Below are 144,179 nucleotides of genomic sequence, written 5' to 3'. Positions count from 1 at the left end.
GTCACGGGCAACGCTGTCACGGATTCCAAAACACAGACAGACCACAAAGAGAGAGAACACAGAGAGAGAAACTTGTAATACCGGTCCTTAGAATGGCCGGGCTATACAAGCAGAGAATAGTCAAGGTACAAGCCGAAGTCAAAGGGGTAAAGAGAAACGGAACAACGATAGGACAAGCCGAGGTCAAGGATCAGAGAAGACAGGATAAACGGGAGACAAAGCCAAGATTTGGTAACCAGACAGTTGACTATTCGGCCTGGGTGTGCTTATTCGGCCTGGGTGTGGAAAACTTTAAAACAATGGCCAATACATAGGCCGGGCTGAGAGGGGCAATCAGGGCAGTAATAGCTTGTCTCAACTCTTACGCCCCTCTTGTAACACACCCTGCACCTTTTCTGGGGGTTTTGTTTTTTAGGGGTTGGTGGAATCTTAAAGCAGAAGTGACCTGCCTCCATTCTTCTGCTAGGCTCCACTGATGGTCCCCCTCTGTGGCACTCAAGTAACCCAGAAATGAGCTGAAATTGAAATGAAAGGAATGTGCATTTCAGCTCAGCATTTGCCTTTTTAAAAATAATAAAGGCATTGTGGACTGCCGTCTGCATTATATATATGCCCACTTTTTTGTACCATGCCCTGGTTTTGCGCATGATTAGATACGGCTGCATTAGTTGATCGGATAGATCAACTCCCCCCATGTGCCGATTATATTGCTGAATGCAGACTGGCACCCGTTTATATTCCTCTCTGCCACGAACTGCGACCCTGCGAGTGTTTTCCCCATGGATGGTAGTTAGGATGAAAACCTCCTTTTTATCGCGGTACTTGAGTGCCAGCAGTTCATTCTGGCAGAGAGCTGCTGTTTCCCCCTTTTTTCATTTATTTTCTGCTAGAGCCTTTGGGAAACCTGTGCGACTCTTCCTGATAGTGCCACAGGCCACGGTCTCAAAACAGTACAGCATTTGTAAGAGTGGGATGCTGTTATAAAATTTATCGATGTATAAGTGATAACCTTTGTTGAGTAATGGCATTATTAAGTCCCAGACAATTTTCCCACTTGTCCCTACTGTATCTGGGCAACCTGGGGGATCAAGGTGGCTATCCCTTCCTTCGTATACACGGAAGGTGTATACATAGCCACTGCCACTTTCACATAATTTATAGAATTTTATCCCATACCGGGATCTTTTGGATGGGATATATTGTCTAAATCCCAGTCTTCCCTTATATTTCATGAGGGACTCATTAATTGAAATTTGTTTTTTGGGGGTGTAAATAGTGGCAAATTTTTCATTTAAGTGGGTAATTAGAGGGCGTATTTTATAAAGAATGTCATACTGCGGATGACCTTTTGGGGGGCACTTCATATTGTCATTAAAATGCATAAAACGCAGTATGTCCTCATATCTCTCCCTATGCATAGTCTGGGAAAAATGGGGGTATTAAAAATAGGATTTTTAGTCCAGTACATTCTAATTGTGGGCTTTTTAACTACCCCCATTAACATGGTCAGTGCCCAGAATTGTTTAATTTCTGGCACACTGGTTGGGTACCATCTCTCTGTCCTGGCGATTCGGGAGTCTTGGTTGCGTGCAAGATATTGCTCCGCATACAGATTCGTCTGGGTAACTACCTCCCCAAAAAAATCATCCCCCAAAAACAGCTCCATACAATCCAGCGCATTATAGCCAGACAGGTCAGCCTGTATGCCAGGATTGGCAGTGAACACTGGGATGTCTGGCGAAAAATGATTAGGGGGTACCCAGTCATCTGCGCCATATTGAACATTAGGGGAATCAGCGATTTCCTCTGATGTTACTGCACTATCTGGCACATAGTCCCTGTCCCCTGCGTCACTCCCTGCGTCACTCTCTGAGGCAGTGTCGGTCGCCTCTGAGTCGGCGGCTAACAGGGCATAAGCCTCCTCTGCGCTATACTTTCGCAACATTTTTAATACAGTTAACACAGCTAAGAAAACTTTAACTAAATAACTAAACTTTTTTTTTTTTTTTTTTAACCCCTAACTAAATTCCCCAAATTACCACTAAATTCCACCCACCAACTAACTAAATCACAAATTAATAAAATAAAAGAATAAAATTTAACCCCTTAGGGTTACAAAAAAAATAAAATTTAACCCTTAAGTGTAAAAAAAAAAATAGATCACAGTAAAGTACTGTGACCTGTATATTGATCACTGCTAGCAGTTAATTTTACCGCGTGACGGACGAGGTCCGTCACCCGTCGTTAAGGCCATCCCCAGGATGACGGACCTCGTCCGTCACCCGTCGTGAAGGGGTTAAAGGGACATAATGGGACATTTTCGTGAAACGGTCAACTACCACCAAAATGGTGGTATGATGTTGAGAAGGGGGAAGTTCCACCACGAAATCCATAGAAATGGATTGCCAAGGCCTTTCAGGAATCGGCAGGTTCAATAACTGACCAAATGGTTGATGATGTTCATATTTGGATCTTTGGCAAGTTGAACAAGTTTTAACATATGATTCTATGGTTTTGTCTTGGCGAGGCCACCAATAATACCTTTTGGACAATTCAAGGGTCTTTTTTATACCTGGATGACCTGCCAGAGGGGAATCATGAATAAATTTGAGTATTTTATTTCTGAAAGCGGGAGGTACGTAAATTCGGTCCTTGAAATAGTAAAGACCGTCTTTCTTTAATAGTGTAACTGATGAAGGAAGTTCAAGGGCATCTTCACTGAGGTCTTTTATGTCGTCTAGAAGGGAAGATAGGATTCCAACGACTGTAAGAGGAGAGAGTTCAGTGTCTGAATGGATTCTGGAAAGGGCATCTGCCTTTTTATTCCTAGACCCAGGTCTGAAAACAATTTGATAATTAAAACGGGAAAAAAAAAGATTCCATCGTACTTGTCGGGAAGAGAGAGTCTTGTTAGAGTGAAGATATTCAAGATTTTTATGGTCAGTGTAAACAATTAGAGGGTTTTGTGCACCCTCAAGAAGGTGTCTCCAAGTTTCTAAGGCTGCTTTGATACTTAATAATTCTTTTTCTCCTATAGGATAATTTTTTTCGGCAGGAGACAATGAACGTGAGAAGAAAGCGACTGGATGAAGGGGTTCTTGAGGAGTTTTATGTTGAGAGAGGACAGCTCCAATTGCAGTTTCCGAAGCATCCGTTTCAAGGACATACAGATATGTGGAGTTTGGAAGTTGAAGAACAGGAGCTGTTGTAAACCTTCTTTTTAATTCTTCGAAGGCATCTTGAGCTTCCTTGTTCCAATTAAAAGGATGTTTTTTTCTGTTAAGTTGATTGAGTGGATGAGCTACCTCTGAGTAGTTTTTAATAAATTTTCTGTAGAAGTTGGCGAATCCCAGAAACCGTTGTAGTTCTTTTACTGTAGAGGGAATGGGCCAATTGAGGATACAATCAATTTTTGAATTATCCATGCTTATTGAATGAGGGGAAATAACATAACCTAGAAAGGTTATTTCAGTGACGTTAAAGAGGCATTTTTCGGGTTTAGCGAATAATTTGTGAGTTCTGAGTCTGGATAATACCCATCTTACATGTTTTCTGTGTTCCTCGTGAGTGTTGGAGTATATGAGAATGTCATCTAAATAAATGATAACACAAATGTCCAAAAGATCTCTAAAGATGTCATTTATAAAATGTTGAAAGGTTGCAGGGGCGTTGCAGTGGCCAAAAGGCATCAACAGATACTCGTAGAGGCCGTATCTTGTTTGAAAAGCAGTTTTCCATTCATCGTTAGCTTTTATTCTGATGAGGTTATATGCCCCGCGAAGGTCAAGCTTAGTGTAGATGGTAGCAGTTTTTAATTGTTCAATCAGTTCATTGATCAGGGGAAGAGGATAACGATTTTTAACTGTAATTTTGTTTAAAGCTCTGTAATCTATGATGGGACGTATAGTCCGGTCCTTATTTCTCACAAAAAATATACTTGAGGCAGCAGGTGAGCTGGAGGGTCTAATGAATCCCTTCCGGAGGTTTTCATTCAGGTATTCTTTGAGAATTTGTAATTCAGAATCAGAGAGAGGGTAGATGTGTCCAAACGGTAAGGGCGCACCAGGTATGAGGTCTATAGGACAGTCATAGGAACGATGAGGGGGGAGCGTTTCAGCTTCCTTTTTACTGAAAACATCCGAGAAGTCCGAATAACAAGAGGGTATAGCTGGTTCTTTAGTGGTCTGAAGGATTGGAATATGTTGCAAGCATGTTTCATTGCAATAATCGGAGTTAAAAGTAAGAGAAAAGGGGGACCAAGAGATTTGAGGGTTGTGGTTCCTTAACCAGTTGATCCCTAATATAATAGGAAAAAACGGTGATGGGATAACATCAAATATAAGATTTTCAGTATGAGTATGATTGGTGGTTACTTTTAGAGGGATGGTTTCATGAAGTATCGGCCCCGCGGAGATGAGGGAGCCGTCAATCACTCTAACAGGAACAGAAGTGCTTTTACGAACACATGGAATTGTATTCTTTTTTTACAAAGGTTGAATCGATGAACACCCCATTAGCTCCAGAATCAATGATGGCCTCGGTCACAATTCTTTCTTTGTCCCACTGTAGTATGAGTGTTATAGGGGAGAACTGAGTAGTTGTTTTAGAGGAGAGTGCATTTAGGATGGAAGAGGCATGAGTATGTCTATTGCCCTTTATCTGTTTCAACAAGGGGCAATCAGAGACAAAATGAATTCGAGAGGCACAATAAATACAAAGGTTTAATATACGTCGTCGATTTTTCTCTTCAGGAGTGAGGGGACTTCTTATTACCCCTATTCTCATAGGTTCGGTTGGTAAGGATGAGTTGTCAGAAGGCTTTGGAGGATTAAATGATTTTTTCCCAATTGAAGTTGAGAGAGCCTTTTCGGCCTTTCTTTCTCTAAGCCTTCTGTCAATGCTGATCGATAGATGAATCAGAGCATTCAAAGTAGTAGGGAGTTCTATTCTAGATAGTTCATCCTTTACAGCTTCAGATAAACCGATTCGAAATTGGTTGGCAATGCGCTGTCATTTCATTGCGTTTCTACTTAAATTCAGCGATATAATCTTCAACGGGTCTATGTTTTTGCAGCAAGGTTCTGATTGTTAAATCAGCAGTATTTTGTTTGTATGGATCTTCATAGAGAAGAGACATGGCCTTAAAGAATTCCTCCAGTGAATCTAAGATGGGGTCATCATTGTCCAAAAAGGAATGGGCCCAGGACATAGGTTCACCTCTCAGAAATGAGATAACTGAAAAAACCTTAGATCTTTCTGTGGGATAAGATCTAGGTTTTAATGCAATCAATAATTTGCAGGAATTAAAAAACTCCCTATATTTGGAACGATCACCAAAGAATTTTTCAGGGTTACATACAGCAGGATCGCTAGTTGAGTGCAGAACAGTATGAGGAGAAAGCGTTTGTAAGTCTCTGACATAAGTGAGAATTCTTTCATTTCTAACCTGCAGGTCTTGCACACCTTGGTTAAGTGTATCGACTCGTTGATTCAGCAAAAATACTTTAGAATCAAAATCTGCTGGTTCCATTACAATGGCTGGATTATTCTGTCACGTTCACAGTAAATTATGTGGAACACAACTGCAGATTTCTTAGTACTTTGATCTTTTATTAAGACACTTAGATGGAACTGAGACTTCAGTTCCAGAATTACAGTTACTGTTTCTTTAAATAATAAACGGTTTGTTTCATTTAGCATTGACAAGGTTCAGAATTCTTTAGAGTCCGTTATTCTTGTTAACAGTGCAAATTATAAGAGATTATAAACATTGGAATTATCGGTAGCAAGAATGGTGCAGCAAAACTTAAATAGTACTTGTTTTGAGGGATGCTGTAGCAGGCTTGCTGAACAACTTGACAGCAGACTTTAGTATGAAGAAATAAGATTATCTGGAGCAAGACAGGTACAGCTGAACTTGAATAATACTTGATTTGAGGAAAGCTGTAGCAGGATTGCTGGAGAACTTGATAGCAGACTTTAGTATGAAGAAACAAGATTATCTGTAGCAAGACAGGTACAGCTGAACTTGAATAATACTTGATTTGAGGAAAGCTGTAGCAGGCTTGCTGGAGAACTTGATAGCAGACTTTAGTAAGTTAAAATAAAGCTTTAGCATTGTTAGCTCTTAACTCAGAGACTGTAAGTTACTTAACTTCTAGAAGTAGAGGGATTGTGTCCCCAGCTCTCCTCAGAGGCGGTTGCTTCAGTGAATGGTTGCCGAGGGTGCTGGTAGTTGTCTGTGATGAGGAGAGATGATGGGGACTTGAATATTCCTCCAGTCCGGTCTAGTAGCGAGTGGTCGTCTCAGCGAGGTATTTGAGCCGGTGAGTTTGGCGCGGTTCGCGTTTCAATAATTCAGGGTCTATCAGCTTGTGCGGTCGCATTAAATAGCAGACCGCGGCAATGGGGGTGTGGCTAAGCTCCGTCAAACCCGGAAGTATGAGGAGACATCGGGAGGCTTAAGGTCTGACAGAAAGTTCTTTGAAATTTTCCCATGCTGTGCAATTTGACTCATAACACTCTGATTGGTGGATTAAGTAACCAATCAGAGTGTTATGAGTCAAATTACACTGCGTGGGAAAATTCAAAAGAACTTTCCCACGCTGTGTAAAATGACTCCCCCGCTTGCGCGGGTGGGGGCTCGGGAGGGCCGCTCACTGTTTCATAGACATGCCCCTACTCGCAGTATAGCGAGTAGGGGCATAATTTACTAATACTAAGTAATCTTTACTTAGTATTAGTAAATTTGTCTGAAAGACCAATTTAGGTCTTTCAGCCTTTTAGTAGATAGCTCCCTAATACCGTGGGAATTAGGGAGTTATCTACTTATTCATTCCTGTCATTACATTGACTGGCCAAGTAACTTACATTTTATATGAATGTATGTTACTTGATTGTTGTAAGTGTTGCAAATGCTTACAGCTAAATCCTGGCTATGTTTGTATACTTTTTATTTAAAATTGTATACAATGTAACATTCTTCTTCTTTCACTGGGTAAGTATATTAGTACTTAGGCAATACTGTGCTTCGGAACTTCGGCAACTTCGGAACTTCAGCACTTCTGAACTTCCGAACTTCGGCAATTCTGCACTTCGGCATTTCGGACATTCAGAAGTACCCGAATGTCCGAATTGCCCAAAATTTGTCCGAATTCATATTCGGACCGAAACGAATTGCATATGTCTAGTTGCAAGTGCACTGCACTCTCTGTGGCACTGGGCTCAGGGTAGGGTACAAAAATGTAGTATAGCACCCACAAAAATTATCGCTGTAGTTTACAGATAAAACACCAGAATTCTTTCCTAATCTGTCCCTCACAGCTGCAGCATCCTCTCCCTACTCTAATAACAGCTCATATGACGTGCGGCGCTACGTGACTCCAGCTTATATATTGCACCATTAGTAGGCATGGCTGTGATGGCTTCTAAGGGCACACGAGTCAAATGCTTGTTGATTGGCTGCCCTGCAGCCTTTCAAAATGCGCCATTAAATCGCTGATCACCGAACTCCAATCCGAACGTAAATTGAAATGTTTGTGTTCGGGTCCGGGGTTCAAAAACCGTAATGTTCGGTACGAACCCGATCTGCTCAACTCTACTTGTAAGGACTAGAGCTCCCAGGAGTGTCGTCCAGTTCCTGGGGGTGTCTGGAGCTAATTCCCCATTCGGCTCCAGGAAGGAGTGATTCCAGGACCCCAGCCAAGCCACGACGAATGTGGGCAGAAGTGCTGCGGGTTGTCCCTTGTTTCACCTTGGAAGCGGTCTTTCGGCGGAGGTACCAAGCCGGGGTACAGGGAGCTCCATTACACCACCATCTTACCTCATGGAGCCCCATGCCAAACACCAACCAAGAGAAGAGGCGTGCACCAGAGGCCCAAGACTGCCGCGGGAGCGCCAGGCAAGGTTAGCTCTGACACTAATTCTTGATATAAAATTTCAACCTATATAACAAATATTATAGCAACTTCTCTTTTATTTTTATTTTTTTAGTGTTTATAGAGGCATCAATGAGTATAGGGAATTTTCACAGTGACTTTCGACAGTGAGTCTCCTGCAGCATAATGATTAAACAGCTAGGATCTTAGTCAAATGATTATACATCTTTTGCAAAGTATCCATGCCCTGTGCATTCACCAACACAAAATTAACCATAGTTTAATATTTCAAACTCCCAAGACCCTCGCCCCACCCTATGGCGCCGTGAAAAACACACAACACATATGGAAAACAAAATGGTCCTTGAGTAATACTCGAAGGACCATCCTGTACTATTACATTGGGGAGTACTGATACTTGTTCTCAGACACTCTACTGCCGGCTGGTCCCATCCCGACATGGATCTATGTCTTATTTAAGATGACAAGTAGGGGAAAAAAGTAAAAGGCCCATGTCGAGCCAAGGGTTTACTAAGTTTGGTTCAAACATAATATTGTCTTCCTATCAGTCTTGCTCTCATCTCTATGATAGCCATAGATTTCAAACATCAAAAAGAAAAAATAGAAGGCAGTGGGAGGGCAGAGCTATGTATCAAAGTCTCAAAAATAAACATTTAGTCTCTCAGTCTGTATTATCTCATTCAATACAGAGGAAGTAAATTGGAAACTCTGTATGTTACTTAATGTCTATGCTTTAAAATTATCTAATGACAGTCTAAATAGACATACAGGACAACATGTGAAGAAAAAAAATAAAGTCCTCTCAAATTTTAATCCTGGGCTGATTTCAGTATTAGTATTTACTTATGAAAAATCAGTATCATAATATCTTTGATTAAAGAGATGTCTACTTTATGCTTTAGTCTTCATTACCTTGCTAATCGAACAAACAAATGTGTCTGTTTAATTACAGCATGGTTTGATAAACAGAGTATCAATATTTTGCATCTTATACCTGTTTTTAATATCTATTCGACAAGTACTTCAGAAAGACTCTCTTCAAATCTATTTGTTCCCCCGGACTTCCCCAATACAGTAAAACGGCACATTTTAGAGGGGCCTTTTATTGTGGCCAGCCTGTGGCACACCTGTGCAATAATCATTCTGTCTAATCAGCATCTTGGTATGCCACACCTGTGAGGTGGAGTTGAGCTGTTCGTTCATCTTGGACCTTTTTTCTTCAACTAAATTCACTTTTGGATCCAGATATATTAACTCCTGCTTGATTCCTGACAAGCTAGTGGAGATAGAAGACAATTCAGCATCTAATTTGGCCACTAGAAATGTTTGTGTTACAAAATTCATTGATTCTCCATTTTCTTTGTATGGTTGGTCTCGTTGGCTTGAGGTGCTCTCTTGCGATATTTTAGTAGAAGTGTTAGCCATATTTTCCGGTTTGTCTTTGTTAGGCACCGGTGAAAAGAAACCAGAAACTCTTTTTGATTGAGTGTCTTCCTTTTTCTTTATCCTTATTTTTTGCAGCCTTTTTGGTTGCCATAGCTTTATTTTGAAATCAACAGAGAATGCAGTTGTTTGGTACTAGGTATCTTTCTCCTTCCTCCTCACAGGCGCGTTACTAACAAGCACTGCTTCCATCAGTATCTCTTCCAGAGGCCGTTTCCGAATGACACTCCGTGGCATCGCTCACAGTTTCCGATATAATTTAAAGTGGGTCTCATCAGCTACAGCTTGATATGGTCCCCGGCTTGTTTCTCCCTCATTTTATGCGGCATAGGGAACTAGAGCAAGTACATGCTACCATGTTCGGTCATTGCTGATTCGTCCTCCTCGATCAGCACATACCACCACCCCACATCTTCTGGCGTGCTACGTCATCACGCCCCCTGGATAACACATGTTGGAAAACGGACAGTGTGATTTGGATGCTGGTTTTATTTTAAAAACAGGGTATCGGGAGCTTTGATGAATGAATGAGGAGAGCGATATCCATGTGATATGGTGGATACGTCTTAGTGTCAACTCTGGAGATAGAAATAAAGTGAGGACATCCATCCACTAATAACTGAGCGGCACAAATCCTAATGCACCATTGTGTTATTTACCATTCTAAGGCTAGATAACTGCTCGAGGCTAGATAGTGTTTCGAAGCTGGACAGCGGCTCGAGGCTGGATAACTGCTCAAGGTTGGATAAGCTGAGGCAAGATAGCGGCTTGAGGCAAGATAGCGGCTTGAGGCTAGATAGCGGCTTGAGGCTAGATAGTGGCTTGAGGCTAGATAACGGCTTGAGGCTAGATAACTGTTCGAGGCTAGATAACTGTTCGAGGCTAGATAACTGTTCGAGGCTAGATAACTGTTCAAGGCTAGATCGAGGCTAGATAACTGTTCGAGGCTAGATAACTGTTCGAGGCTAGATAACTGCTCGAGGCTAGATAGCTGCTCGAGGCTAGATAGCTGCTCGAGGCTAGATAACTGCTCAAGGTTAGATAGCTGCTCGAGGCTAGATAGCTGCTCGAGGCTAGATAGCTGCTCGAGGCTAGATAGCTGCTCGAGGCTAGATAGCTGCCCGAGGCTAGATAGCTGCCCGAGGCTAGATAGCTGCTCGAGGCTAGATAGCTGCTCGAGGCTAGATAGCTGCTCGAGGCTAGATAGCTGCTCGAGGCTAGATAGCGGCTCGAGGCTAGATTGCTCAAATGTAAACAAGAAAAGCAAATATTTGAAAAAAGAAAAAGAAAAATGATGGAACCTCAAAAATACGCATAGGAAACAGTTGTTTGATTCACACAATGTATGACCACTTTGGCCTCAATTATATATAAGGCGATCATATGTATTTGCTGTTTATCAGTTCCCGGTAAGACTTTTTACCACCGACTTATTGGGTGTTGATAAATATCAGATCAGATATGATAAATTTTTGGAAAATATCGAAAATCTGTCATATATTTTCCATTGCAATTTTCAGATTCTCTCATTCAAAATCATTAATTGGGACATTATCCTTGATAATAATTAAAAAAAACAAAACCTGGGGGGCGGGGCGGGGCTTGGACGCCATCCTGGAAGGTCGCAGGAAGATTGAGCTCCTGACAAAAATCAACTTAAAGTGTTTTCAAAGGGGGACATTACCCCAACACAGACGCGGCCTGGTGCTCCCTGGCGGGAGAAGCGGCCGATCTCCACGCCCGGGGTGACACAGGCTTTTACCCTTGGGAATAGTCTGAGCCTCGTACTCCCGCCCCCTACCCCAGGCCGGCGGGGGTTATCCCGGCCCTCAACAAGCGGGTACTTACCTCTAGAACGCTCCTGAGCGACACCAGTGAAAGCAGCCTACACGCGGTCCCCCAAAATGGCCGACTTCCATACCACACAAACCTGCCTGCGACTGGGAAGCAGACTTCCAGCAGAGATTCAACACTATGTGCCAGCAGTATTGGAGCGAATGGGAGAATCGGCGAAAGCCACCTACAATGCCTGCACCCATGGCGCAACCTCTGGAAAAAGCTCCAACCTGATGCCTCCCTCCTGAGCGGAAGACCCAGAGGGTCCACAGCACCACCCGCAGTCCACGCTCCAGGCTGCGACACCGTCGCCCGAGACTCCGAAACCTTCCTCCCAGGACAGCAAAGGTGGCTCGTGGACGTGAGGAACTGGGTCCTGGCAACACCCGAGGCTGCTATGAAACGGCACGGCACTGCGACACGGGAGATGATTAGCCTGCTGGTGAGGACCCGCTCCCTACCCGCACAAGGCATAGGCTGACTGACATAACGAGAGAGGAGACGGCCCTAATCGTTTAACGGTACCCAACACTCACACGACAATCGGACACTCACGCACCCTGTGAGGCAGACACATCCAAGGGGACTCACCTTTTGATAACCAGACTGTCCTTTCATACCGCTTGCCAAACCCCCCCTGGAAAGCCCACTTAAGCTACTTGTAACGCAAGTTTTATGGCAATCACGTGGGTCATGCCACACCATCCCTAACTACAGGACTAAGCCTACCAATATCTACTAAGCGGTGAACTTAACTAATGGTCTACTACGTAAATATAAATATAAACGAGAACCTAACCTATTGAAATACTAATCTCTCAACATAAAAATGTGCCTGTTTAGCGAATTTCACAACTTGTATTGCGAATGTTCACCAATTCACCCTGATGTCGCTGTTGTGGCGCATCAAGGTTATTTGTTAATATTGTGCACAACAAAAATAAAGAATTAAAAAACAAAAAACAAAAAAAAAAAACTGTGGCGGTCGTTATCACCCTACAGTAGTACAAGGTTGGTTACATACTGCCCCTATGTCCACCATTCGCCATGTGTCATGATTTCCACTATCATTAATTACCGAACAGGCCCACCTATGTTTCTGATGTCATCAGTACCTGTGTTAAAAGGAAGCTACAGCTGATCTCAGGTGCCCAATCAATTTGTGTCTCTGGTATCTTGTTACCGGAGTTCTGCTAATTGATTACCTGTGTACCGAACCTCTCTGGCTTTGATCATTGACTACACTGACCTCTCCACTCCTAGACTAAGGAACAGACCTCACTACATCTTCCTCCATATACTACAGGGAACCATAATCCTCACTATCCTGGAAGGACTTCTATGCTCATTATCCTGGAAAGCAAGATAAGTTCTCCAGTTGCTGTGATTGATTATTGGTTCATACCTAAAAGTTATTGGGAAGGATAAAAGGGAATATATTTGTCTGCCTTCTGGGATTCATCTACATTTCAACTTGAGAGACTCTGACATATACTTGGAACAGGAATTACCCGTTTCTCCTTAATTCTTATTTTGACTTCAAACGGACTGTGTCAATTTCCTAATTAAGGAGTTGCCTTGTTTCTTTATATTTGCTGAATGCGGTTTCCTTTGAAGCAATACTAAGCAAGCGTACTATTGCTCATGCATTATATTTACAATTCTTAATGCTACTGAAGATTGCCAAAACTAAAATACTCTTTTTTCAATAAATTTATATTTTCTTAAAGTGACAGTATCAAAGCTATTTTTTAATCTGCAGTTGAGTTCCAAATAAGTTCCCTAAATTATTGTAGCATGCCTGGAGTGGGGACAAGTCCACTAAACAGTAAGCACCCTGACAGGCAAACCTCACTTATTCTAAAACTTGCGTGGGAACTTGGATGGAGGCTGCGGGGGCATTAGGTCCCCCCAATCAATTAATTTAATAGTTTCCATCTGCTGCCTACATTATGTCCCCCTACCCCATTCATTATTATAAGAGCCCCTGCCCACTTACCCCCTGTTCATTTTAATTCGAGCCACCACCCACCGGCCCAGAGTGGAGGCATGGCAGCACTCTTCCCTCTAAGATATGAGTGTGTGCAGACACCTTTTTGAGGGACCACACATGGTTATTTTGCGTATTATGTTTTTTTGTGTTTTTAAAATAAATAAAATTATCACCCACCGACAGCTGTCAGAGGGTGGCGGGCGACACGAGGAGCCTGTCACAGGGGTTTAGGGGTTTCCAGTTCCTCACTGCTCCTTCACGCACCTTCTGTGGTGATCTTGGAAGTTAAAATATGACGTCACTCCGGCCCTGGCATCACAACAGTGGCTGTGCGAGGGAGCAGTGAGGAACTGGAAAACTGCATTGAGAATATCTATTCCCTAAGGAGAACACCCAAAGTAAATCTCCCGAAACTAGGAAGGTTGGAAGGACCTAAAAAAAATAAAATAACAAGAAATATAATTAATTTGTGAGTGTTTATATCTGTGTGTGTGTGTGTGTTGTTTCTTCTATTGAATTCAGTGGGATTTTGGCCTTCATAATTTGAAGCACCACGGTGGGTGGGAGTAGACTTTTTTATTTTTTTATTTTTTCTGTGCAGAGATACAGGTATGCTTGCAGTGCCACAACAGTCCGTGCAGGCTTGGTAAATGCAGACATAATATGACAGAGGCATGGCACATGAGATATCCGCACAATTTTGGAAATTAACAATTCAATCATACAAAAGGAACTAACTAGAGATGAGCGAACCCGAACTGTAAACATTGCGATTTTTGAGGTGATTTAATGGGGCGTTTTAAAAAACTGCCGGGCAGCCAATCAACAAGCGTTTGACTCGTGTGCTCTTAGAAGCCATCACAGCCATGCCTACTAATGGCATGGCTGTGATTGGCCAGTGTAGCATGTGACCCAGCCTCTATATAAGCTGGATTCACATGAGCTCTTATTAGTGTAGGGAGAGGATGCTGCAGCTGTGAGGGCAGATTAGGAAATAATTCTGGTGTTGAATCTGCAAACTACAGCAAATATTTTTGTGGGTTCTATACTACATTTTTGTACCCTGCCCTGAGCCCAGTGCCACAGAGAAATAAGCAATCAGTCTGTTTGTTATGTGGGCACTTGCAACTGCATGTGTGCCAGGCACTTTACTTTAATCCTGTTCTGGTAGCTCAGTGGGCAACATCTAGACATTTTTTATTATTTTTTTTTTAATTCTTTATTTTGGGTGTGCACAGAGTAGACAAATAGCCGGTATGCGCCACAACAGCGACATCCAGTAGAATAGATAAACATTGGCATTACATGTCATGGCATTCGTTATATAGGCACATTTTTATAATATTAATAAGCATAGACAGGCTTAGCAATATATAAGAAAAGTAACAGTTAGGCTATACATGCTGTCTAAAACGGTTTAACTTGAGATTATATTATTACAGTTGGTCATATGGTATGGTTGTACTGTAACAAGGCTTGGTCATTGTGTAGGCTAGGCTATAGGCAGCCCAGATTATGTATATATTCAATGGTGGCTACGTAAACAGACTAGTGCAAAACATTGAAGGAGTCGTGGCGATTTGACACTCTTCTGCGTTTGAGTGTTTGTTGCAGGATTAAAAAAAAAAAAACATGCGCAGTAAAATAAACAGTTAACACTTTACAGGTTAAGTTTTTATGTCTATATATTGGACAGGGCAGATGTAGGCATGTGGAGAAAAATAGCGTAGATATGTTGCTTATGTTCTGCTGTTAGGGTCAGGCTATGTGAACAATTGACAGCCACTGTAGCTAAACTTACATGCTAATTAGTACTGCCAACTTAAATTAAAAATGTTTTATATCCGTGTTACTTACATCTATGGTTAGTCGATTGGTAACAGAGAGTGTTAGCTAGTGGCGTGCGTTACAGGTCTAGTTCACTGCACTGTTTATAAAATACACTTTAACATCGAAATATACATGCTTATGAGACGTGTGGTTGCTGGACATAGGCTAAAACATTCTAAGGTAGGCTAGGATGAGGCTTTCAAGCGTTACCACCTTTGTTTTGTGCAGGTCCTGCATGTGACCCTTTTCTAACATGGGAGAGGGAAGGTCTGTGACTTTTTCCCTGGTGCTGGAGGGTGCCCTTACGCCTGTAAGCATTAAACATAGCAAGCATATTAAACTTTGATAAGGGGTAGTTTGCTGAGGATATGCATTGGTGAAGACAAACAAATAAGAGTCATGTAAAATGAGGGTAATACCGCCGGGTGTCAGTGGGTTAATTTGTACAAATGTCTCTGGTCCTCGAGGCTGGCAGTTTGGGAGTCTTTATTCAGCCCACGCCAGTCAGGCAATGTGCCGGTGCCCCTATAGTGTGTTCAGTGGTCGAGGTTCTTCTCCCCGCGTGTGTCTGTAGTGGGTCAGTGGAGAGCCGGGTGTGTCTGTGCTTGAAGGATTGTGTCGCTTGTCAGTCGGGTGGGGTGTCCCAGGTTAGGCCCAAGGCCTGTAGTAACTCCGTTGTGTCCTGTGGGTCATGAATTTGAAAAGTTGTCTCACCCCGCTTCACAAATAGTATGTGAGGGGACCGCCAGTGATACTGAATTTTGCGTTGTTGGAGAATGGTGGTGAGGGGTCGGAGCGATCTACGCCACTCCAGGGTTCCCCTAGACAAGTCGCTGTAAAAGGTTAACTGCGCATTTTCAAATTGTAAGGGGGTTTTACCCCGTAGGGCGGTGAGAACCGTTGTTTTGTCCAGGCCATTTTTGAAGGTCAGAATAGTGTCCCTTGTGGCTGTGTCTGGGGCCCTAGCAGGTTTTGGGGTCCGGAAAAGGCCCGCGGGTACAATAGGTGTAGTTGGACCCTGGGGCAGTATGTGTGCTAGGAGGCGTTTGATCGTGTGCGGGAGTTCCGTCTCCGGCAGCTCCTCCGGGATCCCCCTAACCTTAATGTTATGTTTCCTTCTTGCGTCCTCCTGGGCGTCTAGGCGCCTTTCAAGCATCGCGTTTTTGCGGCTCAGTTCCCGCATGTCACTCTGCAGTGTAGTGATAGTGCGTTGTTGGTCTTGAGTGGAGGCCTCCAGCTCAGTAATGCGGCCTGTCAAGCCCTGCAGCTCTCCCCTCAGTGCTGTGACGTCTGTGAGAATGTTTTTCTGTAGGTCTGCAAGGAGGGCTTTCAGCACCCCGGTGGTCACAAGATCGGCATCAGGGTCAGTCTTTTTCTTGTATGGCATTTCTCTTTGTTTAGGGTCTGGTGCACGGAGGTATTCCACATCGTCTTACTCTGAGTAGCCATCTGAGAAATCTGTGCAAGAGTGCCGCCATGTTGGCTTCACTGGGGCCACATGCTTGCCTCCACATTTCCCCTATTGTGAGCCCAGGGGCTGGGTGGTCTGGCGATTTCTTCTTGTTTTTGCGGCCCATGGAGCTCAAGGGGTGTCTGATCGTGGTCGGTGCTTTGTGGGGATGATTTTGCTATAATTAGGCTTGATTTCACGGCATTTAGCACGGAGCTCAGGAGATATGCGTCCGTTTGCCTCGGCTGTTCGGCTCCGACCCCATCTAGGCATTTTTAAATACTGCTGTGACATTGCAGTTTGACAAATTTAAATTTTTTTGGTGCTAAAAAGTAAATTTGAGGCGCGCACTTCGTATCTGAGAATCAAATAGAACCGTCAAATACTGTGGTTACATCGCACTTTAAAAAATTCAAATTTTTCTGGTGCTAAATAGTACACTTGTGGCCTGCGGTGCATTTCTTGCAGTCCAAGAAAACCGTTAAATACTACTGTTACATTGTTGGTTGACAAATTCACATTTTTTGAGACAGTGAAGTAACTGTATTAATTATGCCTGTCACACTGTTGTGTGACCTCTAGAAATGTTTTCTCTTTAGGACACCGCCACTGCTTACTGTCAGTGAACTTAATTGTTGACTATTGGCGGTTACATTGTCGCCTGACATAAACCATCTGCTAGTTTGGTGGGTGAACGCAAAGAATGAGGAGAGCATCAAATAAGGGATGTGGCCCTGGTCATGGTGCTGCTGGTGTTGGTGGAGCTCCTGTTGCAGGGAGAGGACGTGGTCGATCTTTGCCAGCTACAAGCACAAGTAAAACACCTTCCTCAGGTGCGAGTAGGCGACAGAACCTTCAGCGTTATTTGGTAGGCCCGAATGCCACTCTACGAATGGTGAGGCCAGAACAAGTACAGGCGATAGTAGATTGGATGACTGACAGTGCCTCCAGTTCCTTCACATTGTCTCCCACCCGGTCCCCTGCTGAAAGCTCAGAGTTGGCAAGTGCAGTCAATGGCCGTCTTTCACCTCAGCCCCTTGCAAATCAGCCAAGCAGTTTGAGCCACAAGTCATGCAGCAGTCTGTTATGATTTTTGATGACTCTGCTGGCGGGGTTTCCGTGGGCCATCCACCTAGCCCTGCCCCAGAAGTGGAAGAGATTAAATGCACTGATGCGCAACCTCTTATGTGTCAGGATGTGGACATGCAAGGACCACCGCAGCACGCCTCTGATGATGACGAAACGCAGGTGCCAGCTGCGGTGGCTTTCTGCAGTGTGCAGACCGGCAAGGAGGGCAGGGTTGAGGAGTGGGTGGAAGATGATGTGGAGGATGATGAGGTCCTAGACCCCACATGGAATCAAGGTCATGTGAGTGACGTGTCCAGTCTGGAGGAAGAGGTGGTGGTCGCACAGAGGCACCAGCACATCATAAGAGGGAGCAGGTTGCAAAAGCGGAGCAGCCGTCCCCTAGACAGTACGCCTGCTACTGCCCACCGCACCCAGGGACTGAGCACACCAAAGCCAGCTCCAAGGAGGTCCCTGGCATGGCAGTTCTTCAGACAATGTGCTGACGACAAGACACTAGTGGTTTGCACGCTGTGCAATCAGAGCCTGAAGCGAGGCATAAACGTTATAAACCTGAGCACAACCTGCATGACCAGGCATCTACATTGAAAGCACGAGCTGCAGTGGAATAAGCACCTCAAAAACCGAGAAAGGTCTCAGGCTCCTCCTGTTTCCTCTTCTGCTGCTGTCTCGGCCTCTTCCTCCACCTCTGGAGTGACAGTGGCACCTGCCATCCAGCAAACAGAGGATGTGGCAGCAACGCCACCACGTACGCCACCGTCCCCAAGCATCTCCACACTGTCCCATGGAAGCATTCAGCTGTCCATCTCCCAAACACTGGAGAGAAATAGGAAGTACCCCCTACCCACCCGCGATCCATAGCCCTGAATGCCAGCATTTCAAAATTCCTGGCCTTTGAAATGCTGTCATTCAGTCTGCTGGAGACAGACCGTTTTCAAAACCTGATGGCAGTGGCTGTCCCACAGTACGTGGTTCCCAGCCGCCACTACTTTTCCAGGCAAGCCATCCCTTCCCTGCACAACCAATTGGCGGACAAAATCAGGTGTGCACTGTGCAACGCCATCTGTGGCAAGGTCCACATAACCACTGATACGTGGACCAGTAAGCACAGACAGGGACGCTATATCTCCCTAACTGCACACTGGGCAAATGTAGTGGCGGCAGTTTGGTGCATCCATCCGCCACCGAGGATTGCAGGGCATTTCTCTTTGCTTCCTGTTGCCTCCTCCTCATACTCCGCTTCCTTCTCCTCTACCACCTCCACATCCGGTCAGCGTAACACCTTTACCACCAACTTCACCACAGCCAGGGGGAAACGACAGCAGGCTGTTTTAAAACTCATATGTTTGGGGGGAAAAAACCCACACCGTGCAAGAGCTGTGGATGGGCATGGAACAACAGACCGATGAGTGGTTGTTGCCACTGAGCCTCAAGCCCGATAATGGGCGAAATCTCGTAGCAGCTCTGGGCCTAGCCGGTATGACGCATATCCCTTGCCTGGCACATGTGCTGAATTTGGTGGTGCAGAAATTCCTGAAAAACTACCCAGATATATCAGAGCTGCTGCAGAAAGTGCGGGCCGTCTGTGCGCGCTTTCGGCGTTCTCACCCTGCTCGCCTGTCTGAGCTGCAGCGTAACTTCAGCCTTCCCGCTCACCACCTCATATGCGACGTGCCCACAAAGTGGAACTCCACCTTGCACATGCTGGAGAGACTGTGCGAGCAGCAGCAGGCTTCTATGTCTCCTTGAAAAAACACTTCGGGCGATGATGGAAGAGGATGTGGCACAGGAGGAAGAGAAGGAGGGGTAGCGGAAAAGCGCGCCAAAAGTACGAATAAAAGAACAAGCCTTGCAGCAAAGAGACACTCCTGACGAAGGCGAGAGCCGAAACGCGTAGAGTGATTGGAGAGAGCTTGGACTTTCTTTATGTGGGACTTTTTACCATATATATTTTATTCTGGTTTATTTATTATTTTCAAAACATTTTTATGTAACCCCCTACATTCTGCATCCTGAATTAATTTGGAGGTACCAGATACAGACTACATTGAAGTCCCTGCAAGAAGTCCTTCTTTCCATTTGTTCAAGGCTTGAAGTTTGAGCCAGCTTACATAGTGGCTCTATATATGTGAGTGAGAGCAACACCTGATGTTAAATTATTTTATTTTAACTATATTACCCTATGTCTCTCTTTCTGGTTTATTCTTTTAGATCGATTGACTGAAATTTGGGTATTGTTATTCATTTATTTTGAGTGCTCTCCCCATCATTTGTATTTTATCTTGTCACTTGTTTTATTTGTGGTGGTGTGGCCCACAAAGGTGATTGTAGCACCATCAGATTTTAGGATTGTTTTTATCCATTTGTATTTGTACCTTATACAAACCAAAGCAAGGCTGAATAGTTAGGACAAAAAGAAAAAAAACAAAACAAGAAAAATCTCAGGTATATGGTACACAGCTTGAAAGTAATAGTCTTGGTGGAGCTAGCAAGATATGAGGGGACCCCTAAGAGAAGCCTCCGGAGGGCAGTCCCCAACAACATGCAACAGTTTACCCGATGCCCAGTGCAGGAATACACATGCTATGTTGTTAGGAGTGATGGGAGTTGCAGAAGGACAGGAACAATGCAGGGCACTCCTTCACCCCAGGCTGGTTTTCTAGCCGGCTTCTCTGAGCCAAGGACCCGGAGGCTCATGAGGTCCCAGTCCTCCCCTGCTGTGGTGTAGCAGATGATCATGGTGGTATAATGCCGCAATCTGCATCTGGTCCTCTGTCCGCGTGGGCGATATCGAGGGGTTTTACCCCTTGTGGCTCACAGCCTGGGTAGGCTGACATCAGAAGGAACTTGCTCTGTATCCGAAAGAATGCCCTAGTTAGGCTCCGTCATCACTCGGTCCCAGCTCTTCTGTTTGCTTGTTGGAAGCTTATTTACCATTGTGGCTAGGCGAACTGTTATAAAGCCCAAACTTGGGTAAAGTGCTGATCCAGTTGATACCGGAGAAACTGACGGAAGCCAAGCACAGAGAGATGGACACAGGTTTCTTCAGGAAGGAAGAGATTCTTTATTCGGTTCACCGATCGGGACTCAGAGGGACTAATGTCACCAAAATACAGCAAGTTCTGAGCCCCGGACAATAGTGCAGGCTCCTTATATAGGCATGTAACTCCTCCCATATTAAGCTCCACCCGCACATTCTCTTGACCAATCAATACAAATAAGAATTAACTTCCTGCTTGACCGCATGGCTTGTCCAGCACAATGGAGGAGGGGAATACTACTTCCTGTATTCTTGCACATGCTCCGTACACTACTGATCGTATCTTGCCTCGTGCAACCAACTGATCGATACGTCAGCATATGCACGTACACATGCCACGTGGTAATCTCGGCTTACTAAATTTATTTTTACAGAGATTCCACCACACAGTCACTTTAAGAAGTGCTCAACAGAAGCAGGGCATTCACTCCCTAGCTGTAGGGACTTGGTGCTATAAGAGGGAAGCGTGGATGCCATCTTGTTGGGACAAGCTGCTTTCAGAGGATGGCGTAGCCAATTGTGGCAGGACTGCTGCCTATTCGTGTATTGCTAGGAAATGCTCCCCATGTTTTCCCCTGTATTATGTTGTATTCGTGTATTTTACATGCTCAATGCGAACGGGTTCCATTCACCTCCCAAACGGGGACCACCAAGATACCTCATTTAGAATTGTAACGGATCGCCTGGCACCCCGACTTGGTACCTCCGTTAATGGATGCTCCTAGCGCTTCCTGAGGACTCCAAGCACTCTGGTAGACACCACAATCACCGAATCAGAGAAGCATAGGAATCCTCTCTAGCATATTAATGCTGTAGACCGTTGAATAGGAACCATACGAATAGGCTTGCACTCCTAGCAGTCAACTGGAACAGCATGCAATAAATCCTTCCCCCAATAATGAGACGACACTTCACTTTGAGGGTAAAACAGGAACTCTGGACTGGCTCATCCAGCCTGGCTTTTATTTCCATCTCACACATACAGGCCACACCCAGGGGGAGGCATAAAATAACCAATCCGAGATATGGTACAACCCACACATCCCCTCCCCTTAGCCTGAGAGATAATCCACTTAATATACAGTTTAAAACATAACTTTTACACAATATCGGTAACTTCAAAACCATACATCACATTCACATACAAATCACATATTCAGACTCAGCATACTTTAAACATAAACACTTCCAAAATTCAGGCAAATCCCTCCAGTGGATCAAAAGTTACACGGAAGTCCTTTTATGACCGACCGCAAGCACATTTTCTTGCCCAAAACAGTTCCATAGATTTGGGCTGTGCGGTCGGTCAATTCCTGGCATAAAAACGGCTAAGTCCCATTCGAAGTGTGCCTGTACTTCGACTTTAGTCGAAGTGTCGAAGTGGAGTTGATGTTAAGGGTCGGCAGTGTTCGAAGTTAAAATGGCCGCCGCCACGTGGTCCTTTGTCCGATACCGGCCACTTCGACGACTTCGACAACTTCGGTAGCTTCGACAGCTTCGACAGCTTCGACAGCTTCGACTGTGTCCGAAGTGCCATATACAAAAGTACCAATCTGTCCCCAAAGTATTTAAAGGGCTAGGGACAGTATTATACAATCCCCATGCCCAAAAGTAGTTCCCAAAGGGTCAGTACATTATGGTAGCAGTCCATAAGCCCCAATTCAGTCCCTTAAAGGGCAATACCTCCCAGGGACCATAATCACTGGGCAGGAGGCTAGCAACCAGGCTTCTCCAGTTCTCAGTGGCGAGGTTGGTTCTGCCACATTTCTCCCCATTACCAACTAGACTAACAGGGTATCTGACCTCCTGCCGGTCAGTGCCCTGGTTAGTCCAGCAACCCACCCACAAAACAGGAACAGCAGTACAGCTCACCCACAATAACTGGTTACTACACCTGAGTAGAGGAGAACTTTGTCCATGCCCAGGTGCCTCACCACGGCTGTGCTGGGGGCTGGTAGACTGCCTTGGTGGGTTGCTGAGTGGGCAGAGACCAGCGGTACTCTGCCCGGATGCCAGCACTACCACGGGAGTAGTCGGGTTGAAGTCTGGTTGTTGGAGACCGACTGTCTCCCCTTTAAATACACCGCTCTGCTGCTGGAGACCGACTGTCTTCCCTTTAGTTACACAGCTCTGCTGCTGGAGACAGACTGTCTCCCCTTTGGTTAAACAGCCCTGTCGTGGGGGGGCAGGACCGACCGTCCCTACCCCCTGTGCTGGAAGTGCAGAGACCACTGTCCCATCTGCACAGGTGTGGGGCTTACAGTCTCCCCCTGGTACATTAAGCTGCCGCTGGGGAGAGGTGGTAACCAGCTCCTCTCCCATTAGAACACTCTGCCGCTGGGGAATGGAGACTGGGCTCTCTATTCCCTGTACATTAATGATCCGCTGCTGGGGAGAGGTGGTAACAATCTCCTCTCCCATACATACTTCCCATCTCTGCGGAGGGAGACCGACTGTCTCTCCTCCCAGCACAGAGTCCTGCTGTGGGGAAAAGGGGGCTGGGCTCTCCATTCCCTGCTGGATACTCTGCCGCTGGGGAATGGAGACTGGGCTCCCAATTCCCAACAAATCACACTGCCGCTGGGGAGGGAGGACGGCCCCTTCAGCTCCCTGTAACTTGGGCGCAGAGACCACGGTCCCATCTGCGCTGGTGTGGGGCTTACTGTCTCCCCTTGGTGTGCTAAGCTGCCGCTGGGGAGAGCGGGTAACAAACTCCTCTCCCTTACACACTTTCAGCCGCTGGGGAGCAGGGCTGACCCTCTGTACTCCCTGTAGGCAGGGCGCAGAGACCACGGTCCCATCTGCGCTGGTGAGGGGCTTACTGTCTCCCCTTGGTGAGCTGTGCTGCCACTGGGGAGAGGGAATAACAAACTCCTCTCCCTTACACACCTTCAGCCGCTGGGGAGAGGGGATAACAGGCTCCTCTCCCTGCACCGTAGACTGACGCTGGGGAGCAAGAACGGCACCTTCAGCTCCCTGTAACGCACACTGCCGCTGGGGATCTGGGCCGACTGCCCAGCATCCCTGTAGGGCCGGTAGAGAGACCGCAGTCCCATCTCCACCTGCCATCTGTGGGTCTTCCCAGGACCAATCCGTGAGGCCCCTCAACATTTGTGAGTAAGGGCCACCTGCTTCCCCACCTGGCAACTCTGACTGCTGCTGGGGATCTGGGCCGGCTGCCCAGCATCCCGGTGGGCCCGGTGGAGAGACCTTGGTCCCATCTCTACCTGCCTGTTGTGGTTCCTCACAGGACCAGTCTATGAGGACCCCCACTTCGGGTTCCTCCCGCCGCCTCAGGGAAAGACGGCTAACCTCCTCGGATGCAGCCTCTACTCGGCTGCTGTAACGCTCCTGCTGCTGAGCATACTTCCTCTCTTTCGCCAGCCGGAATTCTCGGTCCAGCCTTGTGTTTCGCTCGGCCATGACCTGGTTCCAGATCACCCGGCGTGTCTCCATGGGTATATCATCCCCATACTCGGCCACTCGCTGCCTCACCTCGGCCAGCCAATCATCTCCAGAGCCAGAACCTTCCATACTTGTCTGCTCCCAGGGGCGCTGCATGACTGCTAGCGTTGCCCTCAATTTGTAAATCCAAACAAACTGTGTCTCCGAGCTGCTTTACCTCGCACTAGGACGCCATCCCACCGCTGCCACCAATGTAAAGGATCACCTGGCTATCACCCTACTGTCAGGGCATCCTAAGATGTGGGCTCACCAATTATTGCTTACCAAAGATCCAGTCCTAGACTCCTGTGTAACGGATCGCCTGGCACCCCGACTTGGTACCTCCGTTAATGGATGCTCCTAGTGCTTCCTGAGGACTCCAAGCACTCTGGCAGACACCACAATCACCGAATCCGAGAAACCTTTAAATTCTCCCAAGCATAGGAATGCTGTAGACCATTGAATAGGAACCATACGAATAGGCTTGTACTCCTAGCAGTCAACTGGAACAGCATGCAATAAATCCTTCCCCCAATAATGAGACGACACATCACTTTGAGGGTAAAACAGGACCTCTGGACTGGCACATCCAGCCTGGCTTTTATTTCCATCTCACACATACAGGCCACACCCAGGGGGAGGCATAAAATAACCAATCACATACATGGTACAACCCACACATCCCCTCCCCTCAGATAACCAGTTAACATAATTATACAGCCAGGAAAACTACAGTTTTTATACATGCGCTATAACTTTAAATCCATACATCCAATCTTCCCAAAAACCACATATTTGGAATCAGCACACTTTAAACATAAACCCTTCCAAAAATCAGACATATCCCTCCAGTGGATCAAAAGTTAGCTGGAAGTCCCTTTATGACCGACCGCAAGCACAATTTCCTGCCCAAAACAGTTCCATAGATTTGGGCTGTGAGGTCGGTCAATTTCATGCGAAAAAACGACTAAGTCCCATTTCGAACGGGACTTAGTCTCTGGAGCTGAAAAACGAAATGATGGAGAAGGTAAGGGTCAGCGGTGTTCGGCAAAATGTGTAGCCTATTTCAGTTCCACAGAATCTTTAGCATACACCGCTGACCGCATTCGAATGACTAAAATGGCCGCCGCCACGTGTTCGGCTGTCGAATGGCGGCCACCCAGCGCTCGGCAATTAACCTGCAGTAACCTCACAGCCTGGGAGGTGAATTGCCTGCACACTTTAACTTCTGGGTGGTCCGCCTGAGTGGTACTTGGTTCAGTAAGCCCTATGTACTGAACCAAGTGGGAGAGAGCCAGGGGCAAGTTATTTTACAGGTCTGGGGACATAGTCTTAAAGGGGTATTGTTCAGCAAAGTCACAATATGTCCCCAGACAGTTCTTAAAGGGCCAGCAGCAGTACAATAAAATACCATTCCCTGTGCTTAAAGGGCCAGCAGTCGCACAATTAAATGCAATATGCCCCAAATAACCCAGGGGCCATAGTCAGCAGGTAAGAGGCTAGCAACCAGGCCTCTCCAGTTCACAGTGGCGAAGCTGGTTTCGCCACAACACCTTCATGTCACAACTGGTACAAGCACCAGCTAGAAAGGACGCTTGTCTGGATCTCGTTATAACAAACAATGTTGATCTTTTGACCAACATTCAAGTACGGGAGCATTTGGGAAATAGTGATCACAATATTGTGTCCTTTGAAATAAACTCAAAAAAGCTAAAGCACTTTTTTTGTAAAAAAAAAAAAAAAGCCAATTTCAAAAAGATTAGGGCAGCTCTACAACATATCGACTGGCATAAACTGAAAGTGAAAAAAACACTGAGGATAAATGGAAACTATTCAAAAAAATATTAGAAAGGTACATTTCTTAGTATGTACCATTGGGTAATAAATATAAAAGAAACAAATTTAAACCAATGTGGCTTAGTAGAGAAGTAAAACAAGAGATTAAAAATAAGAAAAGGGCTTTTAAAGCATTTAAATCTGACAAATCAGAGGCATCCTAAATAAGTTATAAGGAAGCCAATAATACTTGCAAAAAGGCAATTAAAGTGGCTAAACTAGAAAATGAGAAATTGATAGCAAAAGAATGCAAAACCAACCCAATTTTTTTTTTTTTTCAAGTACATCAATTCTAAAATTACAAAAAAATAAAGTGTAGGTACACTGGAAACAGAGATGGGTCTGTTAGCTAATGAAGACCAGGAAAAGGTAGACATTTTAAATAACTATTTTTCTTCAGTATATATTAATGAGGATCCTAAGGCAAGAGATATGCAAATGATTGCTGCAAAAAACTTGCAGATAACTTGTGATTGGATGACTCGAGACAAGGTGCTACAGCGTTGAAGAAAATGAATGTAACTAAAGTTCCGGGGCCTGACAGTATTCACCCACAAGTACTTAAAGGAACACTATAGTCACCTAAATTACTTTAGCTAAATAAAGCAGTTTTAGTGTATAGATCATTCACCTACAATTTCACTGCTTAATTCACTGTCATTTAAGAGTTAAATCACTTTGTTTCTGTTTATGCAGCCCTAGCCACACCTCCCCTGGCTATGATTGACAGAGCCTGCATGAAAAAAAAACTGGTTTCACTTTCAAACAGATGTAATTTACCTTAAATAATTGTATCTCAATCTCTAAATTGAACTTTAATCACATACAGGAGGCTCTTGCAGGGTCTAGCAAGCTATTAACATAGCAGGGGATAAGAAAATCTTAATTAAACAGAACTTGCAATAAAGAAGCCTAAATAGGGCTCTCTTTACAGGAAGTGTTTATGGAAGGCTGTGCAAGTCACATGCAGGGAGGTGTGACCAGAGTTCATAAACAAAGGGATTTAACTCCTAAATGGCAGAGGATTGAGCAGTGAGGCTGCAGGGGCATGTTCTATAAACCAAAACTGCTTCATTAAGCTAAAGTTGTTCAGGTAACTATAGTGTCCCTTTAAGGAACTAAGTGGGAAAATAAGTGAACCTCTGTAGTTAATCTTTCAAGATTCTTTTGTTTCAGGTATTGTACCGGAGGACTGGAGGAAGGCAGATGTCATTCCTATATTTAAAAAGGGTTCAAAATCCTTGCCTGGAAATTCTAGACCTGTGAGCTTAACTTCTGTGGCTGGGAAAATATTTGAATGGCTGTTTAGGGATAATTTTCAGGAATTCATTGGGAAGAACTGTGTTATTAGCAATAATCAGCATGGTTTTATGAAACATAGATTATGTCAAACTAATCTAATTGCATTTTATGAATAAGTAGAAGTATAGATCAGGCTGGACAAAAGTGGTAAGTGGTGTCCCTTGGGTTCTGTTTTGGGACCGCTTCTATTTAACATATTTATAAATGATCTTGAAATGGGCATTGAAAGCCATGTTTCAGTGTTTGCAGATGACACAAAACTTTGTAAAGTAATAAAACGTGAGCAGGATATTGCTTTGCTGCAGAGGGATTTAGATAGATTGGTGGACTGGGCACTAAAATGGCAGATGAAATTTAATGTAGAGAAATGCAAAGTTATGCACTTTGTGGTCAAGGATTCACAAGCAACTTACATCCTAAATGGTAGTGAATTAGGGATAACCACACACGAGAAGGATTTGGCAATTGTTATAGGCAACAAATTAGGCAGCAATATGCAATGTCAGTCTGCAGTTGCTAAGGCCAGTAAGGTTTTGTCATGTATAAATAGGGTCATAAATTCTCGGGATGAAAATATAATTTTGCCTCTTTATAAATCGCTGGTAAGACCACACCTTGAATATACTGTGCAATTTTTGGGCACCTGTTCTAAAGAAGGATATCATGGCACTAGTAAAAGTGCAGAGACAGGCTACACAATTGATAAAAGGAATAGAGCATTTTAGTTACGAAGAAAGGTTAAAACATTTAAATCTCTTTAGTTTGGAAAAACAGCGCCTCAGAGGGGATATGATAACATTATACAAATATATTCGGGGCCAGTACAAACCATTATCAAATCTATTCATAAAGAGGGGACACGAACACACACATCCTCTGCTCCGCCTCCACCAGAGCTGGGGCCGGGCGGAGTGGAGGTGGCAGGGAACCACAAACGTAGAGTACAACATAATACTCCCTCCCCCCCCCCCCCCGTTACCCCCTTGGCTAGGGGTAACCACCAACACGCAACAGAACACCATAACACATATCACATAGCGACCCATAGCTACCCAAAACACACAACTGTTACAGCTACCCCGCTCGTAACAAAACCACAACAAACAAGCTTAACCACGCAATACGCCTGGCTACATAGAAAGACCAAAATAAAACACGATTAGGCTAATAACATGGGTGCGCTCGTTGAAACTAGAGACCACAACGGTAAAGCAACCTGTTAGAAAAAAGCTAAAATTGTGTGCAGACTCATGTGACATGCTAATAACCTTCTCTTCTGTATCTTATACCACCTCTCTCACTGTAATGCAAGAAATATAAACATGCACCTTTAAAATAAAGAATTTGTTTAAAAAATCTATTCATAAACAGAGCTATACAAAGGACACAAGGTCACACATTTAGGCTGGAAGAAAGGAGATTGCATCTAAGGCAAAGAAACGTTTTTGTATTTTTTTACTTTAAGAGCAATAAGGATATGGAATTCTCTGCCTGAAGAGGTGGTTTTATCAGAGACCATACAGATGTTTAAACTGCAATATCATTTCTAATTAGTGGGGTAATAGCTGCTTGATCCTAGGAGACATCTGACTGCTATTTTGGGGTCAACAAGGAATTTTTTCCTATTTTTTTGCAAAATTGGAAGCGCTTCAGACTAGGTTTTTTGCCTTCTTTTGGATCAACAGCAAAAAACATATGTGAGGAAGGCTGAACTGGATGGATGCAAGTCTCTTTTCAGCTATGTAACTATGTGTCTATGTAATGCATCTCACCAATTATTGGAAAAATAGCTCATTTTGCTAACTTTATTGGTGATATGATATCTCTTCTCCTCTCTATATTATGTTTGCCAAAATTATGTCAGCTGAATTTGATTTATATGTAATACGTATTTATTATGTATATATCTCCATTTATTGGACTGCATTCACTGCATCTGCCCAAGTTGGGGAATTACCCAAGCTATCAATGTTATATTTGGCTGAATGAAAGGTCAATTTATTTATTTTTTGACATTCTTTATTTTTGCTAGTGCATGGCATGACAGACATTTCGTGAAGGTATAATGGACAATGCACTAATGTAGTAATAGCAAGAAATGCCAAAGTACTGCACTATATTTTTGGATAATAAGAGACATTCATGTCAGTATACAGAATATTAAACATGCTTAGGTTTAGTACTTATCAATTAATAGATAGGGAAACAGAGGTGGCATCTATAACATGACGTGGCAACCGACTGCGTTGTAAGATTTAGTTATAAAATAAAATATAATAACATGCTTGGTCTATAGACGAAAAGAAAAAACAAGCTGAGAGAGACCACCAGATCAATAGTGTGGTTATGTGAGGAGTAGGAGAGGCACATTAGGATGCCGTGTTACCCCAGATCAGTGAGATTATCTGGCAATAAGCTAGAACTGGGAGTAAAGAGTAAAGAGAGAGCTTCCAGAATAAAGGGGAAACCGGCTGTGCATGGTAAGGTAATGAGAGTCAGAGTCCATAGTTCAGCCAATACCACAATCTTGGGCAAGGTGGAATCCAGCTCCATCTTCAGAAGATAGACTGAATCTCCACAATACAGCAGCTCCCATGGCCACAGGCTTTGTCTTCCTCAGCTAGGCACAGTCCTTTATGCTGCAGGGAGCTATGATTGTCGCATGTGCCTGGCATTCTCATCTTCTGGATCTGCTTGATTATCAGGCCAGAAGGAAGTCTCTGAGCAGGGACTCTGTTGTCAGGCAGTATGAATTGGTGCTTCCAGGTCTCTAGCTTTCTCCAGAACTGCTGACAGATGGCATTGAATGCCTGAAAGAAGCCTTCTTTCCAGCTCAGCTCTGGCGTTCGTATATCATGCATCATGGCTTCACCTCCGTTGGCCATTTTAGATATGCCGCATGGTATCGATCCCACAGGAGTCACTCAGTGCCACTAAGAGGTAAGTAGGCAGGGCTTGTTGCAGATCGGGATAACAACCGCCGGTCCAAAGGAGGGGGGGGGGGTACGGGGCTCGGATGTTCCACACAGAAGGAAGCCCGGACCACCTCATGCGGAGAGATCACCGTTTCTCCCATCAGCATAAGTGAGGAGATCTGGAACTCGCTGCAAATGTGCCCAAGAAGTACTGGACAAGGGTGCCAGTGCAGGTACGTCGGGATTCTGAGTTTGTCACCCTCAAAGTCGCTTTAAAGGCAGTTTCAGGCTGGATCTCAAGATAAATTAAATTGCTATTTGGTAATGGTGGATCTGAAGCTTTGTGGCAAAGTATATAGTCAAATGGGCATTAGTATAGAGGCCTGTCTGTCTGAATGGCTGACATTACAGTAATACTGTTGTGTAACTAATAATACTACATTAACATGTAGTAATGCTATAATGTAGTGTTATTAACCATAAGAGAGGCTGTATCAAAATGTTATCACATGACAGGAGGCTTTGTATTTTGCTTATGTCTTTCTTTACTTAAGCTCCACAGCAGCACTTTTTAACATTGTAACAGTGAGAACCAATCAGAAACAAGTAACACATAATAAGACTCTGCTCTCTAGTCCACTCCTCCTCTTTCTTTGCTGCTGCGCACCAGCACAGGTCAGAGTGCCACTTTCTCCTACATTTCTGGGTTTCTGTGGTGTATTACTATTTTTTTTTACTAGTTATGCACTTCGGCGTAAAGAATACACAAGCAATGTATACCCTTAATGGAAGCGAATTAGGGATAACAACACACGAAAAGGACTTGGGAATTGTTATAGACAACAAACTATGCAACAATGTGCAATGTCAATCAGTAGTGGCCAAGGCCAGTAAGGTATTGTCATGCATGAAAAAGGGCATTCATTCTCGGGACAAGAATATAATTTTGCCTCTTTATAAATCACTGGTAAGACCACACATTGAATATGCTGTGCAATTTTGGGCACCTGTTCTAAAGAAGGATATTATGGCACTAGAAAAAGTGCAGAGGCGGGCTACAAAATTAATAAAAGGAATGGAACATATCAGCTATGAAGAAAGGTTAACAAATTTAAACCTATTTAGTTTAGAAAAACGTCACCTGAGAGGGGATATGATAACATTATACAAATATATTCGAGGCCAATACAAACCACTGTGTGGAAATCTATTCACAAACCGGACTTTACATAGGACATGAGGTCATGCGTTTAGACTAGAAGAAAGAAGATTTCGTCTAAGGCAAAGGAAAGGTTTTTTTACTGTAAGAACAATCAGGATGTGGAATTCTCTGCCTGAAGAAGTGGTTTTATCAGAGTCCATACAGATGTTCAAACAGCTACTAGATGCATACTTGCAAAAACAGAATATGCAAGGATATAATCTTTCAATGTAGGGTAATAACTGCTTGATCCAAGGATAAATCTGACTGCCATTCTGGGGTCAAGAAGAATTTTTTTCCTAGTTTGTTGCAAAATTGGAAGTGCTTCAAACTGTTTTTTTTTTGCCTTCTTTTGGATCAACAGCAAAAAACATATGTGAGGAAGGCTGAACTTGATGGACGCAAGTCTCTATTCAGCTATGTAACTATGTAACTATATTTTAACTGTATCATTATAATTATTATATTTCCTTTTATCATTTTTTGCTTCCTATTTTTCCTATACTTTGTTTGACTTTATATTACTTCAATCTATACTTAGGTTTTATTTGTCTTATTTCTATTATACTGTCTGGTAGATTTTATAGTTTATTCAAGATTTGCTTTTGTGTATTTTTTCCGTGACCTCGGCAGACATAGTGTTGATCTGAGTTTTACTGGGCATTTGGGTCCACAGAGAACGCCTCCATTGATCCAGCTGAGTCACTGTGGCCATCTTGGACTCCGGCGGCCATTTTTTCTCATTGCCGCAAGCCGCGCAGGTTTTAACCAGCGCGGCTTTATCCATTTCCTCCACGACTCACGGCTGAGCACTGCGAGTCGCATTATAGTTGTGCGATTGCATTCCGGCTTGCGGTTAAGTAATACCGCGAAAGAAATGCAAAGGAGTATGGTTGGCATTTCTTTCTCTGAAAAACTGTGGGGTATAGAGAGGGAACCTCTCCCACTCTAAGGTGTGCTGCCTTCCAATATAAAACCTAATTTTTTGTGACTTTATTTACCACTTATCTCCCTACTGGGTTTATAAACCCGGAGGATTAATTAATGGGTGAGCCCCGGTTACTTATATACATTCATATCTAATTACTATTATTAGAGACATCCACTGTCCTGTTCTAATACTAGCCTACCATTGGCTATCATCATGGATGCATCTGCCCAAGACCAGAGTTTACAGGCCTTATTAATACGGCAGTGACCGCATCTGTTGAGAAGGTACTAGCACAGGTCTGCCCGCTAGACAGTAAAGATAAGAACCCGCCTGAGGCTCCAAATTTGACAATTATACAACGTCCAATACTGGACTTTACATACCATGTGACTGCATACAGTAGTTTGATTAGGGGTGAGGCCCCTGGAGGTTGTTCATCAACCAACCTATTACATTTATTAAAAGTGGTCACTATTATTGCTTTCTCTGTTACAGCTCCCTGATTGTCCCGTCTTGTCTGTGCCATCCACCTCCCTACAAATCCCCGTTTGACTTTAAGACAAATCTGGTTATTAAAGCCGCCATCTTTATGGCTTTTCACGGTTTCCTAAGACCTAGGGAGTTCACAGTCGTACGTCAAATAGATACCACATTAAGCCTGAAACTTTCTCATCTAAAGAAAGTAGAAGACCACTATGTACTTACATTACCTTCTACTAAAACTAACTACACCACTCATCCCACTATCATTCCCCTCTTCCCTACTGAGTATGTTTTGTGCCCAGTCAAAGTACTTGACATACTCTTGTTGTCTCACCACACACGCTCACTTGACACTCCACTATTAGTACTCCAAGGGCATCACCTCAATACAGCTAAATTCGCTTCTCATGTCATAACTCTACTGTCAAGGTTGGGCTACAACCCAGCTTCCTTCTCTGGTCACTCCTTCCGTATAGGCACAGCATCTAGCGCTAACACACCATTCCACATCATTAAGAGACTGGGCTGCTGGAAATCCTCAATTTATAATACCTACATACCACGACCAGAGAGGGAGCTTCAACAAGCTTTCAGAAATCTTGCTTTGTAACTTGCAATAAAGTGTGTTTACTTTGAATCCTCCTTTTGTCCTTTTTTAAATACAGGACTACTTGTATGTTGGTTTCGGCACACCTCAACCAACTTTGCATCTTCTTATATATTCCATTACCTATTAGAAATTCCGAGCACAAGTTAAAAGGCCATTAGGCCTGAATTTGTGGGAGGAGTTATGGCCCCTATTTAACCCCTTAAGGACCAAACTTCTGGAATAAAAGGGAATTATGACATGTCAGACATGTCATGTGTCCTTAAGGGGTTAAACTCCTAGCCCCTACTCACCTTTGCCGTTCAAGCTGTTTGCCCCCACCCACCTAAACCCATCTATATATAAATTTCACCTTTGTGGGCCCTCTTTTTATTACAGGCCAACTCGTACAGTGGTTTCAGCACACCTCAACCAACTTTGCTTCTTTTTATAAATTCCATTACCTATTAGAAATTCCGAGCACAATTATATATATATATATATATAAATGCAGCAATAAGGGAAGCACTCACCGGTCTTCATAAAAAGTCCTTTAGTATTTTATTTTCAAATTTTCAAATACCGATCGACGTTTCGACCCCTCAGGGTCTTCCTCAAGATCAATGTATCAATAAACATACATCAAATATATACCATAATCAATAATGTACTCACCAATCGTGAATGAATCACCTCCCCTCCTCCGTGACAACCCGGAAGTGAATTGCCGATCACGTGACAGCGTGACCCGTCGTGCTACGTGCGTAATGACGTGAATATGTGTTGCTAGGAAACCCGAATACAAAACATTAACAGGGTTGTCTATCCCGAGCTTCGTCTAGATATGTGAATATACATCTATAAAATTAGATTTTTGAGATAGGGTGAGTGCCAAGCATATCTGTTTTTTGTATATATATTTGGTGATCGTTGCACCTACTTGAGCACCCCCTCAACACAAGTCTGCTAAACAGTGAACTTGAATTACCCTCACTACTTCCTCTTTGCACAATGGAGGAATTTCTGGCTAAAGCAGGGGCCCTTTTGGAGTCAGCTGAGACCCTGTCCATTTCGGATGAACAAGCTAATGCTATCTTATGGCCACAAACCTCACAAGAACTAATGCACACTAACACGGTACAGGATCTGTATAATGACCTTTTGAAATTAAAAAAACGCGAAATTGACCTCGATCTGCACGGAGTATTCATATCAGATTACTACCGTGCCAAGAGAATACCAAGAGGGTTCAGAGTCAGGAATGCCCCCACTATTGGAAGGCAAAATCCTGAATTCTGTAAGAAATGGATGCTCATATCCAACAAATGCTCCTTGGATTGGATGGTGATCGTGGTAGAAGAGGTGGGAAAAGAGTTAATCTTTGTGAAACAATCTATACAAAATTTGGAGACCACTAATGTTATCACATTACAAGCATCCACCGCCACCATCCAAATGTTGAAATTACAAGATGAAATCAATAAATACAAAAATGATTTGATCCGGTTCAAAAAACAGAAACTGGAAAAAGTAAATAATGACTACAAATACCATCAAGTATATAGATGGTTGGGAGGAGCACAGGACAACTACAGATCCAGTACCAGATTTAGAACAAGAATACGCAAACCCACATTTCAGACAGTTGATGCCAGTTCAGGAGACTCCACCTCAGACCCTGACAGTACGGAGAAGAGACATACTCCAGAACATTTTTTAGAAAGAGGCAGCTACCCAGACGAACCACCGGAGACCACACGGATATATACCCGAGGCGCAAAAAAAGCCGACCCACCAGGCGGGGGCAGAGGAACTGTTCAAAATACAAATCTTACGACAAAACCCCCCAGAATGAGGAGATGACCACGGTATTTAACCTATCCGACAAAAATCTAGATGCCAACCACTATTCACTATTGAACAAAGGTCTATCATTCGTACCGGTAGCCAAACCAGACCCATTTAAGACCGAGGTAGAAATGTACAAAATCCAAAGAACCCTATACAGCAATGAAATACGAAAACAGGGAACTCGGACGACTACCCAGCGATTTTATACGAGAAACCAAAGGGACATCCGTACAGCCAATCCTGCAATCAAAACTTTTATACAAACAGTTAAAACTGAGATTGAAAGAACAATTAAAAACCCACCAGAACATCATCATAATCTCACACCAGGTGAAAGACTTGCCTTAAAAGATCTTCGACAGGACCCAAATATCATAATCCGATCAGCGGATAAAGGAGGTGCCACGGTCATTCAGTCGTATCAAAACTACCAAACAGAAATTTATAGGCAACTAAGTGACACGGTCACATATGCCAAACTCACGTTTGACCCGACTAAAAAATTCCAGAAGAGGATACAAAATCATATAGAGATGGGGATACAATGTGGATATCTGGACATCAAAACAGCGCAATTTTTACAAGTCGAACATCCAAAACATCCAATATTATATACTTTACCCAAGATCCACAAGGACCCACTACAACCACCAGGAAGACCCATAGTATCCGCCAGAGAAAGCTTACTCGAACCGATTGCCAAGTACATTGATATTTTTATCAAAGACAGCGTATTGGCGCTACCGACATGCCTACGTGACACACAAGACTTTATGTCCAAGATTAAACAAAATCCCGGGGTGGAACATACAGCCCTGTTGGTAACCATGGACGTACAAAGTCTTTATACGATCATACCACATAGGGAAGGCATACAAGCGCTGAGAGATATTCTCATTCAATCATCGGTTTATGAAGGACCCCCTATCGAATACCTCCTGGAATTTTTGTCAATAGCACTCTCCTGCAATTTTTTCAAGTTTGAAAATCAATTTTATCTTCAGTTGTCTGGAACTGCAATGGGTGCGGCCATGGCACCAGCATACGCTAATGCCTATATGTTTATGTTTGAACAAACATATATCCTATGTAAATATGGACACCACATCAAACACTATTATCGCTTTGTCGACGACGTGTTTCTTATCTGGACTGGGACCTCTGCTGAGCTAGAAAAGATGACCATTGATATTAACCAGTTATCTACACCAGTCAAACTAAGTGTTGAACAAGATCCATTATCGATCCAATTTCTAGATGTCACAATATACAAGAAAGATGACAAACTTGAATTCACTCTACATCGAAAAAGAACAGATCGCAACACTCTACTCATGGCGTCCAGTTTTCATCCTAAACAGTTCAAAAGATCACTACCGATATCACAGTTTCTGAGGGTTCTCAGATATAACACTGAAACGGATAAACGAGACCTACAGATCCAAGAGATGTGGGAAAGATTTAGAGAACGAGGATATCAACCGGGTACACTTAAGGCGGCACAGGCTAAAGCAATTGATATTTGGAATCGTGAGAAAACTATCTCCAAGGTTAAGACAACACTTAAGACACCGAGGATTTATCTCCCCATCACCTTTCATACAGGAACCTCGATCATCAGAAACTCCATTCATAAAAACTGGGGGATGCTTAGATCGGACAAATCCTTACCTAGAACATTCTTGGAAACACCCATATTAAGCTATAAAAGAAACAAGAATTTGAAAGATCTCCTGGTCAAGAATGATCCTATAGCCAGCTACCGCAAGCCCCCTTTGATCTCCAAGAAGGGGTGCTTCAAATGCAGTGGGTGTGTGACATGTGGGCACATGATCAGTGGTGCAACTTTTGCCCATCCTCATAGTGGCCTCAAAATCAAAATACCACATTATATTACGTGCACCACTGATCATGTCATATACATGATCACATGCCCCTGTGGACTCTCATATGTGGGGAAAACCGACCTGACCCTACGGGATCGCATAAGAGGACATAGGTCTACGATTATGACCGCATTCAGGGATCAACACAGCGATAAGCCAGTGGCCAAACATTTTTTAAACCTGGAACATAGACTCCCGACTCTCAGATTCGTGGCCATAGATCATGTTCCTCCCATGTCGAGAGGAGGGGACAGATCGAAGATCCTGCTTCAACGAGAGGCCCAATGGATATATCGGTTGGACACTGTTGCCCCGAAAGGGCTAAATGAAAATATTGTTTTTTCTATGTTTCTATAACTAGGAATTATACACTGTTAGATGTGATATCTACAGATTTGAATTTCTATCTCTTTCTAGCTGTCTCCTTGGCTCCGCTTTCCTTATATGACATTCTTTGTCTTTCTCCTTCTCTTCTTCGGTGTTGCTCCCGGTTCGGGGTATTTCTAGGTGGCTCCTGTTGGGTAGAACAGGTCTGGAATTGTACTAACTCCGGAAGAATTTGAAACGTATTCCCAAGCTGTTCACTCTATTATTCATAGAGTCTCTATTGTTATCTGTGCCAGTTATGTCAGAACTGCCCTGCTGTGCATCTGCACACAGATGTTTGATCATGCTTAGCCAGTCCTTCATTGTTATGTTATGTTTGTTACGATATGGTGGATATCACCTTTACATGTATTCGTTTTGTCCTATGTATTTATGAGATGAGGCGATATAGCTCTCTGGGGAGATCTATATTATATCTATGCACATTTTTTCCACTGCATGCAAGTTGGCACTATTTTTTATGCGATCACGTATTTGGATTCACTACTAGCTTTTCTTACTTATTTGCCTTTTATAAGAGCTGTATACATAGCTTTTCGTACATTTCTCTTTATGCACATCTAATTTTATAGATGTATATTCACATATCTAGACGAAGCTCGGGATAGACAACCCTGTTAATGTTTTGTATTCGGGTTTCCTAGCAACACATATTCACGTCATTACGCACGTAGCACGACGGGTCACGCTGTCACGTGATCGGCAATTCACTTCCGGGTTGTCACGGAGGAGGGGAGGTGATTCATTCACGATTGGTGAGTACATTATTGATTATGGTATATATTTGATGTATGTTTATTGATACATTGATCTTGAGGAAGACCCTGAGGGGTCGAAACGTCGATCGGTATTTGAAAATTTGAAAATAAAATACTAAAGGACTTTTTATGAAGACCGGTGAGTGCTTCCCTTATTGCTGCATTTATATTCTCTACACGTGGGATAGCACCAAGGCATCTATTATTTGATTTTTGAGATAGGGTGAGTGCCAAGCATATCTGTTTTTTGTATATATATATATATATATATATATATATATATATGTGTGTGTGTCTTGATCACGATTTGATGATAAATTTGTTGACCGGTAATATTATAACGGACAAGGAAAGGAGGTCTGCTCCTGTACAGGAAGAATAGTCTAATAGACCTACCTTACCACTCCCATCCAAGGATACAGACACCTTAGTAGATGGTCTGGGTCAACCACTCTTCGATCCATGCCATATCAGGCATCCACGGTCCTCTGAATGGTCCTTACCGGATCACTTGACTCAATACATTCATTTTTGTATGAGGAGGCCTCTGGACCGGGAGGTCCATAAAAGATTACGGACAGAATGCCCCAGTCGGTCACTACCGGATAAGGTCGCCATGACCCCGGAATTCGATTTAACGGTATATACCTACCTGGCTCAGATGGGCCGTGACCCACGTAAGGGCGCTGAACAAAGTCTGAGACTTACACAGTACAAACTCTTGGATGTCTTGGGACACCTGGCAAAAATATTAATGATGGCAGATGAAGTCCTTTCTCAAGAGATGACTTTAGACCCATCTACAATTAGGGACTGGGCTCTGTGCTCCATTTGCTTGCTGGGCAACGCCAATGCTTCTTTATGTATGAAGCAGAGGAAAGCGGTTCTACACCACATTGCCAGCAAAATGTCGGACCTCGGATCTAAGGAGCTAGGTCCCTTGGCCAAGGGCCTATTATTAGGAGAGCCTTTTATAAAAAAGCTTCACAAACATGTTAATCTTTACACAATGCTAAATAAAGCTCAATCCTCCATGAGGAGGGTAATCCACCAAAACCCATCTCGGATTTTTGCCAGGGCTGGCCGTCATCGGGGTCGAACTGCCAGCCGTTTTTGGCTTTCCAGCTACAGAACATCCCATTCTCCTTCATTCTTCCCAAGTTACCACCCTACAGCTAAAGATCAGATTGTGACAGAGGAAGTAGAGCCCGAGGTCGCATCAAACCTCCTACAGGTGAGACATATTCCTCAATACCTTTCATGTCTTTGTCATGTCGGCAGATTGTCTCTTTGTTTCAACAGGCGGAAGACACTGTCTTCAGACACTTGGATTTTGGATACGGTCAGAGGTATCATTCTCTTCCCTACCAACCGGATCGTTCATATCAGACGTTTACCTCGAGGGAACACCAGGCCCACTGGGACGCGGAGATTCGATCCATTTTAGCGAAATGGGCGATACAACCTACATAAGACGATAAGGGATTTTTCAGCTCCATATTCCTGATCCACAAAAAAAATCAGAAGAATATCGCCCGGTCATAAATTTACAACGTTTGAACACCTTCGTTGTCTGCAGGCACTTCAAAATGGAAGGAATTTACCTACTTGGAGATATTCTTCATCCGTGAGACTGGTTTACCTGCCTCGACCTAAAAGATGCAGATCTGTCGGTTCCAGTGGATCTGGAAGGCAGACGATTCCTTTGCTTTCTCTGGAAAGGCCGACCTAATTCACATGCCTTCTTTTTGGCCCCCTGGGGTTTCACCAAGCTACTAAAGCCAGTCACAACACATCTGTGAGCCAAAGACATACAATGCATTATTTATCTAGACGATCTCTTACTATTCTGCAACGATATCTCCAGACTACAATCTCAAACACAATATCCGATCACCTTACTCGAGTCTGTGGGTTTCGTGGTCAATCAAGAGAAATCTGCGCTCATTCCATCCCATGTGGTTCAGTTCCTGGGTTTTGAAATAGATGCTTCCAAGTGCGTTCTCCGTTGAATTATGGGTAGTCTATCTGTATACAGGATGTATACTCCACTTACATCTTTATGTGGTTGACTGTTTTTCAATTTAGGTTTAGTCTAGTCTACTTCACAAGATTAATCCTCGTTTTCAACTCTGTTCTCTTGTTCCAGTTTAAAGTTTTCACCAAATGCCAAGCTTGGAATCTTCTGTTCCGGTTATGGATTAAGCTTGTTTGCTTGGTCGGTTATCTTCTTCCTTAATCGTTGTGGCGGCCATTCCCGAGAGAAGAGGGATTTCCACCGCCATAGATGTCCTTTCCCCCTAGTGTGAGTAGTGCTGTAGCATTCCCAAGTAGTTTTCCAAGCAGTAAATAAAGCTGGTATAGCTGTTCCCTACAATCACGAGACGAGGCTCTGTGTTGAAGGTGAGGTGAACTGGTTTTAATGGGACCACACACAGCCTTTTATGTGAATCCCCATGCAAAGGGTCTACATTAACATATTCCAGGGGCATTCCCCACTGGATCTGAAATGGGACAGACAGAAAGTACACAACATAATTATATTAACTGTCAGGTCCAGGACATCTATAGGAATAACCGTCCAAAGCACCCTTTTAACAGTGAGGTAGCCCCTCAAGTACTATATCCCCGGATAGCCTGTATCTGAGCGCCCAACATATCTGAAAAGCACTCAGATCCCACGAACGTAGCCAAGTCGCCACCGGGGTATAGTTTAGACTGACCGGTTGGTCTCTTTTGGGAGTCCGAAATATAACTAATGACGTCGCGTGTGTGCCGAAGTCATGTTGCTGATGACGTCACGGCCCACCAAAACATCCGGACTCTTATGTTTTGGGGAAGTGGCCTCCAATTTAAGGAATCAACCTATAAATGGCTGGTTCACACATATGACTGCCTTGTTGTGGTTCTTTTGTTAGTTCCCAATAGTGCTTGAAATCTGGTTGTTCTATTTGGTATCTTGACCTCGGCTATCTGACTACTCTCCATTCTCCTACTTTTGACTTGGCTCTCATACCGCGACTATTCTTTTATCTGGTTCCCTGACTCGGCTTGTTTACCTCATTTCCGTGATTTCTAGCTCCCTCGACCTTGGCTTGTTCTTGACTATTCTCTTTCCTACTAACGGCCACTCTAAGGTCCGGTATATGTTTTTCTGTTACATCCTGCATGTTGGGTCTCCTTGGTGTCCTGACAACAATGATCCCAAGCATACCTCAAGTACCACCAAGGCTTGGTTGCAGAAGAAGTCCTGGAAAATTCTACAATGGCCATCACAGTCACCTAAATTGAACCTCATAGAAAATCTCTGGTGGGATTTATAGAAGGTGGTTGCAGCAGGCAAACCCAAGAATATTACTGAACTGGAGGCCGCTGCTCACTAACAATGGACTAGAGTTCCTCAGGAACGCTGCCAGATGCTGGTGTTTGGCTATGCATCTCGTTTGCAGCAGGTCACAACTTAGTACTAAGTACTAAGGATATTTGCCATGAAGTGGTTGAATCATTTTGAGACTGGTCAAGTTGCATTTTTAGTTGAATTTGGGGTAACCACTTGCAGCCTTCATTGTTTTGAACTATTTCAATTGCTTTTGTGTGATCTGTTCATTGCAAACAGCTGAAAGTCTGTACATTCTGACAATAAACCTGATTTTCAATTTGGGCTGAATAATTTTGATTACAGCTGTGTGTGTATATATATATTTATATATCATTTTTTTTTAAATTCTATGAGTATATTTATGTAATCTTTTGACATAATTAAGTAATTTTATTAATTTTCATCCCTGGGCTGCCATGTGCTCTCAAAGGCAACATTACCAATCTGGCAAATTTCAATGTTAAAAAAAAACCATAAAAGGAGAAAGCCCTATATTTGACCCTGTAAATTTTCAAAACCCCATAGAACCTGTACATGGGGGGTATGGTTCTACTTGTGAGACATCACTGAACAAAAATATGTTTATTTTATTGCAGTAAAATGTTACAGTATTATTACATTCAGAGTTAAAATGCCGCGCAGAACAAGAAAATCAAACAATTTCTTAATTTCCCACACTTATGAAAGCCCTGTTTCTCGTGAACAAAAGGATACATGTGGGTGCACTTAATATGAAAGGTGAATTATGATTGAACAGACATATAGTTAAGTGCCAGGTTTTGTTTACGTTACGTTGAACAATTGCCTTCGTCCTTAGGGAGGAGTTCTAATGTGTGAGGGCACTGGATTTATATAAAAACCACGGCTTAAGGAACCCTGGGTTACAGAAGGGATAAAGGGTGATTAAGGTGAGTCCTGATTATTTTATCATGCAAGGCTCTGATACAATTTTACTAAATATTAACTAAAAAGTAAAAGGTGGACAGGGGTAATAATATCAGCCATGCAAGTCTCTTCATTATGTTTTACCCAGTGAAATATTAGCCACAGGGATTATATTTAATGCAATAATAATAGTAATGTTTATTAGATTTCTCTCCCTGTTGTATTAAGAATACATTATAACTATACACACAGTGCGGGAGATTGGAAAGGTAATACAATAAAGATCATGTTGGGGGTAGAAGAAGCAGTAAACCCCTGATAGATAAGTGGGTGGGAAATAATTTAATGTTTACAGAACAGGAGGTTATAAGTAATTATTTGCCCAAAAACAAATGAAATGTCACAAATATTTATAACTGAAGGAATTACCAGTTTTCTGTTTCTATAACCCATTCTTATTCCATAGAAATAACTTTTTATAAATGCTTTATTTTAGACTTCACAAGGTAGGTACATGTAAGTAGATACGTTCATACAGTGAATCAGGGAGACGTAAACGGAATATTAACCTGGGAAGTGCGAGTCCCTTTAAATATGAACACGTTTTAACCTCTACTTTAAAAGGTCATGTTTTCAAATTCTTATGTTTAATAAATCACTAACTCATATGACCAGGAATATTCATAACACATCGTTAATAAAAAAAATAAACCTAATCAGCGCCCCTTATTAAAGGGACACTCCACTCCTAAAACTATTTCATCTCAATGAGTCTCTGGGCACGCTCTTACCTTACAGGGTTAAAATGTTTTAAAAGTGAAGTTGTGTCCTAGGTGCCCATGCGCACTGCCACCTCCCTCCTTGTCACAGCCGACGTACTGATAAGGAAGGATTGATTTGGACACCAGTGATAGGCTTAAAGCCAAGAGTTCCACCACTAATTTATGCTGACGCCGGCCAGATGGGTCCTTTGGACTGGGCAGTGCACCGAATTGGGTGGTCAGTTGGGGGCCCTCCTCCTTCTTTCTCTCAGCTTGTCTGTAGTGAGCTTGTGTGTGTGTGTGTGCCTGCTAGTAAGTGAGCTTGTGTGTGTGCCTGCTAGTGAGTGAGCGTGTGTGGCTGCTAGTGAGTGAGCTTGTGTGCGTGTGCCTGCTAGTAAGTGAGCTTGTGTGTGTGTGCCTGCTAGTGAGTGAGCTTGTTTGTGTGTGTCAGTGAGCTTGTCTGTAGTGAGTGTGTGTGTCAGAGGGTTTGTCTGTTGGAAGCATGTGTGTGTCAGTGAGCTTGTCTGTGTTGAGCATGTGTGTATCAGTGAGCTTGTCTGTAATGAGCTTGTGTGTGTGTGACTGAGTAAGCTTGTGTGTGTGTGCCTGTTAGTGAGTGAGCTTGTGTGTGTGTGTGTGCCTGCTAGTGAGTGAACTTGTGTGTGTGTGGTTGCTAATGAGTGAGCTTGTATGTGTGTGTGTGTCAGCGAGCATGTCTGTAGTGAGCATGTGTGTGTCAGGGGGCTTGTCTGTTGGAAGCATGTGTGTGTGTCAGTGAGCTTGTCTGTGGTGAGCATGTGTGTGTCAGTAAGCTTGTTTGTGGTGAGCATTTGTGTGTCAGTAAGTTTGTTTTTGGTGAGCATGTATGTGTCAGTAAGCTCTTCTGTAGGGAACATGTGTGTGTCAATGAGCTTTTCTTTAGTGAACATGATTGTGTCAGAGAGCTTTTCTGTAGGGAGCATGCATGTGTCAATTTCTGTATGGAGCATGTGTCAGTGAACTTGTCTGTAGTGAGCATGTGTGTGTCAGTGAGCATGTGTGTGTGACAGTAAGCTTGTCTGTAGTAAGCTTGTGCATGTTAGAGTTTGTCTGTACTACATTTGTGTGAGTATACCAATAAGCTTGTCAGTGAGATTGTCTGTCAGTGAGCTTATTTGTGTGCATCTGTGAACTTGGGTTTTTATGTCAATGAGCTTATGTATATCAGTAAGATTGTATGTTTGTCTATGAGGTTGTGTATCAATGAGCTTGTGTGTGTCAGTGAGATTGTCCTGAAAGGACGAATATTTTATATTAGAAAAAAATAATTATATATATATATATATATATATATATATACATATATATATTAGGTGCTCATAAGAGTACAGAGTGAAATACCATAATTAAATGGTGGCAGGGGACCGACGGTGAGGTAAAAAGAAAAAAGGAAAAAGAAAAAGAAATAGGAAAAAGAAATAGAAAGGAAATAAATGTTAAAATGTGGTGTGGTGGGAGGGTCATTCAACGCTGACCTCGAACGGTAAGGAGCAAGGTAAGGGGTGTGCCTTAAGTCGGCTAGGAGTGGATACCAAGCACCTCCCACAAATCCACGCCAAATTGTCTTAATACTTGTGTTAGGTGCTCATGATAGTACAGAGTGAAATACCATAATTAAATGTCGGATAGTAAAAAGGGCAAGTCGGGTTGGTGTGCCGGAACCGACGATGAGGTAATTTAAGTAATCAAATTTAATACAGACAACCAATACAGACACATATATCAACCAGACATGTTTTTGAAAGCATCCCTTAATTCTTGTACTGGGTTCGGTATGTATCGTGAGTAAGCGGATGACTTCCAGCGCCCCAGTGTTTTGATAACATGAGTTGGGATGTTTACACTGGAGGCTGTGGATGCTGCTCCTATGCGGAAGGAGTGCCCTGAGTAGTTAGCTGCGTTGAGGCCCAGTTGAGTGAGCAAAGACCTGACGTAGGTCATGAAGGTTGTAGTGGTTGAGTACCGAACTTTGTAATAGTAGTAATGGTTGTGATGGTAGTAAATTATTATGCTGTATGTATGCATCAAGAACCCTGACGGGGCACCACCTGTTGTGCGTGGGATAGTATGGAATGTTTACTGGTACTGCTGACTGGTTTTGGAGTGGGGTAGAGTCAGGATGTAATGATCCATGTGTTTTGTTAAGTGGGAATAGAGGAGAATAGGAGTAGATTGTGTTGTGTTGGTTGTAGTGAACTCTCTAGGTCTAGGAATCCATAGAAAGCTATGTATATTGCTGCTTTGATGACAGAATTTGTATTGGTGTCAAAAGGTTTTAAATCAAGCAGGTTAGACAATGTTTTGAAGATATGGTTGTCTATGGGTAGCCTCTGTGATGTACATGTGGGTTCAGATTTCTGAATGCCTCTGAGTATATTCTTAATCTGGTGAGAGCCCATGAAACTAGTGTTGTTTGGTTGTAAGATTAGCATATGGTGTTGAATGCCTGTGAGATAAAGTTTGATGGTGTTATATGACATTTTGAGTTTAAGGTGGCAAAAAGAAGCAAAACCCCAAAAAGATGTCATAACAAATGGTTGCATGATGTTATGTTCCAAAAGGAATCTTTTGAATAGTGTAAAAGCCCTGTCGTATGTTTTGTGTGTATTTTTTGATAGTGCCAATTGGGACAGTGTCCTGCTATGATGCATGATGGTGTCTAGTCCAGTATTAGTTGTTGAAATGTTGGAGTGGTGGTGGCTGTGGGCGCAGCTGCCGGGAGTGCTTGATGAAAAGCCTGAAATTTAAAACGAGACAAACTGTCAGCAGCTGTGTTACATATACCTGGAACATGGAAACAATAAAGAAAGAAATTATGACAAGCTGCCAACCAAGTGAGTTTCCTCAGAAATCTCATGATCGTAAGGGATTTGGAACGACCTTTGTTGATGATGCGACAGGTTGCCTGGTTGTCTGAGTAACAACAAACTGGCATATTTGCCCATAAATGACCCCATGCTACGGCAGCCGCCACGATGGGATAGATCTCAATGAGAGCTGAGGTAGTGGAAAAACCTTCAAAGTCCTGAACTGCTGTAGGCCAGCTGCCCCAAAGCCATTCGTTCCCAAAAATTGCTGCAAAACCTGTGGTAGATGCCGCATCTGACCAAATGGTAGGTGATGAGTCAGTCAATTGAAGGAGGAACATACTTTTACCATTCCAAGTGGTTAAAAATCTCTTCCACATGCGTAAGTCTGCCGTAGCTTGGGTATCTAAGGACAACCTGTGTGTGGCGTGTAGTAAGTGTGGAAAAAGATATAAGAGTCGTGATATGAAGGAGCGGCCTTGAGGTATGATACGCATGGCAAAATTTAGTGATCCCAGCAGGGACTGTAGCTCTTTGCGGTTGCAAGTACCGAGCTGAAGGTAGTGGTTGATGTAGGTAAGAATGTTCTTTATCTTGTCGTGTGGTAGGCTTACTTGCATTGTGGTTGAGTCTAATTTAACACCCAGGAAAGTCTGGCCCCTCCGTTTTCTTAGGGGAGATTGGTACACCTAGTTGCTCGAATAGCTTGGTGGTAGCTTTGAGGCTACTAGGAGGGGAAGTATTTTCCTCGACCAGTAAGAAATCGTCCAGGTAATGTAATACCGTAGGGCATCTGGCTATGTTCAATAGTAACCAGCACAATGCTTCGGAAAATGTGTCGAAAATAGCTGGGCTACTTTTGGACCCAAAAGTTAAACGGGAGAAAAAATAGTAGTTCCCGGCCCACTTGATGCCATGCAGGTGCCACAGTGTGGGGTGGATTGGCAGCAATTTAAAGGCATTAGTAATATCGGTCTTACTAAGCCAGGCTCCGACCCCTGCTTGTATGATAGCTATAATGGCGTGATCTGTGGTGGTGTATTGCAGGGAGAATTCTTCGAAGGGTATGAGGGAGTTAAGACTGGGGTTGGCCGAGTGTGGTGCAGACAAGTCAATGATGAGTCTCTGTTTAAGGGAAGATTTCCCTGTGACAATACCAATGGGGTAAGTGCGCCATTCTATGAATGGAGGAGCTTTGAAAGGCCCCAATACAAAACCCTCAGGCACTTCTTGGGCTATGAGAGTGTCAACCGCTGTGGGGTTGTGTTGTGTGGATTGTAGATTAGGGCATTCCAGAGTCCCGGGTGGTATGTGCAGAATACCCGTGTGGAAGCCTTCTGTTAAACCAGAGATAAGAAAGTCCACCAAGTGTTTAGACGGGTTATGTGACATAAATGCAGTAAATACCGGCATATTAATGGACATTAGGTACGGCTTAGAGTACATTTTATTTGGACACATAGTTTTTGCATGTGCCCTAAAACATTTTAAACAGATATGCAATAATCTGCAACCGCTATAATTACAAGACCCAACATTAAAATTATTATATATCTGGGACTTGCCCAGAAACTTGATTGGGCGTCCCAGTTTGTCTCTTGACCATTTCTCTGAAACACCAGAGGAACTAGCTCCTTGCGTGGAGGCATATTCGTCCGCCGTGTTGGGACAGAAATTTGTCGTATGGGCTGTAGAGGAGCAGTATGCACAAGCCGGTGTTCTTAGACCTGCAAAGTGTCTGCAAAATATGACGGTATCAATCCTTCCCCAGTTGGATCTTGTTCCATACTGGGAGAAGGCTCCAGACACTTTTGCAGAAAAATACCTATGGTAGTCATAAAAGGCTGAACCACCATATTTGTTGCCCAGGTCTACCAGCTTGTGCATATAAAGACCAAACTCCTCTCTTCTATTGGGATAGACCGCACAGATGACATCCCGGTAAATACCAAAGGCCATTACAAACTCAGGGATAGTCAGTTTTCTGTTTAGGCGGGCGTCCCTAGATCTGGCAACAACAGACACATCATCATAAGCATAAGTCTTATTTTCCACAATATCCTGGGAGGCAATCAGCAGGGAAGCCAGGTTGACGTCTTTACATTCCAGGATATCTCTTTTTATGTGCTCAGTGCATCACCTGGTCATCCAGGGTGAAGGTTGGAGCAACTAATAGCAAGTCGGCTGGTGCTTGTGAAGCAGCAGCGGGTGGCCCTGCTTGAGTAAGGGCCGTGGTGACCGACTCAAGTTTCTCCAGCCTGGAGTTGACCTTGCTCATGTACGCCATGAGTGAAGACAACATGGAATGTATGTCTCCTGGGTTGGACTGGCTAGGTCCTTCCCCGGCATCCATGTTGTTTGTTGAGGTACGTAGCAGTTTGAAAAGTTCTGCTTTCCTTGCTGTAGCGGGGTAGGGGGTTTGCCGTCTCCTCAATTTCGTAGTTATACGAGGGATCGTCCAGGATCTGATCGATGCTGGACTAGTTACCTCTCCTCCTTGTGTAGGAGTGATCGCTCTAGCCGGAGTGCTAGGCAGGGAGAAATCCTCTACCCCTTTCTGAGACATACTACAAACAAAACAATTAATTAGTGTATGAAAACCACCAAATCGTACTGGCAGGCTAGCTAAGCCGGATGGCGAAACATTACACCTGTTTGGTGACAGGTGAGGCCCTACTAGTTGCCAAGTGGCTTGAGAGGCTCTATGCGTTGGCACGAGGGGATTTGAGGCCACCCGTCGTAGTGGCAGGAATTTTAGGCCTCTCAGTGACTGTAACACAGAAAAGCAGGGAAAGGGAGTGACAGGTGAGGCCCTCTCTATGCAACATGCGAGGCGGCTAGCTAACGTGTGGCCCGATGGGTGTTTGCCTCTGAAACGTTGAGGCGGGGTGTTGGCCTTGCGGGACCACTAACTGATGGCAATTGCCAAGAAGGGGTAAATACCTATTGGGAAGCCTATGACCCTATTGCCAGTACTTTAACCTAGGGGGGAGAAATGAAATGTATGGCAGAATACCATATGAGCAGGTGTACGTACCTGGTAGTATGAATATCTCACAGAAAAAAACGTGTGGTGAAAATATATTTAAACCTGGACAGCCTGAAATGGGTAAAAAGAGAGTAGTATAATGAGTGTGGACTGTGTGGGAATGAAGTAGACTGTGTAGCCTGTACCAGCGATGTTTTTAAGGGCTTGCTGGCGTATTACTTGGTAAATGAAATGTAGTGATATACCATAGGAATATAAATGTGTTACCAAGGCAAAGTGATTCCGTGGCTTTAATGCACAATTCTGTCTAAAACAGTGGGGAATGTATGATGGGTGTTTTAACGGATCGACGGGCACCCCGACTGGGTACCTCCGTTGAAGGATGCTCCTAGTGCTTCCTGAGGGCTCCAAGCACTCCAGCCGACACCATTACCACTGTAGACTCCTCCAGAGACCAAGGCAGGAACAAGCTCTTACAAGAGCTTAGTAGTGATATAGCAAGGGAGTATGACTAGCATAGCAATCCCTTGTAGCAGATTCCCCCAGTAACGAGACAACACTTCGTTTTGAGGGTCAAGCAGAACTGACTGTACTGGCACATACAGCCTCTTTTATTCCCAATCCACAAACATAGTTCTGCCCACAGGGATTTACAGAACAACCAATCAATCCGTACAATACACACAGACACTCCCACACAAAATCCTCCCCTCTGCCTGTGATATGATTACTGAACACAATGGGTGATATAATTATCACAGGCAGAGGAATACAGTTTTTCCACATTATTCATAACTTTGAAAGTATGCATCAGATTCACATAAAATTAAATAAATTCACATAAACTAAATTTTCCAAATCAGCATACTCCAAATACAAACATATGTCAAAATCATCCAAATTGGTCCATTGGTTCAAAAGATAGATCGAAGTCCTTTGTGACCAAATGAAGCATGGCTTTTCTGCCCAAAACCAGTTCCACAGAGTCTTCTATCCTGGAGATAATTGAGAAGTAATCCAATTATCTCCAAGGACAGAGGCAAAATTCCATTAAGCACGTGGCAGTAAAAAGACAGTAAAATACAATAAAATACACAAGGTTACATTTATTACATAAAATACAGACATTCTACCTATCCCCACATTATTATCGGATGGCGCTCAGATCACATACATACAGTTCAATCACCATGGAGCCAAAGTCTTTCATACAGTCTTTCAGTATACGGCTGGGCTCCATGGCATAGCTATCTGGGGTAGCATGGCTTTAACAGTCCGCAGAAAGGCACAAACCAGCCTTTCTGCAGGGAAAAAGAACAGGGGCCATAGTCTAAAGGGAGCAGGCGAGCAACCAGGCTTCTCCAGTGCACAGTGGCGAGGTTGGTTCCGCCACAGGTGTCAAGTAGAATAAGAGGATGGGGTTAGGGAGGCCGTGGCCTATGTTTAAACAGCATTATGTTGTTTATATAATAACAAATGTGGCAGGGATAAACACAATGCTTTAAAAATGATGTAAAGTTATATATATATATTACTGTACTGTAAAAGACGTATGATTGGTTGGATCAGTACGTGTGATTCAACCCGAGAATTAATTATTTGGAAAAGGAAAACTGTATCCTTATGTATGTGTCGTAGTTTAAAAAACAGAAATGAGGCCTGTAATGTAGGCTGAACTAGCTTGAATGAAATGGATAAGTATGGAAGACCCCTGAAAGCGTGGGAGTCAAAATGATCCATACAGATATGTTAGCTGGTTTTGTATGGACATTGATAGAATACTCATACCTTTAAACAGTAATGGAAATAATCAAGCAAATCGTTAACCGAATGGTATATACATGAAATGATTAAATGTAATTCGTAATACATAGAAAGAAAACCGAAACCCAATGTGAAGGGAAACAGAAGCTGGGACGAATAGTTTAAATATATGAATTTTATGCGAACAGCAAGCGTGTTTAAGCATATCATAAATTAAGTGCCGAACGGCAAAACAACCGAAATGATAACTTGTTTCACTGTAGCACGGGAACAGTTTCATGCGAAATGATCACTTTAGCTAATATATGATTCGCCGAATAACCGTACGAAATGAAGCCGCGAACGGCTTGTTCAATTTGCGGCATAACAGGGAAAAACCGTAAAGCGAGGATCCGTGCTGTACCGTGCGCCATGGGAACCGATCCTGGCGTGACCGGTAGGTCTAATTTCCGGTTTAGGAGTCCCTGGGACACGATCTACGACGATGACCGGGGTCAGAAGAAGCTGGACGGACGGAAAGGCCTGAAACAGGATTCCTGAACACAGCTTGCCGTGGAAAAACTTGTGGATAATGAAAACCAAGATGGCGTCTGAGAGAACCCGGAAGTGGATCCTCATTCAACGCTGACCTCGAACGGTAAGGAGCAAGGTAAGGGGTGTGCCTTAAGTAGGCTAGGAGTGGATACTAAGCACCTCCCACAAATCCAGGCCAAATTGCCTTAATACATATATATTAACCAATAATATGTTAAGCTATGTCTTGCCACCCCAGATGATGGAGTAATATATAAACACAACACATATATATATATATATATATATATATATTCACATAACTGATAGAAGCATGGGCTGTACTCACGGTCTTCTGATACAAAAATTTTTTTATTTCATCTAATTTAAAAAAAAAAAAATCGACGTTTCGGTCCGCACAGGGACCTTCCTCAGGACAAAGTGTTCAGTCACTTTGTCCTGAGGAAGGTCCCTGTGCGGACCGAAACGTCGACTTTTTTATTAGATGAAATAAAGATTTTTTTTGTATCAGACCGTGAGTGCAGACCATGCTTCTATCAGTTATGTGAATATCAACATCCCCATAGGACTGGCACCCGGCAAGTAAATGTAACATTCTATTATGAATATTCAGCGTGAGTGCAAGGAGTCTAATTATTTATATATATATATATATATATATATATATATTTATGTGTGTGTATATATATATATATGTGTGTGTGTGTGTATATATATATATATGTATGTGTGTGTGTATATATATATATATATGTGTGTGTATATATATATATGTGTATTTAAAGAAAAACAATACATGGGGCTGCACTCACGGTTGGAGATTAAAATCTTCAATGCTTTATTTAATTCTTTTAAAATAGATCGACGTTTCAGTCCAGCTTGTGGACTTTCCTCAGGATAAAGACATATAAAATGGCATGAAAAAACAAACAAATATATACAGACTAAATTAGATGCATTAGTGAATAATTAGTGGTAAAAAAGCTTACCCCAGGTGTATTGTGTTGCCTTTGGCGTTCTGCTGAGTGCCGTGCGCATGCGTGCATAAGCTCCGCCCCCCTAAGTGACGTCATAACGTACGAGCGTGATGACGGGCGGCTCGTTCCCATGGCTACATATGTAGATACAGGAAATATCCACCGCAGTGATACGAAAGGCTTAATGCCTTAAAGAAAACAGTATTGAAGATAGTGTTATAAATAGAAGAAATAAAGAATAGCTAAATATAGCCATGCTATGGAAGAAGTGGAAATTGTAGGTGTAACTCAATAATGATGAGCCTTGTTGCCGCTGTGTATAAAGTGGCTAATTCTACAATTAAAGTGACAATGCTGAAAAAAAGTGACAATGCTGAAAAAAGTGCATAAAGTGATTATGGTGATGGCTGAAAAGTGCTTAATTATAACAAAGTGCAAAGAGCATCACAAGTGTGCCAAGTATAGATAGCAAAGTCTTATATATTGATAAACATTAATATATATTAGTAAATAAGATAACAAGATAACAAGATAACTCAATAAGATAACATCCAGGTATAAACTTTTGTTTTAAAAAAAAATAAATTTTTCTTGATAGCGCTATTATTATATATAGTAATGGCTAAAGATCATATTTCATAAACTCAATAAAGGAAAAGATTTAGTTTCATACTAATGATATAGATTATTTTGAATAAACAAATATGTTTAAATGTCTATCTGTTCCTGTCCAAATCTGAGATGATTAAATTGCGTATACGCAGAAGTAAATTCACACTGACACACGGAGTTCAGGTTAAAATAACTTCGAGAAAATTTAATGGCATCTGGATAAAAAGCGGGCTCGCAGACCCTTATAAGAGCAATATTACATCATCATTGAATATCAAGATAACAACAAATAAACATCATTAATTGGGTTAGGTGTTAAGTGGCTATGTCAATGTCCGCCCATCAATACTATTAATTGGCTCAAGTACTAAGTGGCTGGCTAAGTGTCCTCCCACCGAGAGGTGGCGTCATCTTGGACACGGGTGTGGACACGATGGTTCAGGCGCCATCTTACTTAGCACGAGGCTTTACTCGATGGGAGGGGGGCTTTGGGCGTCATTTTGGGTAGTTAGTGATGTCAGACTCGGGGTCAGGTTCAGGGCCTTTTTTATGAAAGAACATTTCATTAGAGCAGTTTCTCATGAGCTAGCTATGGTATACTTTGTTTCATGTTACAGGAACTTGATAATTCCGGTGTTAGTCATATCCTTCTAGAAAATACATACAATACATTCTCTTTCTAATATTCTAAATGCTGTTAGGAAAATCTGTCATATAATGAAGTTAAATGGAGTTAGTGCAAAAATTTAATAAAGGTTTAATAAAGGTTTTTAATAATTCTACATCAGTCCCCCCTATGAAATGTTAGACTCTAAAAAAAGATAAACTTTATTTGTTAATACCAGAAGACGTGTTAGCCCAAAGGCACAGAAACCCCGTGACCGCTAGCTAGGTGTTATTGCAAAGTGCAATTCTGTCCCTTCCTTTCCCTAATAGGCTGCAGCACATCCGTCAATACGGTCAGGAAATCTCTTCACTCCGCTGGTATCCCGCGGTGGCTTGTCCACCACATCTCCGCACGGCAGTCAGTTCCATAGAGACGGACGCTGTCCCTAAGCTGGTTCCCTACCTAAAACTCTTGCACTTTATCAGTAAAAGGGATAGTTTGCAGCGGTATACAGGGTGAGTTGAAATCTTGGAAATCTTGGTCATCAACTGTCAGATGTGCAAAAGTTGGTGCCGCTTGGTCTACAGTCTTCTGTAGGAATTTTCTCAGACAGGGGAGGACACAACAAACGAGAAGAGCGAGAATAAAAATAAAAATTAGTAATGCCATACCAATGTGAATTAAAGCTTTTTGCCACCCTGTCATCCAACCAAACCACCTTTCCCAGGGATCTTTCACCCCAGAATTCCTCTTTAACTCTTCAGAGAGTTTATTTAATTTCTCTATGGCCATGGTGACTTTACCATTAGGACCTGTGTTTTCTGGAATGTAAGTACAACAGGTCATGGTGTCGGGCAGTATTTTACATACGCCCCCCTTCTCAGCAAGAATCATGTCTAAGGCCATTCTGTTCTGGAAGGACATTTGGGATGTGGCCTGCAACTGTTCGGCTAAACCCTGGAGGGCATCTCTGGTGTAGTTAACAAAGCATTGTTGGTTGTAATAAATGTAATTGATCCAATTTAAATTCTTGTTTGCAGTAACTATGGTAAAAAGTGATTCAAACCCCGCAGCAACCTCATCTCTTGCTTTAAATTCATTAGGCACCCCCCTAGGCACCCCAATGGCATCAATGTAAATGTGGGGGTCAAAACTGCCTCTTACTGGGGCTTCACGCTTAACCTTGGCTGGTGTGTGTATGGACTCATGTATGTCAGGGTGTGTGTCAGAGATAATATGTATAGGCATGATGGCTTTAGCCAGAGTACACTCCCCCCACCATTCCTTGTCCATTCTGGATCTTAGCTGTAAATCCCCACACAACCAGTAAATATCCCCTAATGACCTAGTATGGAATTGTAACAGGTACATAGGGACAGTTCTGTAAGTGGCACAACACCCTTTGGAGAAGTTACCCAAGAACTTACCAATTCCGTCATAATTGGCATAACAGGTGTAGTTTCCCTTGTAAACTGTAACACCATCTGGGGGTTTGACATCCTTGGTTAGGAGAGGGTATTCTACTGTCCATGCTTTGCAGAGGGACCTATTAAAGTTGTAGTGGTAGGCAAAAAGACTCAGAACGCATTCTTCTATATCTACTGGCAAGGTCAAAGGTACGGTGCCGAGGTGAGGCCGGGCACCACCACACACATAGCATGCGGTTCTGTTATGTTTGTTGGCATTGTATTTCATCCATTCTAACCATAAATTAACATCATTAAAACCTGTTTCAGCGGCCATAGTATCTTCAAAGGTGGGGTTAGCAATGGCCATCATGTCTTTAAAGGACTGGATGTGTGGTTTTAATGGATTTGAGACCATGTGGGTGGCCCCTTGCCACTCTGGAGAGTGGCACATATCTTTTAGGTAGAAGTGCCCCAATTTGTTATAGGAACCTTTCTTCCAATACATTCCCATTACATACTGGTCTGCATCCGTTGGACTGGGATGCTCTATGTTTAGGATTAATTTCATGGGTGTACCTCCTTCAGGCTTCCTTAGAGTCATTCTTTGGAGGAGGGATCTACCAGGATCATCTACCTTAGATAAGGCACTTTTGGGTTTGTAACCCCAGGCAGGCCCAGCATTCCACCCTGCAGCCCCCCAATGGTTACAGTTATGCCCCCATTGTTTGTCAACTACACAAACATAGGGGTCCTTTACATGAGGGATATCTCTATAGATAGTTTGAATTTGTGATGTAGGGAATGGGCAGTCTACAATGTCACAGTAGTCAAAAGTGTATGTAGCCACACGGGTACATGAGGAATTGTACCAGAAGGTATACCCACTGGCATCTTTAGTAATGGCTACTTGTTGGGCCTTAATTAGGCTAATTAAGGAGATGATGTACCAGAGGTACATGGTTGTGCGGTATCTGCTTCCTCTGGGGCAGGAGTCTTCTTGCAATGGGAAGCGTGGATCCAATGTGGCCTGCCGGCCAACTTGACGGAGGTTGAAATGATCAGGAGAACTTGGAATGGTCCGTCAAATCTTGGTTCCAGGGTGTGTTTCCGCACAAATCTCTTGACCAGAACCCAATCTCCGGGAAGCAGGTTGTGGGTACCCGTATCAAAATCGGGATGAATTGAAGAGAAAACTTGGGCATGTATTTTGTTCAAAGCACTTGAAAGTTCAGTTACATAATCTACTAAAACAGCAGTTTGAAGCTGTAACTGTTGAGGGTAATAACAACCTAGTCTGGGTGCAGTCCCAAATAGAATCTCATATGGGGATAGTGAGTGCTTCCCTCGAGGTTTTTTTTTATTTATTTATTATTGCCATTTATATAGCGCCAACAGATTCCGTAGCGCTTTACAATATTATGAGAGGGGGATTTAACTATAAATAGGACAATTACAAATAAACTTACAGGAACAATAGGTTGAAGAGGACCCTGCTCAAACGAGCTTACATTCTATAGGAGGTGGGGTGTAAAACACATTAGGACAGGAATTTACAATCAAATAAGGTGGGCTGCCCTTTAGGAGAGGGCAAGAGACAGGTATGTGAGGTAAGGGTTAGTCTTGGAGGCCATAAGCTTTCCTAAAGAGATGGGTTTTAAGGCACTTCTTAAAAGATGCAAGACTAGGGGAGAGTCTGATGGCGGTGGGCAGGCTATTCCATAGGAAGGGAGCCGCCCGTGAGAAGTCCTGCAAGCGCGAGTTGGCCGTACGAGTGCGGACAACGGACAGGAGGTGGTCACGGGCAGAACGGAGAGACCGAGAAGGGACATACCTATGGATCTGTGAGGAGATATAAGAGGGGCTAGAGTTGTTCAGTGCTTTATAGGTGTGAGTTAGTACCTTGAATTGACTCCTATAGCATACAGGAAGCCAATGTAAGGACTGGCAGAGGGGTGAGGTGTGAGAGAAACGACTAGAGAGGAAAATCAATCTAGCAGCAGCATTCATTACGGACTGTAAGGGTGCAGTACGGCTATTGGGGAGACCAATCAGGAGAGGGTTACAATAATCCATGCGGGAAATTACTAGAGCATGGACAAGCTCCTTGGTAGTATCTGGTGCGAGAAAGGGGCGGATGCGGGCTATGTTTTTAAGATGGAATCTACAGGATTTGGCAACATGCTGGATGTGAGGCTCAAAGGTGAGACCAGAGTCAAGTATGACGCCAAGACAGCGCGCTTGCAAGGATGGACTGATGTTGGTACCACAAACTTGGAGGGAGAGCGAAAGAGGAGGATCAGTATTAGGAGGAGGAAAGACAAGGAGCTCAGTTTTTGAGAGATTGAGTTTCAGAAAGCGGGAGGACATCCAGTCAGAGATGGAAGAAAGGCAAGCAGTGACACGTTGCAGGACGGCAGGGGAGAGGTCCGGGGAGGAGAGATATAGCTGGGTGTCATCAGCATACAGGTGGTAGTGAAATCCAAAAGAGGTAATAAGTTTGCCAAGAGAGGCAGTATAAAGAGAAAATAGAAGGGGACCAAGGACGGAGCCTTGGGGAACTCCAACTGAGACAGGGCAAGGGGAGGAGGTATCATTAGAAAAGGAGACACTGAATGAGCGTTGGGAGAGATAAGAGGAAAACCATGAGAGGACAGAGTCACAGAGACCAAGCGATTGAAGAGTTTGAAGAAGGAGAGCATGATCAACGGTGTCAAAGGCCGCTGAGAGGTCAAGAAGAATTAGTATGGAGTAGTGGCCTTTGGATTTAGCTGCGATTAGGTCATTAGTAACTTTGATAAGGGCAGTCTCTGTAGAGTGGAGAGGGCGGAAGCCAGATTGAAGAGGGTCAAGGAGAGAGTTGGAATTGAGGAAATGAGACACACGGGTAAAGACAAGTCTTTCCAGAAGCTTTGAGGAAAAAGGGAGCAGGGATATGGGACGGTAGTTAGAGGGGGTGGATGGGTCGAGGGATGGTTTTTTTAGTATAGGTACTACAGTGGCATGTTTAAGGTCAGCAGGGACGATGCCAGAGGAGAGCGAGCAGTTGAAGATGTGTGTTAGAGAAGGCATGAGACAAGTGGAGAGAGATCTAATAAGGTGAGATGGGACAGGATCGAGCGGGCAAGTGGTGGGGCGAGAGGAGCAAAGAAGAGCAGCCACCTCTTGGTCAGTAGCTGGGGAGAATGTCTGAAGGGTAGGAAAGGCATGATCTATGTGTGATTGAGAAACAGAAAGGCAAGGAGGGGAGAATTCTTTCCTTAGCTGTTCAATCTTGTCAGTGAAGTAACATGCGAAGTTATCAGCAGTAAGGTTAGTTTTGGGGGTGGCCACAGCAGGGCGAAGAAGAGAATTAAAGGTGTGAAAGAGACGCCTGGGGTTGCGGGAACATGAACTAATGAGAGTGGAAAAATAGGACTGTTTGGCAAGGGCAAGGGCTGCACTGTATGAACACAATATGAATCTATAATGGAGAAAGTCTGATTGTGTACGAGACTTCCTCCATGAGCGTTCAGCACAACGGGAGCATCTTTGCAGGTAGCGCGTTGATTTAGTATGCCATGGTTGGGGGCGGGTCCTCCTCGAGGTGCTTGTTTGGAGTGGCGCTGCAGTGTTCAAGGCAGATGTAAGAGTAGAGTTATATATGGAGATGGCCTGTGAAGGACAGGAGAGGGAAGGGATGGACAGCAGTTGTGAATCAATGTCAGCTGACAACTGTTGGAGATCAAGAGAATTAAGGTCCCTCCTGAGTTGAGGGGGGTTAGGCTGAGGTTTTTGGGTGAGGGGGTATGTGAGAGCAAATGATAAGAGGTGGTGATCAGAGAGTGGATATGGAGTGTTGCAGATGATACCTCTGCTCTGAAGATTCAGCAGGACTTGGTTGCTTGGGAGTGCTGGGTGTTAATGCTGTTTTAAGGGGCCCAGTCTCTGCTCTGAAGATTCAGCAGGACTTGGTTGCTTGGGAGTGCTGGGTGTTAATGCTGTTTTAAGGGGCCCAGTCTCTGCTCTGAAGATTCAGCAGGACTTGGTTGCTTGGGAGTGCTGGGTGTTAATGCTGTTTTAAGGGGCCCAGTCTCTGCTCTGAAGATTCAGCAGGACTTGGTTGCTTGGGAGTGCTGGGTGTTAATGCTGTTTTAAGGGGCCCAGTCTCTGCTCTGAAGATTCAGCAGGACTTGGTTGCTTGGGAGTGCTGGGTGTTAATGCTGTTTTAAGGGGCCCAGTCTCTGCTCTGAAGATTCAGCAGGACTTGGTTGCTTGGGAGTGCTGGGTGTTAATGCTGTTTTAAGGGGCCCAGTCTCTGCTCTGAAGATTCAGCAGGACTTGGTTGCTTGGGAGTGCTGGGTGTTAATGCTGTTTTAAGGGGCCCAGTCTCTGCTCTGAAGATTCAGCAGGACTTGGTTGCTTGGGAGTGCTGGGTGTTAATGCTGTTTTAAGGGGCCCAGTCTCTGCTCTGAAGATTCAGCAGGACTTGGTTGCTTGGGAGTGCTGGGTGTTAATGCTGTTTTAAGGGGCCCAGTCTCTGCTCTGAAGATTCAGCAGGACTTGGTTGCTTGGGAGTGCTGGGTGTTAATGCTGTTTTAAGGGGCCCAGTCTCTGCTCTGAAGATTCAGCAGGACTTGGTTGCTTGGGAGTGCTGGGTGTTAATGCTGTTTTAAGGGGCCCAGTCTCTGCTCTGAAGATTCAGCAGGACTTGGTTGCTTGGGAGTGCTGGGTGTTAATGCTGTTTTAAGGGGCCCAGTCTCTGCTCTGAAGATTCAGCAGGACTTGGTTGCTTGGGAGTGCTGGGTGTTAATGCTGTTTTAAGGGGCCCAGTCTCTGCTCTGAAGATTCAGCAGGACTTGGTTGCTTGGGAGTGCTGGGTGTTAATGCTGTTTTAAGGGGCCCAGTCTCTGCTCTGAAGATTCAGCAGGACTTGGTTGCTTGGGAGTGCTGGGTGTTAATGCTGTTTTAAGGGGCCCAGTCTCTGCTCTGAAGATTCAGCAGGACTTGGTTGCTTGGGAGTGCTGGGTGTTAATGCTGTTTTAAGGGGCCCAGTCTCTGCTCTGAAGATTCAGCAGGACTTGGTTGCTTGGGAGTGCTGGGTGTTAATGCTGTTTTAAGGGGCCCAGTCTCTGCTCTGAAGATTCAGCAGGACTTGGTTGCTTGGGAGTGCTGGGTGTTAATGCTGTTTTAAGGGGCCCAGTCTCTGCTCTGAAGATTCAGCAGGACTTGGTTGCTTGGGAGTGCTGGGTGTTAATGCTGTTTTAAGGGGCCCAGTCTCTGCTCTGAAGATTCAGCAGGACTTGGTTGCTTGGGAGTGCTGGGTGTTAATGCTGTTTTAAGGGGCCCAGTCTCTGCTCTGAAGATTCAGCAGGACTTGGTTGCTTGGGAGTGCTGGGTGTTAATGCTGTTTTAAGGGGCCCAGTCTCTGCTCTGAAGATTCAGCAGGACTTGGTTGCTTGGGAGTGCTGGGTGTTAATGCTGTTTTAAGGGGCCCAGTCTCTGCTCTGAAGATTCAGCAGGACTTGGTTGCTTGGGAGTGCTGGGTGTTAATGCTGTTTTAAGGGGCCCAGTCTCTGCTCTGAAGATTCAGCAGGACTTGGTTGCTTGGGAGTGCTGGGTGTTAATGCTGTTTTAAGGGGCCCAGTCTCTGCTCTGAAGATTCAGCAGGACTTGGTTGCTTGGGAGTGCTGGGTGTTAATGCTGTTTTAAGGGGCCCAGTCTCTGCTCTGAAGATTCAGCAGGACTTGGTTGCTTGGGAGTGCTGGGTGTTAATGCTGTTTTAAGGGGCCCAGTCTCTGCTCTGAAGATTCAGCAGGACTTGGTTGCTTGGGAGTGCTGGGTGTTAATGCTGTTTTAAGGGGCCCAGTCTCTGCTCTGAAGATTCAGCAGGACTTGGTTGCTTGGGAGTGCTGGGTGTTAATGCTGTTTTAAGGGGCCCAGTCTCTGCTCTGAAGATTCAGCAGGACTTGGTTGCTTGGGAGTGCTGGGTGTTAATGCTGTTTTAAGGGGCCCAGTCTCTGCTCTGAAGATTCAGCAGGACTTGGTTGCTTGGGAGTGCTGGGTGTTAATGCTGTTTTAAGGGGCCCAGTCTCTGCTCTGAAGATTCAGCAGGACTTGGTTGCTTGGGAGTGCTGGGTGTTAATGCTGTTTTAAGGGGCCCAGTCTCTGCTCTGAAGATTCAGCAGGACTTGGTTGCTTGGGAGTGCTGGGTGTTAATGCTGTTTTAAGGGGCCCAGTCTCTGCTCTGAAGATTCAGCAGGACTTGGTTGCTTGGGAGTGCTGGGTGTTAATGCTGTTTTAAGGGGCCCAGTCTCTGCTCTGAAGATTCAGCAGGACTTGGTTGCTTGGGAGTGCTGGGTGTTAATGCTGTTTTAAGGGGCCCAGTCTCTGCTCTGAAGATTCAGCAGGACTTGGTTGCTTGGGAGTGCTGGGTGTTAATGCTGTTTTAAGGGGCCCAGTCTCTGCTCTGAAGATTCAGCAGGACTTGGTTGCTTGGGAGTGCTGGGTGTTAATGCTGTTTTAAGGGGCCCAGTCTCTGCTCTGAAGATTCAGCAGGACTTGGTTGCTTGGGAGTGCTGGGTGTTAATGCTGTTTTAAGGGGCCCAGTCTCTGCTCTGAAGATTCAGCAGGACTTGGTTGCTTGGGAGTGCTGGGTGTTAATGCTGTTTTAAGGGGCCCAGTCTCTGCTCTGAAGATTCAGCAGGACTTGGTTGCTTGGGAGTGCTGGGTGTTAATGCTGTTTTAAGGGGCCCAGTCTCTGCTCTGAAGATTCAGCAGGACTTGGTTGCTTGGGAGTGCTGGGTGTTAATGCTGTTTTAAGGGGCCCAGTCTCTGCTCTGAAGATTCAGCAGGACTTGGTTGCTTGGGAGTGCTGGGTGTTAATGCTGTTTTAAGGGGCCCAGTCTCTGCTCTGAAGATTCAGCAGGACTTGGTTGCTTGGGAGTGCTGGGTGTTAATGCTGTTTTAAGGGGCCCAGTCTCTGCTCTGAAGATTCAGCAGGACTTGGTTGCTTGGGAGTGCTGGGTGTTAATGCTGTTTTAAGGGGCCCAGTCTGAAATATAAGGTCTGAGGTTAGAAAAAAAAGAAATAAAACACACTATTATGGGTGGGGAGACATGGGGCTATTGAGGTAATTAATTCGAGATGAAAAACTAAAAATAACATTTGGGATAAAAAGATAGGAAGGATCAGATAGGTGAAAGTCATAAACCATGAACATAAATTTACAAGATTATCAGTGAGTAGTAACACTAGGTAAACAAACAATTAACAAAAAGTCTTAAAGAATGAACATAAAATGACATGATCACAGCAGCTTTAAGCAAAACAAGAACAGAAGATCGGGATGGGAGATATAGGTATCAATTAAGTAGTGATAGTATAGGGAGGGAGATGGAATAGAACACAATTTTAAAATAAGAGTTTAAAGGAAACAGGAATACAGGTATTCTTGAGTAGATCTTCCAGAGATGATACCTCTGCTCTGAAGATTCAGCAGGACTTGGTTGCTTGGGAGTGCTGGGTGTTAATGCTGTTTTAAGGGGCCCAGTCTCTGCTCTGAAGATTCAGCAGGACTTGGTTGCTTGGGAGTGCTGGGTGTTAATGCTGTTTTAAGGGGCCCAGTCTCTGCTCTGAAGATTCAGCAGGACTTGGTTGCTTGGGAGTGCTGGGTGTTAATGCTGTTTTAAGGGGCCCAGTCTCTGCTCTGAAGATTCAGCAGGACTTGGTTGCTTGGGAGTGCTGGGTGTTAATGCTGTTTTAAGGGGCCCAGTCTCTGCTCTGAAGATTCAGCAGGACTTGGTTGCTTGGGAGTGCTGGGTGTTAGGTGTGTGTCTAACGCTGAATAAAGCTATTGACAAGCTTTCTGGCCAGGGCATCTTTGTTTCTTGTGACATTTTTAACATTCTGGCTTTTAGGGTGACATTCATGCGTTCCACTTTGCCACTACTTTGTGGGTGGTAAGGGGTGTGAAAAGCTAGGGTCACTCCCAGAGCAGTCCAAATTTCTTTAGTCACTGTTGCTGTAAAGGCTGGGCCCTGGTCACTCTCAATAACTTCTGGTAGTCCAAATCTACATACAATTTCTGTGAGCAGACGTCTTGCTGTTGTTTTGGCAGTGATGTTGGTTACTGGATAGGCTTCTGGCCAACCTGAAAACATGTCCACTATTACTAGTGCATATTCATGAGGCCCACTCTTGGGCATTTGTATGTGGTCAATCTGAATTCTCTGGAATGGGTATATTGGCTTAGCCAGGTGCTTCCAGGGCACTATAGTTGGTTTTCCTGGGTTGCATTTTGCGCAAATGACACAGGCCTTGCAGAAGTTGTTGACCAGTGTTGTAATTCCAGGTGCTTCATAATACTTCTGTATTAGGGCAGCCATTAAGTCTTTTGACAGATGTGCCCATTGGACAACTGCTGGATATAAATTCTTAGGGAGACAGAATCTAAAGTTGTTGTAGTATACCCCATCCTTTAGGACTGCTCATTTCTTCTTCCATTTCTGTATTTCTTCAGGGGCAGTTGTAGTTTGCTGTTCCCGTAGGATTCTTAAGTCAGTAGGAAGAGTCTGCAAGGTAAAAATAGGAATTTCTTCGTGTCCGGACACTTCTTCATCCACTCTCTGCAATTTTCTTGCTGCTTGCTTAGCAGCCTGATCAGCCAAGTGGTTGCCCTTTGCTTCATCTGTATCCAATTTGCCATGTGCCTTTACTTTCAAAATGGCCACTTCTTCTGGGAGTAGGAGGGCATCCATTAGTTCCTTGATTGCAGAACTGTGTTTGACTGGCGTACCGGCAGTGGTAAGAAATCCTCTTGTTTTCCAAATTAAACCGAAGTCATGTGCCACGCCCAGTGCGTATCTTGAATCTGTGTAGATGTTGGCACGCTTTCCTTCAGAGATCTTGCATGCTGAAGTCAGGGCTTGCAATTCGGCTTCTTGTGCAGACATTGTTGGTGGTAAAAATGATGACTTGATAACTTCATCTGTTGTGGTTACGGCATATCCTGTGTGGTATTTTCCTTCTTCATCGGCATACCTTGAACCGTCCACAAACAGAGTGAGATCAGGATCTACTAATGGATCCTCATGCACGGTTGGTAGATGTATTGTCTCCATTTTCATCTGTTCAAAACAGTCATGAGGTGTCTCTGGGTCATAGTCATTCACTATGACCAGATCTTGAAATTCATTTTCCAGGAAGTGGCGTGGCCATGCTTCCAGATGGTCAATTGTTGGGTATTTGACAATGCCATTTTCCTGTAGCTGTGATTCATTCATGGTGGCCCATAATTTTGCCATGGGCCCAAGATCATTCCATGAACTTGTTTTCAACTTGGTGACAGGGACATGTGGGATGGCAATGTCCCAATGACGATACAAGTATTTGAGTTCTGAAGGTAGATGAATCAAGACCATGCTGTTGCCTTCAGAGTCACAGTAGAAATCTTGTGAAGTAAGTTTCACCTCCACCAGATGATAGATCTCATCTTCATAGCAAGGTTCAGGAGTGATGTTTGGCTTGTACCACATGGTACAGAAGGCATATCCTGCTCCCTCACAGAGAGGTGTTTGTCCGTCATGAAAGGATAAATCAGGATGCATTCTCTTGATGGTGCCAGCAAGAAGGAAAATGTAGGTTTCATCCATGATAATGAGGGGCCAAGACAACTAGAGGGTGGCCAAGGACCAGGTCTGCAGTTCTTTCAATTAGTTCCCTGGCTGCAAAAACGGCCCGAAGGCAAGAAGGGATCCCTCTGGCCACAATATCCAGCTGGCAGGAGAAAAATCCAATAGGCCTTTGACGGCCTTTTGATTCATGTGTTTGGGTAAGGACTCCTGTAGCATGGCCTTGTCTTTCAGAGACAAATAATTTGAAGGGTTTGGTATAGTCTGGTAGGCCAAGAGCAGGAGCAGATGCAATGGCACGTTTTAGTGTACAGAAGTTGTCATGTGCTTCAATGGTCAGGCAGAATGGGTCTGACTTGAGTGCATCATAGAGTGGTTGCATGAGTAGAGAGGCTTCTGGGATCCATGCTCGGCAGTAGGAAATGAGGCCTAAGAAGGCATGTAGAGCATCAGAGGCAGGGAGCACAAGGCTGAGGTGTCTGACACAGATAGAGGGGTAGATAATTCTACTTGTCCATCTGGAGTGAAGATGATAGATGCCTGCAGGCGTGAAAGAACATCAGCGCTTAACAGGTTAATGGGGCATGTGGAGGACACCACAAAACGAGCAAGCAAGCTAGGGTAGTTGCCAACTCGTAATGGAGTTGTTAAAGGACTTTGTCTTGGTAGGCCATCCACTCCTACACAAGAGACATCAATTTTTGACAGAAATGATGGGTCTGGCAGATCTTGTTCTCGTAGAACACTTCGGGCTGCACCTGTGTCAACAAGAAATGTAGTAGGTTGTCCTTCAATGGGTAGAGTCACAGTGGCAAGTGGCCCCCCCTTATCCCCTGAAGACACTGCCATGACAGGGGTTAATGACACAGGCTTGCCAATATCCTAATCATCTGGCTCCTCAACAATTGGAACTGTTTTTGGGGCCTTGGGGACATGTGCAGCCTTTGTCACTTTCTTGGGTTCTGGACATTCACCCCTGAAGTGACCTTTAGCACCACAATTAAAGCAATGTCCATCCTCGGGTTTGGTGCCTTTTGGAACAGGTCCGGGGCGGGACACCATGAGAGGAGCTGAATTGGGCTTTCTAGGAGTCTGAGCAGATTCCAGTCCCTTAGCAACTTGGAGTAAGGTATCCAGAGGAACTACTCTAAATTCAGGGCGTGCAGCAACGATTCCCTTGCGTATGGAATCCTTGATGCCTAGAACAAATGAACCAGACAGCATTTGAGAAGGGATCTTATTTGTGAGAGCAAATCCCAAATCTGTAAACACTTGAAACAGTCTTGCGTGAAACCTTTCCACTGATTATCCTTTTTCTTTATCAGTAAGGCCAGCAGCCTGATCTGCAAGTTTGTCCTTAGCCCATTCCTTTAGCTGGTTGCAGAATGCTACTCCGGAAGCATAATCAATATCAGTAGTAAGCAAATCCGTGCTGAGGTGGTGGGCTATGCTGGGCCAGTATGCATCTCCAGCTTTAATGGCACAAATGCTTAGTAAATCTCGCCATGCGGCGGAATAAGTTTTTTGGATTTGAACTATCCCTCGGTAAAAAGGCATAGGTTGCTTTTCTGGGTCAGGGAGTGATTTCATCAGAGCACTAGCCTGAGTAGGATTAAAAGAAACATATTTAGGAGGAGCCTGATCTCCCCGGCCCATATGTCCGAAGGGATCATCGAGGGAACAGCGAGGCTGAGGCTCAATGGAATCCGGTAAGCCCTGGTAACCTTGAGAGCCGGCCTCTTCATACTCATCTTCGTATGTAACTTGGACCCCTCTGGGAAGTGGGAAGTGGATAGAGCTCCGCCGGTCCTCTCCTCCCTCCCTCTGTTACACCCCAGCAAGCGGCCGCCTGGAAGTGTCTCTGGGTCGGTAAAGGGAGGTCTTTGATCTCCCCACCGGCCCATTGAGGCACACAGCAGGGCTGGCGCTCGGGTAGCGCTGGCCCTGCAGGAGCCGGCCGGGGAGATCCTGTGATCTCCCTGCCGGCCTCGGCCCCACGGCCATCGCGGCCCACCGGGCATTTGCCCGGTATGCCCGATGCCCAGTCCGGGCCTGCACACAGCACTCCACCCATGTACACACAAACACATACACTGCACCCCTCAATGCAGTATGTTTGTGTGTATGTATTCAGCAGTCTGTGTGTACTCAGAAGTTTGTCTGTGTGTACTCAGCATTCTGTGTGTGTGTGTATTCAGAAGTCTATGTGTATTCAGCAGTGCGTATTCAGCATTCTATGTGTGTGTGTATTCAGCATTTTGTGTGTGTATTCAGCAGTCTATGTGTATTTGCATTTGTATTGCCGGTAATACTGCAATACCAGCATGGCCAGGCAGCCTCAAATACAGGCTGTGCCTCAAAATAGCAGTCTGGAGGAAAATCTAAGACTAGTGTGTAAAGGCTCCATCAGCCTCTATGTTAATTCGGCCCTGCGCATATACCCATAACAATAATCTATATATAGGAAAAGTGTAGTGTACTCAATCACCCTCCTCCCCTCAATCGAAACCCGGAAGTGACCACCGATCATCATGTGATTTGCGTGATGACGTAATCACGTTAAACGTGCGTGATAGCGTATATGTGGTTGCTAGGAAACCAATCTAAACGGTGATGACTGGGTTAGAGTGATTCTGTGTGAACTAAATAGCATAATATGTGTGATCATTATGTAAAACATATATAGGACGCTATTTAAAGCGTTATAATAGTAGTGGAGCAAATACAGTGTGAGACATCCTAAAAAATAGTGTAAAATAGTGTAATAGTGTAAATAGTGTATTTACCATGAAACAAAATGTCTAAATCAATAGTATCTTAATGGTTGTTAACCAACATTATGTTTTTGCGTATGACAAATTAAGTATTTTGTATTATATAAGATAATTCAGGTTAGAATAGGAGTATAGAATCCAATTTACTGAGCAATTATATTTGAATCTAAAGACCACATGTCTCTCACTTCCTCCACATATCATCAATTATAAAAATCCATGTTATTTATAGGGCGTCCTGAAAATAGCCTAAGGTTTACTTTGGTCACTCTACATAGTCGTAACCATATATATAATATAATAGTTCAATATTATAGGGAACACCCAATCTAGACATAGATTAGAGATAAAGAGAAGAAAAAAGGAAGAAGCATGAAAGAGGATTTAAAGAATATGCTAGTATAAAAATAAAAAATAATAAAAAAATACATAAAAATAAAAAATATAAAAAAATATATAAAAAAAATATAAAAAAATATAAAAAATATAAAAAAATAAAAAAAAAATAATAAAGAATAGAAAATAAAGAATAAACAAGCTCTAAATCCGCGCGGTCACAGGGGGCACAAGCACCGCCAAGGGAGCCTCTAACCTCCTACCAACCGCCGTGCTGGGAACAAAGCTCACCACCCCACTCAGCAGCGAACCCCCCACTGGGACAGAAGGGGACCAGATGGAGCGCAGTTGACTATCCAACCCCTGGGGACCCTGTGCCCCCTTCCCTGCTCTAAGAGGTAAAATGGCAGGGAGGGCGCCATCAGTTACATGGGATGGGATGGGGGACAGAAATACAGGGGAGGGGTGCATGGGGTACAGAAAGACTGGGGAGGAGGGCATGGGGGTATGGGGGGAGAGAGACATGGGAGGAGGGCATGAGGGAGAGAGATAGACATGGGAGGGGGCTTTGGGGGGAGAGATATATGGGAGGGGGCATGGGGGAGAGAGAGACATGGTAGGGGGCATGGGGGAAGAGGGAGACATAAGATGGGGCATGGGGGAGAGAGACACGGATGGGTGGGGGGAGAGTGACATGGATGTGTGGGGGGCATGGAGAGAGACACGGATGGGTGGGGGATATGTGGGGGAGAGTGACACGGATGGGTGGGGGACATGAGGCGGGAGAGAGACATGCGTGGGGACATGAGGCAGGAGAGAGACACAGATCGGTGGGGCACATGAGGTGGGAGAGAGACATGGGTGGGGGGTAGGGGAGAGAGAGACATGGGTGGAGGACATGAGGCGGGAGAGAGACATGGATGGGTGGGGGACAAGAGGCGGGAGAGAGACACGGACGGTTGTGGGACAAGAGCCGGAAGAGAGACACGGATGGGTGGGGGACATGAGGCTGGAGAGAGACACGGATGGGTGGGGGACATGAGGACTGGACTGGGCCGTTAAAGGATCACTATATTGTCAGGAAAACATATCGGTTTTCCTGACACTATAGTGCCCTGAGGGTGCCCCCACTCTCAGGGTCCCCCTCCCGTGGCGCTGAAGGGGTTAAAACCCCTTCAGCCACTTACCTTAATCCTGCGCTGGGCTCCCTCGGTGTTGGTGACCTCTCCTCCCTCACCGACGTCAGCTCCCTCTCCCGATGTCAGCGGAGCCGAATGCGCATGCGCGACAAGCTGTCAATAGGAAAGCATTTCTCAATAGGCATAATATGCTGGAAGTAAGTGAGGTCACATTACTTCCTCCCAAGTAAAAGGGTGCCGCTGGGGGGGAGGAGGAGGAGGAGGAGTGGGACTGAGGAAACCTGGTGCCTCAGACTCCCATCATCCTTATCCAGCAAGCTCGCACTGGACCCAAGGGAAGCCACCTTTCTGTACCCAAAAGGTAAGGAGACCGGAGGGTGGCTAAAATATGGAAACATTTTATTTTTTTCATTTCTAATTTCACTTTTATTAATCAGACATTACAAACACACATCTGTTACATACAGGGGATAACTGCATGTTAAAAATCCTAGAAAGTTACAGTATTATTAAATAGAAATAAAAAAATTATATTTATCTGAATTTCACAAATATTTATTTTAACTTCTATTATTGCAGAAAGTGTTGTCAAAGGCTGCACACTATTTCCAAATGTCACTTTTGCCAAATTCTTTACCAGGGTAAGGACAGAGTTGAGACATTATATTGGCCAAGGTTTCTGGGAGTTGCTGTCCAGCAGATGCAGAGATTAAAATATGTAAATTGATATTTATATGTGTGTGTATCTGGTTGTGTGTGTGCCAGTTTGTGTATCTGACTGTGTGTGTGTGTGTGTATTTGGCTGTGTGTATGTGTGTCAGTGTTTATGTGCACCTGTGTGTCTGTGTCTGTGTTTGTGTGTCTGTTATGTGTATCTGTGTGTGTTTCTGAGTGTGTCTATATTTTTGAGTGTGTAAGTGTGCGCCGAGGCAAAAAATTATGGGTTTAGTTTTTTTTTTTTTTACCACCTTTTAACACCTAATCTGCACATCATCTTTTGCCTAGATTAGGTGTTTTTAAAAAAACAAAAAATATCTGTCAGCACCGAAGTTGCTGTTTAGTGGATAAGGGAGTGCGCTTGGATTTGCGCTTTTTCATTGTATAAATTGGCTCCCAGCAGCACCCTATTTATGCATGTTCAGGTGAGTGCAGCCAGCCCCCTGGTTTCGGCACTAATATGGTGTGTGTGATGTCCCTGTGTTATGCTTGTAAAAAGGTGTGATGTGCCCTGTGTTATGCTTGTAAAAAGGTGTGATGTGCCCTGTGTTATGCTTGTAAAAAGGTGTGATGTGCCCAGGGCCGCCATCAGGGGGTGACAACCATGACGGTTGTCACGGGCCCGGCGGCCCTGGGGGGCCCGCACTGCTCTTGTAGTCCTGTGCCCCACTTTCCCTCCCTGCACACATAGATAGCGAATATCGCTATCTATGTGTGCAGCCGCGGGCCCCCGGCTCCCTGTTACCGCAGAGGGGGCCCAGGCAGCACACAGCTTCTACTCTTCTCTCTTCTCTCTTGTAAAAACTCTCGCGAGACCCGGTTGCCATGGCAACGCTCCGCGGGTCTCGCGAGAATTATTGGAAGAGAGGAGAGAAGAGTAGAAGCTGTGTGCTGCCTGGGCCCCCTCTGCGGTAACAGGGAGCCGGGGGGCCCTCCACCGGACCACCAGGAATCATGGAATCTCCCCCCTCCCTGGACAAGGTAAGCAGGGAGGGGGGAGAAACCATTTAATTAAATTAAAAAAAAATAAAATGTAAAAATGTCCCCCCCGTCCTCTGAGTCCCACCGGGTGGCCCATGCACTTAGTGTGTGTACTGTGTGTATGTGGCAGTGTTTGTGGGGCAGTGTGTGTAGTGTGTGTGTGGGGGCAGTGTGTATAGTGTGTGTATGGGGGCAGTGTTTGTGGGGCAGTGTGTGTAGTGTGTGTGTGGGGCAGTGTGTGTAGTGTGTGTATGGGGGCAGTGTGTGTAGTGTGTGTATGGGGGCAGTGTTTGTGGGGCAGTGTTTGTAGTGTGTGTGTGGGGCAGTGTGTGTAGTGTGTGTATGGGGCGGTGTTTGTGGGGCAGAGTGTGTAGTGTGTGTATGGAGGCAGTGTTTGTGGGGCAGTATTTGTAGTGTGTGTGTGGGGCAGTGTGTGTAGTGTGTGTGTGTGGGGGCAGTGTTTGTGGGGCAGTGTGTGTAGTGTGTGTGTGTGTGTATGGGGCAGTGTTTGTGGGGCAGTGTGTGTAGTGTGTGTATGGGAGCAGTGTATGGGGGGCAGTGTGTGTATGGTGGCAGTGTTTGTAGTGTGTGTGTGGGGCAGTGTTTGTGGGGCAGTGTGTGTAGTGTGTGTGTGGGGCAGTGTGTGTAGTGTGTGTATGGGGCAGTGTGTGTATGGGGGCAGTGTATGGGGGCAGTGTGTGTAGTGTGTGTGTGGGGCAGTGTGTATAGTGTGTGTATGGGGGCAGTGTTTGTGGGGCACTGTGTGTAGTGTGTGTGTGTGTGTGTGTGTGTGTGTGTGGTGTGTGTATGGGGGCAGTGTTTGTGGGGCAGTGTGTGTAGTGTGTGTGTGTGTGTGGTGTGTGTATGGGGGCAGTGTTTGTGGGGCAGTGTGTGTATGGGGGCAGTGTGTGTATGGGGGCAGTGTGTGTGGGGCAGTGTGTGTAGTGTTTGTATGGGGGACAGTGTGTGTAGTGTGTGTATGGGGGCAGTGTGTGTGGGGCAGTGTGTGTAGTGTGTGTATGGTGGGCAGTGTGTGTAGTGGGTGTATGGGGGGCAGTGTGTGTAGTGTGTGTATGGGGGGCAGTGTGTATAGTGTGTGTATGGGGAGCAGTGTTTGTGGGGCAGTGTGTATAGTGTGTGTATGGGGGCAGTGTTTGTGGGGCAGTGTGTGTAGTGTGTGTATGGGGGGCAGTGTGTGTAGTGTGTGTATGGGGGGCAGTGTGTATAGTGTGTGTATGGGGGCAGTGTTTGTGGGGTAGTGTGTATAGTGTGTGTATGGGGCAGTGTGTATAGTGTGTGTATGGGGGCAGTGTTTGTGGGGTAGTGTGTATAGTGTGTGTATGGGGGCAGTGTTTGTGGGGTAGTGTGTATAGTGTGTGTATAGGGGCAGTGTGTATAGTGTGTGTATGGGGGGCAGTGTTTGTAGGGCAGTATGTGTAATGTGTGTATGGCGGGCAGTGTGTATAGTGTGTGTATGGGGTAGTGTGTGTTACAAATCGCTATTTGTAACTGGCCCTTTAAATGAGAAATTGCCCTGCTTCCCTGGATTGTGGAGAAGCATGTTTGCCAGCCTCCTTCCTCATGACTATGGCCCCTGGAAGATTGTGCCCCTGAAAACTGATGAACTTTTATTGGGTGTGTATGGCCCTTTAAGAACCGTCTGGGGACATCTTGTAACTTTGGTGAACAATACCCCTTTAAGACTATGATGTAGATTAATTTAGAAATAAACAAATATGTTTAAATGTCTATCTGTTCCTGTCCAAATCTGAGATGATTAAATTGCGTATACGCAGAAGTAAGTTCACACTGACACATGGAGTTCAGGTTAAAAGCACTTCAGAAAATTTAATGGCATCTGGTTAGAAAACGGGTATGCAGACCCTTTTAAAGGCAAAATGACATCATCATTGAATATCAGATAATAACAAATAAACATCATTAATTGGATTAAATGTTAAGTGGCTTATGTCAGTGTCCACCCATCAATATTATTAATTGGCTCAGGGATTTGAGTGACTAGTGGGGCACCCTCCCATCATGGGATGCCGTCTTTACTCGATGGGAGGGGGAATCTAGCGGCTAGCCATTTTGGGTAGTTAGTGATGTCAGACTCGTGATCAGGCTCAGGGTTCTTTTTATGAATAGAACATTTCATTAGTACAGTGTTCTCATGGTCTTCAGATTATACTATGTTGCAAATTACAGGAGATTCAGCAATTCCGGGGTTAGTCATGTCTTTATAGAAAATACAGTCTCTATTCATTATACTAAATGCTGTTAGGAAATTCTGTCATGTAATGTAGACAAAATGGAGGGTCTGTCATAATGTGAGGTTATGTGAGATTAAAATGGAGTTAGTACAATAATTCAATACAGGTGCAATAAAGATTTTTAAATAATTCTACATCAACTATGTCCCCAGACCTGTAAAATAACTTGCCCCTGGCCTTCCCCCACTTGGTTCAGTAAATAGGGCTTACTGAACCAAGTACCACACAGGCGGACCACCCAGAAGTTAAAGTGTGCAGGCAATTTACCTCCCAGGCTGTGAGGTTACTGCAGGTTAATTGCACGTGGCGGCGGCCATCTTGGTTCAGTCGAATGCGGTCAGCGGTGTATGCTAAAGATTCTGTGGAACTGAAATCGGCTACACATTTTGCCGAACACCGCTGACCCTTACCTTCTCCTACACTTCGTTTTTCAGCTCCAGAGACTAAGTCCCGTTCGAAATGGGACTTAGTCGTTTTTTCGCATGAAATTGACCGGCCGCACAGCCCAAATCTATGGAACTGTTTTGGGCAGGAAATTGTGCTTGCGGTCGGTCATAAAGGGACCTCCAGCTAACTTTTGATCCACTGTTTGGGGCAGTGTGTGTATGGGGAGCAATGTTTGTGGGGCAGTGTGTGTACGAGGGGCAGTGTTTGTGGTGTGTGTATGGGGGCAGTGTTTGTGGGGCAGTGTGTGTAGTGTGTGTATGGGGGCAGTGTTTGTGGGGCAGTGTGTGTATGTGGGGCAGTGTTTGTAGTGTGTGTGTGGGGGAAATGTTTGTGGGGCAGTGTGTGTGTGTGGCAGTGTGTGTAGTGTGTATGGGGGCAGTGTTTGTGGGGAAGTGTATGTAGTGTGTGTGGGGGCAGTGTTTGTGGGGCAGTGTGTGTAGTGTGTGTGTGTGGGGCAGTGTGTGTAGTGTGTGTATGGGGCAGTGTGTGTATGGGGCAGTGTATGGGGGCAGTGTGTGTACTGTGTGTATGTGGCAGTGTTTGTGGGGCAGTGTGTGTAGTGTGTGTGTGGGGGCAGTGTGTATAGTGTGTGTATGGGGGCAGTGTTTGTGGGGCAGTGTGTGCAGTGTGTGTGTGGGGCAGTGTGTGTAGTGTGTGTATGGGGGCAGTGTGTGTAGTGTGTGTATGGGGGCAGTGTTTGTGGGGCAGTGTTTGTAGTGTGTGTGTGGGGCAGTGTGTGTAGTGTGTGTATGGGGCAGTGTTTGTGGGGCAGTGTGTGTAGTGTGTGTATGGGGGCAGTGTTTGTGGGGCAGTATTTGTAGTGTGTGTGGGGCAGTGTGTGTAGTGTGTGTGTGTGGGGGGGCAGTGTTTGTGGGGCAGTGTGTGTAGTGTGTGTGTGTGTGTATGGGGCAGTGTTTGTGGGGCAGTGTGTGTAGTGTGTGTATGGGGACAGTGTATGGGGGGCAGTGTGTGTATGGTGGCAGTGTTTGTAGTGTGTGTGTGGGGCAGTGTTTGTGGGGCAGTGTGTGTAGTGTGTGTGTGGGGCAGTGTGTGTAGTGTGTGTATGGGGCAGTGTGTGTATGGGGGCAGTGTATGGGGGCAGTGTGTGTAGTGTGTGTGTGGGGCAGTGTGTATAGTGTGTGTATGGGGGCAGTGTTTGTGGGGCACTGTGTGTAGTGTGTGTGTGTGTGTGTGTGGTGTGTGTATGGGGGCAGTGTTTGTGGGGCAGTGTGTGTAGTGTGTGTGTGTGTGGTGTGTGTATGGGGGCAGTGTTTGTGGGGCAGTGTGTGTATGGGGGCAGTGTGTGTATGGGGGCAGTGTGTGTATGGGGGCAGTGTGTGTGGGGCAGTGTGTGTAGTGTTTGTATGGGGGGCAGTGTGTGTAGTGTGTGTATGGGGGGCAGTGTGTGCAGTGTGTGTGTGTGTGTGTGTGTGGTGTGTGTATGGGGGCAGTGTTTGTGGGGCAGTGTGTGTATGGGGGCAGTGTGTGTATGGGGGCAGTGTGTGTGGGGCAGTGTGTGTAGTGTGTGTATGGGGGGGCAGTGTGTGTAGTGTGTGTATGGGGGGCAGTGTGTGTGGGGCAGTGTGTGTAGTGTGTGTATGGGGGGCAGTGTGTGTAGTGTGTGTATGGGGGGACAGTGTGTGTATGGGGGGACAGTGTGTGTAGTGTGTGTATGGGGGGCAGTGTGTGTAGTGTGTGTATGGGGGGCAGTGTGTATAGTGTGTGTATGGGGGGCAGTGTTTGTGGGGCAGTGTGTATAGTGTGTGTATGGGGGCAGTGTTTGTGGGGCAGTGTGTGTAGTGTGTGTATGGGGGGCAGTGTGTGTAGTGTGTGTATGGGGGGCAGTGTGTATAGTGTGTGTATGGGGGGCAGTGTTTGTGGGGCAGTATGTGTAATGTGTGTATGGCGGGCAGTGTGTATAGTGTGTGTATGGGGGCAGTGTTTGTGGGGTAGTGTGTGTTACAAATCGCTATTTGTAACTGGCCCTTTAAATGAGAAATTGCCCTGCGTCCCTGGATTGTGGAGAAGCATGTTTGCCAGCCTCCTTCCTCATGACTATGGCCCCTGGAAGATTGTGCCCCTGAAAACTGATGAACTTTTATTGGGTGTGTATGGCCCTTTAAGAACCGTCTGGGGACATATTGTGACTTTGCTGAACAATACCCCTTTAAGACTATGTCCCCAGACCTGTAAAATAACTTGCCCCTGGCTTTCCCCCACTTGGTTCAGTAAATAGGGCTTACTGAACCAAGTACCACACAGGCGGACCACCCAGAAGTTAAAGTGTGCAGGCAATTTACCTCCCAGGCTGTGAGGTTACTGCAGGTTAATTGCACGTGGCGGCGGCCATCTTGGTTCAGTCGAATGCGGTCAGCGGTGTATGCTAAAGATTCTGTGGAACTGAAATCGGCTACACATTTTGCCGAACACCGCTGACCCTTACCTTCTCCTACACTTCGTTTTTCAGCTCCAGAGACTAAGTCCCGTTCGAAATGTCGTTTTTTCGCATGAAATTGACCGGCCGCACAGCCCAAATCTATGGAACTGTTTTGGGCAGGAAATTGTGCTTGCGGTCGGTCATAAAGGGACCTCCAGCTAACTTTTGATCCACTGGAGGGATTTGGCTGATTTTTGGAAGTGTTTATGTTTGATGTATGCTGAGTCTGAATATGGAGATTGAATGTATAGTTTTAAAGTTACAGTGTATGTGTGAAAACTGTATTTTTACTGTTTGCTAATATGTTTATCTGAGGGGAGGAGACGTGGGGGTGGTACCATGTATGTGATTGGTTAATTTCATCCTCCCCCTGGGAGTGTCCTGTATGTACCTTTTTGTAATAAAAAGCAGGCTGGGTGTCCCAGTCCTCAGTTCTTCTTGACCCTTCAAAACGTAGCCTCGTCTCGTTATTGGAGGGAATTGCTGTATCACACTGGGGATTGCTATGCTCTGCATATTCCCCTGAGCTTAATCACTTAGCTCTTTTAAGAGCTTGTTCCTGTTACACTCTCCTGGAGGAGAGGTCTTCCCCACACGGTCCTGGAGGACAGAAGCCGATCCAGGGTGGAAGCAAGACGGCGCGGCTCCAGTTAAGCTACGGCGGTTGTGGAGCCTGCGGTGGTTGTGGTGTCGTCTGCAGTGCTTGGAGTCCTCTGAGAGCGCTAGGAGCATCCATCAACGGAGGGTACTCGGTCGGAGTACACGGAGCTCCGTTACAGTGTGTATAGTGTGTGTATGGGGCAGTGTTTGTGGGGCAGTGTTTGTGGGGTAGTGTGTATAGTGTGTGTATTGGGGCAGTGTTTGTGGGGTAGTGTGTGTATGGGGGCAGTGTTTGTGGGGTAGTGTGTATAGTGTGTGTATGGGGCAGTGTGTATAGTGTGTGTATGGGGGCCAGTGTGTGTAGTGTATGTATATGGGGGGAAGGAGGGTAGGGAGGCTTTTTTTTTAATGTAATTAAAATAAATATAAATGTTATGTCCCCCCCTCCCTTCTTACCTTTACTGGGAGGAGGGGGGACATCTTTCGTTCCCTGGTGGTCCCAGTGGGATTCATTGGTGGTTCCAGTGGTAGTAGTGAACTCTAGTCCGCGCTCCTGGGCTAGAGTTCACTCTCGCGAGATTTGGAGCGTTGCCGTGGTAACCGCGGCAACGCTCCAAGCTCGCGAGAGGAGGACCCGGAGGAGCTGCAGGTAAGAGCTCCCGGGTCCTCTCTCACTCCCTCCCCTGCCGGCTGTCAGCAATGTGCCTGCGGACCGGGGAGTAGGTCTCTGATCTCTGATCTTCCTCCCCGGTCTGCAGGCACATTGCAGGGCTGGCATTTGGGCAATGTCAGCCCTGCATCAGCCGGCGGGGTGAGAATCTCGGGGGGGGGGGGGAATTGCCCCGTTGCCCCCCCCTGGATCCGCCAATGGACTGTTGGTGGGTCTTGAGGACAGGTTTGGGAAACGCTGCATTAGAGCAAACCCTTTCATTGGCATTATTGGGAATGCATTGTTTAAGAACTGGCTGAGGGAGTTCTGCTTGTTTCATATAGAGAGAAGGGGCTTTGGGTGAGTGGCAGGGCTCAGGAACTTTCAATTCCTTTTTATTCACTTTTTATGGGACATGGAGGATGAGGAAACAAAAGATAATGCTAGATTTATTTCTTTAGCTTCCCTTTACATGGTGGAAAACTTTGATCTAAAAAGAATCTTCTAAGGTAGATCCAACACCCTCTTTTTGTCTCCTCTTGATCTCCTCCTCCTTAACCCAGTAGTTAGGAATGGAAAGGGAAAACTCCAATTGAAGGTATAGACAAAATTTATTCAAATGAAAATTATAATCAATAAAAGGTAAAAGATTTAAAAATCAATATAAAAATTCGTATAAAATCAGTCCAGTTTATATTGATTTTTAAATCTTTTACCTTTTATTGATTATAATTTTCATTTGAATAAATTTTGTCTATACCTTCAATTGGAGTTTTCCCTTTCCATTCCTAACTACTGGGTTAAGGAGGAGGAGATCAAGAGGAGACAAAAATAGGGTGTTGGATCTACCTTAGAAGATCCTGAGGCGCTAACCATTTGAGCCAAGTGTATTATTGGCTCTATGTTTGTGAGTTACCCATTTATTATTCATCTCAATTTATTTCTGTAATAACCATCTGCACTTAGATCTGCTTGTTTGTTATTTACAGATTAATGCAATTGTACCTTGTCTACCCATATCATACTACTGTTTATCAAGTTAAACCTAAGCTCCACTTATTTCTGTTTTATAGGCATCAGAACATACCTGCACAAATATCAGGTCTCCCCTTAACGCCTCACCCCATACAACCATCCTCTGCCATCTGCCACCCAATGTGCTCCCTTCTCCCACATTCAGATCACTTGATTTTGTCCCTCATTCCTGCAGATTCCAAGCTCAACTCTCTTCACCTAGTGTTCCTGTATGTCATACACGTTTTGTTAAAAAATAATGTTTGTCTTGTTATCTATTGTACAGCACAACAGCAAATGGTGGCACTATATACATAATTGTAAAAATAGCCAGACATTCTTATACATACACACAAACACACATACACAAGTAGCCAAACAAAGAAAAACTAGGCTGGTCGAAGAAAAGTTGCACATTGTGAAAACATTTTTGAATCAATAAAAAGGACTCCTGTCGCCTTCCCCACCGTGACATGTTTGGTCTGATCCTATCCAGCCTAGACTTCTATTCCGCCTTGAGCCCAGTGCTGCCATGCATTGCCTGCCATTCATATATTATTATCCCCATACACACTGAGCTGGAGGGACTCAGTGCCCCTAAATAACCTCAACTGAAATTCTAGCTCGTGAAGCTTACAGTCTAATGATTAATATTGTGTTCCTTCTCCCTCTAGGATGAAGTGTCTAACAATCCTGTTGGTTTGTGGCCTTTGCGCAGTTGGTGGATGGGCTCACCAGTTTGCTCCTAAGCCTGGAGGTAGGAAATTCCACTTATAATGGTGAATGTTAGTAAACATATTACTTCCCATTCTTTTATGCTTTTGATACAAAAGAAGGTTAACCCCTTAAGGACGGCGGGTGTGCTATGCCGTCCTTGGGGACCCGGCAATCCTTAAGGACCAAACTTCTGGAATAAAAGGGAATCATGACATGTCACACATGTCATGTGTCCTTAAGGGGTTAATAAATAAGATGCATACAGAAATCGATCGACGTTTCGACCCTGCCGGGTCTTTTTCAAGTTCTTATGTATTATGACATTCACAGTTAAAATGTCATGTAGGGGGTCGTGGCCTGGACGAGCATGGTGCAGGACGCACACTGAAAGAGCTCCGCACCCCTGGCCACCTAAATAGCGAAAATTAGCCACAAAAACGGGAGAAAATGGTCCGCAATAAGAGACAGCTAACAGCAGAGACAGCGGGAACAGACTCACCGAGAAGACACACGGGCCCGATGGATGATTTCGTCGCTACACCGCCCGACACTCGAAAACAGCATGGTGAGCACAAAATGGCGCCCGCCTCTCCAACCACGGAGAACGAGGGAGAGCCCCACACAGGAGTCGCACAGGGTAGTGAGCTAGCCCAGATCAGAGCTGAATTGGCACACATCTCTGCCAGCATGCTCACCAAGGCAGACACTGGCACCCTAGTGCAGGAAATCCGAGCCGCAATGCGTGGTGAGCTCGCTGAAATGCGCTCTGACCTGAATGCGCTTGAACAAAGAGTGGATGAAATAGAGACAGCAGCCCAGGGATGCGATGAACACCACAGGGCAACAGAGGTGGCGGTTACAAGACAGGGTAACATGCTCCTAACGCTCCGCAGGCAAGTGGAAGATCTGGAGAATAGGAGCCGGCGTAATAATATCCGGATTAGGGGCCTGCCAGAAGCAGACGCAGATCAGCTCCAGGCAACGCTAATTGCCTTATTTCAACAGATAATGCGGGACCAAGCCCCTGAAACACTCCGTATTGAGAGGGAACACAGAGCACTGGGCCCTTTACGACAGGACGGCAACCCCAGGGATGTGGTATGCTGCCTAACCTCTCAAGGAGTGAAAGATCAAATAATGGCTGCAGCACGAGAGCAGACCTCCATCAGATTCCGCGGGGTCGAAGTTTCACTCTTCCAGGACTTGTCCGGCCTCACACTAGACGCTAGAAGGGCCCTGAGACCGATGACGAGTACCCTCCGTGATAAACGCATACCATACCGATGGGGCTTCCCATTCAGCCTCCAAGTGAAACACGGTAATACATGGCTTACGGCCCGCTGGCCAGAAGATATCCCACGTATGCTACGAACACTGGGCCTACCATCCGTTAGAGTTAGGAACTGGATCCTGGAAGAAGCTGTGGCAACACGACGAGACCCTCTAACACCGCTGCTCCCACAGGCACCTATACCCGGCAACAATACCCCACCACGTCGACGAGGGGGCCCGGAGGGTCCGGAAGAGTAGTCTCCAAGGAGAGGTCGATTGGTCGGGGATTTGGTGAGTCCTGAACACACCTGGGGACATACACACTTATGGGCAATGGGGATCACAAGGCAACGGGGGGGGACTGGACACTTGGGGAGGGAGAGGGACGAGGGTATCTAATGTCGCTGACAGTTCCCCCGTCTCCCCGGACCCTGAGGAGACACTGGGAACCAGGAGACTGGCAGGCTACTAACCTGAACTGCCATCACAGGGCACGGAGGACACAAGTTGGGTGGCCAACACATGCAACCCCTAGATGGGGGATTTGGGGGGGGGGACGAAGGGACAATATTGCCTGGGGAGGGCACATCTGCTGACCCACTACAAACCCGATAGCGATGCAGCAGCCCACTATGTTCTCTGGTATAGGCCCGATCGGGGCCCCTCTTGTCAATGTGACTGAAGTGCCGCCAGTCCTCTCATAAGGCCTAGAATCGGCACAGTTCAGGGAGAAGAGACTGCCTCAAGATGGCTCTTAGAGACATATACCCCAGAAGGGTCCAAGAAAAAAGTGTATGCACTGTCAGAAATGTTATATGATATTATGGTGTACAGGGGAGAGGGGAGGGAACGTATACTGGTCGCAGGGGTCCTAATGCATGATATTTGTCGATACGATTTGCTGTCCTAGACCGGGGGACCCACACAAGGGATAAATGACTGTTACCAGGAAAGGCGACGAAGCAGTATGGGGACCCGACGGGCCACAGTAGACACACATATATGTTTGGGAACGGGAGCCTGAGTAGTGAGAAACAGTGATACATAGTCACTAGACGAGAGACAGCGTCCCGTACATCCAGGCCCCCTAGGACCCCCCACAACTACGCGACACAGAAGGCATGCGCCACCCCTTACACCAACGGTGAAGTCCGGGGATAAGATGCATACGTGCCTAGAAAAATCCAGACGCGCCCGACCCCTCCCGGTGAACTTACCCCCCCCCCCCCCGAGAACGATAGATGCCCCCAGGAGTTTAGAGACCCAACCCCATGTCGACCGCTCACATTCACTCACCGCTAACATACAAAACAGCATCTCTCTGTTCGGAACCTTATGCCTCCCGTTAAGCAAAGGCACCACTCCTCCCTACACCTATTCCTATCCCATCCCCCCTCCTAAGTAGGCTCAGAACCATGGGGTCGGGGTTTACGCCCGCTCCTCTGCATGTCTGGACGTGTAACGCCCGGGCCTGAACGCTCCCGAGCGGAGATCCCATCTGCTACGAACCCTGTGGGCCGACAGGGTGTCAGTCGCCTTTCTCCAAGAGACTCATTTCAAAGGCACGGAAAATCCTACGCTAAGAGACTCGCGATACCCGGTGGGTTTTTTCGCGAACCACCAGACAGCCAAGAAGACAGGAGTAGCAATTCTATTTGCAAACACGATACCATTTGACTGTGCCGACACCCTTGCCGACACCATGGGACGCTATCTATTCGTAAAAGGCACAATAGATGGCTACTCGTATACCTTCGCAAGCGTATATTCCCCGAACACCCGCCAAGGCAGGTTCGTCTGACAGACGCTAACTAAGTTAGAGAGATTCAGAGAGGGATTCCTGGTGGTTGCAGGGGATTTGAATGTGGCCCTGGATCCGAGGAGCGACACCTCCAGAGGCGTTAGCTCCCTCACACGCCAAAGCTTACAGACCATCCGAAGAGCCCGCGGGGGCTCCGGACTTGTGGACTGCTGGAGAGTGATGCACCCTGCAGACAAGGACTTTACCTATTATTCCACGGTGCATCACTCGTATAGCAGGCTGGACTACATACTGGTATCCCAGGAGTTTCTGCCTAAGCTGATATCAGCAGAGATTATGCCAATGACCTGGTCCGACCACTCGCCTGTTTCGGCTAAACTTGAGTCCCCACTATTTCGACCGAGGGACCGTCAATGGAGGTTGAATGAATCAATCCTCAATGACGCACCAGTAGTCGCGGAACTCCGAACGGCTCTAACAACATTCTTTGAAGAAAATGAAACCCCAGAGACTTCAGCCATGACGGTGTGGGAGACACACAAATGTGTCATCCGGGGACACCTCATTAAAATATGCACCCACAGGCAAAAACAACAGCGCCTGCGCGTGGCCGAGTTAACGGCACAGATAGCGACCCTGGAAGCCACACATAAGGCCTCCCAGACCGACACGGACTACAAATCCCTCCTAGATGCGAGACGAGCACTGAGGGACATTCTTCAACGCAAACTCCAGTACACGATCCGCAAATCCCAGCGTTTTTTCTACGAGTATTAGAACAAATGCGTCCGTTTACTTGCCAGAGTTCTACAGAAGAGGCGCAGGATGTGCCAGATCACAAAAATTTTAAATAGAGACCAGACGACCACCCAAATACCAGATAAAATTCTGAGCGCCTTCCACGGGTTCTATAACGATCTGTACAACCTACCGGTAGATGACGCTCCTGATGCCCGACGCCTCCAGGACACACGCATAGCGGAGTACCTACAACGACATGTGGAGAGGACCCTCACCCGAGAAGAAGCAGCCACACTGGAAACCCCATCACAATAGAGGAACTCCAGGCAGCGCTGAAAGGCTCCAAGACGAATAAGGCACCGGGACCCGATGGCCTACCGGTGCGGTATTTTAAAGAGCTTGGAGATATACTCATGCCCAAGCTCCTGACGGGTCTCAACTCCCTCTTGGAGGGGGGTATGCTCCCTAGGGATACCCTAACGCAGGGGTAGGCAACCTTTTAGCAGCACTGTGCCGATATAGGATTGTGATGTCCCGTAGCGTGCCGGTCCTATTTTTTTAAATTGAGGTCTGTATGCTGCAGTATTTTGCTTTTGTTATTTATACTGTAATTGCTTTGTATATTTGTATTTGTGCGGATATGAGCTATTATATTGTATATGTTCAGGAGTAGTTTGTGGTATCGTGTATGATACATATGAATGTGGGCTGTGTATTGGGGCTGCTTGTGGAATTGTGTGTGTGGATGGATGTGTCACATTGTGTGTTTGGTAGTGTGTGTATGTGTGGGGTATTGCATGTGAGAGGCTGCATGTGGGGTTGTGTGCATGTATGTGGATTGTTAGCGGGTTACGTTTGTGCGGATTGTGTGTATGTTTGTGTGTGGGCTGTTCGTATTATTTTTTATATGAGGGGAGGGTTATTGTGCATTTCTGTGTATATCTAGCAGTATGGGGTGGCTTCCCTAGGTTCCAGTGGAGACCAGGCTGGCCAGGTACAGGTGAAGGGCAGGAGCTGCAATATCCGCTGTGGGCTGCTCTACCACAGTGTGGATTTCTATTCACAAGTGCTGGGAGGAAGGGACCTGAGTTCACTTACTCTATGTGCTGCAATGCAGAAATTGAGGATTGTCCTTTTCATATTAGCAGATATCTGAAGTTTCCTGGGACTCCTGATAGGCCAGAGCCTCTAGCAGCCTTGAGTGCCGTGCAAAGACACCTTGAGTGCCGTGCATGGCACTAGTGCCGTAGGTTGCCTACCCCTGCCCTAACGGCTACGATTACGGTAATCCCAAAGGAAGGCAAGGACCCGACCAATTGCGCCATCTACCGGCCAATATCACTATTGAACGCTGACCTGAAACTTTTCACGAAGGTCATAGCTACGCGCATAAGCTGGGTTCTGCCGGAGCTGATACATCCTGATCAGGTTGGGTTTGTCCCAGGTCGAGAGGCCAGGGACAACACCATCCGCGCCCTGAATATCATACACGCCTCAAAACAGTCGTCGCAGAAGGTCCTTCTCCTCTCAACAGACGCGGAGAAGGCCTTTGACCGGGTAGACTGGCACTATATGCTAGCGACACTACAGACAATGGGCTTCGGCCCTCACATCCTGGCATGGGTCTCCGCCTTATACACGATACCGTCTGCTAGGATCAGGGTGAACGGCGCACTGTCAGACCCAGTGCACATACGCAACGGAACGAGACAGGTATGCCCGCTGTCCCCCCTCCTGTTTGCCATCTCCTTGGAACCCTTCCTGGGGGCGGTCAGACGGGATGGCGGCATACGGGGGTTTGCTATGCAAGAGCAGGAACACAAAGTGGCGGCATATGCCGATGATATGCTGTTCTTTATCAGCGAACCAATGGTCTCCCTACTGAGTCTCCTGAGGGCCTTTGAGGAATACGGACAAATATCGAACCTAAAACTAAACACGGACAAATCTGAGGCTCTACCCATAACAACGGGTGATACGATGACTACCCATCTTAAATCACAGTATGCCTTTACATGGTGTCAGGAAAAGCTATCATACCTTGGCATCTGGCTACCTGCAGACCTTTCACGGCTATTCACTCACAATTTCGCCCCTATACAACAGAAACTAGGCTCGGATTTAGCCAGGTGGGCTGGATTATGCGTATCGTGGTTCGGGAGAATGAACGCGATAAAAATTAATCTCTTGCCCCGCCTGTTATACTTGTTTCAGACTATACCTATCTCTATACCTAGGACCTACTTCAGAGCTATGGACACGGCCATCGCCAAGTTTGTCTGGCTCTCCAAGGCGCCAAGACTGAAAAGATCGCAACTGCGACTACCAAAGGCGCAAGGCGGAGTGGGACTCCCATCTCTCCTGGACTACTATAGAGCCACACATATCCATAGAATTGTTGATTGGCATGCCACCGGTACACGGAAACAATGGATACACATGGAACGGCTCCAGATGGGAGGCTCACTGCCAGCGGCAATATGGCTGAGTGGCCCATTAACCTCAATAAGAACCCGCAAGCACCCACTTATCGGTGCGACCTTGCGAGTTTGGTACTCGATAAGGACTAAACTGGCGTGGACAACGACCCCGGGGCCGCTGACACCGATCACACACAACCCAGACTTAGCAGGGGGACTATCTCCACGCGACGTAGAGGCATTTGGGGACGCGGACTGGGCATACATGCATCAGTGGTGCACGAACGACTCGTTAAAACAGTTGCCGGACCTGATCACCGATAGAGCACCAACGGGGCTTGAAAGATTCAGATATTTCCAAATCAAATCGTTCTATCAAGCCCTCCCAGGGAAACGCCTACTACATAGACCCCTCACAGAGTTCGAGAAACTATGCACGAAGCGACAACACCTATGCAGAGGAATCTCGACCCTATATGCGATGCTGATATCCTCCACACAACATGCACCCTTGAAACACATCGTACGCTGGGAGGAAGCCACAGGGGTAACGTTGACGGCCCCCCAGTGGACGAACATTCACATCTTGACTCACCAAAGCTCTATTAGCTCCAAACAACAGGAACTCAACTATAAAATATTGACCAACTGGTATAGAACCCCGGCGAGAATACAACAGATGATCCCGGACTCATCGCCGACATGTTGGCGATGCAACAATGAAGTAGGCACAGCTCTCCATATTTGGTGGACGTGCCAAAAGATAACCCCATTCTGGCAACAGGTACACAACCAGATCGAACATATCACGGGCACAGATATTCCCCTGCGGCCACTACAGATGCTACTTCACCATACACCGCTACCCATCTCAATATATAAAAGGACTCTAACCAAACACCTCCTGAACGCTGCCAAGACGCTTATTCCGACACGATGGCGCACCACACAGATACCCACCCTGCAACACTGGATGGACAGGGTCGAAGAAATACATGGGATGGAACAGCTAACCGCCGCCCTCAATGGCACCACAGAAAGATACATGCATGTTTGGATGCCCTGGATAACGTATATATCGAATAGACCAAACTAAATACCATCACAGACTCCTGAAGTGAGCTCGAAACAGGGAACGTTCCGGAGGGTCAAACCTTGGGGAGCCTCCTCGGGCCCCGGAGGGGTGCCCGGCTGGGCGGTCCGGAGGAATGCGGGGGGCCCCGGCCTAGTTGGCGAATGTGCCTTCCCCTCCCTCCCCTCCCCCTTCTCTGCCACACCACCACCTTCCCACCCTGCCCACTCCGTCCTCTCCCCTCTCCTCTCCCCCTGAACACACCGCTCCCAGGAGCTACGTACAGGCTTAAGACATACAAAGTCGAGGCTTTCGCCTCTTCTATGTCACCTTGCAAAAGTTAGGGATGGGCCGCACTTAGGCCCTACAGATAAGCTCCGAACCATGGACAAACACCATGACTCGGGGAGAACAATTGATAGAGGACAACAGGGACTAGAGGCTATCTGTACAAGGGACATGAGGGCCATTGGCACTTGCAGAGAGGCATAAGGAATCCTAGACCCTTACAAGTGACAGACTGACTGCTGACCACCACCGACTACCCAAGCCGCCAAGACAGATGCATCCCACAGACGGCTAGCAAGCCCAGACCCTACAGTCCATACCACTGGCAACGAAGGGGGGAAAGGTGACGGTGAACCCAAACGGAACACACGTACTAATGCCACACTGGGGGCAAGCTGAGGGCCCGGTAATCCCTTGATCGCCAAAAGTCACCAACGATGAGAGGAGATAGACTGCCCAAGATCTGAACACAGGCACACTCTGACCACCCAATAAGCGTACCACAGATAGATCAGCTCTAATGCTTGGCAGGGCAGGAACTGTGATAGCAAAAGATGCTTTGACTGCACCCCACCAAGCCTTCATACCGGCAAGCCCCACTTCCCCCCACGCTCTGCTGACTACTGCCTGCTACGCAAAGGTACACTTAGCAAGCACAATGAGGTTACATCAGTTACGGACTGACAACTATCCCCCTTCAGCACAGGAAATCAATATAGACGGAGGACAGAAGGGAGTAGCTCAGGGATGACAGATGGGAAGACAAATGACTGGGTAACTCAGGGAGACACCAACGCTGCTGTCCATGGTCCCAAGCTGACACTACCACCTGACACCTCTGTTTGCTCACTCGGTTATGCTGTCATGCTTGTGATATATACTAACCATGTGAAGTTAGGTCTTACACCGCTAAATGTAAGGAAGATGTAGTAGCGAATGGGGTTATCCCACACAATTGTACCATATACTGGAATAGACCCTATCGGGAGACGAGTGTGTATCCTTAACTATGTTATCGATGTTTGTGTAAAACGTATTCCTTGAACCTTTCTTTATGTCTTGTTTGTTTTTGAAAAACTTAAAATAAAGATTGACTAAAAAAAAAAAAAAAATGTCATGTAGAACTAAAATAATAAAATGTCTTAATTTCTCCCATTTCTTTTATATTGTATTCATATTAAATTATGTTTTATACCTAAATATTTGATGTTAAATGAAAGCCCTGTTTCCCCTGAATAAAATGATATATAATAAGTGTGGGTGCATATAATATGAAAGAGGTGAATTACGGTTGAACAGACATGAAGTCAAATTCCAGATTTTGTTTACATTTTATTTGATCTCAACGTGTACATTTAGCTCAGTCCTGAAGGGGTTTAAAAAAACAAACCAAAAAAAAAAAACACAACAACAACAACTACTGCAGCAGTTTCCAGTTACGCCACAAAAACATACTTGACTCCATAATGGTAATCAGGTGGAGTCATTTATTTAAAAAAAAAATTATATTTTAATCACGTGAATCAATACCCCTTTTTGTACAGAACCTTACTAGACTGACATCGGATACTGTTGCCTAATTTGTCTTTTTTATTTAATGTTATCACTAACTCAATCCCATTTAATGTATAAGGTAACTTGTGGGTTCCTTATTCCATAATGCTCGACCTTACATTTATCCGTATTGAATCTCATCTGCCCCTTGCCTGCCCAGTCCCCCAATTTACCCAAATCGCCCTCTAGAGAATTTCTATTACGTTCAGACTGTATTATATTACTTAGTGTGGTGTCATCTGCAAATACCAACAAATGACTTTCAATGCCCACTTCAAGATCATATAAGATCGTAACACTTGTTAAACTTCCTTTTATTCACTTCTTCTTTACCTGCTGGATCTAGATCGGTCTCAGTACGAGGTCTTGTGACTCCAATTTTGTCTGATCCACCCTATAGGGTTTAATAAACACAGTTTATAAGAGCATCAGATGAGAACACTCAGCCAATGAGCACAGCCATCAGGGCGCCCTTAACCCAGGGGATAGACATCAGATATTGCGTGACTTCTTTAAATATTAAAACCTAGTCCCAACATGACAATTAAATGGTTATGGTGCTTGCAGTGTTCCTGTAAGGATCACTTACCTTTCCCTAATAACAAAGGTCCTTATTTAATTGATCCATAAGGACTGTATGAAGATCTATGGACCGTGGTTTTCTACTTCTCCGATTCCCCAAAGCAGCCCCCAAATATCACTATTAGACACCAGTAACAATGTTATTCACTAAAGAGAGAATTGTCAGGAGATCAAAGTGAATTATACATTTAAATCCAACGTACCTGAACTGGAAGCATGGCTGACATGGAGAATGTCTCTCGTCCAGCTATTATGGCCTTACATTCATAATTCACTTTGATCTCCTGACAATTCTCACTTTAGTAAATGGCTCTGTTTTCACAAGGTTCGCTCAGTGCTGCATTGTGATTGGCTGGCTTCAATCGTTTCATGTTTAAACCTTCTAGTGATGGCTATGGAGAGTCTGGATTATTTTTTCATTTTGATACTCATTTTAATTTTAGCATGGACATTTTTTGTTCGGACTAGGATTTGTTATTTTATGAACAGGTTTTCAGTGGTGGAAGAAAAATATAATATATATATATATTTATAATTCTTTATTTATAATCAGCTCTCCAGCATAAGAGGAAATGCAAGCATATATCAAAAGAGACATAGCAGTTGTCACTATAATCAGGCATTAGTACAGTATAATGCATCTCAGGTTGGCGTGGCGGGGGATCTGAGGGTTTTATGTTTTTGTGTAACCAGGTGGCTATGCGAGTGTGTCCTATCTAAGTCTGGCCATAAGAAATCTTGCTGTGATATCAAGATACTAATAGGGTAATCGCTTCCGCTCTATCTGTTGTGGGTCAGAGACACAATAATGGGTTCTTTGGGCCAGAAAGTGCTAAATGGGAAATTGAAGAGTTCACAGGACGAGGTTACATATTCAATGTGGCATTCCAATGAATATATTATGTGGACTTTGCGTTGTGAACGAGAAGCCTATTATCCTATGGTGTTGCAGTGCGGGCTATCGGTGGTTGGAGTCCTCGGTAAGCACTAGGAGCATCAACTGACGGAGGCACCCAGTCGAGGTGCCAGGTGGTCCGTCACATCTGGTGGCAATCGGTGAGATGGCTTCCTAGTGCGAGGAAAAGCAACCTGGAGACACCGGTAACGTGTGGATTTATATCGAGGGCAATGCTAGTCCCGTGCAGCGCCTCTGGTTACAGCAGTATGGAACAAGTTAGTCCCCGAACAGCGTTCTTATACGAGGAGGAGGATGACCCAGACTGGAGGGATGCAGTCCGGAAAGACGTCTGGTATGAGGCCCTGGAGGGCGTACAGTGTCGGCGAGGCGAGAGTCTACCCAGTGAAGAGCAGCGGCGACATATGTTCCTGGGAGACCAGCCCCTGAATGAGTGGGTGACAGAACTCGAGGACCTGGTATGGAAGGAGCTTTGGCTAGACGATGCCTACCAGGCCCTATGGTGGTATACAGGTCGGCATTCCTCCTGGACGGCTGAGCACGACAGGCCTGAGGGATTACGATGGTCCTGGCCTGTTATGGGAGGCCTTTGCAGAACCAGAGTTTGGAAGTGCTGGAACCTCACGATTCTGAAACATTGATGATTACAGGGAGGGTATGCATGATTATGCTGACGCCAACGAAGTGAGACAAGACCTGACCCACCTGGTAACAATGGAGCTGGAGCAGGACTACCAACACCTACTCCGCTCAATTCAGCCACAAGATACCCTGCAGGCAGAACCAGATCTGCCACCCTACAGCTGGGAAGACCCACAGATGGCAGGTGGAGATGGGACCGAGATCTCTCTACCGGCCCTACAGGGATGCTGGGCAGCCGGCCCAGATCCCCAGCTACAGTCAGTCCTACTCCACAGCGGCAGCTTACCTTGCAGGTAGAGGAGACACCTGGTCTCTCTCCCCAGCGGCAGTGCATCCTACAGAGAGTGGAGGCAATTGTTCTCACTCCCCAACAGCAGTGTGTGTTACAGGGAGGGGAGGCAACCGGTCTCACTCCCCAGCGGCAGTGTACCTTGCAGGGAGAGGAGAAAACCGGTCTCTCTCTCTCTCTAACAGCAGCCGGAGATACAGAGAGAGGAGACAACTGGCCCTTCTCCCCAACCACAGGGGGACAGCACTCCTGACTCCAATGGTGCCTACAGGAATGCTGGACAGCCGGTCCAGATCCCCAACCAACACCGCTGGAATGCCCAGAGGAGGAGGTAGGTGATCCCTCCTCTCCACAGCAGATCCTCAACCAGGTCCTGGGGGTAGTATCCGCTGACCCCATCCCAGCAGAAGAGCTGGCCTCTGCCCTACCTGCCCCCTTGTTACAGGGCAGGACTACGTACTAGTCCCCCCAGCAGAAGCGCTGTCACCAGGGCAGAGCGCAGTTAGCCTCTGCCCTACCTGCCCCCTTGTTACAGGAGCTAGCAACTGAACCCACTATCCAGCTGCAACGCTGGCTACAGGACAGAGCACCGCTGGTGTCTGCCCACGAGTAACTACATCTGGGAGTACCAGAGTCCCACGTAGCCCTTGAGGTTGTACAGGACTGAGACAGACAGGAGTCACCAGGTCCAGTAATTGTTTGTTGTGGGGTTACTCGACTAACTCAGGCACCGACCAACAGGAGGTCAGGTACCTGGTTAGTCTCCCCTTGGGAGGGAAGATATGTGGCGAAAGTAACCTCACCACTTGTACTTGGAGGGGCCTACTTGCCAGCCACCTGCCCATGAGGTTTTATGTGTTTTTAAGGTACTTTTGGGGTTTCATAAAATTGTATGTTTTTCTGTGCTTGGAGATTATTGGGTTAGATTAGTACAGTTCCTGATTCAATTATCTCCCAAGCACAGAGGAGGGATTCTATTGTTTGTGTATGGGAGAGTCTCACTGTATGACTGTTTTTATTTATCAACTTTATGTCCCTGTGCCCAACAAGGTCCATCTGGGTGTTTCCCTTGTTGGGAAACTTGCATAAAAGGCCAGTGTGCCTCCATTAAAATTCTGTTCCTGCTTACCCTCAACATAGAGTCTCATCTCACCGAGGGCTCCAAGCACTCTACCAGACGCAATCAGCACTGCAGTCCCCATGTCCAGCGTTACAGCTTGGCTGGGAACTCGCCATCCACCCACCCTGGGCCCAAGACCAGGATCCAGCTTCCAGTGGGTGAACCTCTCCTACTCCAGAGGGTGTAGCAGGAACAGCCCTTAAAAGAGCTTAGTGAGTATAATCCCATGGGAATATAGTGACATAGCAATCCCCATGGTAGATACAGCCTTTCCCCCCACACACATGAGATGAGACTCTATGTTGAGGGTAAAACAGGAACTCCATTTTAATGGAGGCACACTGGCCTTTTATGCAAGTTTTCAAACAAGGGTGACACCTTGCTGGGCACAGGGGCACAAGATTAACAAGACAATAAAAACAGAGTTATAAAGTGAGAATACAGTATACACAATCCCTCCCCTCATCCTGAGAGATAATTAAGGCAGATAACATATTAACTTAATTATCCCCAGGCATAAAAAAACATATCTTACAAAGTATCATAAGTACCCCAAAACATAACATCCCCATAAATCCCCTGATAGCCATGATCCGATAGAATATCATACTTAAAAATCACCCAGATCGATTCAGGGATTCAAAAGTTAGCTGGAAGTCTCTTTTTGACAGACCGCACGCATGGTTTCATGCCCAAAATAGTTCAAGAAAATGAGGCTGTGCGGCCGGTCCATTTCCATCAGTCGTAGTAACGTTCAAATAGTCGAACGGAGCCGTTAGGGCACAGAGTCAGTGAGTGTATCTGGTTCGGTAGATTATTTCTACCAAACGGAGCTCCGTTCGTGCAATTCCAGTTGAACCTAACCGGAGATGGAAGTCCCAGCGGTGTTCGTGCCGTTGAGTGTCCGATTTTATTTCCTCGACGACAAAACATCGCTGTACGCGTTCGACTAAACAAGATGGCCGCCACCACGTGTTAGACTATACGAACGTCGACCACCCAGCCGTTCGTCAATTCAGCTGTGGTTAACCACAAGTCTGGGAGGTTAATAGGCTGCACACTCCACTTCCGGGTGGTCCGGCTGTTCGGTTGTTTGTTCGGTAAACGAACACCATAAGCATAAACAGTTCGGTAAGCCCCATATACTGAACCATAGAAGGGAAAAGGCACGAACAAAGCATTTCCACAGTCCTGCACCAAGGTCTAATACAGGGGCCATAGTCCTGGGGCAATAGGTCTGCAAGCAGGTCCCTCCAAGTACCAGTAGCGAGGTCACTTTCATCACAGTGGTCCCATAAACTTCCTCATGAGGTGTGGGAGTTCCTCTGTAGGGATTTCCTCAGATACCCCTCTGACCTACAAATTGTTGCGTCACTGCTGGTCCTCGAGCAGTGCAAAGTGCTGTTCATTCTTTGCTTGCTGCATCTAGAGCGCCAGTAATATAGTTTGAATCTCCACAATGGATTGTGAGTGTTTGTTGGAGGAGGCCTCTGTGATGGACCGCCATCACTAAGTACCATACCCACTGCTTATTTGTGTGGTTTCACCTTGTACTATGTGTTTCCCCATGCATTTGTATGCATTTTGTGCAGTTTAATCTGTTGACAGTTCGGGAGTGCTCATGCGAATGGAAACTGTTCGGCTCCTGAACGTGGACCACCCCGGTACCCCATTAAATTGTTCACACCTATTAATCAGAACGTTGGCACCTGCAACATAAGTGTGAAACCACAAGGGAAGTAATTATAGAGTGTTCCCTGAGTGCCCACCATTTCGTATATGCGTACGCCACCTAGGGGGATCATCCGTATCCCGAAAGGATACGCTTCCCTTGCAGGGTCTTTACACCGGGACTTCACAAATGGGTCCCTGAGGTTGGTGGGGACACTGTTGGGGTACTGGCAGTTCAAATCACCCTACCTGCTCCTTATGGAGATATAATCACGGTTTCCCTCCCGGGAGCTGCAAGGCCAGGCTCATAGCTGCCCAAGGAGCGCTCTCCCCGGGGCTGCCTAAGTGGAGGCAGCCAATGGAGAGAGGCGCGAGCACCAGTGGAGACCCTGGAGCTGTGAGTTGGCTTCAAGCAGCAGAGTCCCACTGGCCACCTGGAAGTCCGTGCCACCCAATCAGGAGAAGGAGTTCCCATTCAAACTGGGTTCACGCCATTCTCCTGATGGGTCAGCACGAGTGAGCGCTGATTGGTTGCTGCGGGATGCAGGCGACCAATCAGAGAAGGAGCGCCCATTCTAATTGGGTTTCGCACCCTTTCTTCTTATTGGGTAATAAGAAGAAACCCCTCTCCTCGATGAGCACTGATTGGCGTGATTTGGTTTGCGCCCTTCTTCCAGATTGGCTGTTGCTTGGTTTAGGCACGAAGTTTGGATTCACCGGACTAAACCAGTTGTGGAACTAATTTCGAGGATGTACAGAGCCTCGAGCCCAGACTTTAGACAATGGTTTCTCGGGCTCTGTACATCCGAAAGCCCCGCTATTTGCAGGGGCCCTAGCTGGGACCTGGGGCTATCCAGGGATGTATGTCATGTGTGTACCCCATTTCCTTCCTGGGGCGCGGAGCCCCCTAGTGTTTCCCCATATATGTAATGTGTTTTACTGTTTGTAATTGTTGTGCAGTTAGTATCTCCCAGAGCGGGAGATTGTTATCTGTAAACCATACCCCTCCGGCCTGGGATTGTATGGAACAGGATGGAGACCCCCTGTGGGTGTCTGTGCATAAAAGCTGTATGTTTCAATGAAGCATTGTCGGTGTTGTAACCTCCAGAACTGGGTCTTGTCCAGTTACTGGGAGGGAAGAAAGGGTTAATCCCTGTGCCAGCTTGTCGCAGCTGGTGGAAGATGCAGCGGGGAAACTCCTTGTAAGGACTGAGGAGCTCCCAGGACTGAGTGCCGTCCAGAGCTAGTTAACCTATCCGTTCCTCTGTTCCAGCTAGAAAGCAGTCCCTTTAACGGAGGTAACCGATCGGGTTACAGGGAGCTCCGTTACAGCCTCCACAACCCCTATACCTGTCAGGCCTGTGAGGTCGGAGCGGAGTTGTGCCATATCTGCATGGAACTCTCTCTGCAATTCCCCCAGCATTCTTCAGCATTGCCGTGGTCACAGGCCCTGTATTGCCAGTCTTGGGGACCAGTTGCGGTAAGATTTAGGGAATCAATCCGCCTGTGTTGTCTGTTAGGCTGAAGTCCTCAGAGGAGTCTGAGTAATCCTCGAGGTCACGGCCATCTTTGGCCCACTGCCGCTGTGTGCTTGGAAAAGAACGCCAATATTAATGCTCTGGCTTGTGTTTTTTTGTTTTTCTTCCCATATTGGGTGGGCGACTGGAGGGTTGTTTTTCCCGGCAACATGGATGAGGTTAGTATAGGTGAGAAGCTAATTGATCGCACGTCTGCTCAGGTCAGTCTCCAAGCCCCGCCCCAATATCATAAGATTAAACCATTTGAAACGCTTATTCAAAAATATTAAATAGAGGTCATCATGTTGTATGGGTCCCTGTGGCAGAACATACCGTTTATTGAGACTGTTTGAATCTTACTACTAGCTCTCTTACACGAATACACCTAGTTCGACTCCCGAATGGCGACCCCCTGTAGCTTGTTAGAACACTCGAACACCGACCACCCCCTACGTGTTAAACTGCCAACGAACCAATTAATTAGTGCCTTCCCTGAGTGGCCGCCATTTCGCATAACCAAACACACGTGGTCGAAGGAATGGCGACCATTTTGTCTACCGAACACAGGTAGCGGGATGAGGTCGTTGAATGCATGGAACCCTTTTCGACTTTGCAAACATTGGGGAAACTCTTTTTATAACTTTTAATCAATAATGCATTGAATCATCTTATCATTTTTTTATACTCCTATGAGAACATTTTTTAATTTCAATTCTTACACTCTATAATCTATCTATCTAAGGTCAGATCATTAAATAATTAAACATATGTCTATGTAATCACGTGATTCTTATTCTTATTATAATATTATGAATTCAGCATGTACTAAACCAGTCAATTATAGCTATATCAACTATGCATAAGATAAACGTCATCCTCTACAAAGTCTCCAGCTATAAATTTGAAGTGTAAGACACCAAATTATTTAGATCCTTTTTTTTTTATTCACATAAGAAACATTAGCATGCCTAATTTTATGTTCATATATATATATCAATATCTTAAGTGTACCCTTCTTTTTACATGATTTGTTATCTACACGCTTCCTTCTTTTATAAGTGTGTATAATATGTATAGTATATGTATTTTTTAACATATGTGCTTATAAACATTCAGCAATGTATTATTTATTATATTATATTGCTGCAAATCGAAAAAGTATGGATTAGACTTGAAGGGGTTAATTTAAGCCGAATAGATTCAGCTATATAAACCCGAGGATGTTACTCTTTCGATATCCTCTGATGAAGTGAGCAAACACTCACGAAACGCGTAAGGACTGAACAAGCGAAACACTTTCTGGCACTTAACGTAAAATCCTACCGAGCTGCACTTGGAACGCAGAAGGGGAGATCGGTGACACGCACGTGGCAACCTCCAGTCTATACATCTGCCGGCCGGACTGCAGGACCGCTTTAACTGCCCCCATCAAACTATCTGACTCCAGTAACGCTCAAAGTGATTTACAAAGTAACGGAGAACCGAGTTTAACACTAAAGGTCACTTTCTATAATCTTTTAGTAATTTGTCATTTTTATTTTTTCATGAAGGGTACTATCATTATTGTGACTAAATCTGACAAGACATTCCATTAATGTTGTACTATAATAATTGTAGATTATTCAGTACTCACATCCCAGTTAATCTATAACTGGAGGCAACGGAAAAAGCTCACAATTTAGAGACTTTCTATTCTATTGCCACACTCATTGAAACAATTGTATCCAAAAGAGACTATCGTTTATTGGATTTAAGTATTTTATATTCCAGTGAACACAGCCAGCTTTTGCACAATTCACCTATCTTTTATGCTCATACATCTATGTGAAATATCGTGTGTTTTTTTTAATATATATCTTAAAGTCATATATCTCCCAATACTATATTGGTATATATCCCACCTAAATCACTGATATTTTCACTATTCAAAGTAAACACCTCTTATTATTATTTCTCCGGTTTATATTTTATACGCTTTTTAATTTAAAGGTGTTTACCACAACCTACTCCTGGATAACTATTAGATTCTATCTAATATTAACTCTTCTCTTTTGCACATTTGGGGATTTCTAGTGAAGTCCCTATTTCCAGTGAGTGGTTAACATATACCATACTACTAACTATTACTGAGATTTTACAAATCTCAAACCTCTCATTTATTGGGGAAACTCTACCTGCTCTGTGTCCCAACCAGCTAGGAGAGCGCTCTATGGGAGAAAGAGACTCTCAACCAGGGGGAACATTTGCTCCCTGGAAACAAGGGGATACCTTCGACAGTATTCATACAGGAACTCCCGAACGGAGATCGGCCGTTGTCCCACTTTCTATGGAAATGTTTTGGGGCTCGACCTCATGGCCAGCCGATCAGAATTTTACCCCAGGGGCGATTCTCTTCTACCAAACGGATCTGAACGCTATTTAGTCAACTAAGGCGCTCGGATCTGGGCTATCCAGGGATATAACAAATGTGGGGTTCCTGTGAATATTGGGGATACCTTTAGGGGATGAATATATTTTGTATGTTTCCCTGAACAGCTTCCTGACTCAATTATCTCCCAGACACAGGGACGCCAGGGAGTGGCTTGCTATATTCTTGTATGCAGGCTCCATGCTGGGGGTCTGTGTATAAAATGCTGTGCCTGAATAAACTAGATGACCCCCTTGTCTTGTCTGGTTACTGGGGGAATGCAAGCTATAATCACACAAGATTCCAGTCTGGCAGAGAGGGAAAATAGCAGAGGTAAGTAGTCGGGTTACCCGGAGTCCGCTACCGTCCCTAAATATAAATGTGAATAGATTCACTAAGGGAGAAAAAAATATATAAGCTATGAAGTCTGTGTGACAATACGGAGCTCTGGAGCACTCATTTCTAGTGGTGTGTAATCTAGACGGGGTCGTCGCTGAGACCAGGGTCAAGTCAGTGAATCTGTTTCCCCCAGAAAGCTGGTCTCCGTAGCGGAATCTCTGTAAAGCAAGGCTGCAGTGGCAGACAGGGGGAACAGGAAGTGATTGTGGCCAGGCCCTGGGTAGGCACAGAGGCCTCTATGCACTGAAGCAAGAGGCAGGCATTGTCCCCTCTGACTCAGTGTTGCCAGCAAAGTTGGGTAGGATCTCACTCCCAGTCCTCAACCTATTGGAGTAGTTCCCTAGAAGGCAGGCATTGACCGTTCTCTTTCTTCCAGGCATGTATCGACCCCTCTGCTAATTTTATTTAATATTGCTTGCTTGTACAATTCGATGTTGTTCTCAATAGACCATTAATTATCCATTTCATGTGTTTTATTGACAGATACAAATTTGGCAGGATTTGGTATAGTCACTCAGAGCTCTGACTATGGCATTGGTGAGGCTATACGAGCTATCGATGGGAATAATGACACAAACTACTTCAGCCATCCCTGCAGTCACACAAATAATGACTACGAACCATGGTGGAAACTGGATCTGAGAATGAGAGCAACCATTGATTTAATCATCATAACGAACCGTCAGGATTGCTGCGCAGAGCGTTTGAGAGGAGTCCAGGTTAAAGTTGGAAATTCTCCTGATGGCAATAACCCAGTGTAAGACCTGATTAAATCTCATATTGTCTCTGTAAGGATGAGATTCTAGTCAGATCTTAATAAAGGTTCTGAAGGATGAATTCCAAACAGAACCCTCTCTTTATTCCATGATTATTCTGCTTAAACCATGTGAAATGTTTTTGGGGTCTAGGCGGGTATGCCGTCACATGGAAATGGGGGGGGAAGCTATGTGACAAAACCCCTATTTTTTTGTCAATCTTTCTTTTTATTGTTTTTGTATTTGTAAGTGAGAATATAAGAAAGCAGTAACAATTCGGTTCATAGCATTCACGACAGTGTATACAGAAACATAGTCATAGTTCCCATCTATATAGTTGGGCTGAGACGTACAGCTACAATAATTTTCGTTAGCAGTCGTTGGCATTAGAGTTATAGCAATTCTAGCATTAAGGCAGATCTTGTGAGAGGAAAAGCAAAAACAGTCAGGTAGTGTCGTCAGGGGACAATGGTTGCATCATTTTATCTGGTGCCTTTTACACTTTCTCTTGTGTCGATTATCGCATTTGGGTTTTACGGTTTCCCTCCTAGAATCTATGCGAGAGATTAGAGTGTAGAGCGTGGAAACATATACGGCAGTGTCCGGGGTGGCTTCCCCAATGGACCTCTAGGTGTCAAGGGCTATCTGTCCATCTGGGACCGTAATACTTTCCGGCGTAAATTGTGGGATAGTCTTGGATGCGTCAGTTTTCTTCTGTCCCCGCTAGTGTCTGCCACTCGTGTGTGTGCTGTGTTCTAGTCTTATGTCAGTCGTGGGCCTCTACAGTGTTGGCGTCGCTGTCATTTAGTTGCAGCGTCTGTGGTAGGGAGCCTCTGTACCTATATGCCTCCCATGTGCTGCCCACCTTCCCTCGTTCCCAGGTTTGAGTCTGTTATGGTGTAATGTTAATGTTTGTTGGCTATGAACGGGGTGGCATTGGTGCTGGCTACTCAGTTTGTCTGGTAGTGACCCGCTCCATCCATACTGCTCGCTGCGAGTATCAGGGATGGTCAGAGTTTGCGACGTTGAGGCGTAAGAGTAGGTAGAGCAGAGTGAGCAGAAGTTAGAAGGAGACAAGAAAAAATATAGGGGTTAGAGGACCTGAGGGTTGGAGGAAAGGGTAGGGGAGGACAATATGGTCATCCCGGGACACTCTCTCGTCTGGGGTGCATCACCTCCTCGCGCCTCTCCATGGTGTCCCCCTAGGGGTGCCCCTGTTCTCTCGTCGCCCCCGGGTGGTCCAGGCATTGCTCTCTCCTTCGGTGAGGGGGGTCGATGTATGTCGTTTGTGTTCTATCAGTTCGGCCTCTCCGAGACAAACATGAGCCACGGGGTCCAGGTCTGCATATAGCTTTCGGTGGTGTTCCGGAGGGAGGCCGTGATTTGTTCCATTCCATGGATCTCCTCCACCTTGTCCATCCATTGTATGAGGGTGGGCACTTGCGGGGATCGCCATCTCAATGGGATAAGGAGTTTGGCTGCATTTAGTAGATGTATGGTCAAAGATTTTTTATAGCGTGAGAGAGGTAGGGGGGTGTGATGAAGGAGCATCTGTAACGGTAAGGGGAGCTCCACGTCCAGGATGTCCTTAATCTTCGTGTGGATTTGTCGCCAGTATGGGGCTATTTTCCTGCACGACCACCAGATATGTAAGTCAGTGCCTGTCTAAGTGCCACATCTCCAGCAGGTCTCGGAGAGTTCAGGCATCATTCTGTGTAGCCTCTCTGGTTTTCTATACCAGCCAGTCAGTAGTTTATAATTAAGTTCTTGGTGTTTGGAACTCATGGCGCTTTGGTGGGACAGGGTGTGGATTATCGTCCATTGGGGTGCCGTAAGTGTGACACCTGTGGCCTCCTCCCAGCATGTCATGTGTTTCATGGGTTCCGCCGGTGTTGCGGTTAGGATCATTTTGTAGGGGGTAGAGACACCACGATTAACGTGGGAGCGTAGCTTGCATAGGTTTTCAAATTCCGTGGCTGGTCTGTGGAACAGGTGGCGTCCCGAGTGTGTCTGATAGTAGGTTTTAACTTGGAAGTATCGGAACCTATCGAGGCCCGACGGTATTGCTTCCTGAATCAGGTCCGAGAGTTGCTTCAGTGCGTCCCCTGTACACCACTGTTGCATGTATGTCCATTCAGCCTCCCAGAACGCCTTAATATCCCTGGGTGAGAGACCCCCCGCGAGGTCCGGATTGTGCGTGATCGGGGTGAGCGGCCCCTGAGTCGTGGACAACTGAAGTTTCGTCCTGATAGAATACCAGGTCCGAAGTGTCGCCCCTATGAACGGGTAATTCAGAGTCCGCGAGCTTGTCAGTGGGCCGCCAAGCCATGCCGTTGCCGGGAGAGCGCCCTCCATCTGTGCCCGTTCCAGGTGGATCCACACTTTGTCGGTTTTGGGCACGTGCCAATCCACCACTCTATGTAGGTGGGTCTCTTATGGAGGGGAGACCAGTTCCTCCCTGATCATTCGGTTGATGGAGGTGTACTCTCTTCAGCCTGGGGGCTTTAGAGTGCCATATAAACTGGGTGATGGCTGTATCCATGGCTCGGAAGAAGGAGGCAGTTGGGTTGATAGGATTGGTTTGGAATAAATATAGAAGGCGGGGTAGGAGGTTCATCTTTATCGCATTTATTCTCCCAAACCAGGATACACAGAGGCTTGCCCAGCGTGTCAGGTCTGTTTTCAATGTGTGGAGCATCGGTGCAAAGTTGTGGGCGTATAATTGGGTTAAATCTGCAGAGAGCCAGATCCCCAGGTATTTTATTTTGTGGTGGCACCATGCGAAGGCAAATTGGGTTTTCAAGTGTTCGGTCAGGTCCCTATTAATGGTGATGGGGAGCGCCTCCGATTTATCAGTGTTTAGCTTCATGTTGGACACCCTGCCATATTCTTCAAAAGCCTTTAGTATGTTCGGTAGGGAAACTATCGGGTCATCCACGAAGAACAGCATATCGTCGGCATAGGCCGCCACCTTATGCGTCTGTCCATGGACAGTGAGCCCCCCAATTCCCCTGTCCTGTCTGACCGCCCCCAGAAATGGCTCTAGGGAGAGGGCAAACAGAAGGGGAGAGCGGGCAGCCCTGCCGTGTTCCATTTCGAATGTGGACCGGCTCAGAGAGAGCATCATTGATCCGTATCCGTGCGGTCGGGTTCACGTATAGGGAGGAAATCCATGTCATCATGTGTGGTCCAAAGCCCATGGCCCTCAGTGTAGCCTTCAGGTAGCGCCAGTCGACCCTGTCAAAAGCTTTCTCCGCATCTGTGGAGAGGAGCAGGATCTTTTGCGAGGGCTGCCGTGCTGCATGGATGACATTTAGGGCGCGTATGGTGTTGTCCCTGGCTTCTCTCCCCGGGATAAAACCAACTTGGTCAGGGTGGACCAGTTCCGGTAATACCCGTCCAATACGCGTGGCGATGACCTTCGTGAAAAGTTTCAAATCAGCGTTCAGGAGGTATATCGGTCTATATCTCGCACAGTTGGTCGGGTCCTTTCCTTCTTTAGATATAACTGTGATCGTGGCTGTTAGTATGTCCCTCGGCAGGGCTCCGCCCTCCAGTAGAGAGTTAAGGCCTGCGAGTAATTTAGGAAGCAGGACATTTACAAATTCCTTAAGATATCGCACCGGGAAACCATCTGGGCCTGGAGCCTTGTTTAGTTTGGCGCCCTTCAACTCTGATTGTAGTTCCTCTAAAGTTATGGGGGCTTCTAGTTCCTCCGCCAGTTCTTGGCTTACAGTATTTGTGACGTGTTGTTAAAGGTATGTCGCAATCCTGGCTTCCTTTCGGCACTCGGCGTCCGCAGTGTGTTCCGTAGGTAAGTTATAGAGCTCTTCATAGAATACGCAAAATGCGTCAGTTATTTTATCCAGGAGCTGCGAGATCGTTTGATCTCTAGCCTTGATTTTCGTGATTTGGCACATCCGGCGTCTCTTTTGAAGCGTACGGGCGAGGAGGCGGCCACACTTGTTTGAATACTCGTTAAAAAAGCGTTGGGATTTACGGATGGTGTACTGCAGCTTCCTGTGTAGGATATCCCGTAGGGACCTCCTGGCGTCTAGGAGGGCTTTATAGTTGTCATCCGTTTGGGTGGTCTTGTGGTCGTTTTCCAATTTTGCGATCTGCGCGGTCAGTTCCCGGATACGCTGTTTCTGTATCCTCTTTCTGTGCGTGCATATTTTGATAAGCAGTCCCCTAATAATGCACTTGTGTGTTTCCCAGACCGAAAGCGCTGGGATGTCCGGGGATTCATTTTCTTCTAAAAAGTTGGTTAGCGCCGCGCGGACATCCGCGACTGTGGTTGTGTCGTTGAGGATGGATTCGTTCATTCGCCATTGGCTGTCGGGCGGTATAGAGGAGATTCGGATACGTACCGATACAGGCGAGTGACCAGACCACCCCAGGGGATGTATGTCTGCCGAAAGGAGCATGGGTAGAAGCTCTTGGGATAAAAACACATAGTCCAGTCTGCTGTATTGTTTGTGTACCGTGGAGTAGTATGTAAAATCTTTGACACAGGGGTGGAGCGCTCTCCAAGCATCTACGAGGCCAGCGTCTCGCAGCCCGTCTCTGATGTTCCGCAGTCCATGGGGCAGAAACAAACTGGCTCTTCTAGATGTGTCAGATCTCGGTTCCAGGGCGACATTCAGGTCTCCGGCCGCTATCAGAAAGCCCTCTCGAAACCTCTCCAGCTTGCTCAGCGTCCGCCTGAGGAATTTGTGTTGTTGCGAATTCGGGGCATAGATGCTAGCAAAGGTGTAAGTACAGTCGGCTATAGTGCCTTTGACGAAGAGGAAGCGTCCCATGGTGTCCGCCAGTGTCCCCGTACAAACGAACGGGACCGTGCGAGCCAGCAAGATCGCCACCCCAGCTCTTTTCGCTGTTGAATGATTCGCAAAGTATCCCAGCGGGTATCGTGCATCACGGAGTGGTGGGCTCTTGTCCCCCCGGAAATGGGTCTCTTGTAGGAACGCTACGGACACCCTCTCGTTCCATAGGCAGCGCATGAGGTGTGATCTCCGCTCCGGTACATTGAGGCCCCGGGCGTTATTCGACCAGACGTGGAGAGACGCGGGGGTAAACCCAGTTCCCATGTTCCCGAAGTGGGGAGGGGAGGGGTATGGGAGAAGGGCACGGGCGAGGAAGCAGGAAAGAGTAACGAGTCCTCTCCAGAACCCTACTGGGGTCACAGTGACTCGACACCGGAGGTGGGTGTGTCGCGTGGTCCACTCCTAAGGAGCGTTTTCCAACCCCTTACCAATTTGGGCGCAGTGTCTGTCACGGGGCACTAGCCCCAACGAGCACCAGCACAGTGCCTAGTTTGAGTGTTCAGAGTGCAATGTGTTGCGTGTGTCTGGTACTGGTAGTATCGAGCTCAGACGAGTGGGTACGCCAACTGACAGCAGTCGAAACCCTCTAAGGGTGTTGAGTGGGTGTATGTGAGTTAATACCACTTGTCGTCTACCCCCCTGGCCGAGGGTGAGAAGGCATATCGGGAGGCATAATGGTAGTCGGGCTCAGTCTGTCATCACGATAATCTTATGTGGCCACGTGTGGTCAGTTGGGGGGCAGTCCACCTCTCTTGGGGTCTCATGCGTCTAGGGGATTACACCTGTCCATTCGGGGATCGGGGAGGGGCTATAGTTGGTCCCTCCTGTTGGTCGGGGTTTTTTTTTTGTTGTTTTTTTTTCTCCCTCCCGGGTGGGGTGGGGCCAGTTCCCCGATTGTCCTGTGGGCTCCCTTGTCCAGAGTCAGTGGGCTGGCGGTGGCCTGCCATAATGTGGATATGGTCGGGACAGCATGCATGGGTGCGGATCCCCCGTAGGGTATAGAATACGAGTAGTGATGTCGCGAACACGAAATTTTCGGTTCGCGAACGGCGAGCGCGAACTTCCGCAAACGTTCACGAACCGGGCGAACCGCTATTGACTTCAATGGGCAGGCGAATTTTAAAACCCACAGGGACTCTTTCTGGCCACAAAAGTGATGGAAAAGTTATTTCAAGGGGACTAACACCTTGACTGTGGCATGCCGGAGGGGGATCCATGGCAAAACTCCCATGGGAAATTACACAGTTGATGCAGAGTCTGGTTTATATCCATAAAGGGCATAAATCACCTAACATTCCTAAATCGCAATGGATATGGATTGACACCTGACATATGGATTGACACCTGTCCTCAGAGACCCTGATACACACTGACACAGAGCAGAATAGGGACTGTTCCCCCTACATAGGGTCACTTGGCAGATATGGATTGACACCTATCCTAATGATCCCTGATACACACTGACACAGAGCAGAATAGGGACTGTTCCCCCTACATAGGGTCACTTGGCAGATATGGATTGACACCTATCCTAATGATCCCTGATACACACTGACGCAGAGCAGAATAGGGACTGTTCCCCCTACATAGGGTCACTTGGCAGATATGGATTGACACCTGTCCTCAAAGCCCCTGATACACACTGACACAGAGCAGAATAGAGACTGTTCCCCGTCCTCAGAGACCATGATACATACTGACACAGAGCAGAATAGAGACTGTTCCCCCTACATAGGGTCACTTGGCCGATATGGCCTGGTCATGGGAGGAGGAGGATGACTTTCACCTCTTCCCCTGTTAGATTCCCGTTGTGCTGTGACATCACCCTTATACGCTCTGTAAAGCATACTTTTTAATTTGATCAGCATGGCCACTTGAGTTTTTATAGTTTTCACGCTGCTTGTAGTTTATATATGGTTCACAAAAATCAAACAAACGATAAAGTAAACATGTAAGGATTCTGAATTTTCTTTCAAACCCTTACACATTGTGTGTACGTATATTTTGTCTTAAGTTTGTGGCTTTAAAGAGGTTCACGTTGTTTCTATGATGTGCATAACATGTTCTTGTAAATGTTTGTTAAATTTTTCCTGGAATTGTAATTTGTGAATCTGAATAAAGATAGTCAAATCCCTGATACACACTGACACAGAGCAGAAGAGGGACTGTTCCCCCTACATAGGGTCACTATGTGTCTTTTGTTTGGTTTGGTTTTTGAAGCCACAGTGCAGCACCATAGGGCCGAAAAATTAGGCATGTACACATGCCTGAAAAATTAGGTATTGTTGCAGCCGCTGCTGTAGCAGCGGCCATAAAAATTGATGTTTGTTTCCCAGGCAGAAAGTGCCCTAAAACATTGCGGCTTGAACCCTAGTTGGTGGCGGATAAGTCACGCAAGTCAACCGGCATTCAGAGCTAAAATACAGCAGCGTGTGGACCATTTTTAGCCCAAGGCAGCTCATCTCATCAGGCCTTTTTTAGTCGAATGTATCGCCCAGTGTCAGTCCCTTCGGGATCCATCCCTCATTCATCTTAATAAAGGTGAGGTAATCTAGACTTTTTTGACCTAGACAACTTCTCTTCTCAGTGACAATACCTCCTGCTGCACTGAAGGTCCTTTCTGACAGGACACTTGAAGCGGGGCAGGCCAGAAGTTCTATCGCAAATTGGGATAGCTCAGGCCACAGGTCAAGCCTGCACACCCAGTAGTCAAGGGGTTCATCGCTCCTCAGAGTGTCGATATCTGCAGTTAAGGCGAGGTAGTCTGCTACCTGTCGGTCGAGTCGCTCTCTGAGGGTGGATCCTGAAGGGCTGTGGCGATGCGTAGGACTTAAAAAGCTCCGCATGTCCTCCATCAACAACACGTCTTTAAAGCGTCCTGTCCTTCCCGGCGTAGTCGTGGGAGGAGGAGGATGACTTCCACCTCTCCCCCTGTTAGATTCCCGTTGTGCTGTGACATCAGCCTTATACGATGTGTAAAGCATACTTTTTAATTTATTTTGCAAATGCTGCATCCTTTCCGACTTGTTGTAATTCGGTAACATTTCCGCCACTTTCTGCTTATACCGGGGGTCTAGTAGCGTGGACACCCAGTACAGGTCGTTCTCCTTCAGCCTTTTTATACGAGGGTCCCTCAACAGGCACGACAGCATGAAAGACCCCATTTGCACAAGGTTGGATGCCGAGCTACTCATTTCCCGTTCCTCCTCCTCAGTGAAGGTATGTTATGTCAATGAAGGTATGTTCTTCCCCCCAGCCACGTACAACACCACGGGTACCAGATAGGTGACAACGAGCACCCTGGGATGAGTGTTGTGGTTGGTCTTCCTCCTCCTCCTCAAAGCCACATTCCTCCTCTGACTCCTCTTCCTCACAATCCTCTTCCAGTGTTGCCGCAGGTCCAGCAAGCGATGCTGATAAGGCTGTTTCTGGTGGTGATGGTGACCACAACCTCTTCCTCTTCACACTCATCTACGGCCTGATCCAGCACTCTTCGCAGGGCACGCTCCAGGAAGAAAACAAATGGTATGTCGCCGCTGATGGTGCCTTCGGTGCGACTGACTAGGTTTGTCACCTCCTCAAAAGGACGTATGCGCCTACAGGCATTGCGCAAGAGCGTCCAGTAACGTGGCAAAAAAATTCCCAGCTCCCCAGAGGCTGTCCTAGCACCCCGGTCATACAAATATTCATTAACAGCTTTTTCTTGTTTGTGCAGGCGGTCGAACATTAGGAGTGTTGAAATCCAACGTGTCAGGCTGTCGCAAATCAAGTGCCTCACTGGCATGTTTCGCCGCTGGATATTGGCAAAGTGAGCCATGGCCGTGTAGGAATGCCTGAAATGGCCACACACCTTCCTGGCCTGCTTCAGGACGTCCTGTAAGCCTGTGTACTTATGCACAAAGCGTTGTACGATCAGATTACACACATGTGCCATGCACGGCACATGTGTCAACTTGCCCAACTTAAATGCCGCTAACAAATTTTTTACGTTGTCACAAACCACTTTGCCGATATCCAGTTGCTGCGGAGTCAGCCACTTTTCCACCTGTGCGTTCAGGGCGGACAGGAGTGCTTGTCCGGTGTGACTCTCTGCTTTCAAGCAAGTCAAACCCAAGATGGCGTGACACTGCCGTATCCGGGATGTGGAATAGTACATGGGGAGCTGGAAGGGTGCCGTTGATGTGGAGCAAGACGGAGCAGCAGAAGAGGACTCAGCCGAGGAGGTTATGGAAGAGGATGGAGTAGGAGGAGTAGAGGAGGTGGCAGCAGGCCTGCCTGCAAGTCGTGGCGGTGTCACCAACTCCTCTGCAGAGCAACGCATTCCATGCTTGGCAGCAGTCAGCAGGTTTACCCAATGCGCAGTGTAGGTGATATACCTGCCCTGATAATGCTTTGCAGACCAGGTATCAGTGGTCAGATGGACCCTTGCCCCAACACTGTGTGCCAGACATGCCATTACTTCCTTTTGCACAATCAAGTACAGGTTGGGGATTGCCTTTTGAAAAAATAAATTTCGGCCTCAGACTCCACCAGCTTGTATGGTAAAAGCTGGCGGGCTAATAGTTCGGACAAGCCAGCTGTCAGACGCTGGGCAAGGGGGTGACTTTCTGACATTGGCTTCTTATGCTCAAACAGACAGACACATGACTGTGGGCAGATGAGCGGGAACTGCTCAAGGCGGGAGACGGAGTGGCGGATGGTTGAGAGGGGGCAAGGAGGACAGCAGTGGTTGATGTGGCTGAAGATGCTGGACCAGGAGGAGGATGGCGGCTTAGAGTTTGCGTGCTGCTTGTACTCATGTGTTGATCCCATAGGCGTTTGTGATGTGAGATCATGTGCCTACGCAAAGCAGTTGTACCTAGGTGGGTGTTGGACTTCCCATGACTCAGTTTCGCTGTTGTCAGAGGCAGACACACAAAATAAAATCCACACTCCTGAGCTCTGCAATGATGGCATTCTGGTGGTGGACACAGCATGCGTTGATTGGCGTGCTGTCTGCTGACCCCAGGTGCCGATGCATGCTGTCTGACTGTGCCACTAGCTCCTTGCGACGACCTTCCCCTGCTTCCAACTCCTCCTCTCCCAACTCCTCCTTCCCCTCCTCGTCTCCTCCTCCTCCTCTCTGTCTCCCCATCTGAACTTTCGCCCTGTTCTTCTTCTTGCCGAGCGGGCACCCACGTGACATCCATGGACGCATCGTCATCATCAACCGATTCACTTGTATCTGACAACTCAGCAAAGGAAGCGGCAGTGGGTACAACATCATCATCATTACACCGTACGTCCATGTGTGTAATGCTGCCTGCCTGAGACATATCCCTGTTATCTACATCCTCTGGCAATAATGGTTGCGCATCACTCATTTCTTCAAACGGATGTGTGAATAACTCCTCTGACATGCCAAGTAAAGCGGCTGTGGTGCTAGTTTTGGTGGTGGCGGCAGGCGGGTGAGTGGTATCTTGAGAGGTGCCCGAAGCTAAGCTGGAGGAGGATGGTGCGTCAAGGTTCCGAGCGGAAGCTGTAGAAGATTGGGTGTCCTGTGTTAGCCAGTCAACTATGTCCTCAGCACTTTTCAAGTTCAGGGTACGTGGCCTCTGAAAACTGGGCATTATTCTAGGGCCAAAGGGAATCACAGCACCACGACCACGATGGCCCCTGCGTAGTGGCCTGCCTCTGCCTGTCATTTTTTGGGGGATTAGTGGTACTATGCGTGCAAGCTACTGTGACCAGATATGAGTGGCAATGTGCAATGGCAGAGGTCTGCAGAGTACACGCTGTAGGCCTGACACACCCGCTTGAAGACAACTAACTGCTATTCAATCTATACCAGTGAAAAAAGTTTTTTGGTTTTAAATGCACGCTATTGTGACACCAGATATGAGTGGCAAATTACACTTGCTGAGGTTGGCAGAGCACACGCTGTAGGCCTGACACACCCGCTTGAAGACAACTAACTGCTATTCAATCTATAACAGTGAATAAAGTTTTTTGGTTTTAAATGCACGCTATTGTGACATCAGATATGAGTGGCAATGTGCACTGGCAGAGGTCTGCAGAGCACACGCTGAAGGCCTGACACCCGCTTTAAGGACACTGACTGCTATTAGCTTACACTCGAAAACTTTTTTTTCTTTTTAAAAGCACGCTATAGAGACACCAGATATGAGTGGCAACTGTCAAAGTACACTGGCAGGGGTCTGCAGGGCACACGCTGAAGGCCTGACACACCCGCTTTAAGGACACTGACTGCTATTAGCTTACACTGGAAAACCTTTTTTCTTTGTAAAAGGACGCTATAGAGACACCAGATATGAGTGGCAACTGTCAAAGTACACTGGCAAGGGTCTGCAGGGCACACGCTGAAGGCCTAACACACCCGCTTTAAGGACACTGACTGCTATTAGCTTACACTGGAAAAAAAGTTTTCTTTGTAAAAGCACGCTATAGAGACACCAGATATGAGTGGCAACTGTCAAAGTACACTGGCAGGGGTCTGCAGGGCACACGCTGAAGGCCTGACACACCCGCTTTAAGGACACTGACTGCTATAAGCTTACACTGGAAAACTTTTTTTCTTTGTAAAAGCACGCTATAGAGACACCAGATATGAGTGGTGGCACTGACTGGGCAAATGGGCACAGTATCCACTGTGAGCCTGACACAGAAGCTGGCAGACAACTAAATGCTCTTCAATCTATTACAGTGAAAAAAAAATTTTTCTTTTTAAATGTCAAGCTTAAGCTATTGTGACACCAGATATGAGTGGTGGCACTGGGCAAATGGGCACAGTATGCACTGTGAGCCTGACACAGAAGCTGCCGGCAGGCAGGCAACTGCAATTACATTACACAAAAAAAAAATAAGAAAAAAAAAAGCAGACTGATGTTCTAGCCCTAAAAAGGGCTTTTTGGGGTGCTGTTCTTATAGATGATCAGATGAGTCCTTCAGGACTGTAGTGGACACTGAATACCCTAGCCTAGCTATCAATTTCCCTATCTTATGAACAGCAGCTACACTTTCCCTCCTCTCACTAAGCATGCAGCTTCAGAATGAATCTAAAATGGATGCTGGGAGGGAGGTGGGAGGGTGTGGAAGGGAGGGTCTGCTGCTAATTTGCTGGAATGTGTCTGCTGACCGTGAGGCACAGGGTCAAAGTTTGCTCAATGATGACGAATAGGGGGCGGATCAAACCGCCCATGCCCGCGGCGGCGAACGCGAACATTTCGGTACATCACTAAATACGAGTCCTTGTGGGGCGTATGTGGCCTCCCTACCCAGGGTAGTTCCATCTCCCGCTCTGGCTCGGGACCGTGTCCCCTGTCCCCCCTCACAGCTAATAGTCTGGAATGTATTTCAACCAAGCCCGCTTAACACACTAGGTATAGCATCAACAACTGTCTGTGGACACGTACAGTCCCGAGGCCCTAGGTCCGCGTTCCTAACCCCCATTTTTTCCCCATCCAGTACCACTACCATGGAGCTTTTGTCTGTCTAGGTCATCGTCACTGGCACATAATGCAAACAATTAAGCGATATGTTAGCGAGGTTACAGGATGATAGTATTGCAAGGTAATAAAGTTAACTTAAAGATTAAACATGAGCTTGGCAACTGTCTCCCAGACAACCAGGAGCACACGGTTTGCAGGGTTCGTTGCAGGGTTTCTCGAGTGGTCTAGTAGTTCCCAATAGGTCCGCATTCTGAGCCGTAGTGTCCCCTAGGCCATGTCTGGTCCCCTTTCTCCACCCAAAGATCTGGCATAGACATCCACGTCCCAATGCAAGGTCCTGACCAGTACATCGGTATAGGTCCCCTTCTGCGTAGCGTCCTGCAGCGACCCAAAGTTACCAGGCGGCCTTTGACCACATGCACGAGTGGAATGTTTGTAGCTGGGCCAAACTGCCAGCGGGAGCCATGCCGGATTCTCGGGCCAGTCAGCTAGGCAGGGCTCTCCCCAACCCGTTACCCCCCCCCCACCCCAAGCGTCGTAGGTGCTCTCCCCCTGTCCCCCCCTATCTGCCCGGTGACATGCGTCTGTCCCCCATAAGATCATATCACTCACCCGACCTCAACTGACCCGATCAACTGCGCTCTATTCTTCTGGGCCGTCCGGCCCTCCACTCCTACGCGGTGCGGCCGATCCACTTGGAGCCGCTTCAGCACTCCGTAGCGGTAGTAGAGGATCCCTCCTTAAGGCTGTGGCTTCGACTAGGATCCAGTTGCGCATCCTCGTTGGTGCCAGGCAGGGCCGGACTGGGGATACAAAGCAGCCCTGGAAAAAAAAATCTATGCCAGCCCCATAAGTCATTGCGCCATATATTGTTGCATGTAATATGTAGGGCTATGTCTCGCCACCCCAGATGATTGAGTATATATATATATATGTATATTTATTGCTTTTTCTAATATAAAATATTGGTCCTTTCAGAGTAAAACATTTAATTATACAGTAAGCATAATCACATGCAGACACAGACAATCTCACTGACACACACAAGCTCATTGATACACAGCCTCATAGACAAACAATTTCACTAATATACATAAGCTCATTGACATAAAAACACAAGCTCACTCACTAGCAGGCACACACACACATGCAAGCAAGCTCACTCACTAGCAGGCGCGCACACACACACAGCTTAATGTAGTGGTTCTGGTGTCTATAGCCTGTCCCTGCAGGCTTTTGAATGTAAACACTGACTATTCAGAGAAAAGGCAGTGTTTACATTGCTTCCTAGTGACACCTCTAGTGACAGACACTCAGACGGTCACTAGAGGCACTTCCTGTGTCAGTGCAGATTGGCTGAGATCATCAAGCTTGATGATCTCAGTCATAGAGGCAGAGACCAGCACGACGTTGAAAAAAAAGGTGAGTAAAAAACTATTTTTAAAAACACACACAGACACCACGACTGACACACACACACCACGACAGACACACACACACCACGACTGACACACACACACACACCACGACTGACAGACACACACACCACGACTGACACACACACACACACACCAAGACAGACACACACACACCACGACAGACACACATACACCACGACTGACACACACACACACACACACACCATGACAGACACACACACCATGACACAGACCATGACAGACAGACACACACACACCATGACACACACACACACCGTGACAGACAGACACACACACACAATGATACAGACACACCATGACACAGACATACACCATGACACAGACAGACACCATGACACAGACAGACACACACACACACCATGACCCAGACAGACACACACAGCATGATACAGACACACACACACACACACACCATGACACAGACAGACACACACCATGACACAGACAGACACACACCATGACACAGACAGACACACAGCATGACACAGACAGACACACAGCATGACACAGACAGACACACAGCATGACAGACAGACACACAGCATGACACAGACAGACACACAGCATGACACAGACAGACACACACTACATGACACAGACAGACACACACAGCATGACACAGACAGACACACCATGACACAGACGCACACACCATGACAGACAGACACACACACAGCATGACACAGACAGACAGACACACACACAGCATGACACAGACAGACAGACACACACACAGCATGACACAGACAGACAGACACACACACAGCATGACACAGACAGACACGCAGCATGACAGACAGACACACACACACACACCATGACACAGACAGACAGACACACACACAGCATGACACAGACAGACAGACACACACACAGCATGACACAGACAGACTGACACACACACAGCATGACACAGACAGACACGCAGCATGACAGAGACACACACACACACACCATGAAACAGACAGACACACAGACACACACACACCATGACACAGACAGACACACAGACACAGACACACACCATGACACAGACAGACACACACCATGACACAGACAGACACACACCATGACACAGACAGACACACAGCATGACACACACACACTCCCACTGACATACATACTTTTTGGTACCTGGGGGCCGGGAAGACATGTGGGTGTCCTGCGGCCGCATGGAGAGCTTGGATGTCGGCTGCAGTGGAAGCTCTTCTGGCGGCCGCTGGGGGAGCAGGCTGTTCTGTCTCTGATCCCCCTCCCTCGCGTGCAGCTTAATGAGACCGGGGCAGGAATATGATGTCATATTCCGGCCCCGGTCTATTTCTAGCGCGCGAGGGAGGGGGAGCAGAGACCAAACAGCCTGCTCCCCCAGCAGCCGCCAGAAGAGCTTCCCCTTTATAAGACAGTGTGTGAATAAATCTTGAGTTCCTGTTTTAACCCTCAAAGTGAAGTGTCGTCTCATTTTTGGGGGAGGATTTATTGCATGCTGTTTCAGTTTGACTGCTAGGAGTGCAAACCTATTCATATGGTTCCTATTCAACTGTCTACAGCATTCAGAGGCTTGAGAGGATTTATATGCTTCTCAGATTTGGTGATTGTGGTGTCTGCCAGAGTGCTTGGAGTCCTCAGGAAACGCTAGGAGCATCCTTCAATGGAGGTACCCAGTCGGGGTGCCAGGCGATCCGTTACACAGGAGTCTAGGACTGGATCTTTGGTAAGCAATAATTGGTGAGCCCACATCTTAGGATGCCCTGACAGTAGGGTGATAGCTGTCCTAACCTTAACAAAATCCGTGGCATAGGTAATCGGTTTCAGGGAGAACAGGACTTCACAATCCAACTTGAATGACACAGGTTCAATCCCAGCCAGGCTCAAATACACAATATTGTGTAAGGCACGATGATAGTCGTGACAGTGGCCTCTGTTCGGATAACCGAACAACATGTGGTGGAGAAAACGGTGGCCATCTGCTTGCACGAAAGCAGGCAATGGGACTTGGTCGTCAAGTGTCTGGAACTCCGACACAGACACTCAACAGCGCGAACACCGGTAAAACTATGCGAACGTCTGCTTCCAGGAGAGAGTTTGGTACGTTTGTTCATACGGACTACGGATGTGCATGGGAAAAATGTTGGTTCGGCATTCCGAACTTCAGCACTTTGGGTAAGTGTAGGGTTAGAGTGATGGGTAGGGTTAGGATTACTCTATCCTAACCCTACCCCAACCCTCTCCTGTTTTGCCACTTTTCAGAAATCCAAAGCACTTCGGCACTTCCGAAATTTGGCACTTTGGCAATTTGGAAATTCGGCTATTCGGTTCGGTTCTGCATTCTGAATTCGGCACTTCAGAACTTCAGCATTTCGGCAAGTCGGTTTTGTATTCCAAATTTTGGCACTTTGGCAATTCGGAAATTTGGCACTTGCATTTGGAACGAAACAAATTGCACATGTCTAGTACGGACCTCACGAACAAACGCTACCACTGAGCCAGGGTAACAGTTCACCCTTTTGTGTGTTTTGGAACTCCTGAAAATTACTGACCGCTACCTCTAAAATTGTGGGACTATTTTGGGTAGGAGCCTCGTGAGCGATCAGTTAAGACTTCACCCCATTGGCGATTCGGCTGTATTCGTGGACTCTGAGCACTATTTGGACAGCTTGGGCAGTCAGATCCAGACTATCCAGGGATGTATAGCTTATGGGGGTTCCATTACTGTATATTAAATGTGTATTTTTGAGAGTTTTTTGTAAATTGTCATGGTGACATGGCATTTTGGGGACATTTTGTTGGTGTGTTTATGGGAGTGTCAGGGGCGTGTCCTTTTACGGTATATAAGCAGGCCATTGTGCCTGGATTAAACAGATTCGTTTACCCTTCATGAAGTCTAGGCTCATGTTTGGGGATTTGGGAGCTATAATCACTACTGCGCTTGGGACTTGGGAGATTCTACACGGTTATACTCAGCTGGAGTGTAAGGGATTATAAGGGAATTAATTGATCTTCTTTCTTTTTGGTAAATTACTTACTGTTATATCAATAAGTATATATTAGGCCAGTCAAACATTTCAGTAAGCATCAAACATGTTTTTGGAAGATTCATTATACTGATAATTTCCAACCAGTTATTATTATTAATATATCGCCAACATATTCTGCTAAGCTAGAAAGGGGACATTTAGAGGTGAAGAAGGCCCTGCTCAAACATGCTTCCAATCTATGAGGATCTGTGGTATCCCAATATATATCATTAGGTGTCTTGCCGAGAGATACTTGATGGTGAGGTAGTCTGACCGGCATTCAAACCTGGATTTCCTGGTTTTAAGGAAGTGATATTACCATTCCTCTAACAAACCAATATGACAGGTTCCACCTTTGTTTACAAAGCTCTTTACCAACGATTCATAATGAGCATTAAGAAACTTGATTTAGATTTATTGCAATTCATGTTTTCTTTGCAGGAATACACTGCCTCTAGTGTCTATCATACTGTCAGCCACTAGAGGCACTTTGCCGAAATAGCAGCACCTTCAATCAGATGGCATAGGGCAGTGTTTTTCCGTGCCTGAACACTAGCCTGCCAATGCTTTCCTATGGGAAAGCATTAGATTGGCTGAGATAATCGATCTCAATGATCTCACACAAACAGGCGGTAAACTACCTTTTTTAACCCTGGAAATGCTGGCCTGGTCTCCTTAACAGTGACTAATGCACTCTAGCGTTAGGGATTCATATGTGTGTTCCTAACTCTATAGAGTTCCTTTAGGGTAAAATTGGAAACATTCTCTGAGAGTCAGCTGTACTTCCAGTTCAGATACGTTGACCCTAAATTTTAAATTCATTTTGAATTCACTTTGAATTTCCAATGATTCTGATTTTAGTAAAACACCATGCTAGTTTTATTTATTTCCTCAACAAAGTGCAATTGTTTTTGGGTTGATTTTTGAAACTTTTGCGATGGGTAAACGAAAATAAGATGTTATGCCACAGTTAGAGTTAGCGATCTGGTTAATAGGATTTGTTCAGCAATCATCCTGCACGTAGCTCCTAAGTATTTGACCTTTAACCCCCTTGTGGCAGACCGCTTGCTTATATACAAAACTCCCAGCACGGGGTCTCCATTGAATGCAATACAAACCCCTTCCAGAGATCTCTGTGCCTGGGAGATAATGGAGTTAAAGACCGGTAAGCTAATTATCTCCCAGGAACAGAGAGGCAAACATAAAAGTACCCAAAAACATTTAATAACCCCACATGTCATACATCCCCAAACAGCCCTGATTTGAGCTCCCAAGTTGTCCAAATAGTGCTCAGATCCATGCAGTATAGGGGAAACGCCATTGTGTCAAATTTCTGACCGGACGCACACGTGGTCCTATGACCAAAATAGTTCTAGAGCAATGTGTGCTTTGACGGGAAGTATGGGGTGCTCCCACTGGCTCTCAGGGGGCGTTTGTTCCACTTAGTCTCAGGGACCTTCCTTCTGAAAAGCTCTCTCCTGGCGGATCGCAAAATGGTTCAAAACCCCGGACGAAGTTGTCCGGGAACCACAAAGTCCTCATATCGAAATTAAGTTCCATAGCAGTCGCGGCCAAGTACCGCTGAGGACCATTCGTGAGTTTCCTCATGCAAACAGCCGCCAGGGAACTAGTGTTTGGTTCAGTTACAAAGCAGGGAAAGTGCCTGACCAGGGGCACCAAGGCAAAGCTGCCTGAAAAGGCCGGGCTGGTTAACTCCTGAACGGGGTGTTTGGATGTGGCCCATAGTCATTGGGCAGGTGGCTAGCTACCAGGCTTGTGGCATAGGCACGTTTGTCACACTCTTTCATGCCTTAAAGTTCAGGAATTCACAGCCTGATACTTCCTGTTACATACGGATGACAAATAACAGGTGGACAAGACAAGTTACGTGTAGATTTTCTGCCGGGAAATGTATTGCTTCTACCAGTATTTCAGAAGAATTGTAAATTTAATTTGTGAGTAAAATTATGACCTTTTTGGAAGGTTATTTTACAATCCTCTCTAAATCGTAATGTTGTTTCTTATTTAGATGTGGCACCGTCACAGACGTATCGCAAGCCAGACTCCCCATTCCTTGCCGTGGAGCGGTGGGACGCTACGTCACTGTGACCATCCCCGGCCGTGCTGAGTATCTGACACTGTGTCAAGTGGAGGTTAATGGGCATTTCATTGAAACAGAGCATGACTCACCAGGTTAGACATGGCCGGTCCTTTCTGCCATTACAGAACTCGCTTTGGCTACAACTTAAATGGTCAATATCTGCATAATTGCTCATGTTTCCGCGTATGCAACAATTTTGTATCCCACAGAGTTTAGGGACCTTCCCAGTAAATGCTAATTGGTGGGTAGACTAAGCTGTGATTGACTGTGGTCATTCTCAATAGTAGATCACAGTCTAACAAAATGGCAACTGGGACTGATATATGGTACCCATTCCAATCAAGGTAATAACAATGAAACAAAATATGTCACCAGAACTGACACCTAGTTATATCCCAGTAATAACCCAATTATAGTGCAGTAATAATAGCCCAGTAACAGCTCAGTAATAATGCAGTAATGGCCCAGTAATAGTCCAGTCATAGCCCAGTAATAGTGCAGTAATAATAACCAAGTTACAGCTCAGTAATAATGCAGTAATAGCCCATTTATGGCCCGGTAATGGCTCAGTAATAACCCAGTAATGACCAAGTAATAGCCCAGTAATAGTGCAGTAATGGTCCAGTACCATTTGCAGTAAGGTTGAGGGAAGCAATCCGCCTGTGTTGTCTGTCAGGCTGAAGTCCTCCGAGGAGTCTAAGTAATCCTCAAGTTCAGGGACCATCTTTGGCCCACTGGCACTGTGTATTTGGCGGAAAAGATCGCCGATATTAACGCTCTGCCTGGGGCTATCAAACTTCTGTTTTTGTGTTTTTCTTTCCATGTTGGGTAGGCGACTTAGGGTTGTTTTTCCCGGCAACAGGGATGAGGGAAACCGTTGGTTTACTTAGTATAGGCGAAGAACCCATCAATCGCGCGTCTGCTCAGGTCAGTCTCAAGCCCTGCCCCAATATCATAATATGAAATAATTTAAAAAGCTAATAAAAAAAATATTAAATAGAGGTCATCGTGGTGTATGGTCCCTAAATATAAATGTGCATTGATTCACAAATGAAGTCTGTGTGACAATACGGAGCTCTGGTGCACTCATTTCTAGTGGTGTGTAATCTAGAAGCGGTCGTCGCTGAAACCAGGGTCAAGTCAGTGAATCTGTTTTCCCCAGGAAGCTGGTCTCCATAGGGGAATCTCTGTAAAGCAAGGCTGCAGTGGCAGACAGGGGGGACAGGTAGTGGATTGTGGCCAGGGCCTGGGTAGGCACTGAAGCAGGAGGCAGGCATTGTCTCCTCTGACTCAGTGTTGCCAGCTAAGTTGGGTAGGAACTCACTCAACCTATTGGAGCAGGTCCCTAGAAGGCAGAGATTGTCACTCTGCCTGTTCTTTCTCTCAAGCATGTATCGACCCCTCTGCTAATTTTATTTAATATTGCTTGCTTGTACAGGTCGATGTTGTTCTCAATAGACTTTTAATGATCCATTTCATGTGTTTTATTGACAGCTAAAAATTTGGCAGGATTTGGTATAGTCACTCAGAGCTCTGTCTATGGCTTTGGTGGGGCTGCACGAGCTATCGATGGGAATAATGACACAAACTACCACAAACATCCCTGCAGTCACACAAATAAAGACTACGAACCCTGGTGGAAACTGGATCTGAAAAGGAGAGCGACCATTGATTTAATCGTCATAACGAACCGTCAGGATTGCTGCACAGAGCGTTTGAGAGGAGCCCAGGTTAAAGTCGGAGATTCTCCTGATGGCAACAACCCAGTGTAAGTCCTGATTAAATCTCATGTTGTCTCTGTAAGGATAAGATTCTAGTCAGGTCTTAACAAAGGTTCTGAAGGATGAATTCCAAACAGAACCCTCTCTTTATTCCATGATTATTCTACTTGAACCATGTGAAATGTTCTTGTAATATGAATAGATCTCCTTTCTTTTTGGTTAATGGCTTACTGTTCTATCAATAAGTATATATTAGGTCAGTCTAACATTTCAGTAAGCATCAAACATGTTTTTGGAAGATTCATTATACTGATAATTTCCAACCAGTTATTATTATTATTAATATAGCGCCAACATATTCCGCAGAGCTAGAAATGGACATTTAGAGGTGAAGAAGGCCCTGCTCAAACAAGCTTCCAATCTTTGAGGATCTGTGGTATCACAATATATATCATTAGGTGAAAAATCTTAACTGTGTGTTGGCACTCTGCTACTAAATGGTGCTGGTATTGGAGGTGTTCCCCATAACAACCTCAAAAATAATACAAAAGAATATCAATAAATTCAATACCGCACTCAATATCAAAACTTTGTAAAAAAGAGTTGAGTCAACTCCATTCATATTATGTACATTATGTACATAGATTGTAAATGGTCACAGGGGCCATTGAAGGGACTGGTTTGTCCCGAGTGCGCAGCCCATCAGTCTTGGATTGAGCAGGACGCACATCAGTCATGGATTGAGCAGGACATGGGTAGGAGCAGCTAAGCAGTGCCCATCAGTCTTGGATTGAGCAGGACGCACAGCAGTCATGGATTGAGTAGGAAGTGGGTAGGAGCAGCTAAGCAGTGCCCATCAGTCTTGGATTGAGCAGGACGCACAGCAGTCATGGATTGAGCAGGAAGTGGGTAAGAGCAGCTAAGCAGTGATACATGCCCAGCACAGCCGAACGACATGAAGGGGTTCTGATACCGGATATACTCAGTGCAGGTTCCTCAGTTGACAGATAAAGGGACTTTTTCAAAACCATTGGACATCCTACTACTATTGTTGGATTATTGGGAGCTTGGGATTGCAATCCTCAATTGGTGAGACCCAACCAACTTTTTCTTTGTTTTTTCTCCCTTTTTTTCATTATATATACATTGAACTATTTATTATCTAAATTTTTGCCAAATTTTTTGTTATTTTGACTTTTTTCCTTTTGGTCCTGTTTCTTTTAATTCTTTTTTTATATTTTATATTTCTTATTTTTTCTCTTTTGTCTACAGTTTTTATTTTTTATTATTTTTTGCATTTCTGAGAAGCATATGGATCACTCCTAATATAAAGAATTATTCAGTGGTGGATCCACCTGAAAATACCAATGAACTGTCGAACTCCATTCATATTATGTACATAGATTGTAAATAATTGTACATACTCTGGGATGTATATACGATGAAGTTTATAAAATTTATGAATTTATAAGGATATTATCAGATTGCTTACCCATGAATTATGAATTTATATATAGAATTTGTATAATAAATTAAATTTCCTTTGTTTGCATATATATCAATTGACTCTCAACTCTTTTTTTTAACAAAGTTTTGATATTGAGTGCGGTATTGAATTTATTGATATTCTTTTATATCATTAGGTGTCTTGCCGAGAGATACTTGATGGTGAGGTAGTCTGACCGGGATTCAAACCTGGATTTCCTGGTTTTGAGGAAGTGATATTACCATTCCTCTAACAAACCAATATGACAGGTTCCACCTTTGTTTACAAAGCTCTTTACCAACCAATAATAGTGAGCATTAGGAAACTTGATTCAGATTTATTGCAATTCATGTTTTCTTTGCAGGAATAAGCTGCCTCTAGTGTCTATCATACAGACAGCCACTAGAGGCACTTTGCCGAAATAGCAGCACCTTCAATCAGATGGTCTCAGAGAGATCGTCTGACTAGCACAGCGTAACATTTTGCTGCACATTGGTTGAGATAATCAATCTCAATGACCTCAGGCAACAGCTGGAGCTTCCCTGGCTGGGGGGAAATAAACGACCTTTTTAACCCTTGAAACGCCGGCCCGTTCACCTTAACAGTGACTAATGCACTATAGCGTTAGGGATACATATTTGTTCCTAACTCTATAAAGTTCCTTTATGGTCAAAATGGAAATATTCTCCAAGTCATCTGTACTTCCAGTTCAATTACTTTGGCCCTATATTTTAAATTCACTTTGAATTCTCAATAATTCTAACTTTAGTAAATCACCCTGCTAGTCTTTTATTAAATTCATCAACAAAGTGCAACTGTTTTTGGGTTGATTTTTCAAATTTTTGTGATGGGTAAATGAAAATAAGATGTTAGCGATCTGGTTAATAGGATTTGTTCGGCAATCATCCTGCACGTAGATCCTGAGTTTATGACCTTTAACCCTCTCCATGCCATAGAGATCAGGAATTCACAGACTGATACTTGCTGTTACATAATATGACAAACAGGTGGACAAGACAAGTTACATGTAGAATTTCTGCCGGGAAATGTATTGCCTCTACCAGTATTTCAAAAGAATTGTATATTTAATTTGTGAGTAAAATTATGACCTTTTTGGAAGGTTATTATACAATCCTTTCTAAATCATAATGTTGTTTCTTCTTTAGATGTGGCACCATCACAGACCTATCGCAAACCAGACTCCCCATTCCTTGCCAAGGAGCGTTGGGACGCTACGTCACTGTGACCATCCCCGGCCGTGCTGAGTATCTAACACTGTGTCAAGTGGAGGTTTATGGACTTTTCATTGAAACAGAGCATGACTCAACAAGTTAGCCATGACTGGTCCTTTCTGCCATTACAGAACTCGCTTTGGCTACAATTTAAATGGTCAATATCTGCATAAATGCTCATGTTTCCGCGTATGCAACAATGTATCTTTTTATATCCCACAGAGTTTAGGGACCTTCCCAGTAAATGCTAATTGGTGGGTAGACTAAGCTGTGATTGACTGTGGTCATTCTCACAAGTAGATCAGTCTAACAAAATGGCAACTGGGACTGTTATATGGTACCCATTCCAATCAAGGTAATAACAATGAAACAAAATATGTCACCAGAACTGATACCTAGTTATATCCCAGTAATAACCCATTAATAGTGCCCTAATAATAACCCAGTAACGGCCCAGTAATAATGCAGTAATGGCCCAGTAATAGTCCAGTCATAGCCCAGTAATAACCTAGTAATGGCCCAGTGATAGCGCAGTAATGGCCCAGTGATGGCGCAATAACGGCCCAGTGATAGCGCAGTAACGGCCCAGTGATGGCGCAGTAACGGCCCAGTGATGGCGCAGTAACGGCCCAGTAATAATGCAGTAATGGCCCAGTAATAGTCCTATTATAGCCCAGTTATAACCTATTAATGGCCCAGTGATAGCGCAGTAATGGCCCAGTAATAGCGTAATAACACAGTAGCGCAGTAACGGCCCAATAATAGTGCAGTAATGGCACAGTAATGGCTTAGTGATAGCGCAGTAATGGCCCAGTGATAATGCATGATGGCCCAATAATGACCTAGTAATGGCCCAGTGATAGTGCATGATGGCCCAATAATGACATAGTAATGGCCCAGTGATAGTGCATGATGGCCCAATAATGACATAGTAATGGCCCAGTGATAGTGCATGATGGCCCAATAATGACCTAGTAATGGCCCAGTGATAGTGCATGATGGCCCAGTAATGACCCAGTAATGACTCAGTGATAGTGCAGTAATGGCCCCAGTGTAATATATCACATTTACTCATAGGTTGCAATGAGACCATTAAGATAAATAGCTGCAGGAAATGGGCCAGAAATACTGGATTTAAGTCATAAATAATAGATTCTCCTATTACCATATTTCTGTTGTGGTTTTGGTTCTTACTCGTTCTGTGGGTTTAATAAATATAATGCTAATGCTTGCCTAATTAACCTGTACTTCTCTGTTTGGAAAATAAATGATATCTCATCTTTCTGTGTCTTGTCATTGGTTCTGTAATACACAATAACGGGTAAATGTGTGCGACTCGCACAGAATCTCAGCCTGGAGACTACACACCTGTGAGATTAACAGCTGTAGATCTGTTTAATGCAGGCAAAGCTTCAGAATTTATACACACAGTAAACTCCTCCCCTGTGCCTGAGAGATAATTGAGTCAGGAACTGTACAAACTCAATTATCCCCAGGTACCAAAAAACACACAATTTCACAACACTCCAAAGTACCCCCAAAATCCATGGAAACACCTCAAATCTCTGGATAGCCCTGATCTGAGTGACCATCATATCCAAAAATGACTCAGATCAGTTCAGTGGTTTGGATTTTCCATGGAAGAAAACTTTTGATCAACCGCACACGTGGCTTATGCCCAAAATAGTTCCAAAGGAAAAGTGGTAGCGGTCGGTCAATTTTTGAGAGTCTAAAACCGAACAATATACCGAACATATACCATAGCTGTTATGTAGAGATTGTTCACCTAATCCCTGCAAATGATTTCACTACACAGTGCTCTTCTAAGATGTAAGGAAACGAACACAGGCGATGATGGAAGTTCAGCGGTGTTCGCAAGGTAGAGTGCCCGATTTTAGTTCCATGCACTCAGGGGCGGACTGAGAACCCTCAGGGCCCCCGGGCAAAATAAATCAAGGGCCCCCTTACAGGCCCCACCCATACTCCGCAGCAAGCGCCACCCATGTCCCGCCTCCATGCACCGCCTCCAGCCACACCCTACACAATCTTTAGACACAAGGAACAAAAGTGCAATAATCCCTTCAAGGCCCCAGTAGAGACTACAATTGAGGGCTAATGGGCCATGGAGGGGGGTCTTTCTAGCAGAGGCTATCTCAGTGTCCTTTAGAGAGTGTGTTAGAAAGAATCCCCTCCAGGCCCTATTAGAGACTACAATGGAGTCTAACAGGCTTGGAAGGGGGTCTTTCTAACAGAGGCCATCTCAGTGTCCCTGCTGGAAACAGTCGCCTCCAGGCCCCAGTAGAGACTACAATTGAGGGCTAATGGGCCATGGAGGGGGGGAGCATTCTAGCAGAGGCTATCTCAGTGTCCTTTAGAGAGTGTGTTAGAAAGAATTTCCTCCAGGTCCCATTAGAGACTACAATGGAGTCTAATGGGGCCTGGAGGGGGGTCTCTCCAACAATCTGGTTCCTATTCACAATATAGCAACACAACATAGCTGATACCTAGGCCAAGTTGGCTCCTCTTACCTTAATTACTGTTGCTGGCTGGCAGTCTGTGGGCTTGCTGGAAGGCTGTGGGCTTACTGGCTGCGGCTGGCAGGCTGTGGGCTTGCTGGCAGGCTGTGGGCTTGCTGGCTACTGCCGGCAGGCTGTGGGCTTGCTGGCTGCGGCTGGCAGGCTGTGGGCTTGCTGGAAGGCTGTGGGCTTACTGGCTGCGGCTGGCAGGCTGTGGGCTTGCTGGCAGGCTGTGGGCTTACTGGCTACTGCCGGCAGGCTGTGGGCTTGCTGGCTGCGGCTGGCAGGCTGTGGGCTTGCTGGCTGCGGCTGGCAGGCTGTGGCTTGCTGGCTGGCAGGCTGTGGCTTGCTGGCTGCGGTTGGCAGGCTGTGGGGTTGCTGGCTTTAAGCCTAACTGGTGGCCTGTAGACTGGCTGGCTGTCTACTGGCCAGCCTGTGGGCTGGCTGGCCTGTGGGTTGGCTGGCTTGCTGGCTACTGGGGCACTCGTAGATTATTTAAAGAAATAATCCATGCACAATAACCACTACTACTCTGTGTAGTCGTTATGGTGCCAGGAGGGCCGGGCCCCCCTCCCAGAGTAAGTAGTCAAACCGTTTAAGAACAGTTTGACAACTTACCTGGGGTCTGCTGGGATATGAGGCTGTAGTAGGGTATAGGAGCAGTGGTGCAATGTGTAAGGGGTGCAGTCTGTGTGAAAGGTTCAGTGTGTGTGAGGGGGTGTAGTGTGTGAATGTGTAGGGTGTGTGGGGCAATGTGTGTACGAGGGGGCTGTGTATGTGTGTGGCAATGTTAGTATGGGGGGCTGTGTGTGTATGGGTGGGCAGTGTATGTGTGTGTGTGTGAGGCAATGTGTGTAAATGTGTATGGTGTGTGTGGGGGCAGTGTGTGTGTATGGTGTGTGTGGGGGCAGTGTGTGTGTATGGGGGGCAGTGTGTGAATGTGTATGGTGTGGGGGCAGTGTGTTTATGGGGCTAAAGTTCACTCTCACCACTGCGACCACCAGGAATACCTGGTGGTCACAGTGTTGAGAGTGAACTCTAGCCCGTAGCTCCAGGGCTAGAGTTTACTCTTGCAAGAGCCGTAACGTTGCCGTGGTAACCGCGGCAACGATCTGTGCTCGCGCAAGAAGGACCCAGAGGAGCTGCAGGCTGAGCTCCCGGGTCCTCTCTTCCACCCTCCCCTGCCGGCTGCCCGCACGGTGCCTGCGGACAGGGGAGGGGGCAATTGCCCTCCTCTTACTCCCCCCTCCCCCTCTTCTTACCCCCCCTCCCCCTCTTCTTACCCCCTTCTTACTCCCACTCTCTTCTTACCCCCATTCTTACTCTCCCCTCTTCTTACTCCCCCCTCCCCCTCTCCTTACTCCCCCTTCTTACTCTCCCATTCTTCTTACTCCCCCTCCCCCTCTTCTTACTCCCACCTCTTCTTACTCCTCCCTCTTCTTACTCCCCCCTCTTCTTACCCCCTCCCCCCTCTTCTTACCCTCCTCCCCCCTCTTCTTACCCCCCTCCCCCCTCTTCTTACTCCCCCTTCCTCTTTTTACTCCCCCCTCCCCTCTTCTTACCCCCTTTACTCCCCCCCTCTCTTCTTAATCTCCCCTCTTCTTACCCCCTCTTCTTACTCTCCCCTCCCCCTCTTCTTACTCCCCCTTCCTCTTTTACTCCCCCTCCCCCTCTTCTTACTCCCCCCTCCCTTCTTACCCCCTCTCTCTCTTCTTACCCCCTCCCTCTTCTTACCCCCCCTCCCTCTTCTTACCCCCTCCCTCTCTCTTCTTACCCCGCTCCCTCTCTCTTTTTACCCCCCCTACTCCCCTCTCTCTTTTTACCCCCCTCCCTCTCTCTTTTTACCCCCCTCCCTCTCTCTTTTTACCCCCCCCCTCTCTTTTAACCCCCCCTCTCTCTTTTAACCTCCCCTCTCTCTTTTAACCTCCCCTCCCTCTCTCTTTTAACCCCTCCTCTCTCTTTTAACCCCCCCCTCCCTCTTTTAACCCCCCCTCCCTCTTTTAACCCCCCTCCCTCTTTTAACCCCCCCTCCCTCTCTCTTTTAACCCCCCTCCCTCTTTTAAACCCCCCTCCCTCTTTTAAACCCCCCTCCCTCTCTCTTTTAACCCATCTCTTTTAACAACCCCCCCTCTCTTTTAACCCCCCTCCCTCTCTCTTTTAACCCCCCCTCCCTCTCTCTTTTAACCCCCCTCCCTCTCTCTTTTTACCCCCCTCCCTCTCTCTTTTTACCCCCCCTCCCTCTCTCTTTTAACCCCCCCTCCCTCTCTCTTTTAACCCCCCTCCCTCTCTCTTTTTACCCCCCTCCCTCTCTCTTTTAACCCCCCCTCCCTCTCTCTTTTAACCCCCCCCTTCCTCTCTCTTTTAACCCCCCCTCTCTCTCTCTTTTAACCCCCCCTCCCTCTCTCTTTTAACCCCCCCTCCCCCTCTCTCTTTTAACTCCCCCCCCCTCCTCCCCTCCCTCCCTCTCTCTTTTTACCCCCTCCCCGTAGCGTGGCCGAGAGGCTCTGCGTCCGCGGTGCCGACCGGATTGATAGGAAAGTGCACACACACTGAGTGTGCACCTTCCTGTCAGTCCGGCCGGGTACAGGAAACAGAAACTCCTGTTCCGCGCGGAACAGGAGTTTCTGTTTCCTGTACCCGGCCGGACTGACAGGAAGGTGCACACTCAGTGTGTGTGCACCTTCCTATAACTCCGGCCTGCACCGCGGACGCAGAGCAGCTCGGCCACGCTACGGGGAGGGGAGGTGAGAAGCTGCAGCCGCCTGAGCGCTCTTAAGAGAGCGCTCAGGCGGCTGCAGCATTTAAAGGGGCGGCCGGGCCCCCTGATGGCGGGCCCCCCTCCCGGCCGGGCCCTCGGACCATGTCCGAAGTGCCCGACCGGTCAGTCCGCCCCTGCATGCACTCGACAACCAAACAACACTGCCTGCGTTCTTGCGGACAAGATAACCGCCAACTCAGTTCCCACGTGTTCGTGCATACGAACGACGGCCACCCAAGTCGAACATTGAGGTGTGAATTGGTTATTAAGGTGTCAATAGGGGGGCAACAAGGTTAACTAGCACAGAGGTGGTCCGCACTTCCTGGGTTTGTTCGGTTCCCGAGCAGTACAGGGAAACTCCCCGATCAAGTCTTTTTAAAACGTCTTTTACATGGCCCATAGTCTTTGGGCAGGAGGCTAGCCAGCAGGCTCCTCCAGGAGCTCATGGCAGAGGCATCTTTGCCACACATCTCCCCCCCAAGGGAAGACTAACCAGGTACCAGACCTCCTGCCGGTCTGTATCTGAGTTAGTCGAGAAGCCCACCCAAAAACAAATAGCTGTCACGGGTGGCGGTCCGGAGACCGGGACCCCATGTGTGCCTGATGGTGGTAGGAGTCAGTGTGGATATTAACAATCGGGGTCTGGTGTAGGGTAACCACAAACCCCCCGGTGTTGAGCACCGGGGTTTGTGCGGCCAGGTACCAGGGCCCTGATGCAGCTTCTGCGGATCCCAGGAGCTTGATAATATGCAGATATGTATAAGACTAGAATAGACACCTAACAAGACAAGACTAGAAGAACCCAGAACATGTACACAATACATGAGGGAAACAAGAACAGGGCATGGACAGGGCAGGACAGAACTGTACATGAACTGGGAATACAAGACAAAATAAAACAAGACAAGATATACAAGGCAAAACAAGAGGAGACATAACTAAGTACTATATATGTAATAAACATTGGAGATTTAGACATACATAAATGGCAGCCCAAGATGTATGCAGCCCACCACTGCACCAAAGTACTCCAATTACAGTGGGTCCCAACTGCCTAGATATGCATGACTAAAAGTACAACAATAAAACACAGTACTTGCCTGCAAGGAAAGGAGCAGAGGAATGAGACCACTGCTAGCAGGAACAGACTGAAACAAAAAGTTATAAATGGCAAAGGAACAGGGGTGGCAACAAAAAAAACAAACATTTAAAGGAATCCAGGAGACTGGGAATTCCAGGAACAGAAAGAAGGAATGAACCCAGAATACCCAGCATAAAGAAAACCAGACATAGAATAGAGAACCAGAAAAAAACAAGAAAAACTAAACAAGAATTGTAAAAAGAGTACTGGATATCAGAAGCCAAGGCCAGAAATGATCCGCAGACAGGAACAGGATGTGACACTAGCTAACCTGGTAGCCTCCTGTGCCATGCTCTGCCATGGTAGGTCCAATTTGTCGTGGGTGTAGTGTCTGTCATCCCTGATTCTAGGCACTGCCACTGGGGAGTGAGACCGGTTGTCTCCACTCCCTGTAGGGGACACTGCTGCTGGGGAGTGACACCAATTGTCTCCACTCCCAAAGATGCCTGCTGATGCTGGGAAGTGAGACCAGTTGTCTCTACTTCGAGTGATGCTAGTTGCCGCTGGGGACAGAGAAAAGTTGTCTCCATTCCCAGTGATGCTTGCTTCTGTTGGGGAGAGGGACTGGTTGTTTCCTCTCCCTGCAGGGTACACTGCTGCTGGGGAATGAGACTGGTTGTCTCCACTCCTAGTGATGCACTCTGCCGCTGGGGAGTGACACCAATTGTCTCCACTCCCAAAGATGCCTGCTGATGCTGGGAAGTGATACCAGTTGTCTCTACTTCGAGTGATGCTAGTTGCCGCTGGGGACGGAGAAAAGTTGTCTCCACTCCCAGTGATGCTTGCTTCTGTTGGGGAGAGGGACTGGTTGTTTCCTCTCCCTGCAGGGTACACTGTCTCTACTCCCATTGTCTCTACTCCCTGTAACTCCAGCTGTGTTTGGGGAGAGAGACCAGTTTTCTCCTCTCCCTGCAGGGTACAATGCAGCTGGGGAGTGAGACTGGTTGTCTCCACTCCCTGCAAGGTACACTGCAGCTGGGGAGTGAGACCAGCTGTCTCTACTACCTGTAACTCCAGTGGTTGGGAAGAGGGACTGGTTGTCTTCTCTTCCTGCAGGGTACACTGCCGCTGAACCGAGCTGAGCAGGCGTTGATAATCCTGCTCCAGCTCCCATTTTCCATGGTGGGCTTCCCTGGTACTGTGTATGTCCCAGAGCCAAAACTTTGATGAATTTCTAAACTCGATGTCCTCCTCAAAGGCCTCCCACAACAGGCCAGGGCCATTATTGTCCTCACCCTCTGGCACACTATAATCAACCATCCAATGGTCATGCCGGGCTGCGTACCACTCTAATGCCCTGTAAACCACGTCAGGCCACAGCTTCTTCCAGACAAGGTCCCCAGTTCCGTCACCCACTCCTCCAATGGCCACCCCCTTAGCTTGGAAGGCTCTCTCTTTCTGCCAAACCTGAATGTCTTCCAGGGTCTCGTACCAGAGCTCCTTCCGAATGGCATCCTTCCAGTCCAGTATGCCCTATTCTGAGATAGGAACATCCTCTTGTGTCAAGGTGTTCTGAAGTCGCCAGTTGAACTCTTCCTCGTATAGGGGATGCTGCCCAGGGGCTATCTCACTCCATCCTCCTGAGTTCCTCTGCTGATATGGACGCCACACAGATGCTAGCGCTATCCCTCTTGCCAGTATTCCATACGGCATTCCAGTGTCCCCGGGATGCTTCCCCACTTGCTAGGAAGCCATCTCACTTTTGCCACCAGATGTGGCGGACCGCCTGGTACCCCGACTGGGTACCTCCGCCAAACATGCTTCCTAGCTATCGCTGGGAAACCATAAGCACTTTCAGCCCCTAGCCGTCGCAGCTTGGCTTGGGTCTTGCCGTCTCTTCCCACCCTGGACCAGGGTCCTGGATCCAGCATCCAGTGGTTAAAGCTCTCCTTTAGAGTTTAGCGCTATAACAGTAATTATAGCCAGTATATAGCCGAGAATTAATGCTGGGAGGAGATCTGTTTAATGCAGGCAAAGCTTCAGAATTTATACACACAGTAAACTCCTCCCCTATGCCTGAGAGATAATTGAGTCAGGAACTGTACAAACTCAATTATCTCCAGGTACAGAAAAATATGGGGTTTCCATCGTGAACCTCTTTTTTAGAGGTCCACGATGGAAACCCAAATGGAATAGAATTCATGGGGATAGATATAACTAAAGTCCATTGGAGAGGAGGAGATAATGACTACATTTTAGGTTTAAGAGAAATTAAATGGATTTTCGAATTAGACACAATGGTACCAAAAGGGTAAAATTTAGATTTCAAAATTAATCAATTTATTAACTAAGTGAGAGAAAAGATAATAAAATAAGATCTCATCCCCTTTTTTCTTATGTATTTATGTGCATTTTTTAAATGTATTTTATGTAAATTCTATACCTCTTACCATATGTAATTTATATATTCACTTTGTTGTGGTTAGTGTGGCCCACAAAGGTGATAGTAGCACCTATTTATTTAGGGATTTATTCACCACAATTGTTACTGTTTTCATGAGATAGAGTGCCCTGATTTTAGTTCCATGCACCCGACAACCAAACACCGCTGCCTGCGTTCATGTGACCAAGATGGCCGCCAACTCAATTCCTACATGTTCGTGCATACGAAAGACAGCCACGCAGCCTGTCAGGTTCCTATACTGACCAGCAAGACTTTTCCCTTTAAATGCAGTTCCTCCCTTGTGTCCTCCCTTGCCACTAGTCATCTCATACTCACCTGTATCATATGTGATAAAGTCTGCTATAAATGGCCACACCCAACAAAGCAGGAGGCCTTTACATTGAAGTTGGTGTTCATACAAAGACTACAGATCCTAGCTCCTGTGAGAGAACCTGCATTGCATCCTACCTACCTGCTTCATACCAACCTGGATAACCTACATCTCTGCTTTAACCTGCCTACCTGATTTATACAACCCTGCTTCATACCAACCTGGATAACCTACATCTCTGCTTTAACCTGCCTACCTGATTTATACAACCCTGCACCATACCAACCTGGATAACCAACATCTCTGCTTTAACCTGCCAACCTGATTTATACAACCCTGCACCATACCAACCTGGATAACCTACATCTCTGCTTTAACCTGCCTACCTGATTTATACAACCCTGCACCATACCAACCTGGGTAACCTACATTTCTGATTTAACCTGCCGACCTGATTTATACAACCCTGCACCATACCAACCTGGATAACCTACATCTCTGCTTTAACCTGCCTACCTGATTTATACAGCCCTGCACCATACAAACCTGGATAACCTACATCTCTGCTTTAACCTGCCTACCTGATTTATACAGCCCTGCACCATACAAACCTGGATAACCTACATCTCTGCTTTAACCTGCCTACCTGATTTATACAGCCCTGCTTCATACCAACCTGGATAACCTACACCTCTGCTTTAACCTGCCTACCTGATTTATACAGCCCTGCTTCATACCAACCTGGATAACCTGAATCTCTGCTTTAACCTGCCTACCTGATGTATACAGCCCTGCTTCATACCAACCTGGATAACCTACATCTCTGCTTTAACCTGCCTACCTGATTTATACAGCCCTGCTTCATACCAACCTGGATAACCTACATCTCTGCTTTAACCTGCCTACCTGATTTATACAACCCTGCACCATACCAACCTGGATAACCTACATCTCTGCTTGAACCTGCCTACCTGATTTATACAACCCTGCTTCATACCAACCTGGATAACCTACATCTCTGCTTTAACCTGCCTACCTGATTTATACAGCCCTGCTTCATACCAACCTGGATAACCTACATCTCTGATTTAACCTGCCTACCTGATTTATACAACCTGCACCATACCAACCTGGATAACCTACATCTCTGCTTTAACCTGCCTACCTGATTTATACAACCCTGCTTCATACCAACCTGGATAACCTACATCTCTTCTTTAACCTGCCTACCTGATTTATACAGCCCTGCTTCATACCAACCTGGATAACCTACATCTCTGCTTTAACCTACCTACCTGATTTATACAACCCTGCTTCATACCAACCTGGATAACCTACATCTCTGCTTTAACCTACCTACCTGATTTATACAGCCCTGCTTCATACCAACCTGGATAACCTACATCTCTGATTTAACCTGCCTACCTGATTTATACAACCTGCACCATACCAACCTGGATAACCTACATCTCTGCTTTAACCTGCCTACCTGATTTATACAACCTGCACCATACCAACCTGGATAACCTACATCTCTGCTTTAACCTGCCTACCTGATTTATACAACCCTGCTTCATACCAACCTGGATAACCTACATCTCTTCTTTAACCTGCCTACCTGATTTATACAGCCCTGCTTCATACCAACCTGGATAACCTACATCTCTGCTTTAACCTACCTACCTGATTTATACAACCATGCTTCATACCAACCTGGATAACCTACATCTCTGCTTTAACCTACCTACCTGATTTATACAACCTGCACCATACCAACCTGGATAACCTACATCTCTGCTTTAACCTGCCTACCTGATTTATACAACCCTGCTTCATACCAACCTGGATAACCTACATCTCTGATTTAACCTGCCTACCTGATTTATACAACCTGCACCATACCAACCTGGATAACCTACATCTCTGCTTTAACCTGCCTACCTGATTTATACAACCCTGCTTCATACCAACCTGGATAACCTACATCTCGGCTTTAATCTGCCTACCTGATTTATACAACCCTGCACCATACCAACCTGGATAACCTACATCTCTGCTTTAACCTGCCTACCTGATTTATACAACCCTGCTTCATACCAACCTGGATAACCTACATCTCTGCTTTAACCTGTCTACCTGATTTATACAACCCTGCTTCATACCAACCTGGATAACCTACATCTCTGCTTTAACCTGCCTACCTGATTTATACAACCCTGCTTCATACCATCCTGGATAACCTACATCTCTGCTTTAACCTGCCTACCTGATTTATACAACCCTGCTTCATACCAACCTGGATAACCTACATCTCTGCTTTAACCTGTCTACCTGATTTATACAACCCTGCTTCATACCAACCTGGATAACCTACATCTCTGCTTTAACCTGCCTACCTGATTTATACAACCCTGCTTCATACCATCCTGGATAACCTACATCTCTGCTTTAACCTGCCTACCTGATTTATACAACCCTGCTTCATACCAACCTGGATAACCTACATCTCTGCTTTAACCTGCCTACCTGATTTATACAACCCTGCTTCATACCAACCTGGATAACCTACATCTCTGCTTTAACCTGTCTACCTGATTTATACAACCCTTCTTCATACCGACCTGGATAACCTAAATCTCTGCTTTAACCTGTCTACCTGATTTATACAACCCTGCTTCATACCAACCTGGATAACCTACATCTCTGCTTTAAACTGCCTACCTGATTTATACAACCCTTCTTCATACCGACCTGGATAACCTACATCTCTGCTTTAACCTGTCTACCTGATTTATACAACCCTGCTTCATACCAACCTGGATAACCTACATCTCTGCTTTAACCTGCCTACCTGATTTATACAACCCTTCTTCATACCGACCTGGATAACCTACATCTCTGCTTTAACCTGTCTACTTGATTTATACAACCCTGCTTCATACCAACCAGGATAACCTACATCTCTGCTTTAACCTGCCTACCTGATTTATACAACCCTGCTTCATACCAACCTGGATAACCTACATCTCTGCTTTAACCTGTCTACCTGATTTATACAACCCTGCTTCATACCGACCTGGATAACCTAAAACTCTGCTTTAACCTGCCTACCTGATTTATACAACCCTGCTTCATACCAACCTGGATAACCTACATCTCTGCTTTAACCTGTCTACCTGATTTATACAGCCCTGCTTCATACCAACCTGGATAACCTACATCTCTGCTTTAACCTGTCTACCTGATTTATACAACCCTGCTTCATACCAACCTGGATAACCTACATCTCTGCTTTAACCTGCCTACCTGATTTATACAACCCTTCTTCATACCGACCTGGATAACCTACATCTCTGCTTTAACCTGTCTACCTGATTTATACAACCCTGCTTCATACCAACCAGGATAACCTACATCTCTGCTTTAACCTGTCTACCTGATTTATACAACCCTTCTTCATACCGACATGGATAACCTACATCTCTGCTTTAACCTGCCTACCTGATTTATACAACCCTGCTTCATACCAACCTGGATAACCTGCATCTCTGCTTTAACCTGCCTACCTGATTTATACAACCCTGCTTCATACCAATCTGGATAACCTACATCTCTGCTTTAACCTGCCTACCTGATTTATACAACCATGCACCATACCAACCTGGATAACCTACATCTCTGCTTTAACCTGCCTACCTGATTTATACAACCCTGCTTCATACCAACCTGGATAACCTACATCTCTGCTTTAACCTGCCTACCTGATTTATCCAACCCTGCTTCATACCAACCTGGATAACCTACATCTCTGCTTTAACCTGCCTACCTGATTTATACAACCCTGCTTCATACCAACCTGGATAACCTACATCTCTGCTTTAAGCTGCCTACCTAATTTATACAACCCTGCTTCATACCAACCTGGATAACCTACATCTCTGCTTTAACCTGTCTACCTGATTTATACAACCCTGCTTCATACCAACCTGGATAACCTACATCTCTGCTTTAACCTGCCTACCTGATTTATACAACCCTGCTTCATACCAACCTGGATAACCTACATCTCTGCTTTAAGCTGCCTACCTAATTTATACAACCCTGCTTCATACCAACCTGGATAACCTACATCTCTGCTTTAACCTGTCTACCTTATTTATACAACCCTGCTTCATACCAACCTGGATAACCTACATCTCTGCTTTAACCTGCCTACCTGATTTATACAACCCTGCTTCATACCAACCTGGATAACCTGCATCTCTGCTTTAACCTGCCTACCTGATTTATACAACCCTGCTTCATACCAACCTGGATAACCTACATCTCTGCTTTAACCTGCCTACCTGATTTATACAGCCCTGCTTCATACCAACCTGGATAACCTACATCTCTGCTTTAACCTGCCTACCTGATTTATACAACCCTGCTTCATACCAACCTGGATAACCTACATCTCTGCTTTAACCTGCCTACCTGATTTATACAACCCTGCACCATACCAACCTGGATAACCTACATCTCTGCTTTAACCTGCCTACCTGATTTATACAACCCTGCTTCATACCAACCTGGATAACCTACATCTCTGCTTTAAGCTGCCTACCTAATTTATACAACCCTGCTTCATACCAACCTGGATAACCTACATCTCTGCTTTAACCTGTCTACCTTATTTATACAACCCTGCTTCATACCAACCTGGATAACCTACATCTCTGCTTTAACCTGCCTACCTGATTTATACAACCCTGCTTCATACCAACCTGGATAACCTGCATCTCTGCTTTAACCTGCCTACCTGATTTATACAACCCTGCTTCATACCAACCTGGATAACCTACATCTCTGCTTTAACCTGCCTACCTGATTTATACAGCCCTGCTTCATACCAACCTGGATAACCTACATCTCTGCTTTAACCTGCCTACCTGATTTATACAACCCTGCTTCATACCAACCTGGATAACCTACATCTCTGCTTTAACCTGCCTACCTGATTTATACAACCCTGCACCATACCAACCTGGATAACCTACATCTCTGCTTTAACCTGCCTACCTGATTTATACAGCCCTGCACCATACCAACCTGGATAACCTACATCTCTGCTTTAACCTGCCTACCTGATTTATACAACCCTGCACCATACCAACCTGGATAACCTACATCTCTGCTTTAACCTGCCTACCTGATTTATACAACCCTGCTTCATACCAACCTGGATAACCTACATCTCTGCTTTAACCTGCCTACCTGATTTATACAGCCCTGCTTCATACCAACCTGGATAACCTACATCTCTGCTTTAACCTGCCTACCTGATTTATACAGCCCTGCTTCATACCAACCTGGATAACCTACATCTCTGCTTTAACCTGTCTACCTGATTTATACAACCCTGCTTCATACCAACCAGGATAACCTACATCTCTGCTTTAACCTGTCTACCTGATTTATACAACCCTTCTTCATACCGACCTGGATAACCTACATCTCCGCTTTAACCTGTCTACCTGATTTATACAACCCTGCTTCATACCAACCAGGATAACCTACATCTCTGCTTTAACCTGTCTACCTGATTTATACAACCCTGCTTCATACCAACCTGGATAACCTACATCTCTGCTTTAACCTGTCTACCTGATTTATACAACCCTGCTTCATACCAACCTGGATAACCTGCATCTCTGTTTTAACCCGCCTACCTGATTTATACAACCCTGCTTCATACCAACCTGGATAACCTACATCTCTGCTTTAACCTGCCTACCTGATTTATACAACCATGCACCATACCAACCTGGATAACCTACATCTCTGCTTTAACCTGCCTACCTGATTTATACAACCCTGCTTCATACCAACCTCGATAACCTACATCTCTGCTTTAACCTGCCTACCTGATTTATACAACCCTGCTTCATACCAACCTGGATAACCTACATCTCTGCTTTAACCTGCCTAACTGATTTATACAACCCTGCTTCATACTAACCCGGATAACCTACATCTCTGCTTTAACCTGTCTACCTGATTTATACAGCCCTGCTTCATACCAACCTGGATAACCTACATCTCTGCTTTAACCTGCCTACCTGATTTATACAACCCTGCTTCATACCAACCTGGATAACCTACATCTCTGCTTTAACCTGCCTACCTGATTTATACAACCCTGCTTCATACCAACCTGGATAACCTACATCTCTGCTTTAACCTGCCTACCTGATTTATACAACCCTGCTTCATACCAACCTGGATAACCTGCATCTCTGCTTTAACCTGCCTAACTGATTTATACAACCCTGCTTCATACCAACCCGGATAACCTACATCTCTGCTTTAACCTGTCTACCTGATTTATACAACCCTGCTTCATACCAACCTGGATAACCTACATCTCTGCTTTAACCTGCCTACCTGATTTATACAACCCTGCTTCATACCAACCTGGATAACCTACATCTCTGCTTTAACCTGCCTACCTGATTTATACAACCCTGCTTCATACCAACCTGGATAACCTGCATCTCTGCTTTAACCTGCCTACCTGATTTATACAGCCCTGCTTCATACCAACCTGGATAACCTACATCTCTGCTTTAACCTGCCTACCTGATTTATACAACCCTGCTTCATACCAACCTGGATAACCAACATCTCTGCTTTAACCTGCCTACCTTATTTATACAGCCCTGCTTCATACCAACCTGGATAACCTACATCTCTGCTTTAACCTGCCTACCTGATTTATACAACCCTGCTTCATACCAATCTGGATAACCTACATCTCTGCTTTAACCTGTCTACCTGATTTATACAACCCTGCTTCATACCGACCTGGATAACCTAGATCTCTGCTTTAACCTGTCTACCTGATTTATACAACCCTGCTTCATACCATCCTGGATAACCTACATCTCTGCTTTAACCTGCCTACCTGATTTATACAACCCTGCTTCATACCAACCTGGATAACCTACATCTCTGCTTTAACCTGTCTACCTGATTTATACAGCCCTGCTTCATACCAACCTGGATAACCTACATTTCTGCTTTAACCTGTCTACCTGATTTATACAACCCTGCTTCATACCATCCTGGATAACCTACATCTCTGCTTTAACCTGCCTACCTGATTTATACAACCCTGCTTCATACCAACCTGGATAACCTACATCTCTGCTTTAACCTGTCTACCTGATTTATACAGCCCTGCTTCATACCAACCTGGATAACCTACATCTCTGCTTTAACCTGTCTACCTGATTTATACAACCCTGCATCATACCAACCTGGATAACCTACATCTCTGCTTTAACCTGTCTACCTGATTTATACAACCCTGCTTCATACCGACCTGGATAACCTAGATCTCTGCTTTAACCTGTCTACCTGATTTATACAACCCTGCTTCATACCAACCTGGATAACCTACATCTCTGCTTTAACCTGTCTACCTGATTTATACAACCCTTCTTCATACCGACCTGGATAACCTACATCTCTGCTTTAACCTGCTTACCTGATTTATACAACCCTGCTTCATACCATCCTGGATAACCTACATCTCTGCTTTAACCTGCCTACCTGATTTATACAACCCTGCTTCATACCAACCTGGATAACCTACATCTCTGCTTTAACCTGTCTACCTGATTTATACAGCCCTGCTTCATACCAACCTGGATAACCTACATCTCTGCTTTAACCTGTCTACCTGATTTATACAACCCTGCTTCATACCAGCCTGGATAACCTACATCTCTGCTTTAACCTGCCTACCTGATTTATACAACCCTGCTTCATACCATCCTGGATAACCTACATCTCTGCTTTAACCTGCCTACCTGATTTATACAACCCTGCTTCATACCAACCTGGATAACCTACATCTCTGCTTTAACCTGTCTACCTGATTTATACAGCCCTGCTTCATACCAACCTGGATAACCTACATCTCTGCTTTAACCTGTCTACCTGATTTATACAACCCTGCTTCATACCAACCTGGATAACCTACATCTCTGCTTTAACCTGTCTACCTGATTTATACAACCCTTCTTCATACCGACCTGGATAACCTACATCTCTGCTTTAACCTGCTTACCTGATTTATACAACCCTGCTTCATACCAACCTGGATAACCTACATCTCTGCTTTAACCTGCCTACCTGATTTATACAACCCTGCTTCATACCAACCTGGATAACCTACATCTCTGCTTTAACCTGTCTACCTGATTTATACAACCCTGCTTCATACCAACCTGGATAACCTACATCTCCGCTTTAACCTGTCTACCTGATTTATACAACCCTGCTTCATACCAACCTGGATAACCTACATCTCTGCTTTAACCTGTCTACCTGATTTATACAACCCTGCTTCATACCAACCTGGATAACCTGCATCTCTGCTTTAACCTGCCTACCTGATTTATACAACCCTGCTTCATACCAATCTGGATAACCTACATCTCTGCTTTAACCTGCCTACCTGATTTATACAACCATGCACCATACCAACCTGGATAACCTACATCTCTGCTTTAACCTGCCTACCTGATTTATACAACCCTGCTTCATACCAACCTGGATAACCTACATCTCTGCTTTAACCTGTCTACCTGATTTATACAGCCCTGCTTCATACCAACCTGGATAACCTACATCTCTGCTTTAACCTGCCTACCTGATTTATACAGCCCTGCTTCATACCAACCTGGATAACCTACATCTCTGCTTTAACCTGCCTACCTGATTTATACAACCCTTCTTCATACCAACCAGGATAACCTACATCTCTGCTTTCACCTGTCTACCTGATTTATACAACCATGCACCATACCAACCTGGATAACCTACATCTCTGCTTTAACCTGCCTACCTGATTTATACAACCCTGCTTCATACCAACCTGGATAACCTACATCTCTGCTTTAACCTGTCTACCTGATTTATACAGCCCTGCTTCATACCAAACTGGATAACCTACATCTCTGCTTTAACCTGTCTACCTGATTTATACAACCCTGCTTCATACCAACCTGGATAACCTACATCTCTGCTTTAACCTGCCTACCTGATTTATACAACCCTTCTTCATACCGACCTGGATAACCTACATCTCTGCTTTAACCTGTCTACCTGATTTATACAACCCTGCTTCATACCAACCAGGATAACCTACATCTCTGCTTTAACCTGTCTACCTGATTTATACAACCCTGCTTCATACCAACCAGGATAACCTACATCTCTGCTTTAACCTGTCTACCTGATTTATACAACCCTGCTTCATACCAACCTGGATAACCTACATCTCTGCTTTAACCTGTCTACCTGATTTATACAACCCTGCTTCATACCAACCTGGATAACCTGCATCTCTGCTTTAACCTGCCTACCTGATTTATACAACCCTGCTTCATACCAATCTGGATAACCTACATCTCTGCTTTAAACTGCCTACCTGATTTATACAACCATGCACCATACCAACCTGGATAACCTACATCTCTGCTTTAACCTGCCTACCTGATTTATACAACCCTGCACCATACCAACCTGGATAACCTACATCTCTGCTTTAACCTGCCTACCTGATTTATACAACCCTGCTTCATACCAACCTGGATAACCTACATCTCTGCTTTAACCTGCCTACCTGATTTATACAACCCTGCTTCATACCTACCTGGATAACCTACATCTCTGCTTTAACCTGCCTACCTGATTTATACAACCCTGCTTCATACCAACCTGGATAACCTACATCTCTGCTTTAACCTGCCTACCTGATTTATACAACCCTGCTTCATACCAACCTGGATAACCTACATCTCTGCTTTAAGCTGCCTACCTAATTTATACAACCCTGCTTCATACCAACCTGGATAACCTACATCTCTGCTTTAACCTGTCTACCTTATTTATACAACCCTGCTTCATACCAACCTGGATAACCTACATCTCTGCTTTAACCTGCCTACCTGATTTATACAACCCTGCTTCATACCAACCTGGATAACCTGCATCTCTGCTTTAACCTGCCTACCTGATTTATACAACCCTGCACCATACCAACCTGGATAACCTACATCTCTGCTTTAACCTGCCTACCTGATTTATACAGCCCTGCTTCATACCAACCTGGATAACCTACATCTCTGCTTTAACCTGCCTACCTGATTTATAAAACCCTGCTTCATACCAACCTGGATAACCTACATCACTGCTTTAACCTGCCTACCTGATTTATACAGCCCTGCTTCATACCAACCTGGATAACCTACATCTCTGCTTTAACCTGCCTACCTGATTTATACAACCCTGCACCATACCAACCTGGATAACCTACATCTCTGCTTTAACCTGCCTACCTGATTTATACAACCCTGCTTCATACCAACCTGGATAACCTACATCTCTGCTTTAACCTGTCTACCTGATTTATACAACCCTGCTTTATACCAACCTGGATAACCTACATCTCTGCTTTAACCTGCCTACCTGATTTATACAACCCTGCTTTATACTAACCTGGATAACCTACATCTCTGCTTTAACCTGCCTACCTGATTTATACAGCCCTGCTTCATACCAACCTGGATAACCTACATCGCTGCTTTAACCTGCCTACCTGATTTATACAACCCTGCACCATACCAACCTGGATAACCTACATCTCTGCTTTAACCTGCCTACCTGATTTATACAACCCTGCTTCATACCAACCTGGATAACCTACATCTCTGCTTTAACCTGCCTACCTGATTTATACAGCCCTGCTTCATACCAACCTGGATAACCTACATCTCTGCTTTAACCTGCCTACCTGATTTATACAGCCCTGCTTCATACCAACCTGGATAACCTACATCTCTGCTTTAACCTGCCTACCTGATTTATACAACCCTGCTTCATACCAACCAGGATAACCTACATCTCTGCTTTAACCTGTCTACCTGATTTATACAACCCTTCTTCATACCGACCTGGATAACCTACATCTCTGCTTTAACCTGTCTACCTGATTTATACAACCCTGCTTCATACCAACCAGGATAACCTACATCTCTGCTTTAACCTGTCTACCTGATTTATACAACCCTGCTTCATACCAACCTGGATAACCTACATCTCTGCTTTAACCTGTCTACCTGATTTATACAACCCTGCTTCATACCAACCTGGATATCCTGCATCTCTGTTTTAACCTGCCTACCTGATTTATACAACCCTGCTTCATACCAACCTGGATAACCTACATCTCTGCTTTAACCTGCCTACCTGATTTATACAACCATGCACCATACCAACCTGGATAACCTACATCTCTGCTTTAACCTGCCTACCTGATTTATACAACCCTGCTTCATACCAACCTGGATAACCTACATCTCTGCTTTCACCTGCCTACCTGATTTATAAAACCCTGCTTCATACCAACCTGGATAACCTACATCTCTGCTTTAACCTGCCTACCTGATTTATACAACCCTGCTTCATACCAACCTGGATAACCTACATCTCTGCTTTAACCTGCCTACCTGATTTATACAGCCCTGCTTCATACCAACCTGGATAACCTACATCTCTGCTTTATCCTGCCTACCTGATTTATACAACCCTGCTTCATACCAACCTGGATAACCTACATCTCTGCTTTAACCTGCCTTCCTGATTTATACAACCCTGCACCATACCAACCTGGATAACCTACATCTCTGCTTTAACCTGCCTACCTGATTTATACAACCCTGCTTCATACCAACCTGGATAACCTACATCTCTGCTTTAACCTGCCAACCTGATTTATACAACCCTGCTTCATACCAACCTGGGTAACCTACATCTCTGCTTTAACCTGCCTACCTGATTTATACAACCCTGCTTCATACCAACCTGGATAACCTACATCTCTGCTTTAACCTGCCTACCTGATTTATACAACCCTGTTTCATACCAACCTGGATAACCTACATCTCTGCTTTAACCTACCTTCCTGATTTATACAACCCTGCTTCATACCAACCTGGATAACCTACATCTCTGCTTTAACCTACCTTCCTGATTTATACAACCCTGCTTCATACCAACCTGGATAACCTACATCTCTGCTTTATCCTGCCTACCTGATTTATACAGCCCTGCTTCATACCAACCTGGATAACCTACATCTCTGCTTTAACCTGCCTACCTGATTTATACAACCCTGCACCATACCAACCTGGATAACCTACATCTCTGCTTTAACCTGCCTACCTGATTTATACAACCCTGCTTCATACCGACCTGGATAACCTACATCTCTGCTTTAACCTGCCTACCTGATTTATACAACCCTGCTTCATACCAACCTGGATAACCTACATCTCTGCTTTAACCTGCCTACCTGATTTATACAACCCTGCTTCATACCGACCTGGATAACCTACATCTCTGCTTTAACCTGCCTACCTGATTTATACAACCCTGCTTCATACCAACCTGGATAACCTACATCTCTGCTTTAACCTGCCTACCTGATTTATACAACCCTGCTTTATACCAACCTGGATAACCTACATCTCTGCTTTAACCTGCCTACCTGATTTATACAACCCTGCTTTATACCAACCTGGATAACCTACATCTCTGCTTTAACCTGCCTACCTGATTTATACAACCCTGCTTTATACCAACCTGGATAACCTACATCTCTGCTTTAACCTGCCTACCTGATTTATACAACCCTGCTTCATACCGACCTGGATAACCTACATCTCTGCTTTAACCTGCCTACCTGATTTATACAATCCTGCTTTATACCAACCTGGATAACCTACATCTCTGCTTTAACCTGCCTACCTGATTTATACAACCCTGCTTTATACCAACCTGGATAACCTACATCTCTGCTTTAACCTGCCTACCTGATTTATACAACCCTGCACCATACCAACCTGGATAACCTACATCTCTGCTTTAACCTGCCTACCTGATTTATACAACCCTGCTTCATACCAACCTGGATAACCTACATCTCTGCTTTAACCTGCCTACCTGATTTATACAACCCTGCTTTATACCAACCTGGATAACCTACATCTCTGCTTTAACCTGCCTACCTGATTTATACAACCCTGCTTTATACCAACCTGGATAAACTACATCGCTGCTTTAACCTGCCTACCTGATTTATACAGCCCTGCTTCATACCAACCTGGATAACCTACATCTCTGCTTTAACCTGCCTACCTGATTTATACAACCCTGCACCATACCAACCTGGATAACCTACATCTCTGCTTTAACCTGCCTACCTGATTTATACAACCCTGCTTCATACCAACCTGGATAACCTACATCTCTGCTTTAACCTGCCTACCTGATTTATACAGCCCTGCTTCATACCAACCTGGATAACCTACATCTCTGCTTTAACCTGCCTACCTGATTTATACAACCCTGATTCATACCAACCTGGGTAACCTACATCTCTGCTTTAACCTGCCTACCTGATTTATACAACCCTGCACCATACCAACCTGGATAACCTACATCTCTGCTTTAACCTGCCTACCTGATTTATACAACCTGCACCATACCAACCTGGATAACCTACATCTCTGCTTTAACCTGCCTACCTGATTTATACAACCCTGCTTCATACCAACCTGGATAACCTACATCTCGGCTTTAATCTGCCTACCTGATTTATACAACCCTGCTTCATACCAACCTGGATAAC

At 45.7% G+C, this 144,179-nt stretch overlaps 1 protein-coding gene across 1 annotated transcript; it reads left to right on the top strand.

Annotated features, from left to right (window-relative positions):
- Positions 1–42,426: 42,426 nt before the first annotated feature.
- On the top strand, positions 42,427–122,586 carry LOC134608282 (fucolectin-1-like). The gene is made up of 6 exons (XM_063450980.1): positions 42,427–42,443; positions 78,569–78,651; positions 97,747–98,020; positions 116,796–116,959; positions 118,362–118,635; positions 121,241–122,586. The coding sequence occupies exons 2-6, from the start codon at positions 78,570–78,572 to the stop codon at positions 121,407–121,409; spliced, it is 963 nt and encodes a 320-aa protein (XP_063307050.1). The 5' UTR covers positions 42,427–42,443; position 78,569; the 3' UTR covers positions 121,410–122,586.
- The last annotated feature ends 21,593 nt before the right edge of the window (positions 122,587–144,179 follow it).

The sequence above is a fragment of the Pelobates fuscus genome, chromosome 4 (assembly GCF_036172605.1).
Source record: "Pelobates fuscus isolate aPelFus1 chromosome 4, aPelFus1.pri, whole genome shotgun sequence".
In the NCBI taxonomy this organism is placed as follows: domain Eukaryota; kingdom Metazoa; phylum Chordata; class Amphibia; order Anura; family Pelobatidae; genus Pelobates; species Pelobates fuscus.
This window is presented reverse-complemented; position numbering and strand designations above follow the sequence as displayed.

What these genes read in the sequence shown, in the direction of transcription:
- LOC134608282 (XM_063450980.1), top strand. Translation starts at nt 78,570, where the DNA reads ATGAAGTGTCTAACAATCCTGTTGGTTTGTGGCCTTTGCGCAGTTGGT. An exon ending in CCTGATGGCAATAACCCAGT is followed by an intron (nt 98,021 to 116,795) that starts GTAAGACCTGAT and finishes TTTCTTATTTAG; the next exon opens with ATGTGGCACCGTCACAGACG. An exon ending in CCTGATGGCAACAACCCAGT is followed by an intron (nt 118,636 to 121,240) that starts GTAAGTCCTGAT and finishes TTTCTTCTTTAG; the next exon opens with ATGTGGCACCATCACAGACC.